Raw genomic sequence first — 144,179 nt, 5'->3', positions numbered from 1 at the left:
GGATATTTTCAGACCCAGACAAAAGTTCTTGGGGAACACATGATGGAATGGGATCAAGAACTGGGGCTTCTGCAACCCCCAAAGACAGATTCCCCAGCGTCAACAAGCTCTCAGCCCTTTTCCACTTGGATTCATCAAACTCTGCCAAACATTAATAGTGAGGATTGAAGATGAGAAATAGCCTGTTGAGATGGATGGTAGAAACCAGTCCACTATGCAGGACTCTTCCTCTTGGAGGTACAAAAAGTTCAACATCAAAACACAAGGCTGGCTATTTTGAGAACCGCATCATGAATGTGTACAGAGTCCCAGTGGTATTTTGCTATCCCTCAGACACATGCATGCAGGGTCTGTTCAAGGAAGGGTCATGGCATTAATTGACCAAACTGATATCTGATGAGAACTGTGACTATCATGGAGATCATGTGCCCCTAGAAGTAGAGCCACTCCAAGGACATGTGTAAGAGACCAGTCAAAGCCACTTTGTGACAGAAAAGATAGCATGACCAGCTGGGAGATGGTAAGGTAAGCTGGTTTCAAGGCTATACAGACCACCCCAGCAGACCACAGACCACCTGGCAGATATGAGTCATAATGGATAAGAGAGCTCCTGCACAGAATTTGACAAGGAAATCTAGAAGGATATGCTAAGATGGTGGTAGAACCCACAATCTGCTACAACCAGGACCCCAGTGTGGCAAATGGTCTGTGAAGCCTTGTCTGAGAGCCTGACTCCAGGGTCCTCTCTTTTCTTACCTGTTTTTCCACCTATGGCAGCCACATGCAGAGTCGGACCCATGAAGGCTAAAGACAAAGCACCCATGGACCCAGGATTAGGACTAAAGGTCAATACTTAGGATACCAAGGATGTGAAACTATTGTACTTGACCCCAAGGGCCAGAACTGGAAGCAATAAGTAGAAGTTACAGAGAAGTATATTGAGTTTCAATATTTAAAAATCTTCTCAATAATGAGAACTATCCCAAAGTGGGATAGTTTACCTTGGGACATGCTGGGATTCCCCTTCACTAAAGGTATACAAGCAGAGGCTGCAACCATTTGGGGAGATCATAGAGATGAGCCCTGTTCAGATATGAGTTTGACTAAATGGTTTCTGAGGTCCCTCCAGTGCCACAATTCTGGAAGTCTATACAGGAGGAAGCCTTTTGGATTATAACAATGCCAGTTTCCAGACGTTATGACATATAGATCCCTGACAGGCTAATCACTGCTACCATTTTTCTCCCTCACAAACTTTTGCTCCCTAATGTGGGAGCTGACTGGGACACCCTACTGACCTGCCCATTGGGTCAGGGACTGGCAACTTGGCTAATTTGAGTAAGTTTCTTTCCCTCTGGGTCTCAGTTTCTTCATTTATAAAATTAAGTCATTGGGCACAACAGCTAAGATCCTTCCAGTTTTGATGCTCTAGCAATCTTTGAAGGTTACAATCCTTCTTGCTATGTTTTATTCAAGACATAGAAACATTCTCTAATTCTACAGTAATTGTCTGTACTAGGAGAAGGGCAAGATTCCTATTTAGACTTGAATTCAGCTCATATCTCCTTGCACTGTGAGGCTTTTCATCCATATATAATAGGAAGTGTGTTTCACTAAGGTAGCAAAAGAACTAAGTGTCTTTGGGAGGAAAAAAATGAATGCAGTCAAGGGAAAAACTCTATTACAAACTTTCAAAGTAGCCAGGCTCATTCATCTCTTTCTGCTCTGTCAGTACCTCTTACTAATGCCACTTCTTGCTGGCTACCACCACCTGTCCCTCTTCTAGAAGAAATGGAAAACACCATCTTACCTCATTCCCCCATGCAGTTTCAAAGGACAGGGTGAAAAGATCCAGCATCAAGAATGTAGCCTGTCTTTCTAGCTTTGGATTTGAAGATTGTGTGAAATTCAGCTCAGAAGTAAAAACCACAGGAGGCAGTGTGGTATTGTGGATGGAGAGCAAGCAGAAAATTTGGAAGACCTGAGTTTAAGTCTGGCACCATGGCTATATGACTGTGAAAAATCACTTAGTCTCTCAGGTCCCCTTGTGTATCTCTAAGATTTTGACTTTAGAGTAGCCGTCAATCTGTATCAGTAGAGTTCCTTATACACATTAAATCATGGGCCCAGACCAAATAAGTAAATAAATATATCCTCATTGAAATCCAAAAAGCTATTATCACTAAAATCTCCATCAGTTCAAACAATAAAAGGAAGAACCCATTATGTTCACTATACTTGGGGCTCAATCTAATGGAGCTCAAAATCTATATATCTACCTATGGAGACATTCTGGGTAATTGTGGTGGACTTGGACTGTGAATACCTGGGTTCAAGTCTTACTTCTGATAATAGCCATTCAAGAATAGGCAGGCAGGTCATTCAGTATTTCAGCCTTAATTTCTTTATCTTGAAAATGGGAACCGGCAGAAGAACCATTGGGAGAACTGAATGAGATTGTCTCTATAAAGTTCTTTGGAAACCTGAAAGTGCTCCCTATACTCAGCTCTTATTTCATTCAGAAGACACAGAAGTGCCTTCTCTATGTGATCTATCTGCTCGGCACTAGAATCAACACACAAGACATTGCTATAACTGAGACAAAACCAGAGGATTGTGATCTCTTTCAACCAAAATAATTTAGCACTGTCTTCCAAACGTGTTGGGATTACACCACTGGGGACCATTGTGCGTCCAGAAGAAAAATGAATTCTCAAGTAAAGCAGTTCTAAGGTGAGAACAAAACACACATAGATAGGGTTACTGCTGACATGAATTCTTTTTCCTACTTCAGTGATACACCAAAGTGGCAGCATGGGCTAGAGGGAAGAACATTTGTCTGAGAGTTTAAATACTTGGCTTCCTGTCTTGATACTCCTGCTAATTAGCTATTCATAAGCTTGGCTGAGTCATTTCATAATACATGATGTTCATGTAGCACATTACAGTTTAGAAAGTTATGTACCTGAGTATATGAAGGGCAGGGGGTAGAATTATATAGTACACCACACCCATGGAGCATGTGTAGAGATGGATATGAAGGGACCACCTCATGAGACAAGGCTCAGCTGCCTTGACTGCTTCAGCCAGACATACTCAGCTCAATGCTGAAGGACTTGGACATTCTGAAATGATGGAGCAATACCCTTATTGATGCCTTAGTACTGTTCAAGGGGTGTCTGCTTCAAGATTATTGGCATCTGAGCATCTACCACTAAGTAGACTCTAAAAAGGAGAAAACTTCTGTCCGTCTCTATCTGTCCTATCTTTTTCTCCAACTCTCCTCTGTCTCTCTGTCTCTTTCTCTCTTTTTCTCTGTCTGTCTCTCTCTGTGTTTCTGTGTCTTTCTCTCCTTACTCTCTCTTTATCCTGCTTTCCTTTCTTCCTTTTTTCCCTTTTTGCTTCCTCTGGAAGAAGTCACATGTAAGATTCCCTGTGAGGATTCCTTGTAAGGCAGGGCAGCTCTGAACACCTGGCAGAGACCTCAAGCCCTGTTTTCTGTTTTCTTTTTTTCCTTCCCCTGAGAATAGGTGAGAAAACACTGATCCTGATATGGTCATTTCCAGCTTTGGAAGCAGCCTTGTGTTTTCAAGAGATTGAGAAGCTCCCCAAGTCCTCCATTAGTGCCAGCTACTTTTTGAAGAACATTTCTTGGAGAAGACAACAACGAAGAGGAGGATAATCCTAAGTCTAACCCTGGGACCGCTCTTCCTTCTTCACCAAGCTGGGTCCAGACTTCCCCATCATGTCCTAGAAAACTCTTCATCCTTGAGCATGCCTTCAGCTCTGGACTTCATTCTTCAAAGGCTTTGTGGTCCCTCCCTTTGACTGGTAACTCCTTTCAGAACCTCCATATAAGGAGGGCACCACTTCATCTATCATAGGGCCTTTCCCCAGTATCCTCCTTTCACCTCCATTCTCAACTCCCTTTTAAGTTTGGCTTCATCCATTGGAAAGGAAGCTCCTTGGGCTCAGTGACCTTCTTTTTGCTCATGTTTATATTCTCAGCACTCAGCTCGGTGCCTGGCACATTATCAGTGCTTAATAAATGCTAATTAACTGATTGACTGATCTTGAGGGGAAGAGTGAAGAATCAAAGTGAAGGTGAAATGCTGATTCAGCAGTCCTGGGAAATACTTCCTATTTTGATATTTAGGTCTTAACCTCTCTGGAGAGTTTAACAGTAGTACTAGGTCAGTGGAGTTCTTTAGGTCTTGGTTAATGAGCATTTCTTCATCTCTCACGGTCAGCATTTATTTTGTGGGAAGGAAATACTTAGATGTCCTAGATTTGATTTATATGGAATTAATTATTTTTAAGTGCTTACTCTGTGCAAAGAACTGGGTTGGGGATACAAATGGAAAAGCAAGATACCCCCTCCTCTCAAGGAGCTCACCCTCTATTAGGGTAGACTACACACACATAGGGAAGGTTTTAGCTATAAGCCAGAGAGAAATAGCCCGTGGTCATTAGGGCCTGGTAACAAATCAGAGGGTGGTGCCTCTTTTTCTTTTCCACTGATAAAATAATCTTGGTTTCTGACAGTGAACAATTTGATCATGCCAAGGGAACAAGAACTTTCTTTTTCCAAATCTTTGGTAGCGGTGGCCATAGCTCTTCCAGGAGCAGTTGCCAGGCTACCTCTCCGCTGGGATTGCTTCCCAAGATGATGGCCATGGGCACTGGGCTAGAAGCAGCACCATTTCCCAGGCTGTTGGGTTGAGGATCCTGAGCTGTCTCCCCCAGGATCTGCAGGGAGATGGTAGTCTGGATAGCGGGGGCTTGACCGGCCTGGCCCATGCTGCCTTTGCACTCTTCCTTGGGGTTTCTTGCTACATTAGCTACCCTGACTTGCCCACCCTGTGAGTGGCGGTCAGTGGGCATGACTGGCTTCTTCTCTGCAGAAGCTTCCTCTCCAGATAATGGTAGTGAGGGTTGGGCTAGAAGCAGCACCAGTGGTCTAAGGAGCATCGTCACCGCCAGTGCAGCCTGTCTGGTTGCTGATGATGGTGAGGAAGCTAGGCCCCTTCTCCACAGGGAGAAGTCACGGCTGGGGAGGCTAGAAGTGAGTCTAGTAGTTTAGGGAACACTGCTATTCCCAATGCTTTTGAACTCAGAGTCCTGGACTGTCTCCACCTGGGGCTGTGGAGAAATAGTGGTCAAGATGATGGTGGTGGTTTGATTTGCCTGGACCAGGCTGAAGTTTGTTCATCTGTAAAATGAGGGAGTGGGCTTAGTAACTTCTAAAGTTCCTCTCCAGCTCTAAATCAGTGCTTCTTTGACACCTTATCCTTATCCACCTATATTTCTGGGGGCAGCTAGGTGGCACAGTATATAGAGTGCTGGACCTGAAGTAAAGAAGACTCATCTTCCTAAGTCCAATCCTGCCTTAGACACTTACTAGCTTGTGAGACCTTAGTCAAGTCACTTAACCCTATTTGCCTCAATTTCCTCATCTGTAAAATGAACTGGAAAGGGAAATGGCAAAAACAATCTGGTATATTTGCCAAGAAAATTTCAAATTGGGTTATAAAGAGTCGGACACAATTGCACAACAACAAAATCTTACTTCACTGCTGAACGGGTCATACTTATTGCCAAATGAAATCTCCAACTTTATTGTTTGGTTTCTTTAACCCTGTGGGCTACTAGTCTACTTCTGAGATTCAGGGTCAGTTAAATTGCAATTCAGATTCAGTGTCTCAAACACAGCCTCCTCTGCTATATTTTGCTTCTTTGGCAAGCAGTACATTGAAATTCAGAGTGAATTTATTGGTGCTTTTTGTAAGCTAGAACTATATGAATGCAAACTTGCCATTTATTTAGATTTGTAAACTGATTACAGGGGAGTGGAAGTGTTATGGTGCCTAGGATGGTGCTTTGAATATAATGAAAGCTCAATAAATGCAATATGGTATCATGGAAAGAGGACCTGGGTTTGCATTTTGACTCTTCCATTTACTCCCGTGTGCCAGCAGGCAAGTCACTTTAATTCTCTGGGATTCAGTTTCCTCATTTGTAAAATGACTTAGATAATTTCTCAGGTCCCTTCCTATCTAGATGCTGATTCTGAGAGCCTAAAAGTTTGATTTTGCATACTATGTAGAGACACCTAGTGGTAGAATGATATATCTCAGCTTTAGTATTAAGGAAGTAATAGTTGTAAACTACTTAATATAATAACAAATACCAAAAGGGAAAATTTCTTTACATCTTTGAGAAGATTGTACCTGGCAGTTAAGAGCTAGAAGTCAGGACGTCTGGTTTCTAGTCTAAGCTCTGGCACTAATCTATGATGTGAAGTCACAAGCCATTTAACCTCTTTGGGGCCCAACTATAACATAAAATGGTTAAACTAGGTGGTCTTTAAGGTTTCCAGCATCTAAAATATATGATTCTGAGGCTGCTAGATATTGTGTGTGTGTGTGTGTGTGTGTGTATATATATAGAGATATATATATATATATATATATATACATATATATAAACACACATACACACACACACATATATAATTTTCCCACATTTCATTTCTTTGCCTAAGGTCTCTAAACAGTATAATGTGTTAGATAGAAAGTAAGCTATAAAAAATGAAAGTTAAATTTTTTGTTTATGTGAAAATTAAGAAAAAATAAAAGTTAAATGGAAAAAAGAAAGCTAGCTGCCATATTCATGTAAATCATGACACATACAGCCTACCACATCCCCATTTCCAGTTTTCGTCAGCCTGAATTCTTTGGATTCCTCTGTCTTCATAGGAAAGACACATTCTCAACACTGAAGTCTGGCAACCCTTTTAAAATGTACAAAAGAGGGGCGGCTAAGTGACACAGTGGATAGAGCACCGGCCCTGGATTCCGAAGGACCTGAGTTCAAATCCAACCTCAGACACTTAACAATTACTAGTTGTGTGATCCTAGGCAAGTCACTTGACCCCAATTGCCTCACCAAAACAAACAAACAAACTAAAAAATGTACCAAAGTGATAACTTAAATATACTACCTTATATACACCCAAATGGTAAAATAGCAAAAACTGATAAAAATACAGTTAGGTTTTTTGATGGGGCTGTGGTGAAACAGACCCACAGTTACATTGTTGGGAGACCTACAGATAGATAATTTTGCAGTGGATTATTTTGCAGACAAGTACAAATATTTGGGAGAGCAATATAGAAGTATACAATAAAACATGAAATATTATATCTTTCAACCCAGCAGTTCCATAGTGAGGACTCTGTAATCATAAAATATGAAAAAGCAAAATAATAACAAGAACCCAAATATAGGAGCAAAAATATTCCTAGTTGTTATATTTGTAATAGCCAAAAAAAAAGGTAAATGGATTTTACACTAAGGGTCTATGAAAGGAAACTGGTTCAATAATTTATGATATGTTTTTGTTGTTCAGTCATTTCAGTCTTGTCTGATTATTCAAGACACCATTGGGGGTTTACTTGACAGATATACTGGAATGGTTTGGTATTTCCTTCTCCAGCTCATTTTACAGGTGAAGAAACTGAGGCAAACAGGGTTAAAGTGACTTGCCCATAATCACACAGCTAGGGAATATCTGAGGTCTGATTTAAACTCAGGTCTTCCTGACTCCAGTCCCAGTGCTCTATCCACTGCCCCACCTAGCTGCCCTGTTATATATTAATAGAATGGAATGTTACAGTGTAATAAAAAATGTATACAAGGATGGGGCAGTTAGGTGGTGCAGTAGATAAAACACAGACCCTGAATTCAGGAGGACATAAGTTCAAATTCGGCCTCAGATACTTGACATTTACCAGCTGTGTGACCCTGGGCAAGTCACTTAACCCTCATTGCCCCACAAAAAAAAAATGTATACAAGGAAATATGAAAAGGTGATACACAAGGAAAACCAGCTGAACCAGAAGTTACATTCAGTCCTCCTCTTCATTAAAATCATATTGAATATAACACAATTGTAATATGTAATGACTAGTTCTATGTGATTTGTTGTATTCCCCCATATCTATTAATGCCTCATACATAGTAGGCATTTGCTGTTTTGTAGTTGAACCACATATTCCCTGGGGTTCATTTTCTGATTGGGAATTTTAGGCTATGTCTTTGTCATTGTGTTTGTGGGTCACTATCCCAAGCAAAACCTCCATTTTTCAGACTGCATTAGACTGGAATGTTTGATGATCCATTTGCTTTGGTAACCCCAAATGCTCCTTACTAGTCTCTTTGGGATCGACACCATAAAATGTAGGATCAGACTGTTGTTACTCTCTTCATGACCCTGAGAAACACTGATTTTCTCATCTTGGACTCCCACTTGTACATTTCTACCAGGGCTCAGTGGCAGGATTGAACACTTTGAAGGGAGGCTGAACACAGAAGAGGGAATCCACTCTTTTACTGCCTGTTCCTTCTCTCACATGCATCTAACACCCTCACATACCCACTTGGTATGGCACAACTCTATTGCTGCAAATCTCCTAAGAAAAAAGGAGGAAAAGATGGGTCTGGACATATATTACTATGTTAAGGTATCATACAGAAAGATCTAAGAGTTGTGGGAGCCCTGAAGCTCAGCATCACTCAACTATGTAATATTATTCTTTAGATAGCAAGAGACAGGCAGTGAGACAGAGAAACATAAAGAGAAACAGAGACAAAAATAGACAGAGAATCAAACAAAATGCACTTCCAGGATGTAGAAATAATCAATAAAAATTTACTGAGCACCTACTATGTGCCAGACACTGGGTTAATCACTGGATACAAAGAATGACAAAAATCAGCCCCAGTTCTCAAAGAGCTCACAGTCTAATGAGAGGAGACAACGTGCAAGCAACTATGTAGAAATAAGAGATTAAGATGATAAATTGTTGATTATCAACAGAGGGAAGGGACTAGAATTAAGGGGGATAAGGGAGTTTTTAGCTGACATGTAAAGGAAGCCAGGGAATTCAAGAGACAGAAATGAGATGGAAGTGCATTCCAGGCATGAGGAACAGCCAGAGAAAATGCTTAGGGCTGGGAGATGGAGTAGATATATTATATCTGCAGATATATCTCTATCTCTATCTCCATCTCTACCTCTACCTCTACCTCTACCTCTATCTCTACCTCTACCTCTACCTCTACCTCTATCTCTATCTCTGTCTCTGTCTCTGTCTCTGTCTCCATCTCTGTCTCTCCATCTCCATCTCCATTTCCACCTCCATCCCAATCCCCATCCCCATCTCCCCATCGTCCCCATCTCTCTTTCTCTCATCTATATCTATACATACACACATAAATATATATATATTATAATTAATTACACAGAAATATGTATGTAAATGTACATATACACATACACACACATACACATACATCTATATATACATATACACTATGATATATGCCTTTGATGAAGGGTTTTCTAAAGTTCTTAACACATTTGTCTGGCTAATGCATGTTCATATAATTGTTCAAGTGCTGAAATGGAAAAATTGAAGCACAGTAAATTAAATGACTTCTCCAAGGTCAATAGTGAGATCTAAAGAGTGTCCAGTGATGGGCTTAGCTAATTCCCAGTCCATTGTTCCTTGCTAATTTTGTCCTTGCCCCCTCCCCCAAATAAGTTGGAGCATGTTCCATTTGATATTTTCATGTCTTTCTGAGGGCATATGAATACATCTATTCATAGCTGTCTATAGTTAGCTTTGATCACTTCCGCATGTAAAGTGAAGTTTTTATTACTCATCAGGATTTTTTCAATAAGGCTTATCAAGAATCAGACTGACAGATTAAATCCTTAGTTTTCTGATTAAAATAGCTATAAAACTTTGTGAACTTCCTTTGGGGTGTGTGTGGGGGGTGCGGGGGGAGGGGAGAAATGTGTAATAATCATAACACCTGGTTCAAAGTAAAGAAGAGACAGCCATGGAAATGAAACAATGAATCTTAAATAAATGACATATTCTGTGGAACCCAAGTTACTAAAGCAAACTGGTTGAATTTGAAAGTGTCATTTATGCATAATTCAAAGTTGCATAATCTAGTAGGACACTGATAAAATATCTCCTTAGGCTAGTCACTTCCCCTCAGCTTCTTCAACTACAAAACAAAGGGATTGGACCAGATGACCTCTAAGGTCCTTTTGAGATCTAAAGCTCTGTGATCTGTAAATCTCATTTTTCCACATGTAAAACTATAGCAAAAGATAAAAAGGCTGACCTCGTTCATGTAGCTTCTATGAGTTAGTAGCCATGTTCTTATTCTGGCTACATGCTACTGTCTAGTAGGAAAATTAAAGGATTATTTGAGTTTCCCATTAATACCATGGAATGAATGTTTATAAAGTGGTTTGGTAAAAGAGAAAACAAAAAACAAGCCAGAATTTTAGACAGACAAGTTGAAGTACATGGTTGTTTCTGAAATAATATTTCCATTATAAAGGGGGGGGCAACTAATTTCTGCCTGAAAGGACCAATTAAAAATAACTCAGTGTCTGGGGCAGCTAGGTGGCGCACTGGATAGAACACCAGCCCTGGATTCAGGAGGACCTGAGTTCAAATCTGGCCTCAGACTCTAGACACTTACTAGCTGTGTGACCCTGGGCAAGTCACTTAACCACAATTGCCTCACCAAAACAAACAAACAAACAAAAAACCTCAGTGTAATTTCATACCAGCACACATCCCTGCTTGTAACATGTTGTGTGATCTTCCATGGTGATGCACAGGTGAGAGTGATCTAAATAAATGTAAACATACACATACACATACAAATGTATAGGACCCTTCAAAGCCTCCGCCTTAGAATGCTGCATGCCAATTCATCTTTTAACCTTCAGACCACATTGTACAATGCCCTATACCTGCTCTGTAGATTGCCTTCAGAGCCTGCAGCAGTTTCCTTTGTAATTCATCAACTTTACAATAAAAATGCTATCGAACTTGTTTATGTCAGGAGCAACTTATTTTACAATCCCTCAAGCCCCTTATGGTTTTAAATTCCCACGTGTGTATGCTTGTGTTGATAATAGCAAACTTTTAAGGACTGTGTAAAGGCGAGTTATTGTGATAGACACATCTTTACATAGTTGTAGGCAGTATGGATGCTGTATTCTTGTCTCTTTTGTTCTCTGTGAATAGAGACCATTCCTTATGCCTAGATATTCTTTGGATTTTCATTCTGTGACCATCCCTCATACACAGAATCCTCTCCCTCGTCATCTCCACCACCTGGTTTTCCTGCTTCCTTCAAGTTCCAGCTAAAATCTAGAGGAAGCCTTTCTCAATTCCTTCTAATCCTAGTGCCTTCCCTCTGTTGATTATTTCCAATTAACCTGTATGTAGTTTGTTTATACACAATTGTTTGCATGTTGTCTCTTTCATTAAACTATGAGTTCCTTTAGAGCAGAAACTTTCTCCTCCCCACCCCTGTTTGTTTTTTTTTTTTTAATATCATCATTGATTGGCACAGTCCCTGGAACATAGCATGTGCTTAATAGGTCCTATTGACTAACTGATAAATTCCTCCCAATTGTATTCCTATGCCTTGATTTGGCAATCTATTTCCTAACCATTAGGAATTTAGGTTGCATTAGGTTGTTGGGTACAGGAGCAGGTTATTGTATATATAAAATAGGGGTTTTTGTGCCTTAGTACAAATAGGTGGGTTTTTTTTCCTTTTTACTTATTTACTTGCGATATATTCCCAAAAGTAGGACTACCAGGCCATAGAATATGACTAGTTTTATGGCTTTGATTTTGCATTTCCAAATTGCTTTCCAGTAAAGTAGCACCAATTATTTGCAAAGTCACCAGCAATGTATGAATGCGCATCTTTTCCTGCAGCCCTGCTAATATTTCATCTATTTGATTTATTTCTATGAAACACATTTTCTCAACTATTCTAGGGAGAGGCACAGAGGATACATGAAGGAAAATCTTCATTCTTTGAAAAGGCATTTTATTTTCAACTGAAAATCATTCAATCTTGTGAATTACATAAGTAGCCAATCTAGGAAATTCTGTTTGGGGGTTAAAAGGGAAAAAAAAAAAGAATGTGAATATAAAGCAACCAGAAGGCTCTTCTTGTCTGACTTATAAATTGATTCTAAAGCTAATTTTTGGGAGGCAGAGCAATAAGGGTTAAGTGACTTGCCCAGGGTCACACAACTAGTAAGTGTCAAGGGTTTGAGGTCAGATTTGAAATTAGGTCCTCCTGAATCCAGGGCTAGTGCTTTATCCACTGCGCCATTTAGCCGCCCCATAAAACTAATTTTTAAAGAGAAGTTCCACAAAAAACAAACAAAAACAAAAACAAACAAAAAAAAGGTGGGGGCATCTAGGTGGCACAGTGGATAGAGCACCAGCCCTGGAGTCAGGAGTACCTGAGTTCAAATCTGGCCTCAGACACTTAGCACTTACTAGCTGTATGACCTTGGGAAAGTCACTTAACCCCAATTGCCTCACCAAAAAAAAAAGAGAGAGAGAGAGAGAGAGAGAGAGAAGCTCCAGTTATATCCTGAGAAGTAGCAGTTTTATTGGAAGAAGAATATGAGTTCCTAAAAGGATAACTATGGAGAAGACAATAGTGAATAGAATGTACAAATTCTGATTTATTTCTCTTTCTTATAAAGGCAATCTGACTACTTTCTAGCTACAGATTGTACAGAATAAAGCACCAGGTCAAATACTCAAATGCTGTTGTTATATTTGCCTGCATTTACCCATTCTCAAAAAAAAAAAAAATGAAAGCCCATAGGATTGTAAGATCTAAGATTTTAAAGTCCAAGTCCAATCCCCTCATTTTACAGATAAGGAAAGTGAGGCACAAAGAGATTTTAGTGATTTGTTCAAGGTCACAGAACTAAGTATCTAAGACAGAATTTAAACTCAGATCTTCCTGACTCCAAGCCCAGCACCCTAAGTGTGACGCTAGGCTATTATAGCAGGGTCATCACCCATGAATGGTGAAGGTGGGTACACCAGATCTAACTCATCTCAGGGATGGGATGTGGAGTCCTCTTCACCCTATAACCTGCCCCCTTGGAACCCACTTCTGTTTGTGGAAAGAATATCTATTCAGTTCTACACCAGTGTGTATCAGCAGCATGATTTGACCCCAAGTTTTTCCTGTCCCTAAGGTTGGCCTGCTATCCACACTGCCCTGCTTTCTTTCTTGGAGCCATATGGTTCTAACCATTTGATTAAAGCACAATTGTTGTGCTATTATCAAATAGTTAAGATTTCTACTGAGGCAGTATGACACAATGGTCAGAGATTTGGCCATGGAATCAAGAAGACCTGGTTTTGAGTACCTGAGCAAGTCATTTATCCTCTCAACCCTCCAGGAAACTCTCTAAAGACTAAATTGCACGGAAGGCATCATCTGAAATTGGTAGAGGGAATTACCTCATCTGGGAGTTCCTATAAATATAAATCACAGATTCATTTCCTATCTATTTGACTGACTGAATTCCCTTAGAGAAAGCCTGCTCTTACTACTACATAAAACCATATGTAAATACACAAAGAATCTGCAATTTCTTAATCATATGTGATCTCCCTCTTTCCAACAGTGATGGCACCATGTCTGTAACTTACTGGATGAATCCTAGAGAGCTGTACAAAATATACAGTTTAAATGACTTGCGCAGGGAGACAGAGCTATTGTCAGCAGTGGTATTTGAACCCATATTTTCCTGCCTCTAAGCCCAGCACTTGTACCCGTTGTTATTGTCATTGTCGTTGTCATCATCATCATCGTTGCTCAGTCATTTCAGTTATGTTTGATTCTTTCTGACCCTATTTGGAATTTTCTTGGTAAAGATATTATAGTGGTTTCTTTGTCCAGCTCATTTTACAGATGAGAAAACTGAGGCCAACAGGGTGAAGTGATTTGCCTAAGGGCACATGTCTACTAAGTGTCTGAGGCTAGATTTGGACTCAGGAAGATGAGTCTTCCTGACTCCAGGCCCAGCGCTTTATCCACTGTGCCACCAACTGCCCCCAAGTACTTTATATACTATGCCTCTAATTATAGATTCAGAGAATCTATAGATTCACAAAATATTAGAACTAGAAGAAGATTTGGGATTCATCCAGTCCACCCCTCTTATTTTATGGGTGAGAAAACTAAGACCTGGAAATGCAGAACAATTTGATCAAGATCACAGAGCTCCCAAGTGATGCAGATAGAATTTAACCGCAAGTATTCTGACTCCAGCTGCCAGCAGCAGCTCCGGTTCTAACCAACAACCACTTCTTGCATACCTGGACACATGCATTCAGAGTTCAGAGTAGGGGGATGGCAAATATGTACACAACGAGCTTGGAATAATATCAAGGGGCTTCCCTCCTCCACTCCAGCTTCCAGAAACTTAGGGAATTTGTATTCCATGTAACATCTAGAGGTTATTTCAGTCAGTGCCTTGCCTTTAGAACTCTCTTAGAGGAGCATGATTATGTCTTTCCTGTCAAGCTTGAATACATTTTAGCAGACAGGAAAAAAAATCAACAATTACTTTAGGGAGTGGAGAGATGCATTCCAATGGCCTTGGGCCTTGGGAAGCACACCATCCCTAGTTTAGCTCATCAGCTTAAAGTCTAAACGGTTGTGTGGCATTGAAGACTCAATGGCTTTTTGAAAAGAATAAGGGACAATCCCATTGCTCAGGCAACATATTCAGATTTGCTCTCTTTTGGCAATGCCCCTTTCCCATAAATTAATCATGAATACTAATGCACTTGTTCAGGTACCTCTGACCTAATTGTAATAAATGTACTAAAACCCAAGGCAGTCAAGGATCTTGGAGCTGAATGTGTTCTTAAGGAAAGTGCCATAACAACAGAGACAAGTTTAAGCATTTTGGCAGCACAACAAATATACTGGTACTGCCAAAGATCAAGCCAAGGAAACCACTCACGGCCCCTGAGAAGAAGAGGATGCTAGTGCTTCCATTTTAGCAAACAAGAACGTACCTTTTACCTCTAGCTGGGTAGCTAAATGCATTTTTGCGTCTCCTATTTCTTTCCCCAGTGTCAGGATAGAAGCCATGACTAGCTATGTTGGGGCCCTCAGGAAAATTCCATTGAGGAAGGGGACCAGCTTACAAACCCATTGTGGCAGAGAAAAGGATGATGCTGGCAGAACCAAACTCAACCAGAGTAAAACTACAATGTGAAAGGAGGCACACCATCTGATAGCTTCCTATTTTCATTCATTTTAAAAATAATTTTTTCAATTTTTTTCAATTATTAAGCATTTAATTTTTCTCCATCTCACCCTTCCCCAGACATAAAAAGAAAGGAAGAAATTATAGAAAGAAGGGAGGGAGGAAAGAAGGAAAGAAGGAAGGAAAGAAGGAAGGAAGGAAAGAAGGAAGGAAGAAAAATGAGAGAGGGAAGGAAGGAAAAATGAGAGAGGGAAGGAAAGAAAGAAGGAATGAAAAGAAAGAGAGAGGGAAGGAAAGAAGGAAGGAATGAAAAGAAAGAAGGACCCTTGTATCATATAAGCATAGTATATCAAAACACACTCCCACATTGACCACATCCAAAAAAAAATGTGATTCCCATTATGCAAATTTTGTCCATCTATCTCTATCTCTCTGTGTTGAGATGGGCAGTATTCTTTTTTATCAAGTCCTCTGGAATCATGGTCAATCATTGCATTGATCAGAATTCTTAAGCCAGAATTGTTTGTTTTTACAATATTGATGTTATATTTATAAATCATCCTCCTTGTGCTGCTCACTTCACTCGGCATCATTGCGTAGAAGTTTTCCCAGGTCTCTAAAACCATCTCTGATTCATTTTTATTGCTAGCAAGCAATAGCAAAATGGAAAAAGGAAAAGTAAATTCAGTTGTTTCTGTACCACACAAAGCATGCTTATCTTTTGCATCCCTTCAGTAGAATAGGAACTCCCTGAAGGCCAGGACAATTCTCTTCTTTGAATCTAGAGCATCTAGCTCAGTGCTGGCACTTGATAAGTATTTGTTGACTTTAAACTAACTCCAATGCCATGACAGATATTGCCTCCCAGATGTACCATACTTCCTATTTGACATGTTTCCTTGCTCCATCTCTCAATACCCACATGTGTGTGTTGTGCTTACCCAATTAAACTACAAACTCCATGCCAGTAGGGACCACATCTTCATCTTTGTACTTTGCTTTATATTCACATAGTAGCTACCTAATAAATGCTTGTTTACAAATAGGTCTTGGAGTTATAAAGGACCTTTGAGATTAATTGAGCCTAATCCTCTCATTCTACAGATGAAGAAACTGAGAAGGGAAATATGATTTGCCTAAAGTGAATGTCAAATAGAAGATTTAAACCCATATCTTCTGATTCTGGATCCAATGCTTTCCCCATTATACCACAAACCATTCCTGAGCCATATCACAGTGTCACCTCTGGTCCTTAGTAATAAATGCTGATCAACAGCATGAAACAATTAGAAAACATACTTTTAAGTTTAATCTGCATCATCAACATTTTTTCATCATTTTCTTAAATAGAGACAATCAACAGAAAAATAAATGAAGCCTCAATTTGTAGCATTTATCTACTTCTGAAGTATAAATACTCACATTGAAAGTTAACAATCAATTCTCAAGAGCTGGTTTGAATTGCCTCCAGCTCATCCCTACATATACTTACACCTCTATTGCCCTCTACTCTTTTAGAAGTTGTTTCATGTGTAACTTATATTGAATTGCTTGCATTCTTGGGTGGGGGGGAGGGAGGGAAGAAGAGAATTAGGAACACAAAATTTTAAAAACCGATGTTAAAAATTGTTTTTACTTGTAATTTAGGTAGAAAATAAAATTCTAAATTCTAAAAAAATGAAACAATTAGATAACTAAAAGGAGAGGAGTCCAGGATACATGGTTATCTTTAAAGGAGGGCTATTTTTTTAATCTACCTTAGATGTGGGATCTGGTCTCCAAAGTTAGGAGCCAGACATAATTTTCAGCATTTAAGTAAACCCAATTAAAAGGGATTTTAAAAAAATTTAAAGTATGTTGCTCAAGCATTTTGGTCTTTATACTCAAATTAGATCCCAAATTAGGGTCACCTAAAAACATTTAAGAGAGAACTAACCATATCTGTTCTGGTTACTTCCTGGAACATACAAAGGAAAAACAATAGTCTTGGCGCCTCCTCTTCCTCTATCATCTTGCCTTCTGTCAAATGTCTTCAAATGGTAGTCCTTGAATTCACACTGGAACAGAAGACAGCTGAGGAGTCCCAGCCAAATGCCCATTGCCCACCCCTTTTGGTGTTAGGGATTTCTTCTTTTTAAACCTAAAAAATGAAAATTCACATGAGTAGTAAAAACAAAGTGCATGATCCAATTTGGGGCAAAATTGAGGCAAAATTGCTATAACTTATAATAATAATTTCTAACATTTACATAGCACTTATTATGTGCACAAGTACTGTGCTAGATGCTACAATGAAATTGCTAAACGCCATGGCAGCCAGGGATTTATCTACCCTTACCTTATACTTACCTTATTTATACAGGGCTCATGGCAAATCAGGGCTACATTCTCTCTCTCTTTCTCTCTCAATCTCTCTCTCTCAATCTCTGTGTGTGTGTATGTGTGTGTGTGTGTGTGTGTCTGTCTGTCTGTCCGTCTCTCATTTCCCAGACCATAATTTACCATTTTACAAAAGTAAAATAAAGCTAAAATCTTTTTAACACCAGTTGTTGAAGTGATGTATCCCATTTCCCAAACCCAGCTACCCCCTCCCTTATTCACACTCCCCTCAACTTCCCCTCCACTCTAATGCCCCATTCTACACCCCTTCCATTGTGCTTTCTAGAATCCCTACTGCTCCATAGGTAACCAACTTGCTTTCTTCCTAAAACTTTTTCTTTCTTGCTCCTACAATCATTTGACTCTCATTGAGACTGGCTTCCTCTTGATGACAATGAATTCTGATAAACCTTTCTACTAGCATTCATACCCTTCAACTCATTAATCTGGTGGGTAAATTGGAATAGTCTTTGCTCCCCATTGTAACTTCCAGACACTCCCTCTACCACCATTACATAGTAACCTCTCCTCCCTTGAGATTTGTGCTATTTATTCCAATTCATCATCTAACCCAGAGTCCATTGACCATTATCTATGAACCTCCATAACACTCTCCTTCCTTCCTCAATGAGTTCAATGCCTGGCTCACACACTTTCTCTCCACCACAACTCTTGCCCTCATACTAGGGAACTTTAAAATATATGTTGCTATTCCCTCAAATACCTTAACCTCCTGATTTTTCAATCTACTCGTGTCTCATGACCTACTCCTCCAGTCTGTTAAGCTACACACATAAGCTTGACTTTGCTATCACTCACAAGTGTTCCATATCCATGTTGATGAACTCAGAAATTCCTTTATTTGATCATAATCATTTATCATTCCCTTTGATTTAGAAGGCCTAACCCTGTTTTTCATCCTCGATGTGGCCTCCAACTGCTCTACCCATGTCATTTCACAGGTCAGTACCCCTGTGTTTGTTACACTGTCTTCTCTTGGTAAATCAATTTTACACTGGCCAATATATTCAAATTCTTTCACCCCCTTGTCAAAATTTAGCCTTAGAGTACTCCCACCATCTTCCTCCTTTGTTACTATTCATGTGCTACTATTTGGAACTTGAGAACATCATAAAATAATGTTTTATCCACAATAAATTTAGGTTAAATAAGCAGTTAAGCCATACAGTAGATAGAGCACTGGCATGAGGTCAGGAAGACTCATCTTCCTGAGTTCAAATCTGACCTCAGTCACTTCCTAGACATGTGACCTTGAGCAAGTCACTTAACTCTATTGGACTCAGTTTTCTCATCTGCAAAATGAGCTGGAGAAGAAAATGGCCAATCACTTCAGCATCTCTGCCAAGAAATCCCCAAATGGGGTATGACTGAAACAAGTGAGCAACAACTTCAACTAGTCCCTCCTTCCAAAAAGGCAAATCCTTCTACCTTTCCAATTCAATTCACTATCTTATTCACCACAAAGCCTGTTCCAAACATTTTCATCTCTACTTAATTCCTCCACCCCCATACTTCCTCCCCTCATCCTCACCTGACAACCTCACCCTATGTGTCTGAGAAAAAAACTGAGGCCATATTACATAGGCAGAAAGGACAAAAATTCTTCACTTATTGGATTTATGGGGCGGGGAAGGAGAGTAAAGAATCAAAGATGACACCTGGTTTGAGAACATTGATGCTTTTAACAGAAATAGGGAACCTTAGAAGAGGTGTGAGTTAGGGGAAAAGATAATGAATTCTGCTTTGGACATGTCAAGAATGAGATGTCTAGGGCATCCAGTTCAAAATACCCAATAGATAGTACGTGAAGCCTTCAAATGTTTTTTAGATGATTAATAGGATGAGTAAAGTTTGTATGTAGCCCCCATGAAAGAATTATATATAACTCTTTAAATATATATAATTATTTATTGAATATATTTTAATATGTATAATTATATATGACTATGTATAAATTATATATGTTGATTATATTGTGAATATATGATTATATATAAAACATCTTTGAATATATAATTGTACATATAATTGAATATAAAAAAAATTTTGCAGGGACTACATATGTCTTATACCTATTCATTATCCTTCCTAGAGCCCATCACTAAGTGTGAGGTAGGTGTTCAGTAATAACAAGGATAGCTCACCTTCACATTTCACTTCACAGTTTGTGAAGTCTTTTCCTCACAACAAACCTGTGAGGGAGGTGTTTCAGAGACTCTGAGGCAGGTGTGATATTCTATTTTTGAGGTGATGGGATGAATTTCGATTGTATAAAATAATTCTATCTTCTTCCCAAATTTGGGCATATGGAAGGGACATATCAATCTGGTTAGCAAAGTGATTATATGGAAACATGGATAGAGAGCCAAAAACCCACCTTGTAATCTTTATTGCTTTTTGATTGGCTGAGCATAGTCGTGGGATTATAGACTAGATTAATGGACTCAATTCAGAGATCCCAGGTGGACTAATGCCAAACTTGGTTAAGGGTCATAAGATACCATCTGGAGGACATGGTAGAAAAAACTCTGGGTTTGGGGGAATCCGGATGCTACAGCAGACCTAGGGAATCACAGTTTAAGATTTACCTAAAGTTTAAGGGATACCTAACCCAGGACTACATGTGAGACCAGGATATTTAGCTCCAATGGAAGGGACAGAAGAATGAAAGAGTAATTAGGGAATAAGAATGGAAGATCTCTGAACCCAGAAAGGCAAACTAGCTCAGGAAATAGAGAAATTCACGTCATGGGAGCAGCTAGTGATCATAGAAGGCTTAGAAAGTAGCAAAAAACAAAACCAACCCCCCCCCCCGGAAAAAACCTTTCCCATTCTCCTTCCCACCTCCCCACTTCTTTCACTCTGAGTTGACCCATTTAATCTGTATATAGCTTGCTTGTACATAACTTGTTTTCATGTTGTCTCCCCCTTAGAATGGAAACTGGAAGGCAAGCTCTATTCTTTTACCTTTCCATTGTATACCCAGCATTTAGCATATGGTACCTGACACAAAATAAGCACTTGATAATCGATTCTTGATGATTCCTGTGTTTTGCTGTTGTTGTTGTGTCTGTTGCTATTGTTATTGTTGAAAAGTGAAAGCTCTGTGACCAAAAACTGAGGAAGCCTTTTGAATTGCCTCCGAGGAGGAGGAGCTGGGATTGTGGAAATCCATTGTCAATTGGCAAAAACTAAATTTCCAGTCAGAACTGTTGACAGTGGGTAGTCAAAGTCTGATTAACCCCATTTTCCAAGTAAGGAAACCAAGGTTCAGAGCGATTATGACTGATTATGACTTGACCAAGTTCACAAGGTTACTGTCAGAGCCAGGACTCAAACCTAGGTGTTGTGCCTCCAAATCCTGTGTTTTCTCAATAATTTCAACTCTCAATAAGGATGTATTCATTTAGAATGAGAAGATGATAGAATGTCAGAACTGTAAAGGACTTTAGAGATTATCTATTCTAATCCCCTCATTTGACAGATGATATAAATGAGATCCAGAGAGATTAAATGATTTACCCCAGGTTCTACATCTAGTTAGTATTCAGTAGTCTCCTCGAAAGCAATTTTAAAATATTCTTTAAAAGTGACCACAAGGACAAAATTTTAAAGATAAAACAGGATTCAAATGAGAAACTATGAGAAGATGCCCTGAACCTATTCCTTCATGGAGGGAGGAAATCCATAGCTCTTACCCATTATACATGTTTTTGTCTTCTTTAAAAATGTATCAATCAATTGTACTGATTTTTTTCCTCTCCAAAAATATTATTTGTTATATGCTCTCTGGGAGAGAAAGGGGGAAGATTACTAGAGATGGCTATGGTGATATAAGAAGCAGAAAATATCAACAAAAACTTATTTAAAAAAAAAATAGAAAGTGACTATACGGGCCATACCCTTTGTCCCATAGATTCAACTGTTAGACATATACCCTGAAGGACATCAATGACAACAAACATCCACAGACACCAAAACAATTATAGCAAGACTATCTGTAGTAGAAAAAGACTGGAAACAGAGTGAATACCCACCAACTTGGGGTTAACCAAACAAGCTGTGGTGCATGAACAGAACAGATTATTACTGTTTTCTAAGAAAAGATGAATATGATGAGTATAGAGAAGTCAGGAAAGACTTATTAAAAGCAATGAAAAGTGAAGTAAAAAGAACCAAGGAAAGGATATGAATAATGATTGCAACAGTGTAAATTTAAAAAACAACAACAATCTGACTTGAAGACAGAGAAATCATAAAAACCAAGCTTAGCCCTAAAGAAGAGATAAAAGAAAGCACCACCTTCCACTTGTTTGCAGAGGTAGGGGGGTTATGGCTGTGGAACACTGCATTGTAATATTTCTTTTTTTTCTTCCTTTTTCTTCTTCTTTATTTTAAGGGGTGGCTCTCGAGAAAGAGATGAGGGGAAAGAATACAGTAGGAAATAGAAGATGATGCAAACAAAAGATATATTATATGTGAATGTATATACATATATAAATATATCATATATATGCATATATGCACAAACACATATGGATATGTGTTTGTATTTATGTGTATTTATCTAGATATAGATATGGTCAGGTATTGAGGCCCCCAAAAGTTACATGGTTATAAAAAAATCTGGATTTTTAAGCTATTTTAAAATTCTGTGGTTGAGTGCTATAGGGAGGATTGGTAGACTTATTTATTAGTAAATAAAAAAAATATTTGAACAGCTTTTTACTTGTACCATTTATAGACTTGTCTTCAGGGCATAGGAAAAAATGCCTCCTGGAGTAAATCTTCAGCTATTTAATGACAGAGAAATAAAGGCATCACCTCATCATAGGATGAGGTCAGCATTCTCTCTGCTGCGAACATGGGAAAGATTTAGACTGATAGGATGATGTCCTAGGCTGGTCCTGACTTGGGCAAGTTCCCTGGTAATTTTTATTCAATATTAGAACGACATGAGATACTTGTAGGTCATTTGACATTTAACAAAAGAGGATTTACTTAGTCATAGCAAGAAAAATATATTCAACAAAGTTATGCATTGAAAATACCCTGAATTGATATTTAACCAGATGAGTCCCCACTATATCTAGTTGCCCATGGTGGTCTGTCAGTCATGCATCAGAAAATGCCTAGAGTTTTCCCTAAGTGTTTTGTCCTTGGGTGATGAAGTAATGCCCATAGCTGAGGCATTAGTCCTGTGAATCAACTAGGTATTGGGAAATCTAAGAATGCTTAGGATATTGTTCCTACCACAAATAGTGTGACAAAGAAATAGTCTTTTAGCTCCTGATGGTATTGCCAAAAGTCATTGCTGACAAATAGATGTGCCTCATTTTCTCTTAATTTTATCCATAAAAATGTTAATAAATTTGGATCACCTTATATCACTTGGAATTTCAATTCAATAAACATTTATTTAGAAACTAGCATATTCAGCATGCCATACTAGGCACTGGTGATACAAAGAGTTAAACAATAGTCACTAACTTAAGGGATATTATATTGTTGGGGGGTGGGAGAGGGAACAGTGTAACAGGTACACAAGCAAGTAAAAATATGCAACCTAATAGAAAATTATTTCAAGAGAGAGATAGTACTAACAGCTAGAGAGATCAAAGAAGGTCTCCTACGGGAGGTGGTATCTAAGCTGTGCTTTGAAGGAAGTCAGAGATTCCGCAAGGCAGAAATGCAAAGGGAGGATTTTCAGACCTGGGATACGACACGTGCAAAAACAGAGGCAAGAGATGGATTAGCTTGTGTGGATAGCAAGCAGGCCAGATTGACTGGAACATAAGGTGCATCAATGGGAGTAACATGAGTAGAAAGGTAGCAAGGTGCTTTATTGTGTGTCTTGAAATGTCAAGCAAAAGATTCCGTATTTTATCCTCGATGTGACTTGGTATCTTTAAAGATGTTTCTTAATAGTAGGGGGACTTAGTCTGATTGCTGTTTTATGAATACCAATTTGGTATCATTATGGAGGACGGAATTGGAACTATTTGGAAAGATCCCATCTCTGTTTCCCTCTGCCTCCCCAACAGTCTTCTAATGAATGGACCAAAACATATCCTATCATGCCATATGGTTTAATAGAGGTTAATACGTTCTTCAGATTCAAAATGTTGAGCAGCCCAGAACATTGTGAATTTTAGCAAAATCTATAATAAAACTTTCTCTCTTCAGTATGTGAAAAACCAGCTTGGACACCTAGCATCAATAGTCCTCATTAAGGATTCTTATGCAGCTTACCCATGGCTCACCTCTAACTTGTCTGGACTGAAATAACCACCCACTACAGCATACTCTGCTTTCCAAATGCCCATGTCCCAAGTGTCCTGTGCCAGTCCAGGCTCAATTACTACTTAACGCTATGTTTAAACTTGTGGTGACTTTTCAGTTGACTGTTGATTGCCTTAAATATGTGGAAGATCACTGTTTCAGTGTTATAATGCGAGAATGAGTCAATATAGTAAGTGGTACTTCCCTTACTATCTAATATTACAATTCCTCACCTAAAATGTGCCAGGGCCTCGCTGCATCAATCACTGTGTTGAATTCTACTCAATATTTGCTTATGCTTGTGAATCCAATAACTGGCTTTCTTGCTTAGAGTTTATCAGAAAGTCTACAACATTTATTGAGAGCCCACTTCTATTTATAAAGAGTTCATGTTTATTGAGAGACCTCACTGGGAGGATTGTGTTCAGTACTTGACTCCACATTTTAGGCTAGACTATGGCAAGCTGGACCCAATGCAGAGGATGGTGACCAGCATGATGCAAGAGATGGAAAGCAGGCCTGCCATTCAGGGAATGGCTAAAGGAACTAGAAATGTTTAGCCCAGCAAAGAGATTTAAGGTGGGATACAGTGGCTCTCTTTGGGTGTCTGAAGTATCATCATATGGAAAAGGGATTATATGTGTCCTGCTTGGATCCAGAAGGAAAAACTAGGTATGGAAGGTAGAAGCTGCAGAGAAAAAGGTTGACACTTGAAGGAAGGAAAATGTTCTCAGAATTATAGCTATTCAAAGCTGGAATGGGCAGCTCCACTGCAGGTCTTCTCATAGGGCCTGGATAACCAGTCATCAGCAATAATATAGATCAGGTTCTGATTAGACGAGACGGCTCCTAAACTCTTCCTTCCAATTACAAGATTCAGTGATGCTGAGATATCATGCACAAAATCCTCCAGTAACCAGAGAGGGAGGAGGTAAAAACAAAACAACAGAAGACAGCTTTGGGGGTTAGTTAACCCTCTCAGCTTTGGGTCATTTACACATCAGATGGTTTGTCACTTCTATGTTTATCCAAGTCATTGAGAAAAATGTTGTTGTTGTTGTTGTAGTTGTTGTTGTTGTCTTTCATTCTTGAAGAGGACCATGACATTGGGGTGATGTCATTACTTGGGTTGAATTGGATTTAAGTGAGGGAGGGCTGTGCAAGGTCACCAGCATCACTCTTCCCTCCAGAATCATCTAGGTCCAGTGGCAGGATATACATCAGGATGAGTGGAGATGTCCCAAGATGTTTAAGGCAATTGGGGTTAAGTGACTTGCCCAGGGTCATATAGCTGGTAAGTGTCTGAAGTGAGATTTTGAATTCAGGTCCTCTTGACTCCAGGGCCAGTGCTTTATCCACTGTGCCACCCAGCAGCCCCAGAGAAAAATGTTAAGCAACAGTGAACCACTCATAGCTAGCTCCCTGTGCCACTCCACTGGAGGCCAGTTTCAAAGCTGATGTTGAACCATTAACAGCTTCTCTGAATCAGGCTTTTCAACCTGTTCTGAAACTAATTGTTCTATCATCTAGCCCTTAGTTCTATTATTTTTCTACCTTTTCCACAAGAATCACATGAGATTTTTATGAAGTGCTTTGCTAAAATCTAGGTAAACTATATCTACATTATGACTCTTATCTACTAGATAAGTAACCCTGTCAAAAAGAGAAATAATAGTCTGGCATGACCCATTTTTCCTGAAGCCATACTTACTCTTTGGGATTACTGCTCCTTATTTTCTAAATATTCACTATGTCCTTAGTGATTTGTTCTATATTCTTCCATGAATTTTAAAGGTAGGCTTACTAACTTATAGTATTTTCTTCTCTTTTAAAAAAAATCATATTTATATGTAATTAACTTTTTCTATAGCCCAGGACTTTCCCCCCTTTTGGGGGGGAGAGGGGGAAGCAATGAGAGTTAAGTGATTTACCCAGGATCACACAGCTAGTAAGAGTCTGAGGCCAGATTTTAACTCAGGTCCTCCTGCCTCCAGGGCCCGTGCTCTATCCATTATTCCACCTACTTAGCCCAAGTTTTTTTTTAATTATAAAAACATTTATTCTGTAAATATGTTTGATGCTCATATTGCAGAATAGTAATATTAATAGACTGTCATATTTATAAAGAACTTTGCCATTACAAATATGGTTACATTTGCTCATTTGATTCACATTGCAGTTCTTTGAACCAATACATATGAAAAAGATATATAGCATGCTTAAACACACAAGTATGTTCAAACTAGTACATTTGCAGCATAATCACTGAAAATGTCTTGATATCTGAATTAAGGAAGGACAATTAGCAAGTTCTTCTAGTCTTGATCCTGGTTCTGATTATTCAGTTTACAATTTGTTCATTTGGAATTAGGGACTGATAGGCTGTGAGTGGTTTTACTCCTAAACCATGGGACATTCAGAAGAATAAAGAGCAGAACACATTGTGGAAAGCAGGGAAGGAGGTAGCATGAGTCTTTCTGGAGAATAGGCTATGTTGGCCTAGCTGTATATTCCAAATTAACTAACAAGTGGTGCTGTCTAGAAAGGTTCGGTACAAAAAGGGAAACAAAGTATGAAACACTCACTCTTCCACACACACCCTACCTCTGGAATATGGGAAGATCAGATTTCTTCCCTAACTTTTCCTTCCATCTGTGATGAAATAATGGGATTTAGCAGATACTCAAAGACCCACCTGGAGATTAATCTAGACTGATTGAATCAAGTGAGAGTGATTGACTGCTGATTAGCCTACTTCAAGTTAACTGCATTGCAATCACACCTGGCTATCCCTTAAGAAGGTATTGTTCTCAGAAGCTAGACTGTGAACTCAACTTGAGAACACCTTCAAAACCAATGCATTTGGATGACGCCAACCAATCAGCTTGAAGCAGTGAGTGGTTTTGCTCCTAAACCGCCTCTGTTCCAGACCTATAAAAAGCTTCCACAATCAGCTTGCTAGGGAGTTCCTGATTAAAGCAGGCTTGTGGAGGAGGAGTTGAGGAAGAACCCAACCAGGCTGGAACTCTAGGCTAGGTAGGACTTCTTTTTCTTAAATTTCTGAACTCCTTGTAAATATCTGTATGCTTTAATAAATGTTTAATGCCCAAAGACTGGTACTGAAGCTTTTTTAATTTAAGGCGATCACACAATATAAATTTTAAACATCACACATCTGAACACCTAAGTGTTATCTCTCCTTGGTTCATATGCTTCCCTTTACTCCAGAACTACCAGAACATTTTGAATTCCCTAGGAAAGGACAGTAGTAGAAGAGAAGTTTGCCTGAGGTGTCTACCAGCTAAGTCTATTAACTCATTACTCAGTATCTTAGTTGTTCCTGGAAATATGGATCATCCTCTGCTATCAAGGAAAACTCTTTATAAGAGTTTTTGACATAAATAACTAATAATAAGGTTTTCTCATTATCAGGCCAGAGTCCTAACTCTAGGATTAAATAAACAAACAAAAATCTGGCTATTTTAGACTGAGGCTCAGACCTCTGTCTTGTTTGGTTCTGTGGCCCTGAGCCATTTACTAGAAGATCCTCCTCCTGCTCTCTATTATGAATAAATACAGATCATATAACAGTTATGACCAGTCATCATTTATATTAAAAAAAATCAGGAATTAGGAAAAGCTCAAAGAAACATAAATATTATGTAAAAGAATGCTTTCTGTCTACAAGCCAAGTGGTGGTGGAATTAAATATTTTAAGTCCTTTTACCAATCTCATTTTCAGTTTTCTAGACTCATCTTCATTTTACATATTTGAAGAGACAGAGGTAGTAGGCTGAAAAAGAGAATTCAAGTTACCTCACTATTTCAGTCTGCATACCCATTCAAAGTACATGCTAGGCATTCCTAATCCCCTGCACATCAGTCTATAGTCAGCCACAGCGCCTTCACCCCAGAGCCTTGCTGCTCATTCATAAGATAACAATCCAAGAAAGTCCCTTTGGACTCATAGAATTTCAACTCTCATCAAGTATTTCTCTGTGTCCCAGAAGTAATTAAATTATATATACCAGCAAATCATGGCCATGATGCTTAGAAAGTGCCAGCTTCAGTACTTAAAAGTCTTCCTGCATCTTAGTCTGATTCTGATTGTTGGGTTTAATATCTCTTTCTTTCTGGTTAGTGAGCAATTCTGAGTTCAGAAAAGGTAAATCTGAACTGGAGCTAAGGCCCTGAGTAGCTAAGCCGTCCTGCAGCTAATAAGCATAAAGTATCTCTATTCCAACAAAGAAACATTGTAAAATATTTCTTAAACATAAACTAGACAGTCTTTGATGTCTCTTGTATTTCTGTGTATACTGCTATTCTCCAAGTCCTGTGTGAAAAGGATGGAAAGGTATTTTACATAGAGGCCTGGTATTTGTCAAAGTCTCAAGGTTTGAGCACATATAAGGTACCATAGGTAAGGGAGACCAAGTGAGGTATGGCGTGGGTGCAAACAAATTGTAAACAAGACCAGATGGGTAGATCACACTTAGAACAGGGCTTTGTCTACGGTAGTTACTTAAAAAAAATCTGTTGAAGAATCGAATTGACTAATACCATATGGAAATTCACCTTTCTTATAGTTCTGGCTAATTTCATACAAAAGGTATCAATGCTGAGGGTGATACAATTTTATAGAATTTAAGGATGGCCTTTTGAGATAGCAAAAGGGGAAGCTTCCAAAAGGCTGAAAAAGATTTTGAATGGTTTTATTATAGACTTGAACACAAAATTTATGGAGACCCACAGAATCTCAAGAGTCAGAAAAAGGATCCCCATGGCCATTGAGTCTAACCTATACTTAAAAATGCCCTCTCTGACATATGTGACAAGCATTTATCTACCCTTTTCTAGAACTGCAGGAAGGGATTATTTACCAGATTATCTATACTAGAATGAAGATGAAAAAGAGTAGATGAAGATCCATTTGTGAGGATGGCTCAAAGGTTAGTAGGATTTTGTTTTCTTTGTTTTCATACTGAAGAATTTGGGCTTAATTAGCAGGCAATTGAGGGTCATTGTATTTTTCTGAGCACAGGGCTGTTCTTATAGTCTGCCCAGCAGCACTCAATCCCCGCCCCCAACCCAAGGAAAATAAGAGCTGGTCAGTGTCCCCATTATTTAAAATGTTGATGTCTCATTTTTATAACTGCCTTGAATCACTAAGCTTCATGTTAACACATACACTTCCTCCTACTCTAGATTAATGAGCCTAATGCAAATTCTGCAATCGTAATAAAACTCCTGACATGAATGTATTATCATGTAAAGTCTTTTCTTATGTGCCAAGTAAAGCAAAGAACCAATAGTTTCTTCAATCATAGATACCATAAATGTCACAGATAATGGCCATTATATTGGTCTAATCACTTCCAGCACTCAGTAATAACTCATGCTCTCCAGTTCTACAGTACCCTGAAATAATTCAGGTAGGAAGGGAGAGATTGGAAAATAAACAACTTTTTTAGCGATATCGTCATATTCTCACTGCAGTAGGAACAAGAACAACAAAAAAGTGTGTATGTATCTATACACATAGACACTCTCACATACACATATATCAAAGTCAGGAAGGCCAACATTCAGGTACAGCCTCTGACACATAGTGGCTAGGTGACTCTGAGTAGGCTATGTCTTCTCTTGATGCTCCAGACATTTCTCTGAAACTCTTAGTTGTGGAAAAGTTGGTGATCTGAACTGGTAGAGAGACTTTCCTCACCAGGAGTTCCCACACCAACAAAACCACAAATTTAGATATATAAAAAGATAGGAAAATGTGGCAATGTCTTCTAAGGAAGGGGACTAGAGGCAGGGACCGTCAGTTTTTAATATAAACTCTCCTGATAAATATATAAAATGGTGGGGAAAGCCCTAGTTTTGGAATCAAGAGACCTGAGATCATGTCATCATGGTTGTGCTTCCACAACTAACTAGATAAGTGATCTCAGGCAAGTTGTTTTTTCCTCTGTGCCTCAGTTTTCTCATCTGTCAATAGGGGATAATGATATGTGCACTACCTATCTCACCTGCTCCTAAACCCTCATCATGATATGGAAGTGACTGGATTCTCTGAAGATTATTGAAGTGGAAGAAAGAATATGTATGGAAAGGCTTTAATTTCAGTAATTCCCAAAGTCCCTCTATTAAGGTACCAAAGTAGAAATAAACATCCACACTGGGATATCACATAATTTTTGTAATCCCAATCTCACAAATTCTCATGAGTGAAGAACATAGAATCTCTGGGCTCACTCTCTACTAGCACTGGTGTGTTGGATCTTCGAAGCACCTTCAGGGTTCTAGAATATCCCTTATAGGTAGAGATAGAATTATGGGTCATGAGTCCTTGATATCAGTCACAAACATTAGCACCCCAACATCAGTTAAGCAGTTATTACTGCCTCATATCTTTTTGAATAGTTGATATTTCTTCCATGTAACTGATAACCAATAAACATCAATTAGCTTTTACAGAAGGATGTTTACTGAAAAGATACAGCAAGACCCAAAGCACAAAAACATACCCTTGAACTGAGGCATACTCTCTCCTATACACCTCAGCCCCTGGGGACAGTGGACTCATTTCCAAATGCAGCATAGCTACTGGCCAAGTCATCCCCTTGCTTGCATGTCATAGTGTCTCAGATACCAGAGTGATTCCCTCCTGTGCTTGTCCTTCCACAAAACTGGCCTCTGCTGCTACTGGCAGACTCAACTGCAGACTCCTGTTAATGGACTTCTGGTGATTCTTCCAACCTTGGAAGCTCATAATGTTGCAATTTGGTCCATTTCATCTCTGATACTCATTCACCTAAGATCAGGAAAAAAAACCAGACAGAATAGAAATAGAAGAAACATAGGCAACATGAGTTCACAGCCACATTTTAATCCATCTGGGAGATAAAGCTTCTTTTCCTAGCTGAAGGCTTATGGAAGTACCTGTTTCACTTGCCACCAGGAAAGGCAGGTCAAGTTTTTCTGTTGGACCCTTCTTTACTTATACTCACTTCCAGTACAGCAACCAGTCCAAAGGCTTTTTCTCACTACCTAATAAGCAGATAAGAAAGTCATCAAATACCTGTGCAATCTCTGAATGAGGGTGCAGGGCCCCTCTATTATAAAGTACCTCTTCACACATTTACAGAAGAGTCTCAGTAGTCTCCATCTGAATATGCAGCAGGCAGAGAACACTGCATCCTCTGAGGAGTGGGCCTCCATCTGTAGTAGTTTCATTGCTACATGAGAAAAGTGTTTTGTAAGCTGTAAAGTACCGTGTGAAGGTTGGTTCTTATTATGATTCAGCTAAAATCTATTTGTTGTCGACATTTTTATAACAGTAAGAGAACTTTTGCAGTTTCTCCCCTTTCAAAAATGTTCTATATGAAATTTAAATTCAAATCTTATTGACAGTTATTTTAAAATCATAATATCCTTCCACCGTGAAGATGAAGATGAGCATTGTTTTATTGTTCATCTTTGTTTTCTACTGAAAAGCTTTATGCAAACCAGAGATGAATTATGGCACTTGGAGAAATCAGATCTAAATTCGTTAATTTATTCTACCAGGAACTTTGGGGCCACAAGCTTTCCTCCAGAGAACACCCTTTAGAGGCAGAAGCTAAATTTTTAACACTGGACCATCTCAGCAGTCAACGGCAATGACTATTGTCATGTGGAAAGAAAGGCTCAGGGAAGTTAACCAATGTGCCCAAAGTCTCACAGGCAGTAAACCAACCTGGGATTCAAACTCAAGACCTTCTACGCCAAATCCAGTGCTCTTTTCACTATGCTGTTTGGCCTCCTGTAGGAGCCTCATTTTATCCATGAAAAAACAAAGGCTCAGAGGGGTTTCAATGATTTGTCTAAGGTCATTCAGCTGATAAGTGCAAGTGATACAATTAGAACGTAGTAAGGAGACAGTATTCCAGGATGTTTTGAGGCTTCCCAAGACTCCAGGAGATTAATAACTTTAAGCAACCATTCTTTAAGATAACCATAAATTGCATTGCATGTCCCATGAGGGAAATTCCCAGTATTAATCGTTACATGCATAGATGCCTCATCTTCCCTCTTGGACTATGATCTCCTTCAAAGTAAAAACTATGTCTTCTAAAGTTGTACTTTCCCCTTCCCCCAACAGCAGCTTGTATAACGCTGTACATTCAATAGGGGCTTAATGAATGTTTGCTATATTGTATTGCATCTGCATCTTACTCTGCTAGCTCTGTATTGAATTGGAGTGATACAAGGGCTTTTCAGTATAACTTAAGAAAGTATTTGTTTTCAACATAATCTAGTGCTGGAGTCAAGGTTTCCTGAAGTAATCAGAGTTTTTATGAGCAGTACAGAATTTGCATCGCAATTTATTTCTCTTCCAAGGGAGTTACTGGGCACAATCCTATGAAGTTTTGGAATTCAAATCTGTTTTAAGAATACAGCATCTATTTTTAATGGAAAGGATTGGAAATTTCTATGCAATGGTAGATGACATGAGGAAATCACTAGCCCCGTTAGAATGCCTGACAACCTATTTCCACCATAGTACAATTGGTTATGAAAAAGAAATCAATGAAAATCATTTTTTTAGATATCATAATCACATTCCAGATAGAATCTCCAGCTTTATTGATTTAATTCACAAAATGCAATTATATGAGCACAGTGTTAATGCATAATTTATTGGGATTGTTAAAAAACAGATGAAATAAAATAGTATTCTCCTCCTGTATGTTGGTCCTTAAAGGGAAAAAATGGATAAGGGGCTCCATACTCTCCATTCCTCCTCATTTCACATTCCCCAGACATGTTGCCTTACTATCTCTTCTTTTGCTCCTGCCTCATGTGGAAGTAGTTCTTCTTCTTGCCTGAGGAAAACCCCTCTATGTTTACCCTTGATCCCATCCCTTCTTCTTTTCTCCAGCAGTTTCCTCCCCCTAAAGAGTCACACTCTGATCTTCAGTCTTTTCCTACTATCCTGACTGACTCCCTATCTGTTGCCTAAATACATACCAATGTATCCTACATTATTTAAAAAAAAAAAACACCCTTGATCCAACCACTTCCTTAAGTGTTTGTTCTATATCCCCTTCTCTCCTCAGCTAAACTCCTCAAGAAAAGCATCTCTAATAGAAACCTGTACTTCCTCTTCTGTCACTTGCTTCTAAATCTTCTGCAGTGTGACTTCTGATGTGGGCATTAAACAGAAACCACTCTCTCCAGTGACCTCTTAATTGCAAAATCTAATGGCCTTTTCTCAGGGATCATCCTTCTTTGCTCTCCTGGCTCTGCTTATGACTCTCTGGACTTTGTCACCATGCTTCATCTGCCTTCTCACCTTGGAATATCCTTCAGCACTGTTGGCCTCCTCAACTTGCAACACCTCTTCCTCCTGTGGTCCCTTTCTTGTATTGGAGATTTCTTCTGGAACCTCTATTCTGAGGAAAGACTCCGGGCCAGCCTTCCTTCCATCACTCCTCTCCCAGCATGGCTTCTTGAATTTCTGAACCTTGCCACCATACCCCTATGTGGGCACGTTCCCTCCATCCCCATACTGTTTTAGTTGTTTTATATGCTGTCTCACCACATCAGAGTATAAGCTCTCTGAGGGAAGACTATCTTTCTTTTTGCTTGTATTTGTATTCCCACTTCTCAGCATGGTGCCTAGTACACAGTAAGTACGTAATGACATTTTGCTGACAAATTGTTCACTTGATCTTGCTGCAGCCTTTGACACTATTGACTACCATCTCTGTCACTACACTCCCTCATATCTATGTTTTTGTAACATCATTCTCTCCTGATTCTCCTCCTACCTCTCTGGTTAATGCTTCTCAGTCTCCTTTGCTAGACCTTCATCCATGTCATGCCCATTAACTATGAGTGTCCCCCATAGCTCTGTACCAAGCCATCTTCTCTGGCAATCTATGTTATCTTTTTTTTTTTGGTGGGGTAATGAGGGTTAAGTGACTTTCCCAGGGTCTCACAGCTAGTAAGTGTCAAATGTCTGAGGCTGGATTTGAACTCAGGTCCTCCTGAATCTAGGCCCTGGTGCTTTATCCACTGCTCCACCTAGATGTTCCCAATCTATTTTATGATGCTGATCCCATCAGCTTCCATGGGTTCAATTACTATCTCAATATAGATGATTTCTGATCAACCTATCATATCATATCATATCTATCTATCTATCTATCTATCTATCTATCTATCTATCTATCTATCTATCTATTTATCTATCTATCTGTCTATCTTTCTATCATCTATCTATCCTTCAGCATTCTTCTAAGCTCCAGTTCTTCATTGCAAATTGCTTTTTTTAACATCTTTAATTCGATGACTGAGAGGCATCTCAAACTCAACATTCCCCAAAACAGAACTCATTGTCTTTGCCCCCAAATATCCCTTTCTTTTAAACTTTTACTGTTGATAATACTCCCATCCTCCCAGGTACCCAGGTTTACAAGCTCAGTTCCTCATTTGAATTCAGCCACATATCCAAGGTTGTCAAATCTTGCCTTTTTCTTCCTTTACAAAATCTCTTATATACTTTACCTTCTCGGCTTATACAGCCATCATCCTATAGTCAATACATCCCAATGGCTCACTATTTCTTCCAGGATTAATGATAAACTCCTCTGTTAGACATGTAAAACCCTTGATAACCTGGTCCCTTCCTACCTTTCGAGTCTTCTTCTACTTTACTCCCCTTCACATATGAGATGATCTAGTTAAGTGGTCATGCTCACTTTTTTTCAAACAAGGTACTCCTTCTTCTGACTCTGTATCTTTTCACTGTCCTCTGGGACCTGGAGTGTTCTACCTCTGGATCTCTGCCTCCTGGATTCCCTGGCTTCCTTTAATAAGATCAAATTCCACTTTCTGCAAGAGGCCGTTTCAGGTCCCTGCCACAACCCATTACCTTTCATCTCCATTCTGTTTTGTAGAGTGTGTGTGTGTGTGTGTGTGTGTGTGTGTGTGTGTGTGTGTGTGTGTGTTACCCAAGGAGATTAGGTCCACATGAGTTTGGATAAATTCAACTTGCAGGGAAGAATGTCTCGATATCCCAAAAATCTCTCCCATCTCTCCCCAAAAGAGACTGATTCCTGACTGGAGAGGAGCAGGGGACTGGGCACACCAAGCTGGCTATTCTGCTCTCTTCAGAGAAGATATCCCAGACTAGAATTATATCTATCCCCCACTCCTAATATTATTAGTCTAAGGTAAATGGTTCACACCAATTTCCTAATGACTATCCCTTAACCAGGAAGGAGTGTCCCAAGCTCTATATAAAATGTTGACTCCCTATCAAATGATAGTTGCACATAGGCTATCACAAATATTGAATAGTAAACAAAAAGTAAACAAACCCACTTATCCAAGCCAACGGCAAACAGAAATTAGAGAAATTATACTGCCTGTAATATACTAGGCAAGAAACAAAGTGAATGAGTTCTCCTATTGGGAGAATTTGCCTGCTTGCTGTGAAGGAGAGGGGGTGGGGGAGGAGAAAGAGACAGGGAGGCAGAGAGACAGAAACAAAGACAGAGAAACAGAGAGGCACACACAGAGAGAGACAGAGAGAAAGAGAGCCAGAGCCAGAGACATACACACAGAGGGAAGGAGGGAGGGAGGAAGGGAGGGAGAGAGAGAGAAAGAGAAAGAGACAGACAGAGAGACAGAGACAGAGAGACAGAGACACACAGACAGATAGAGAGACACAGAGAGACAGAGACACACACACACAGAGAAAGACACACACAGAGACAGAGACAGAGAGAGATAGAGACAGAGAATATCCTGCATCTATGGGGAAATTTCTGGAAGAATTCCAACACAGGAAAATAGTGCTTCAAGCTAGAAATAGGGACATGCTTGAGGTACCCACCTCTGTACATATCTTCTTTTTCTGAAGTCATCCTCTGCCTTCAGTGACCTTTCCCTAAAGAGAGCCTCCAATTGCACGTGCCCTCTCTCCAAACAAGAAAGCCAAACAACTCTCCTTTCCCAAATTATCCCCACATCCAATCCTTTTGCAGGCATATGTTCAATAATCATTGTTTCCACCAATGAGGAGAGTCTTATGAAAATGCCCAGCTCTGAACTTGTATGTATGTAATTATTTACATATTATCTGCCCGATTAGAATGCAAGCTCCAGGAAGGCAGGAGGTTTTGCCTTTCTTTATACCCTTGCGGTTTAGCACACACAGTACCTGGCACATAGTCAGCTCTTAATAAGTGCTTGCTGACTCCCTGAAATGTCAAAGTCTGGATTTCTTTTTTTTTTTTTTTTTTTTTTTTTTTTTTTGTGAGGCAATTGGGGTTAAGTGACTTGCCCAGGGTCACACAGCTAGTGTTAAATGTCTGAGGCCGAATTCGAACTCAGGTATTCCTGAATCCAGGGCCGGTGCTCTATCCACTGCACCATCTAGCTGCCCCGAAAGTCTGGATTTCTGTAAAGGTACTTCTAGATCAGTTATTATGTAACAGACTAAGTACTTAATGAGATCAGTTTCTACAGTGAAGCTCCTGTATCCTTGAGATGCTGATTGGTTAGTGTTCACCATAACCACTCCAGTGCCTGAAGTTCAGCCCCACCAAATTGATGTCATTTCCTGGACAACTTCATCTGATGCTACTGCACAGTTCTTTCCCCACACCTTTCTGTCTCTAGTTATGGGAACAATAAACAATGCTACTCTACCCTTCTCAGAAAGGTCAATCAATTACTCTATGGAGTCTAAGATCCCTTCTTGTTCTAAATCTATGACCTATGAACTTGTGATCCCTGTGACTCTCCTCACCATCCTTGTGATATTCCTGATGAAAACACTCTTTTCTGACCACTACTACCTTATTTCTATTTTCTTACCCTATTAGAATATAAGTTCAGGGAGGCATAGATTTTAGTGCTTTTTTAAAAAAAATTGTATTCCCAGTATCTAGAACAGTGACTGGTAAAAAAAAAAATGAGCTTTTTATTTTTTTATTCATTCATTGAATTAAATGAGTCAAATACTACCCATAAATATCTCAGATCCTTCCACAAACAAGCAGAATTTTTAAGTTTTAAAATTTTGTGTTAACGTGTATAACCTATATTAGATTGCTTACCGTTTCCAAGGGAAATGAGGGAGAGAATTTGGAACTCAGAATATTTTTTTTCAATGAGTGTTAAGGGGACAACTAGGTGGGGAGGGGGGGGCAGCTAGGTGGCACAGTGGATAAAACACTGGCCCTGGATTCAGAAGGACCTGAGTTCAAATTGGGTCTCAGACACTTGAAACTTACTAGCTGTGTGACTCTGGGCAAGTCACTTAACCCTCATTGCCCAGCAAAAACAAAAAACAAAACAAAAACAAAAAAAATGAGTGTTAAAAAGTTTTTTTATGTTTGTGGAGAAACAAGATATTATTTTTAAATTTAAATTCTGTTTTAAAAGTACAGAATGATATAGTTGCTCACCATAGTATTATTCTTTTTGTCAAGAAATGACTTGTTGATATTTAAATTGATAACACAACAATGGTAGAATTGGGAAACTCAATCTTGCATGTTATTGCAAATGTAAATATAATTTATAGCACATTAGCACACAATGCACTAGCATAAACTGAGGCCCATTAATATGCCATAGTACAATCTTTGAGGACCATTGATATAAATGAATCACGAACAAGACAGAAGAGAAAACCTGGCACAGAATTTGAGAAGCAGTTTGCTGTAGTGGATTTAGAACTCTATAGTGGAACTCAGATCTAAGATTGAACCCCACCTCACACTAGTCCGGTGATCATTGAATGTTTCTCAGACTAAGATTTCTCATTTGTATAATGACACCAATATAAGTACCTATCTCACAAGGTTGTTGTGAAAATCAGGTGAGATAAACTATGTAAAACAAGTGATATATCTCATATTGCTGATAAATATTATCTATTACTAGGATGCTATAGCCACTTGTTTGCTGAATTGAGTTGAATGAAATTGAATTGAATTGAATAACACAAGCTATATTTTTTTCTCAGAATAGTTCTGGCAAATTGATCGAATATCGGGGCAGCTAGGTGGAGCAGTGGTTAGAGTACTGGCTCTGGAGTAAGGAGGACCTCAATTCAAATCCAGCCTCAGATACTTGATGCTAGCTGTGTGACCCTGAGCCAGTCAGTTAACCCTGATTGCCTCCACAAAACAAAACAAAACAAAACAAAACAAAACAAAACAAAACAAAACAAAACAAAACAAAAAAACAGAAAACAAAAACCCTGATCAAATACCTACACAGGAATAACAGTAGAATGTGATCAGATAAGGTAACTTCAGAGTTCCTGAACAGGAAAGCAGTGGCCTATGAGTAATGACAAAGTCAAGGGTACAATCACCTCTTTGTGTAGCTGAGCTAGAGTAGAGGTGAAATGAGTAAATTGGGGAACTGTGAGATTGAAGTCCCTCATATGAGGGCTGAAGTTAGAGAGGAAATAAAGAGCCAGGCACTGAACTCATCAAGGAAAAGAGAGTGTCTAGGAGGGTGGGAGACAACAGCTGCTGGAGTTTTGATTGCGTGGTAGATATGGATGGAGGGAAGCCCAAAGAAAGAGAGGTTTCTGAATACTGATGTTAGCAGAACTTGGAAGAGAAGTGTGGAATAAGGGATATTCCAACTTGCTCATGTGGACCAGGGAGTGTGTATCTGTGTTGGGGGTAATGAGTAAAAGATATGACAGTGCTTCAAAGGGTGGCTAAGGAGGCTATGTCATCAGGAGGGAGCCAGGTCTCAGTTAAAACCAGAAGATGGAAGAAGTGAGAAAAGAAAATCTATAGGATGAAAGCAAGTTTGTTACTTATGGAGAAGGAATTTCAGAGAGTAGTTTATAAAAGAGGTAGTTTTAGAGTAGGATATTTGGGGAGGGGTTATGTTGAGAGGGACAGGAATAAGGAAGTGAGCAGTGTTGGATGAAATGTCTGAATGCAGGGGGAGTGGGGTTCAGGATCACTTGTATGGTAGAACTGCTTAGGTGTTTGTTTGTTTTCGGGGCAATGGGCGTTAAGTGACTTGCCCAGGGTCACACAGCTAGTAAGTGTCAAGTATCTGAGGCCGGATTTGAACTCAGGTACTCCTAAATCCAGGGCTGGTGCTTTATATACTGTGCCACCTAGCTGCCCTGCTTAGGTGTTTGTTAATCACTAAGGAATGAGTCTAGATAGGCTATCAGCATCCTTGGGAGTTAGTGTATTATGCCTCTCACAGGGTTACCAGTTGGGGAGGTGATAGAATGGTGTTTCTCTCTTTCCCCCAAAGGCAGGAGACTAACACATGATGGAATGGCATTTCTCAATTAAATAACTCAGGTAAATGAGAAGCAATAGCATATCTAAAGTAAATAAACTGGAATAAGCTTCTATGCTTCGGATGAGTCTAAAAATATGCTTCAGATGAGTCTAAAAATGAAGGTCATACTACCGGATAAGGAAAAAAAAATTTTTAAATCACAATGTCAAGACAAACCTAATTATATAACTACATTATATTTAAAGGTACTACAGACAATGAAATTATATAATTTTTGAACTTCTATGCATCAAATGGCAAAGTTTCTAAATGTATAAAGGAAAGGCTAACTGAATCACCAAAAAAAATGGAATAGTAAAACAATAACTATAGGAGATTTTAGTGTTGCTCTTTCAGAAATGGTTAAACCTAACAAATTAACAAAAAGGAAACAGGACTGAACAGAATGTTAGCAGACATAGATTTGAAAGATATAAAATACTTTCTGAATATTTGTATGTCTAAATATCATATGATAAAATTCACCAAAGTAGCCAATGTGTTAGGACACAGAATTTATATGTAAATATTAAACATATTTACAAAATACAAAAGAAAATAGTAATTACTCTATGAAACACAGGCAAAATATACGATCTAAAGGGGTTGAAATAATGGTTTCCTGAATAATGAATGAATCAAAAAACAAATCATGCAAACAATTAAGAACTACATAAAAGAGAAAAACATTAATGCAAATGATAAAAAAATAATAAAGCATACTAAAATATTTGGGATTCAGCAAAAATTGTTCTCAGAGGACAAATTATATCTCTAAAACATATATTAGCAAAATAGAAAAAGAAAGGGAAACAATTTTAAAAAGGAGAAAATCAGCAAAATAACTCTAATTAATAGCTTCAGTAAAGTACCAGGATGGAAAATGAATCCATAAAAATCATTACATTTGTGTTTAGCAATAATAAAAAGAAGAAATTATAGATAGAGAAATCCCATTCAAAATAACTAAAAAGAAGATAAAACATATGGAATTTAATTTACCAGGACATATTTGAGTCATATGCATATAATTACAAAACATTATGTGCAGAAATAAAAGAAGACTTAAATAATGTAAAAGATACATATTGTTCATGGTTAGGATGCCCACAAATAATAAAAACACAATACTGATTAAATTACTTTACACATTTTGTACAACACTACTTAAACAGAGATTACTTTATTAAATTAAGCAAAGTAATACCAATCTCTGGAGAGCTAAAAATCATAAAATCTGGAGGCAAATAATTAAAAAAGTAGAGATGATAGGAGATAAGTACTTTCAGACCTAAAATTATGTTTTAATGCTATAATCATCAAAACTATTTGGTACTTGTTAAATATGTAAATTTCTATCTATGTACATAGATATATAAATATCTATGTAAATGGAATGGCAAATTGTAAATAATAGATTTTAAGTTTCACATGCAATCATTTTTTATTATACTATGTTGTGGAAATGCTTCTTTTATCCCATAAATCATAAAAAATAAAATTTTTAAAAAGTAAACTAAAAATCAAGGTCATTCAAAATCAAATTCAGTTCAATAAATGTACAAATATAAATTACTCTGGGAAGGATGTCTTATCTGCCAAAAACTACTGAGAAAACCAGAAATTAAGACAAGAAGAAAGAGGAGGATGAGGAAAAGAATCAACAGCTGCAGCAGCAGCTTAGAATGACATCTTATGGTACAGTAATTTCTTTTTTCTTTTTTTTTTCTTTTTTTGCAGGGCAATGACAATTCAGTGACTTGCCCAGGGTCACATAGCTAGTAAGTGTCAAGTGTCTGAGGGCGGATTTGAACTCAGGTCCTCCTGAATCTTTAGGGCCAGTGCTTTATCCACTGTGCCACCTAGCTGCTGGCTACAATAAGTTCTAAATGCATGTGACCTACAAAGAAAGTCACTTCATTTTTAAAATTAAAGGAAGAAGTCTTCATAATTGTGGCTAGGGGAGAATCCTTAACCAAATCAGGATACAAGTGATCATAAAAGATATGGGTCTGTGGGGCAGCTAGGTGGCACAGTGGATAAAGCACCAGCCTTAGATTCAGGAGTACCTGAGTTCAATTCCAGCCTCAGACATTTGACACTTACTAGCTGTATGACCCTGCGAAAATCACTTAACCCCAACTGCCTCAGCAAAAACAAGAAAAACAAAACAAAACAAAACAAAAAGAGGTATGGGTCTGTGATCTTTACCGATTCTGGATGCCTTCCAATGATGCCTAACATTCTATATGACTATGTCTTCCCAAAAGTTTGCCACAAGGGGTCTACCCAATGTTTTGGAGACATTTCTCACTTCTTCCCAACATCAACAGTGTACCAGTGGAACATTATGGTCTCCTAGCTGTCATTCCTTACTCTTGCCATGCATGTTCTCTTTTCTGTAATACAGTTATTTCCCTATTAATATCTTTTAGTTCTGTTCTTCAGTTGTGCATTGGATGTATGTGTTACAGCCTGCTCAATCTACCACATGCCTTTCTATTGATCTCCATAAGATGCTAACCTTTAAATCTTTGGAGGCAAAGGTATTCCAATTCAGCGACACTAGTAGAATGTTTGTATTTAAAAGGTGGCCTTTCACTCTTTTTTTAAAAATTATATGAAACTAAAAGGATTTTGCAAGAATGAAGCCAAAGCATGTAGGATAAAAAGGAAACTATCAATTGAAGAAAAAAATTGTATAAAATATGTGATAAAGTCTGATATCCAAGTTACAAAGACATGCATCTTCCAGGGACTGTGATATCAAAACAAGACATCAACAAAATGTTTTAAAATAAAAGGAAGGGCGGGGGAGGAAGGGGGGAAGAAAAATTCCCATATGTATCTTCTAAACCAGATATCACAGAGAGTAGCAAGAACAACATTGGAAGAAAAAGATTAGTAGGCAGGACCAGTAATTGACAGTAGACAATATCCAAGAAAAAAAACAATAATAAGCAAGCAAACAAAACCCTTGAATAGCTAGCTACATGTAAATACACATTGTATGGATAATAAACAAGGTGAATTAGAGATTTTTATCGAAGGAGGCAAATTTACCTTCCCAGTTATCATCAAGACTTGTAGAATTGGACTTAGGACTATGGAAGAGTATACTTTATTTAAAAGAAACAATATATAAGAGGGAGGCATTGTATATTTTAAAAGCTATACTAATGTGAGAAAATCCAGAACCAGAGGGGAAGTATGGTAGGTAGATTTAAAGAAAAAAAAAAAGATTTGTGTTATAATCAGTAAATTGTTGAAAAGAGAAGTAATGTTGTATTGGAAGTATACAGTAAACCACCTGAACAAAATAAGGAAATAGAACTTTGAGAAACTGATCATAAACCTGACAGAGGCATGATATTGTAGTGATGAGAACTTCAATTATCCAGAAACAGGATCATCTTCTGCAACACCACGTCTGCCAAAATCAGAGCAAGTGATAACGTCTTCAATTATTTAAATGATCCTTTCTTTCTCTAAAAACTGAAGGAGGGGCAGCTAGATGGCACAGTGGATAAAGCACCAGCCCTGGATTCAGGAGGACCTGAGTTCAAATCTAGCCTCAAACACTTGACACTTACTAGCTGTGTGACCCTGAGCAAGTCACTCATTGCCCCACCAAAAAGAAAAAAAAAAGCTGGAGGAAATGACAAGGGAGTTCCTGTTTTGAAATAGATTGATTAAAAAGGAAGACCTGACTGATAATGTAGAAAAAATGGGTATATTGGAGGTAAATGACTATTCCATTTCATAATGCATGAGAGGGAAAAAGAGAGAAAAGACCAACATGTACTTCAGATTTCAGAAGAGGATATTTCAAAGTATTCATAAGAAGGATAGTAGTATCCCATAGTATAAAATTCTATAAGGAAAATATCTCAAATATGAAATTCCAAAGACTCAAACAAAAATGCAAACCTTATTCTCACTACAGGAAAAATAACTTTAAAAAACATTCTTTCTTGTTGAGTAGTTAATCTTGTCAGTCTTATATGAAGGACACACCATTCATTATTAAAACATCAAATGGCACCCTAAAATCATTTATTGTCATATTAGCCTTCAAGTTGCTACTATTGCTGGTACTTGGTATTTTGGTATTTAGAGGTGCAGCTAGGTGGTACAGTGGATAAAGCACTGGACTTGGAGTCAGGAAGATAGAGTTCATAATCTTGACTCAGATATTTCCCAGGTATATAACTGAGGGCAACTTATATAAACCCTCTAGAATCTTGGTAAGTCTCTAGAAAAAGTTACTGACCTGCATTGTCAGGGGAAGCTTCTTCACTGGGGAGTTCCCTATACTCTTTTTTAAAATTTAAATTTAATTTTTTTTGGGGGGGGTGAGGCAATTGGGTTTAAGTGATTTGCCCAGTGTCACACAGCTTGTAAGCGTTAAGTGTCTGAGGCCGGATTTGAACTCAGGTCCTCCTGAATCCAGGGCCAGTGCTCTATCCACTGTGCCACCTAACTGCCTCTTCCCTATACTATTTAAATAACAGGTCCAATCCCTTCTGGTTTGATCATTATCATTGTTCTGCTACTTAGAACAAAACAAGTAAAAAAAAAAAGAAACCAAAACCAAAACCCTTTGTCTTTGACCACCTTCTCTCTCTCCTAAAATCACTGGATTTAGAGTCAAAGAACCTGGGTTCAAGTCTCAGCTCTCTCACTTAATAGTCATGTGATTTGAGGTAAGCCACTTAATTTCATAGTGGCCTCAGTTGTCTTCGTTGTTAAAGGATCTAGTTGGACTATTCCAGAGCTTCTTGAACTTTTTCCATTCTCAACATCTTTTCACCTGAGAAATTTTTACTCAACCCCAGGAATATAGATATAGAAAATAGGTATACTTAAAATTTTACTATTGCCAAATTTTTCACGACCCCCCCACATTCAGTTATGTGACTCCACATGGGGTGGTGACCTACAGTATAAGAAGCTAGGGACCAGGTGGCTTCCAAAGAGCCTTCCAACTCTAATGTTAAAAAGCCTAACAAATATGAAAGATAGCCTGAAGTCAACTGTAGCTACCTGCTACCCTTTGCTTCCCTAATTAATCTATTATCAAACACTGTTCTGATGAGCCTTTCCTACTACACTAATACTAACAGAAATCTTTTAGCTTCCTTTGGAATGATTGCTCTACCACTCTATGTAAACCCAAGGCTGCCTGAGAACTTGGATTTTATCAAGGCTGCATTCTCAAATGGTTTGCAATAACTCTGTCCATGAAAGGATTTACCATGTGTTCTGAAGTGATACCATAAAAGATTAACAAAATGTATTTAAACAGGCACCACATTCCCTTTGGATTGATCTCCCTGCCTATGCTTGGAGAAGGCTAATTCTGACATGTCCCGAGATATTTATAACAAACGAAAAACAAATAATACAATTTAGACAGAAACTGTAGAGCCATCTCATGAGAAAGACTGGCAATGTGCCCTTTAAAAGGGTGTGTAGATAAGGAAAAAAAATTTCTCCAAGAGCAGATTGGAAAAAATGTTCATTTTTTTAGCCATAAAAGAGGGACAGAGAATTCGTACTATTAAAAAGATCAATCGTCCATCTCATCCAATATTCTGTCTTCCACAGTGGCCAGGCCAGATGCTTTAGAGAAAGCTATAAAAATCCATTAACATACCTAATTGTACAACCCTGTACCATGGGGGATATATTTTTTTCTGACCCCAGCTGGCAATCACCCCCTGCTCTGAATATTTAACATTTTTGTCTTCAAAATGTTCTACAGAAGATAACTAATTTATCCCTCTTCCTCCTTGGGGCTTATTTCTGTCCAGTGATTGTCCCCTCCCACCTCCATCTGTGAGCTTAACATATTACTCTTTTTGATCTTTCCTCAAGGTGTCATTTTTTTTCTGAATGTAATTACTGCTTTGTTGAATTATCTGCTTTTCTATTTAAGCGTCGTTTGTTTCATATTATGAAATCCTAGAGAAGAGGGACTATACCTATCTATTGGGGTGAGGATTTTTTTGTTTGTTTGTTTTTATACTTAATTGAATGAGACTTGAGGTGTTTTGTTTTGTTTTGTTTTTTCTTAACAAATCATGTAGTACTTTGGTGGTGGTATGGAAAGAGCACTGGAATTTGAATCAAGGGCCCTGAGTTCTAATTTTGGCTTTACTACTTATTACCCATATGACCCCAGGCAAGACAGTTCACCTTTACAGATCTCACTTTCCTCAGCTGTAAAACTGGAAGGACAGACTAAATCTCTAAGCCTTTTCAGCTCCAAATGCTATGAAAAAGCTATTTTACTAGGATGGTGATGACGATGACAATAGTTATCCTTGTTCACCAATCAGGTAATCAATCAACAAACTTTTAATAAGTGTCTACAATGTGCCAGTAACTACGCAGGTTTTAGGAATACAAAGACACCAAACGAAGTAGCTCCTGTTTTTAGGGAGTTTATAATCTAACAGAGGAGGCAACTAATACATCTATAAATATATGCAGAATAAATTTTAAAATATGAGGTGGTTAGGGAGGGTGTGCATTAGCAATTGGAGCTCCAGATCAGGAAAGTCTTCTAGTAGAAGATGGGTGCAGTTCCAACTGAAAGGAAGCATGTGACTCTGTGAGGCAGAAATGAGGAGGGAAGGAATCCATGGGGCTGGTGCAGAGACATGAAGAAAGGAAGGAGTGCTGAGTGAGATCACATACTAGACCCAATTCTGCTTTCTTCTCATGATGTTTGCAGACCTGGCTCCACCCTCACTCCTCCCAACCTGTCATGCAAAACCCATTTCAGATGTCCTGCCCTTGTGGTTGTTGGTCATAATTCATACAGGCTTTTCCATAACCAGCCTAGCTCTGTTACCCTGGCAATGACACTAGCACACCTGTATATTGGTTTCTGTACATCTTGTCTCATCAAATGTTGATGGTCACTTGAAAAAAAAAGTTTTATTAATGCTTTTAAAAAAAAGTAATTGTCGGGGGCAGTTAGGTGGCAAAGTAGATAAAGCACTGGCCCTGGATTCAGGGCCTCAGACACTTGACGCTTACTAGCTGTGTGACCCTGGGCAAGTCACTTAACCCTCATTGCTCCACAAAAAAAAATATTAAAAAAGTTATTGTCATTTCTGGTTATACTCTTCCTTTCCTCTACCATATACTATAGATTAGAACCCTCCCTTGTAAACAAACACAGTTGTCTTAGTGTTCATATCTGACAATGTATGAAATTCTCTTCCATTGTAGTTCTCTAGCTGTCCACCTAAAAGGGTGGAACATGTTTCATCCTCTGTTATCTAGGACCATTCTTTGCCCCTCCCTTCATTACTCAAAGTTTAGCTTCTCTGTTGTAGTCATTTTATGCACTGTTTTTCTAGATCTATTTATTTCACTCTGCATCAGTTCACACAAATCTTTTTTTTTCCTAATGAATTCATCATATTCTCCATTTCTTACTCTACAATAGTATTACATTACATTCTCTAGTCATTCCCAACCTGATGAACTTCCACTTTGTATCCAGTTATTTGCTAACTCCAGTGATCATGTTTGCAGCTCTTTTCCTCATAGTGTCTTCCTTATGGGTATCTGATATGTGTCATATGTCAGTTCCTTTCTCCAGATCATTTTCTATCAACAATAGTGAGGTGATTAAATGCCAAACTGGGCAAGTCTATATGCCTTACATTGAGAGACTTCCATACTGAATCCCAAATCCTAATCCTGAACTTGTTCTCTTACCCCAACCCTTGAGCAATTTTATCTCTTTTGTCACCATTATAGAATGAACATCTGCTGTTTACAAAACCCCTATGGGGGCAGCTAGGTGGCACAGTGGATAGAGAACCAGCCCTGGATTCAGGAGGACCTTAGTTCAAATCCAGCCTCAGACACTTGACACTTACTAACTCTGTGACCCTGGGCAAGTCACTTTTTGCCCTGCAAAAAAAAAAAAAAAGAAAGAAAGAAAGAAAAAAGGAAACCCATACTATATAGCAGTGGTAACATACAACCTATGGTTCTGACACCTCTACTTCCTGTATTATTTGATTCTAATAGACTATAGTCTATTGAACTTACAATAGACTTGTGGCTATTTTTGTAAATGATACATGTGATGTCCGGAACTACATCTAGATATTTAGATATTGTTTGCATAGAGAACTGGCCTTGTATCCAGGAAGACCTGTATTCATCTTGCCCCTGGTGTAAACTGTAAGACCTAGGGCATGTCACTTAACCTCAGAGTGTCCGAGTAACTCTCTTGATTTGACTATAAGTTGTAGGTACTGATCCAAATTGGGAGGAGTCTTCTCACCTGGAATTCACTACACCAATAAAATTCTAGATTTGGTCACCCACAAATAACATTATAATTATTTGCATTCATATCTCCTAAAACATAAACTCCTTGAAGAGAGATTACGTTGCTGCTCTCTGGGCCTATTTTGCTTTGTAAATAGCAGGTCCTTAATAGTTAAAAGGGAGGTGGTTTAAGCATGGGAACTCCTAATGGATTTTAAGAACTCCAATCCACTTGATGAGATTTAACCATGTAGATTTTAGTCTATTAGTCACTGTAACTCTACTAATTGGCTCCCAGCAACTGGGGCTTCTCCTAAAACCACAGAATTATAGAATTTAGAGTTGGAAGGGACCACTACATCCATCTTGCCCAACCTATACCTGAATAATACCCACTCTAACCTGTTAGCAAGCTTTGGCTTGAAGACCCCCAGTGAGGGAAAACCCAGCACCTCCCAAGGCAAATCACTCCTTTTAGGCAGTTTTAATTATTAGGAAATTTTTCTTGACATCATACCTCAATTTGCTTCTTTGTAACTTCTTTTTTTTTTTTTTTTGCTGGGCAATGGGGGTTAAGTGACTTGCCCAGGGTCACCCAGCTAGTAAGTGTCAAGTGTCTGGGGCCATATTTGAAGTCAGGTCCTCCTGAATCCAGGGCCAGTGCTTTATCCACTGTTCCACCTAGCTGCCCCCTTTTTTGTAACTTCCACCTACTACATGAGATTCTGCCTCTTGTGGAAAAACTGAACAAATCTAAACTCTCTTCCACGTGACCTTCTTATGGTCAATATTCCTAGATCAAATTAGGTATGAGTCCAGGGGTTGGGGTGGGGGTTGAAGAGGGATGTTATGATTTCCCTTTCCTAGAGACATACTTAGGGATATTTTCCTAGGGGACAAAAACAGTTGGAAACATATGTAGAGGGAGCAGTGTGCTGCAGTGGTATTGCTTGTTGAATCAGTGAATCAATGAATAAATGAATGACAGGCTGACTGTGGATGTAGTTGAGAGGAGAAGGTATTTCTTGTGACAGGGACACCAAGGTGATCCCTGCGGATGATCGGTATGCAACCTGGAAACCAACAGAGGACCTTGAGGTGAAGTGTAGAGGGAGCAGTCACTTCAGGGAGAAACCCACTAAATAGGAGATTTCCCCTATGCCATTACCCTAGGACACAATCACTTTTGCCCTCCAATACTCCATTTCTATGCCTTCTCCTCAGTTATTATTGGTTTATTTTAGTATATATTTTATTTTAGTATATAAATTTCAGTATATAAATCATGTGAACAAGGAGCTTGATTTGCATGGTATACCCAGTCTAGCATAGTTTACAGGTGGAAAGTCTAATAAAAACCATTCAACAATAATATTTTGAGTCTATAATGATTAATGGAGGAAAATAATGACTAACTAGATTAATTATGATATTGATATTTAATTTTCTTTCTATAATTTAATTGCATTTTCTCCCTATTGCATATCATATTTTAAAAGGCAAACAAAATATTGTGAGACAATAGGAAATTGAAGAAAGGCAGATGCACCTCAAATCCCATTCATTCCTTTGCCAAATATCCTGCAACATTAGGTTGTATTTAGTCACTGATGTTGGACATTCTCCATAGGCAGTCCCTGCAGAGACAGTTCCTGTGACTACATAACATTTCAAGCTCTAGCTGTAAAGAGGCCTTACAGATAATTCCTATGACCCCATCATTTTATAAATGTGATCACTGTCCCAAAACACATTGGTATGGGACTCTCTCATTGAGGGAGATGAATGCCCTGCCCTGCACAAGAAGCAGGGTGGAACTGGCAAGAAATTTGGATGCTCCTGGCTTTCAGCTTGGAGAGAACAAATGGAATAGATCACCCTTACTTCAGGTTGCTGAAGGAAAAGATGGGGAAGACAAGAGAAGAGCAGACAGTCCTCATCAGGACCCTATCCCCATCTGCTATCCTAGAGACATAAGGGAGTTTCCCCTTGGGTAGAATCCAAGACCCTCTCTTTTGGTTGAGATAGAACTTCATTCTGTATCGCCTGGTATATTTTCTCTGATTTGGATAAACGGGTTTCCTCACTATTCTCTGTGTGTGTTCATTGTGGAACTGGTATTAGGTGGGGAAGGGGTCAAGCCTTAGATAGAGATCTAGGGATCCCCTTGATCTCCCAAATGACAGTGATCAAAAGTTGGCTGGAACCTAATTAAATCCCCTATACTAATTAAATTATTTAAAGGAAGAGAGAGATATACTACTAGCCCAGTACCCCTTGGCAGGAATGAAAGCCTGCCTTGGAGGAGGAGGAGGAACAAAGAGGATAGAGATTATTATTTCAAATCCTTTGGAGCCATACACAAGGTTGGTTCATCACCATACTTGGGCACCTCTTTACATGTGTGGGGGTTGGGGTTGGGGTTGGGGCTCTTAGCCCTGCCCAGGTGAGGAAGAGTAAGCTCTTATTGTTGTTCTGGAATTCTGTGGTTTTCTTGGCAAAGATATTGGAGGGGTTTGCTATTTCCTTCTCCAGTTTTTACAGATGAGGAAACAGTAACAAAAGTTAAGTGACTTGCCCAGGATCACACAGCTAGTAAGGTATGAGGCCTAATTTGAACTCAGGAAGATGAGTCTTGTCATCCAGATAGCATTTGGCAAAGTTAGGATTCAAACCCAGCTCCCCTGAGTAAATCCTGGACTCTTCCCACTGCCACTCTTTGGGTGACAGGCCACAGAATAGACAGTGTGGTGTAACAGCTAGCACCTAGTACTTTATTGTCAGGAAGCCCTGGGTTCAAATCCAGCCTCGAATAATTCTTAGCACGTGTCACTCTCTGTATATGAGGGCTTGGGGTAGACAAGCCCCAAGGTCCCTTCCAATCCCCTCCGAATCTGCGGGATCTGCAGAAACAAGGCTGCCCCTGCTGTCCGCACTGCCCCCCAACATGGAGAGCTCCCCAAAATCCACAGGGCCGAGGGCTCAAGAGACTTCTGCGCTCCAGGGCGGTAAGGGGCTCTCCCAAGTCAGGAAATCTGGTGCAATGCCCTGATTCCACAGAGTGAATTGCCCGAGGTCCCAGAGGTAAGAGAAGGCAGAACTCGAACCCAGACCTCAGTGCTTTGACAGTGGGTCACATGGACAAACACGGAATTACGTCTGCGAGTTCTCACGTGACCCTCCCTCCTCCCTGTGGTGAGCCAGCCCATAAAAGGGAGCAGTCTTCCTCCGCGCGCCCCGCCGCCCAGCTGGCGACAAGCCGCCTGAGACCCAGGCGCTCTTCTAAGGGCGGCAGGCCCAGCCGTAGGCTCCGCGGAACAGCTCGGCGCCAGCTCGGAGCGCGCCCGGACCCTTGTGGGCGACGGACGGAGGGATGGGCGGAGCGCGGCGCTTCCGCCGCTCGCTTCCTGGTTGCCGGGGATAGCGGAGCCACTGTTGGCCCCTGGCTGGGTGCTGCTGCCCCGTGTCCTGCTGAGGCCGTGGCTCGGGACGCGGGCCTAGGAGATGTTGCCCTACACGGTGAACATCAAACTGTCGGCGAGGACCCTCACCGGGGCCCTCAACGCCCACAACAAGGCGGCTGTGGACTGGTGAGGGCGGGGCGGAGCGGGCGGGGGCGGGGAGGCGGGGCCGAGGCCCGGGCCAAGGAGGGGGCGGGGAGGGAGTGGAGCGTGAGGCCCTTCCAGCCCCAAATGTCCCGGGCCTTCCACGCCCAGGTAGGGCAATGAATATTTATTAAGCACCTAATGTGTACCTAGCCCTGGGCAGGACGCCTCACCGGTATTCTTTCATTTGATCCTCAAAACAACCCTGGGATGTAGGTGCTGTTAACCTCCCCATTAGACAGTTGGGGAAACAGAGGCAGGCAGCGTTTGAGTGATTTGCCTAAGGTCAGAACTCGGGCCTTCCAGACTCTAAGCGCAGAACTCCAACCATTGCACCGCCTTGCTGTTGTGGATTTTTTTGTGTTCTCCAAAAATTCAGTCTTTCCCTCAAGATAGCAGTGGACAATTTCAAAGGATCATAGACTTACAATTGAAAGGGATCCTAGAGACTCTCTAGTTCAGCACCTACATTTTACAGATAAGGAAACTGAGGCCCAGAGAAGTTAAGTGATTAGCCAGAGTAAGTCAACAAGCATTTAAGCGCTACTGTGTGCTACTAGGGATAAAAAGAATGGCAAAAGACACTTTCAGCTCTCACAGATCTTTATCCTTATATCTCTCTTCCCTCGATTTCTATTATTGTTCTATTACCCAGATCCTTAGAAACTACTTAAAATTTTAGTTAGAGTGATTTTTTTTGTCCTTCTTGGCATCACATAAAGGAAAACTTAACTATTAGACCTACCTAGAAACAATCCAATGGTCAGGTGGTTCAATGTGTTGAGCCCTGGGCCTGGAGTCAGTACAATTCCTTGTCTGAGTTAGACAAAGTCATTAAGCCCCAGCTGCTTAGTAGCTGTGACCTTGGACAAGTCACTTAACCCTATTAACCGTAGTTCTTCATTTGCACAATGAGCTAGAGAATGAAATGGCAAACTTCAGTATCTTTGCCAAGAAAACCCTAAATGAGGTCATGAAGAGTTGGACATGACTGAAAGGCAACAAAGAAACAAAGTACGCAGTGAGGTTCCCTTTCACAGAAAGTCTTTAAGCAGACTTATTAAAAAGATGCTTGCTCAAGTATGGGTTGAAAGAAAGAAATGACTGCTGACGTTCTTTCTACCAAGATTCCATGAGGTTTGCCCAATATGGACCTGGTATCATTCCATAGCAAGGCATTTATTTTTGTAAATGACAATCTAGCAATTTTTTAAATTGACGTTGGCAAAATCATGAGTAGTTACTGATCCTGGGAACATTGTATGGAGGGGTCAGACTTCTTTCAGATCCCATTGTCCTTGATACCAGCACATCACTGGAAGGTATAGGACAGATAGTGGTCTATAAATTCTTGTAGCATGTTTTTAGTTGAGTACTCTTTTTTAAGGTTGACATAGGAGTTAGCAGTGGTTTTATTTTAAATGACATTGAATATTGTTAAAGATAGTAGAAATTTTATTTTTGTTAACATTTTTTAGGTGCTTGTTCTTCAGAGGAGGTAGACCAATTCCATAAACAATTTTCTTAGTTTTGCTCTTTTTCCTATGTCACTTTTTTGTTTTTGTTTAAGCTTTAATTCTAGTAATCTCAGAAGTTGTCTGTCAGCCAGTCAGTCAGCAAGCATTTATAAAGTGCGAAGCATTGGGAATACAAAGAAAGGCAAAAACATAGTCCCTATGCTCAGTGAGCTCCATTATTTTTTTTTCTCTTTTGATTTGCTAGGGGCTGGCAAGGTTTAATTGCTTATGGATGTCATTCACTTGTGCTTGTAATTGATTCTAATACTGCCCAGACTCTTCAAGTTTTAGAAAGGCATAAAGCTAATGTTGTGAAGGTAAGTCAAACTTCAAGATGATTTCAATACATAGCATGGTTTGTTTGTGTTCCTTAAAGTCATAGGTATTTTTATCATCGTACTCTCATTATATTGTATACAATATTAATCTGTTTGAATTCATAATATTCTTGCCTGTGGGGCACCCTATCATTTCAAAGTGTTTAATTGATTTAATGTTAATCTGAGTTGAGTGAAATGACAGTCCTTGATGAGTTAGACTCCATGCTGTTTCAAAGAGGATCGAAAGCAATAATTCTTCTGGTTCCTCAACTGTTTTTGCATTATGCTCCCCCCACCACCTCCCTCCCCCTAATATACTACCAGTATAATACTGTTTCATGGCAGCACATATTTTAATTTCAAAAACATTTTAAAACTAGAAGTTAGTCTTGAGGTTCTTATTTAATAGTGTATGAGAACAATAGAAAATACTGATTTGCAAAGAATATCTGGCTGAAGGATGCATTTGGGCCTCAGCACTTTGCTTGCTATTCTCCAGTGTGCAGTCTATCTACGATACTTTAATTTAGCATTTTAAAATTTATAAACCCTTGTTATAGTTAATAGACTGGTTGAAGTCAATTTTAGTGTTAGTTATACAGACAACTAGGATTTTACTCTGGGGAAATAATTGTTCTGTATTAACCCATTTTTTCTAGATATCTGAACATTCATTCTTTTTTGAAACCTTTATAACATCACAGAATTCCCATCTTTCATAAAACAGTTACCAAATTAAACTTGAATTTGGGTAAACTTCAACTTGATTTATTCCTATGTACAGTTCAATACTTCTATTAAGGATTTTATCTTTTGAGTAAAAGAATAAAATGATATCAATAATAAAAACATATTAGGGGCAGCTAGGTGGCACAGTGGATAGAGCACCGGCCCTGGAGTCAGGAGGACCGAGTTCAAATCCGGCCTCAGACACTTGACACTCACTAGCTGTGTGACCCTGGGCAAGTCATTTAACCCCAATTGCCGCACCAAAAAATAATCATAATAATAATAAAAGCATATTTCTTTAAAGAGATTTCATCTTTGTGTTCATCTTTAATAAATAATTGTTTTACAGTCTAAATTTGTTTTCTGAGCTGGTCGATTTTTCAGTGAATATTGTGTATAATTCAGTACATAAATGTGATGCTGATTTGATTTGTTCTTGACACTAGGTTAAATGGGCCAAAGAAAATTACCACCATAATATTGGTTCCCCATATTCTTTACGCTTAGCTTCTGCTGACATCAATGGTAAGATCATTGTTTGGGATGTAGCAACTGGAGTAGCTCGATGTGAAATACAAGAACACAACAAACCTATTCAGGGTAAGTAAGAAAAGTTTGTGTTTGTTGTATATAAATTTTCTCATGATAGAATTTTTCATCCTACAGTGTGAATTGTTTTATTGTGGCTGTTCTTTCCATTTACATTGTTGTAGTCACTGTGACTCTATTCATCTTCCCTTTACATCAGTTCTTATAGGTGTATCCATGCTCCTCTGTATTAATTGTTCATAGTTTCTTAGATTACTGTAACATTCTATTACATGAACGTACCACAGTTTATTTCACCATTCCCTTCATCAGTAGTTATTTATTTGGTTTTCAGTTCTTTGCTATCATCTAATGTGCTACAATAAATATTTTATTGTTTGTGGAGCCTTTCTTTTATCCTGTGACATCTTTGGAGGAGCATAGCAGGGGAATCTTTGAGTCAAAGGGATGGAAATTTTAAGTCACTTTCTTTGTATAATTCCAAATTGCTTTCCAGAAAAAAAATGCGTTAATTATCTTATCTTTCCACAAATACTCCAAGATCAACAATTTCCATTTTTTCTCAGCTTTGCCAATTTGCTGGATATCTGGTGAAACCTCAGGGTTGTTTGGATTTGTATATACTTATTATTAGTGATTTGGTGAATATTTTTTATATGATTGTTGATGGTTTTCCTTTTTTTTTCTTTTGGTGGAAAACTGTATCCTTTGCTTATTTACTGGGGAACAGCTTTTAGTTGTCTATCTCATATAATCAGACCCTTATGAGAAGTGTTTGATACAAAGATCCTATGATATATCTTCTTTCTGGTCCTCAGTTTCCCCATCAATCAAATGTGGATGATTGGACAAGATGAGCTCTAAGGACTCTTCCAGTTTTATAATTGGATGTTGTAAAGTTTAACAACCCCTGCAGTGCTAATATTATAGCATTCTATTCTGAAATCATTTGTACAGGAGTTGGAATCATTTGCTGATTTGAATTATGCACCATTACTTCCTTTAATGGAGGGTAGGTTTAACTGTTGTCATCAGGTTACCTAACTTGGCAATATAATAGCATTTATTCAACTAATAATTTTTGATTTTGTGGTTTTTCTGTGCTTATGCCTTTATCTAGTTTATTGAAGTGAACCTACATGAAAATAGAGAAAGCATAGCCCTCGAACGTGTTATAGGAAGAAAGAAATTAGATGGCTGTACAATACCAGGAAGGTATTGACACCAACTTATGGAAGTCTTGACATGTTAAATTTGGATTAAGTCTTTAGCATGAATTTCTGTTTATTATAAGTTAACTTTACATTTTTAATTCTAATAAGCTTGACATTTGATTTTTGGTGAGATTGTAAAGATTCTACATAAAACCAGATGTTATAGACAAATTAGAAAAATAATCCTTTTTTGGGTCTGAACCTATTATTTCATTGATTTAGGAAACTCCTTACACTAATGCAAATCAGCATGTGGTTTATACTTAAGGTCTTTAAGCATTGCTTTGGTAGTGTCAATGATTTGTTCCAAGTCACACAGCCATTATTGGTCAGAGGCAGGACTTGAACCTGGATCTTCTCTTCAAGGCGAGTTCTCTGTCCATCGTGCCACCATGCTTCTTAAAATAATTTAAATGTCATTTATTCAGACATTTTTCTTCTTGTATGTGATACCTACAGACATGCAATGGTTATGGAATCAGGATGCTTCCCGAGATTTGCTACTTGCTATTCATCCACCCAACTACATTGTGCTATGGAATGCAGACACTGGCACCAAACTTTGGAAGAAGAGTTATGCAGAAAACATACTTTCTTTTTCCTTCGACCCCTTTGATCCTTCACATTTAACTTGTGAGTTATATTAAATTGTAACAAAGGATTAAGAAAATATCTTTATAAAATATTGAACTTGAAATTCTGATGTTATTCTTAAAATGACAGAAACAGTTTTTTGGGAAAAAAATCTATGACCATACTTTAAAGCAGTGGGCAACTCTGCTTTTTAATTTCAAGCTTTTGTTTGTTGAATTACAACCTTGTGCTGATATGCAGTATTTTAAGAGCTACTGATAAAAAATATTGGGCCACATTGGCACTGTGTTGAAAATTTGTGTTAGAAATAAAATACCCAAAGAAAGAAGATTGTAATTATCAATTTGAGATAGTGTTTATACCAGTATTTCCAATTCAGACTTAATTAAGTTCATTTTTCATGGCTTAGGAAGAGCTGAGTCAGTGGTTTCATTTGGTCTTAATAGCTGTATTTAAATTGAATTCTTGCAACTTTTATCCTACCCATTTATACCCCTAGCTTTGAGTTGGTAAACAATTGTATGTAAGAAAGAGTATAAACCCAAATAATTTTCCACCATACTTTAATTGTACTCATTACTTTAACTGTTTATCGAAGATGCTTAAGACTGAGTTTTACTGAAAATGTAGTCATGTAGAATATTTCCCTCTGGATTTGGAGGACACAGAATGGAATATTATAAACTATGAAGCTGATGTTTATTTTGGGATCTGTAGTAACTTGAATCAGTGTATGGGTTGACTTAGATTTTCAGGTTTTGAGGAATGCTTTTCATATATAACCTATTACCATTATTGTCCTTTTGAAAATTTACTTAATTTTCTGCTTAAGTGGTAGCTAAGGAACTTTTTGTTTGTCTGTTTGTTTAAACCAGAAAACTTTGACTATGGAATGCAATAATTTTTCTGTTATTTTCTTTTTTGAAGTAGCCTTAAGCTAGTATATCATTATATGTGTGTGTGGGTATGTATTTTATTTGTTCCCCTCCCCCTCAAAAATAAAGTAAATACTAAGGGACAAAAATGCTGCTTTAAAATAAAAAGGATATGTATTTAGGCTTCAATTCATCATTACAATTAAATATTTATTATCACCAAATCAAATTGTTAGTTTTTGTATGGAATATATAAAATATTGAAATCTCTTCTGTATGTAGTTTAGATTCTAAAATATTACTTTATTTTGAGGTTAGGAAATATAATAAGGAAATTATAATGAAAATCACTGTGCTATACTAATTTGCAAAAACCAATACTTGTTTAGTACTCATTCAAATTCAGGAAAATATTACTTATATTACTTATTATGTTCTCTCCTGGCTTCTGAGGGGTATACAAAGAGGGTATAGCCTCACAGAGCTTATAATCTTGGGAGATGAGGCAAGTCCATAGAGAACTAGAGGCAGTAGTACACATTATGAGGTGAGAGATGCTTTAAGAGAGCTACAAATGAAAAGGTTCAGAGGAGGAAAAATACATCTGTTTAAGGGTGGGAATTGGGAAATCAGGAAGTCTTTATTCTGCCAATAAACCTTTAGTATCTTTCTTTTTTTTTGGCAGGGCAATGAGGGTTAAGTGACTTGCCCAGGGTCACACAGCTACTAAGTGTCAAGTGTCTGAGGCTAGATTTGAACTCAGGTCCTCCTGAATCCAGGGCTGGTGCTTTATCCACTGCGCCACCTAGCTGCCCCAGTATCTTTTTAATATGAAGAAAAGATTTATTAGAGCTGATCGCATTGGCCTCTGAATTTTGTAATAAAATGTTCACTTCTCTTTAATTGCTAGATGATACTTTTGTTCTGAAATATGATATACCAATAGAACTGTATTATTAAACTTATCATTGCTTCCCTTTCAGCATTATATTGGAATAAAGCTCTGATAAAACTGGTTAACCTTAATGACCCCTTTTCCTTTTTTTAATGCAGTACTCACCAGTGAGGGGATTGTATTCATCTCAGACTTCTCTCCATCCAAAGCTCCTGCCAGCTCAGGAAAAAAAGTTTACATATCCAGTCCACATTCAAGCCCAGCTCATAACAAGGCAGTGGCAGCCACAGGTGCCAAGAAGGCTCTCAATAAAGTGAAAATATTGATCACTCAAGAGAAACCTAAGTAAGCTCTGTGTTTATTTAGTAGCAAGATCCAATCAAAAGTTTTCTTTTTAGTAGTGAGCACTGATTTTCTTCCTTTTTCTCCGCCCATTTTCATTTTTTTATTTTGAATTTTGAATCAACAAGGGAATAGCTATATGTTTTTCTCTTTTGTATTTTTATCCAGAATATGTTTTAGTGATGAATGATGTCTCATTCATGAAGAAGATGAAGCATAAGACATTAAAATATATTACAGTGAACTTTGAGGGATCTGTTTATTCCATGATTCCATCCTTTTACCCAAAGTTTACACTTTAATTTTGAGGTAAAAGAGATGGAATGAGGTTTCTGAAGACTATTTTGGGTTCATTACATAGAGATAAATATTCATATATTTGGAAGGTAGTTCTGTGTACCTCTTGGATCAAATACAAACTCCTCTGGTATTTGAAACCCTTCATAACCTAGCTATAATCTGCTATTCCATCCTAATTATACATGACTCCCCTTCACACAATCCAAACTAGCTTTCTTGCTGTTTCTCATATGTAGTACTTCTTGTCTTGTCTCTGGGCTTTTTCACTGACTGTCCTTCATGCCTGAATTGCTGTAAAGTTCATGCTGTACTGCTGTTGGCACATCCTGCCAACTATATCATTTGTAAGGATATAGACCTGTTCTCCCCTGATTATGCCAATTGTAGGGTGGCAGACCCTCTCAAGAGATACTGAAGAAAGAAGGGCAGTCTGTGCCAATGTGGGGATATATATATATATATATATATATATATATATGTAGGTTTATTAGAGTTTATTGGGTTAATTGAGGAAATTTAACAGAGCTTACTCATGTGACCAACTGAGCAGGGCAGCAGCAGGACAGAGTAATGGATCCTTGCACCCCCTCCTTAGGACAGGTCCAATATTATATAGAAACAGAACAAAGAAGGTATTTGGCCGGGGGTGGTCCAGGGTCATGTCAAAGTTTTCTTGTGGGATAGAGCTGCTTTTGTTGTTTATATTCATTCAAGGTAGTTTACTTCATTCAAGGTAGTTTACGTTAACCCTGGAGTCATAGATCACATTCTTACACTCGGGCTCCCACTATACAATTGCAGTTTCTCCTCTTCTCTGCCTCATGGCCCTGGTTTTATACACAGTTCATCTCAAGCTTGAAAACTGCCTTCTGATTGCCTTTTTCTGCTTTTCCCACAGCTTCAAATATTCTTCTCCCCTAATTCCTTTGTATTTATTTTGTATATGATATCTTTATGTGTGCTTGTATCTTTCTGTGTGTATATTGTCACACCTGAGAGGATGTAGCCTTCTTGAAGACAGGCACTATTTCATTTATGGCTCTATCCCCAGTAGGCAGTGCAGTGGCTGGCTTATTTGATAGCATAATTACATCACTAAATCTTTCTCACCTAAATAGGGCATGTATTTTTGTATTATCATGGTAATGGATTTCACAGAATCTGCAGAATAGTGCAAAGTAGCATGGTGAAGTAAAAAGACCTCTAGAAATACAAACGTACTATTCTGTTATCTGCCTTATCAATCACTGTTGAACTTGGTTACCTTGAATAATAACCACTCTGGCCCTTTTTTTTTCCTTATCTGTAGAATGAAAAATAATGAGCTTTCTAACTGTAAAAGTCTGTCACCTGTAGAAGTTGCCAAATTAAGTTCATGTTATACATTTGAAATACTTTAATATGTAACTCAAATTAAATAATGGATCTTAACATTGAATTTTGCAGATATTTATAGAAATCATTTTATAAAAAGCATATGATACAGTACTTAAAGTTATGGCATCCATTCATGAGAACATTTCATCTAAAGATATTCTTTTTTTCTTTTTTCTTTTTCTTTCTTTTTTTTTTTGCGGGGCAGTGAGGGTTAAGTGATTTGCCCAGGGTCACACAGCTAGTAAGTGTCAAGTGTCTGGGGCCAAATTTGAACTCGGGTCCTCCTGAATCCAGGGCCGGTGCTCTATCCACTGTGCCATCTGGCTGCCCCCATCTAAAGATATGTTACTTATCAATGATTAAGATGCATTTTATGGTTTAGAGAGCCTTTAGTTAAATTCCATAGTCTTCATATAGTCATTCCTTTTGTGACAAATGGCAAAAATAAACATTTTTTGAAAAGTCTTATAGTTTTGTACAACCTCATTTTTACAGTTGAAACTGGCAAAAGGTAGAGTGAGTTGTCTAACCTCACTTTACCTTTACCAACAATAATAGCTGCTATAATAGTAGAGCCAAGTCTTTTGTTTCCATTTTGGGAAATTTTATATATTTACTATAGCCTCTCTGATAGGAAATATTTTGTGTGTGCGTGCCTGCCTCTGTGTGTGTGTGTGTGTGTGTGTGTGTGTGTGTGTGTGTGTGTGTGTGTGTGGTATAGTCGCCTAATTTGTCAAATTATAAAATAGTATAAAGCTGAATTTTGTGAATACCATTAGTATATTTTTTCTTGTATTTGTTATCTCATAACACCACAGTACTTTTAAACTTGTTAAAAAGTAGCTCATTGTAGAAATACAGGAAGTTGCACCCTGAATTGAAGTGCAATACATTAGTGATTAACTTGACTTTTTTGACATGCTGTAACGTTTGTAGCATTGGATGCAGACCCATGCTGGCCATTTCAGGAATATAATTTCTAACTCATGGTTTATATGACAAGAATATGAAATTAAAATTTTCAGTTTTTTCAGTTTAAACTAAACCTTTAGGTCATGGTAATATGTTCAATGTGAATGTTTTATTTTTCAGTGCCGAATCTGTGACACTCAATGATTGTCTTCAGTTGTCATACTTACCTTCCAAAAGGAATCACATGTTGTTGCTTTATCCGAGAGAAATTCTAATCCTTGACCTTGAAGTAAACCAGACAGTTGGTGTAATTGCAATAGAGAGAACAGGAGTACCATTTCTACAGGTATCCATTCTAGTTTGCAATTTATTTTCTATAGTTTTACATGAAACCACTATTTTTAATCTGTTAAATTTTTAAAAAATTAATATTTTTATCTTTTAAAAGTCAGTATCTATTTTTACATCATCATCTTTTCTGAATAGAGTTTTTTTCCCTTTCCTTCTGAGCAAACTGTCTTATAAATTGGTGAGTCAAAAAAAAAGGTTATTAAGCACTCATCATGTGTCAGGCCCTATGCTAGCACTAGCACTAGTCCCTGCTGCCCTCTAGAGGCTCTTGTTCCCATTGAAACAACACATAAATGAAGAGATACGTACAAGATACCTACAGAGTCAGTGGAAAGTAGTCTCAAAAGCATTGGGACAGAACCTCTTACAGGAGGTAGCGTTTGAGCTCAGTCTTCTAAAAAGCCAGGGAAACTCATAGGTGCAAGGTGAGAGAGAGCAACCAGGCAAGAGACACAGTCACTGAAAAAAAATGAGGAAGGAGGTAGAGGGTTAGGCAAGAGAAACAGCAATTAAGTTCTTGTAGCTAGATTGTCGAGTGAATAGAGAGGAGGAAAGTTTTAAGAAGATTGGAGAGGTAGGAAGATGCCAGGTTGTGAAGAACTGCGTTGTCAAACACAGGCCGAGGGTAACTGTGGGAGCTTTTGGAGTAAAGGGGTGACATCACCAGACCTACTGTGCTTCAGACACTTTGGCAAATAAGTTTAGATAGATTGGAGAGAGGAGGGAAAGCAATTCAGAAAAACCATTAACTCATTGTCAGACAGATTATGTAATATTCCATACCCATAGTCCACTGTCTAAAGGGGGTACAGAGCAAGCTGAGTCATTATACATTATTCAGTTTTTTTCTTTTCATTAAAATTAATATTTAAAAGATAAAAATATGTATTTTGTGACGGAAATGCCATTAAGTGTTTTTTGCTTAATTTCTAATTCAACAAACATCCATTGACTGTACGCTATGTGTACTGTAAATATGATACATAAATGTGACTTTATCAGATGGGGAATTCCTCTCACTCATCTCTAACTTAGTAGAGAATTCCTAGGGAATTATTTGAAGCACATTAAGTTTAAGTGACTTGACCAGAGCTATAAATCTAATTAATATGTGTCACAGAAGTGATGAATCCAGATCTTCTGGACTAAAAACTCTGCACTTTGTCTCTCCTGTCTTTTTTCTTCTGGGCAAATTTAATTGTTTAATTTAACCAAGTATGTTATTTTGTTTTTCCTATTCTTTCCAATTCTTAGTGAGTTTATATTGCTACTGAAATAACCAAAAGTTTTCTGGGAACACTGAGTTATTTAAGTGGTGTTAATTAAACACATGGACTTAGGAAGCTTTTGCATTCAGATACAGTCTCTGCTACTTATTAACTCTTGGACCCTGGACAAATCATTTAACCTCTTTCTGCCTCAAATGATTTCCTCCTATTTATCTGCTAAGCACAGTTCAGTTAGGGTCTTTGATTATGGAGACCATTATCACACTGGAAATTTCCCATGCTGAAGAATATAAATATATTAACATAAACATATGCATATATATGTGGCTTGAATGAATTTTACACTTATATATTAAAAACTTGAACTTTTTCTTGGTTGATCCATTTAGCATAAATAATAGCTGATATAATAAAATAATATAATAAAGCATTTATATGGTTCTTTAAGGTTTGATAAGTTTTATTTTATCTTCACAACAGTTCTGGGAATTAGGTTCTTTTGTTATCTCTATTTTATAGTTGAAGAAAGTGAGGCAGATACAGGTTAAGTGACTTGCCTAGAGTCCTGTAGCTAATAAGTGTCTGAGGCAGGATTTGAACTTGAGGTTTTTCTGACTCCAGGTGCAGAGATCTAGCCACTTTGCCACCTACTTGTTTTTATCATAAACATCACAGTATCTAAAATGCTATGTTAAATCACTGGCTTTGAGAAATAAATGTTAAATTTCCTGTAGGTAATCCCCTGCTTTCAGCGTGATGGCTTATTTTGCCTACATGAAAATGGTTGCATAACTTTAAGAGTTCGAAGATCTTATAATGCTATTTTTGGGAATTCAAATGAAGAGTCAGGTAATGTTACTGTATGCATATTTATATTTGAACATTACTCTAATTTTACCCACTCTACACTCTCTGCTCTTAGACTTCCTTTAAAGACATTTCCATTTGAGAGTGACCTAGGTGCATAAGAGACAAAGGCAAATGATTGTTAATTCTGTTGTTGCAAAATAGAATTTATTGTTAGCAGAATTTGGGGGGCAGGAAAGAAATTAAGTCTGATAAGTTCTTATATTTATGACAGTGCAGAGTGGAAAAATATATGAGATGCAGTTTTTCCATTAAAAGACTCTTCTGATGACCGATGATGATGTGTGTGGGCCCAGGTCCTGATGAGACTACTAGTGGATCCCAAGCCCAGCCTGGCCTCACTACATTGGCAAAGGATTGAAAAGGATTTAGGTTTAAGCTTATGGTAGTGTTATCAGCAAGCTGGCTGCCTGGCAGTTAACTTTTCAGCCATAGCATTTCTTGAAATCACTGACTAAGGCTTAGAGGAGTTACATTCTTGAAGTAATGAACTAATCACTACATACTATTATTTGGTCATGTGTCATGGAAATGCCTTAAAAAAAAGTTAAAAGATTTTGATTCAAGTTATTATTTCAGAACTTAAATTTGCTATATATACTAGGGTATGATCTTTGTCTTCTCTAGGAATTGAATGATCTTTCTGTGATAAAGTTACTAAAAAATTGTAGGTTTTGTGGAATAGATTTTTTTTTTTTTGCTGGGCAAGGGGGGTTAAGTGACTTGCCCAGGGTCACACAGCCAGTAAGTCAAGTGTCTGAGGCCAGACCCAAACTCAGGTACTCCTGAATCCAAGGCTGGTGCTTTATCCACTGCGCCACCTAGCTGCCCCTAGATTTTTTAAAAAATGGTCATATTACTGCTTCTGTTGATATAGGATTGAAATTTTTTATTTCTGGAATAATGTTAGCAATTCTTTTACATAAAGATCCAGACCCAGTTCAGGAGCTGACCTATGATTTGCGAAGCCAGTGTGATGCAATTAGAGTGACCAAAACTGTCCGTCCATTCAGTATGGTGTGTTGTCCTGTTAATGAAAATTCTGCTGCTCTCATTGTGAGTGATGGGAGAGTCATGATATGGGAATTGAAGTCTACTGTTTCTTATAGAAACTTTCGTAACAGGTAACGTAATTCTTAGACTTGCATAGCCTTTTAACATTATTGTTGTTTCTTCAAGTAGTAGTATTACCACTACCACTACATGGTTCATAAAATACAAGTAATCAGTGGGAAAAATGAAAAACAAATTAAGATTTGGAGATATTTTATGGGTAAAATGGGCAAATACTGTGGGAAAAGAATCACAAAAAATAATATTAGGGCCATAATCTCAAATTAATAGTTTGTTACTATATATAATATGAGTTTCAAGTTATTTTGAGCTTTGTAAATTGTACCAACTCTTTCTTTGCAGCAGTTCAGGTACATCACCTTTATATTCACCAATATCTTTCTGTGGAATTCCTGTAGGAGCATTACAGAATAAACTTCCAGACCTTTCTTTAGATAATATGATTGGTAAGTTTTTGGTTTTTCCCCCCTAACTTTATTTTGGGCTGAGATTTGTGAAAGAAAGTCAGCATAGCCACTGATGTACAATTATTTATAAAATTAAGATTAGAAATCGGAGAACTAATATGTAGAAGGGTTTCATGTTTAATATGTAATTGAGCTATAAAATGTTTAAATTAGAAAATACCTACATTGTCATAAAATGGAATTTGATTTGTTGGAATTGAAGCTCATTATTGAGAAGCAACATGATAATATATAGCACAGTTGGGAATCCAACAAATTAGTCTCTAGTTCCTCTTCTGTTAGTCTTTTGACTAGTTGTGGGATGTTAGGCAAACCTTTTCACCTTTTTGGACCTCAGTTTTCCTCATTTGATATGGATGCCCTGCCTTCACTCTGTGTGTGTGTGTGTGTGTGTGTTTCTGGGTGGATTATGTGGGGGGGGCAGAATGAATAAATCAATATTTTTTTAAACCATATAAGGCCTTAGGGATAAAGAATCAGAAAAGGGAGACAGTCTTTTCTAATATGCAAACATAAATTTTGTAGACAGTTATATGCTTAATTGGGAGGCTCCAACTGCAAGTGGGGTAAAGTTATGTACTAAGAGCTTTTCCCCCATTATAACCATGTGAGTGTTTGGGAATTGGACCATTCTTACTCGCTACATTTTGTATTTTTTCTAATTTCATTCCAATAGTACTATCCATTATTGGAAAGTTTAGTCATACTTGGCATGGTATGGAGAATTCACATCCCTAAAACCTTATCCTGTCATTTCTGTTTTTATTAGTGATCAGTTTTTATCACCTTAATTACACCTTCTTCTAATTTCCTAGACCAGAATCTTTGGAATCATCTTTGATTCTTCCCTCCCCCTCAGCCTTCATATTGAGTTAGTTTCCAATTCCTGCTGACTTGATCTCTGCTGTGGATATCTTCTCTCTTCCCTCCTTTCCATCACTACTTCCTTAGTTCAAGCCCACATTAACCTGTTTGCTGGGTTTCCTTAACAAACATATCCAGTACTTTTTAGCCTGCCGTGGATCTAGTCCTAACCTGGATTTCTCTCCCTGTTTCCTGCTATTCTCCTCCTGAAAGTCAGGCTGCACCCATGTTAGAAGGCTCAACATTCTCACTATGCCCTGAGCTTTCTTGCCTGCACACCCTGGTATCAGTCCTCCTGGATTGATTTTAACCCCTCTGTTAACTGTCAGACGTCCACCCATAGCCAGAAGCTACTTCTTTTCAGATCCCTATGAAACTTTTATTTCTCTTTTGTGCCTCTGATCATATTTTTTCAATTTTTTAATAATTTTTTTTTAAATATAAGACTTAAACTTCTTGTTAGATTATAAACCCTTAGCCTGGTACTTTGCTCAGAATAGCTACTAAATAAATGTTGAATTGAATGTAACATAAACCGGTTTTCAGAGTAAATTGTCCTTTCTAAATAAATAAATGAATGAATAAATACATATATCATAAACCCACTATTATAATGCAGTTTAGTTTTTTCATTCAGACATTTATAGGATTTGGGTATCAAAACAATGCAAAGTATTGTTTTTAAAGGGACAAAATAGTACAAATTATGTAGCAATTCTTGACAATACAATTGATTTAAAAGCATTAATTAAGAGAGGCTTTGTTACTTTAAACATTTTAATTATAACTTTTAATTAAACCTTTAATTTGCACTGTGGTGTGTACTCTGTGATAATGGAAAGCATTTTCTTGTTATCCAATTAAAAGCATTGGACTGATTTATGCTCATCCAATAAAGACCATTAAGATGTAAACCACTATGATATGCTTAAGTGCAAATCCTTTAATGAAGGAAGGATAGAGGAAAGTTCCCTAGTGTCTGAAAAGAGTTGAATTCTGTGCTGGGAATACCTAGGGATATATACAAGATGTCTCTCATTTTTCATTTTATGCTAACATATTTATTCTCTATTTTCTAATTCTTGGGTTGGAATTAGAATTTTTTTTTTCATTACATAAAGATTTCTCTGCCAGATTGCCAATACCTCTTGGTTTTGTTGTTGTTGTTGTTTGTTTTGTTTTTTTAAGTTGACCTTCAGGTTTTGATATGGGAGTAATTTGTGATCACCATATTTTTTACACCTTACTGTAAAGATACAGTAGGTTTTTTTGTTTTTAACTGCCCACAATTTTTTGTGAGGGAGGGTTTTTTATCTTATAGTTTCTGATTTTTGGTTGACTTGATAATTGAAATATTTATAATGTAGTTGGAACTGGTGTCTTTTAAAACTCTGATAACAGTGATATCTTTAATATACTATGTAAAGAAATGCCTCATTGTAAAATTTTAAATTGTAAACAATTCAAGAAACAGAAAGTAACTAATATATCCTAGGCAATTGGGGATACAAGGACTAAAATAAGTATTTTCATTACCACCTGCTATTATCTGTTTGATAGATTGAGGGGGCACTTTAAAAAGTTGACTATATTTTAAATTAACTACTTTTCTATTATTATTATTATTATTATTATTATTATTATTATTATTATTATTATTATTATTATTATTATTATTATTTTGGTGAGGTAGTTGGGGTTAAGTGGCTTGCCCAGGGTCACACAGCTAGTAAGTGTTAAGTGTCTGAGGCTGGATTTGAACTCAGGTACTCCTGAATCCAGGGCCAGTGCTCTATCCACTGTGCCACCTAGCTGCCCCTACCATTATTCTTAAATGTATATAGTAGCTTCACAAAGACTAGCATTTTATCCCAGCTATTTCTACTGCTATCTGTTATTTTATCGCAATTTCTTTTCTCTTGCACTGATACCTTTCTTCATTGTTCTCTAGGCTAAACATCTTCATTTCCTTCATTTGATCCTTGAATAATCTTGAAATCCTTTACCCTGCTGGTCCTTCTTGACTAATTTATCAATGTCTTTTCTAAAATGTGGCTCCTAGTTCTAAACACAAGCCTGTAGATGTGAATTGACAGTCATCTGTATCACTTATCAGCCCCTTAATCCTATCCGCTGCCTGACCTCAGTGCTCATTGCCAAGAGACATAACCTTGACTGAAGGCATGAGTGGAAAAAGTCTTAAAAAGTCACAAAACCCTGGTTGGGAAGTTAAAGATCATTGGATTAACCCATTCATTTTATAGATGAAGCTACACAAGGTGGTCAGTCATGTAGGCAAGGAGCGAAATGGCTTCCCTATCTAGAATCTCCAGTGTCCTGCATAACTTTTGAAGGGTCCAAGTTTACCTCTTTGAAATGCCATTTTCTTTCTGGAACATAAAATTTATTTTATTGGCAAGTTAAAGTATTTTTTTTTAAGTAATTTTTTTTTTTAGATCAGATTTGCTTATAATTAATAGGCTGCTGTTTTGATTGTAAATCAGGGCAAAGTACAATTGCTGGAGAAGAGCACCTAAGAGGCCCTACCTTGCAGGAAGTACATTTGAAATTTCTGCTCACAGGACTTCTTTCAGGACTTCCTTTGCCACAGTTTGCCATCCGTATGTGCCCACCGCTTACCACAAAAAATATAAAACAGTATCAGCCACTGCTTGCTGTTGGTAAGTATTTGACTAGTTCTTACTCAGAATACTTCATAATTATATAAATGTAGTAGCCGGAATATATTGTTTATTTTATTTTTTATAACTTCTTATTTATTTTTGCATTCTTTTAAAATCTTGAGTTTTAAATGTTCTCCCTCCCACACATTGAGAAGACAAGGAAAATATCAATTAATTATGTATGTAAAATCATGCAAAATATTTCCATATTAGACATATCACAAAGAAAATGAAAAAAAAAAGGGAGAACATCATACTTTGGTTTGTACTCATAATTCATTAGTTCTCTCTCAGGAGGTGGATAGCATTTTTTTATCATGAGTCATTTGGAATTGTCTTGTATCACTGTATCATCAGAGTAGTCAAGTCTTTCACAGTGGTCATCATTACAACATTGCTGTTACTGTGCACGGTAATCTCCTGGTTCTTCTCACTTCATTTTGTATCAGTTCATCTAGACCTTGCCATGTTTTTTTTTTTTTTCTGAAACCTCTTTACTTGTCATTTCTTTTTTTTTTTTTTGCAGGGCAATGGGGGTTAAGTGACTTGCCCAGGGTCACACAGCTAGTAAGTGTTCAGTGTCTGAGGTCAGATTTGAACTCAGGTACTCCTGAATCCAGGGCCAGTGCTTTAACCACTGTGCCATCTAGCTGCCCCTTACTTGTCATTTCTTATAGAACAGTAGTATTCTGTCACAATCATATGCCAAGACTTGTTTGACCATTTCCCCAATTGTTGAGCATCTCCTTAATTTCCAATTCTTTGCCCTCACAAAAAGAGCTGCTGTAAATATTCTTTGTATATATAGGTAACTTTCCTTTTTCTTTGATCTCTTTGGAATACAGACCTAGTAGTGGTATCAAAAGTTGATAAGTTTTATTTCCCTTTGGACATAGTTATGTAGGCACCAATTTTTAATTGGGGAGTGTTAGCTAGGCAGCTCGCTGCAATATTGGGGCAAGGAAGGAGACTGACGGCCTCCCTCAAAACAGAGCAGAATTTATTTAACAAGAATGAACTTAAAAAACACACAAACAGGATACGTAGGATTAAAGGAAAGGAAATAAAATGGGTAAAGGGAAGTAATACAACCTGAATCACACCACCGCCCAGGAATCAGCTGAGAACACACAGCAGCATCCTGTCACCTTCCAGCTGTAACGATTGGAATAACGCCACCTGCTGGATACTTACTGTAGAAGAGTTCTGCCCATGAAGGGAAGGTCTTTGAGGGCAAGACCAGGAGTCAGGAAGTGACGCGGACTAGTGGGAGGAGGAAGGAAGAGACTGGCGCTCAGTCTCGCTCTCTTGCCTGGGGACGCTGGCGGAGAAGGGAGCTAAAAATGTGCTCTCCCTTTAATAGATAGAAATCTAGGCCTTTCTCTCTCTCTTTACCAAATTCTTGTTTTCCTTAATAAATGCTTAAAAGCCTAACTCTTGCTAAAGCTTATAATTTATTGGCGACCACTCATTAGATATTTTAGACAGACTAGCTAGAATTTTAGCCCTTAACACAGCTTCAAGCTAGAATGGTGAAAAACCTCCCTTCTTCCCAGCAGACCCCAGGCTGACCACACACAGCCCCCAGCCAATTGGCTGGCCGCTGTGACAGTCACATGACTGCCCTCACTGGGCTTCCAATCATTATAATTTTGCCAGGCCCATGTAGGCATCAGCGAGTGGCAATAACGTGAAGTGTCAGCGCCATGGCGACAGCTACAACCAGTGGGTGGAGCACCGTGCAGTTTGTGGATCCCCAGGCCAGTGCGTGTGGTTCTAGCCAAAAGATGGGGTCATAAAAACCTCAAATAACAATTAATTCTTTAAGTTCCAAATTGTTTTCCAGAATGATTGGACCAGTTCACAACTCCACCAACAGTGTATTAGTACATTTGTTTTTACATTTGTCATTTCTTAATAGGTATGAACTGGTATCTTAGGTTGCTTTAATTTGTATTTCTTTAATCAATAATCATTTAAAGCTTTTTTTCTTTTGACTATAAATAGCTTTGATGTCTTATTCTGAAAACTAACTTGATATCCTTTGACCATTGTCAAATTGGCGAGTGGTTCTTATTTTTATTAATTTGATTCAGTTCTCTATATATTTGAGAAATGAAGCCTTTATCAGAGAAACTTGCTGTAAAAATGTTTTATATTTCATTTTCTGTCTGTAGTACCTTTATCAGAAAGTTTTTTCCTGATTATCTCTCTCAATTAGATCTGTTTTTGCTTTTCTTTTGAGAGCATGATTGCTATCCCTGCCTTTTTATACTTCAGCTGAAACATAATAGATTTTGCTGTAGCCCTTTATTTTAACACTGTATATGTCTCTCTGTTTCAAATTTGTTTCCTGTAAACAACACATTGTTGGGTTCTGCTTTTAAATCTATTCTGCTATCCACCTGTTTTATGGGTGAGTTCATCCTATTTACATTCACAGATAAAATTACTAACTGAATTTCCCTGCATCCTATCTTCATTCTCCCATATCTCTTATTCCCTTTCCTTCTAATATCCTTTTTTTTTTTGGTGAGGCAGTTGGGGTTAAGTGACTTGCCCAAGGTCACACAGCCAGTAAGTGTTAAGTGTCTGAGGTCAGATTTGAACTCAGGTCCTCCTGACTCCAGGGCCGGTGCTCTATCTACTGCGCCACCTAGCTGCCCCGCCCTTTCCTTCTTATTGGGTAAGATTTAACTATTGGGTAAGATAGATTTCTTTATCTGAGTGTGTATAGTCTTCCTTCTTTGAACCATTTCTAAGAGAATGAGGTTCTTCAAGCATTTCCCACTCCTCTCCTCATTTTCCCTTCCTAAAGATATTCCTTGCAAGCTTCCTTTATGTGAGGAAAATTTCCCCATTCTATCTCTCCTTTACTCCTTCTACTGCTTTCCTCTTTCTCATCCCTTCATTTATTTGTATTATTTGTTGTTGTTTTGGTGGTGAGATCATTCCAACATAATCGACTCACACTCATGTCCTCTGTAGATTCCTTCTAACTGCTCTAATAATGATGAAGTTCTTAGGAGTTTGGGCAGCTTAGGTGGCTCAGTGGAAGAGTACTGGGCCTGGAGTCAGGAAGACGAGTTCAATTCCAGCCTCAGACACTTACCAGCTGTGTGACTCTGGGCAAGTCACTTAACCCTATTTACCTCAATTTCCTTGTCTGTAAAATGATCCAGAAAAGGAAATGGCAGAGGAATGCAATATCTTTGCTAAGAAAACCCCAAATGGGGTCACAAAGAGTCAGACATGATTGAAAAACAACTAAACAACAGCAACTTGTAGGAGTTACATATATCATCTTACATATAAGAATGTAAACAGTTTAACTTTATTGAGTTTCTTTTGGTTACTGCTTCATGTTCACTTTTTTTATACTTCTCTTGAATTTTATATTTGAATGTCAGATTTTCTATTCAGCTCTGGGATTTTCATTAAGAATACTTGAAAGCAGGGCAGCTAGGTGGCGCTGTGGATAAAGCACCAGCCCTGGATTCAGGAGTACCTGAGTTCAAAGCCAGCTTCAGACACATGACACTTACTAGTGTGTGACCCTGGGCAAGTCACTTAACCCCCATTGCCCCCCCCCAAAAAAAAGAATACTTGGAAGCTCTCTAATTAAATGGATATTTTTTCCCCTGAAAGATTATACTCAGTTTTGCTGAGTCAGTTATTCTTAATTTCAATCCTAGATCCTTTGCCTGACTGTGACTCCATGATATTTGAATGGTTTCTTTTGGATTGCTTGCAGTATTTTCTCCTTGACCTGAGAGCTCTGGAATTTGCCTATAATATTCCTGGAAGTTTTCCTTTTGGGATTTTTTTCAGGATATAATCAGTGGATCTTTGCAATTTCTATTTGACCCTTTGGATCTAAGATATTGGGGCAGTTGTCCTTTATAATTTCTTGAAATATGATGTATAGGCTTTCTTTAAGATCCCGGCTTTCAGATAATTAAATAATTCTTAAATTGTCTCTCTTTGATCTATATTCTTAATCAGTTGCTCTTAGGATGAGATAGTTCACATTTTCTTTTGTTTTTTTTTTTTTCTTTTCACTTTTACTATTTCTTGATGTCTCATGGAGTCATTAGCTTTCACTTGCTTGTTCTAATTTTTTTTATTTTTTGGTGAGGCAATTGGAGTTAAGTGACTTGCCCAGGGTCACACAGCTAGTAAATGTAAAGTGTCTGAGGCTGGATTTGAACTCAGGTCCTCCTGAATCCAGGGCTGGTGCTCTATCTACTATGCCACCTAGCTGCCCCCCTGTTCTAATTTTTAAGGAATTATTTTCTTCAGTGAGTTTTTGTACCCCTTTTTCTATTTGTCCAGTTCTGCTTTTTTAAGGAATTCTTTTCTTCAGCTCTTCAGTACCTCTTTTCCCATTTGGTTTATTCTGCTTTTTAAGGTGTTATTCATTATTTTTTGTGCCTCTTTTACTAAGCTGTTAATTCTCTTTTCATAATGTTCTTGCATCACTCTCATTTCTTTTCCCAGTTTTTCTCTACCATTTGTATCTCTCATTAACTTTTCCAGGAATTCTTTTTGACCTTGGCTCCAGTTAGTATTTTTCTTTGAGGCTTTAGTTGTAGCTGGTTTCACATTGTCGTCTTCTTCTCAGTTTATGTCTTTGTCGTTCCTGCCACTGTAGCAGCTTTTGTGGTCAAGTTCTTTTTTTGTTATTTGCTCATTTTCCCAGCCTATTTCTTTGACTTTGAACTTTATTTTAAAGTTGGGCTCTTTTTTGCCTGGCAGTGGGGAGGCACTGTGTCAAGCTTTGAGTTTTTGGTTTTGTGTGTGTGTGGCTGTTTTTAGAGCCAGTTCTGGGGGATCTGCAAGTTTTCAGTACATCCAAGGTAGAGTGATCTGGAGAAAACTATGGTCATTGCTTTCCTGGTGTTTGCCCTGGTCTTTACCCAGGAAGGGCCCCTGCTCCCCTACAGTTATAAGCACTAATGATTCTCTTGGTCCTGAAACTGTTTGACATTGAAATAATTACTATAGACACAAGTTTTGGATAAACATATTAATTTATCAATATCATACCAGTAAAGGATTGACCACGTGTCTCCCTAATTTCTCATGGCCCCAGGCAGCATGATAGAGGAGGTAGGGAGAGAGCTTTAGCATGCCAGTTAGCATAAGCAGGAAAAAAGCTCCCCTAAAACCCCATGTGGTCTTCCAGAGAAATAGTATGTGGCCCCAAGGAGACCATGAGAGTCAGAGCAAGGGAGACTGAGACCAAGTAGTCCCAGAGATCCAAGAGAACCCAACATGGCTTAGCTATCCAGATTTTTTATCCCTTTTTGATAATAGATGAATCTTATACATCAAATCTAATTGGTTAGCATTGTTTAAATCTAAGTGGTTGACCTGACTTGAAGGTAGTCTATACTATAATGAACTCTAGGGATGATATCAGGTCACTGAACTCTGTAGGGAAAGGAATGTTAAGCTCCTCCCTCAGGGAAGAGTCCATTATCTTTTTTTTAAAATTAATTAATTAATTAATTGTTTGCAGGGCAGTGAGGGTTAAGTGACTTGCCCAAGGTCACACAGCTAGTAAATGTCAAGTGTCTGAGGGCAGATTTGAACTCAGGTCCTCCTGAATCCAGGGCCTGTGCTTTATCCACTGTGCCACCTAGCTGCCTCCCAGAGTCCATTATCTAGGTGTGATTTAATCCCATCAATCCTGCAATCTAGGCCAAAGAATCTGTCTACATTCCTTTTGTTCCCTTGGGTTTGTTGCAGTAGATGCGATTTGATGAAGTCTCCAGGAGAACTTGACTGGGGTGAGAGGAAGAACTGATTGCTGAGTTCCCCCAAGAAATTGATTATTAATAATTATTTTCTCACAACTGTGACCAGGTCCCCTCCTTCCTTACAGTAGCCACAGGTTCTAGTGCTTCTCTCTACTCCCTTGTGACTGACCACAAGTACTCCTCTCCACCCTGGAATTGCTTTGGGTAATAGTGTTGCCAGTCAGCACCAGCTGTGCCCAGCACCAGGAAAGGCTTCCCTGTGATCTCTTTCTGACCAGTTGTATGACCCTCTTACTGTCAGAGCTGAGAGTTATAGAAGCCTCTGTTGTGGCCACCTCCAAAGCCCACCACTGACACACTTGCCACACTTTGGGCCGGCTCCTACCCTGGTGTTACAGGTCCTTTCTGCCTAACTCCTATGGTGTCTTGGACTAGAAAAATGTCTCACTGACCTTTTGTTGGCTTTACTTCTCCAGAAGGGTCATTTTTCAATATCTAAGTTAGTAACTACTATGTCATAGTATTTGAACCCCAGTGTTCAAATGGATCTGTGATGTATTCAGTTTGTATGTTCCCCTCCACCGGTATAGAATGTAACACATCCATACCGTTCTATGCAAGTATTATCCATGTTCAACCAAAGATTGGCTACATAGCATCTACCCAACATGCTAGAGGCCTTCCTCCCTTTTTCTGACATTGTAAAGATAATAGTAGAAAACCTTGGCAATCCACCTGTCACTTCTTTCCTTTACCACATCTTCTCTTCCTTTCTTGTGTTTTCCTGATGACTTTTTTTTTTGCTCCTTTTCTTTTAAGTTTTTCATTGGCTATATGCTGGACTACTCTGGCCCACCACATTGCTCTCCATTGCCTTCAGTCATACTCATTTTCAGTTCTTCCAAGATTATTATTTTCATCTTGAAGGCATATAATATAATAATAAAAATGACTAATAACTTATATTTACATGATACTTAAAAATTTTAAAAGCGATATAGGTATGATTTATATTGAGCTTATATTATGATGCTATATTGATTTTTTTTTTAAGGGCAATGAGGGTTAAGTGACTTGCCCAGGGTCACACAGCTAGTTAAATGTCAAGTGTCTGAGGTGGGATTTGAACTCAGGTCCCTACTGAATCTGGGGCCAGTGCTTTATCTATTGCTCCACCTAGCTGCCCCAATACTGTATTGATTTCATGGGAAAATAAGTAGGAAAAATGTATTTCTCTGGAATTATTTTGCTAAGGAGCTTCATAGATTCAACAAGTGAACTAAAATTGTGCAAGTAGCAAAATAGCATCACTACTCCTAGAATATGCTTTACAATTCATCAAACAAATGGTCATCAAGCTTTTCCTTGAAAACATTTGGTGGGGGGAATCCACTGCCCTTCTTTTTTGTTTTTGTTTTTGTTTTGTTTGGCCGGGCAATGGGGGTTAAGTGACTTGCCCAGGGCCACACACTAGTAAGTGTCAAGTGTCTGAGGCCGGATTTGAACTCAGGTCCTCCTGAATCCAGGGCTGGTGCTTTATCCACTGAGCCACCTAGCCACCCCTATCTACTGCCCTTCTAAGGCAGCTAGCTCTACTTTTGTGGAGTTCTAATTGCTTAGACGTTTTTGCTAACTTCAAACCTAAATCTTCTGCTTATTCCTCCCATTTCTGACTTGTGGGGGAAACAGTGCAAATTTAATCCTTTTTGTATGTGAAAACCTTTTAAGTACTTGAAGAAAGCTATGCTATACTCTGCCAAAGCTTTCTCTACTACATGTTAAACATCCCCATTTCCTCGAACTAATACTTAAATGCCATGACCTTGAGGCCCTTTATCATCCCAGTGATTCTTACTTACATTATCAATGCCTTTTCTGAAAAGTGGCAACTAGAACTGAATACAGTACTCTAGATTTGATCTGGTCGAGTATAGCAGGACTTTTCCTCTTTTTAATCTTGGTCACTGTGCTTATCAGTGCCACTTAAGAACTCATTAAAGTTTTTTTGGCCATCTCATCCTACTGTTAACTCATCCAGCTTGTGATACACTAAAATTCTGAATCTGTTTTAGATTAACTTACTATATGTCAGTGCCTGGCACACAGAGTAAGTGCTATATAATAATAGCTATTATTATCTAGGCATTATTATCTGATGTAACTTGTTATTGATAAAGTCATGATGCATCTTTATGATTGCCACCTCTTTTTTCAAGTATTACTAATCATCCCTTTAATAATGCCTTCAAAAATATTTTCAGAAACTGAAATAAGACTCACTGACTTACACTTCTCAGATTAAAATCTCTTCCCTTTTATTGAAAGTTAAATAAATATTTATTAAATACCTTTCTAAGCATTTTACTAGGTTTAAGAGATTCCAAGAAAAATTAAAAACTCTTTCCTCAAGGAGGCAGCAATCCATCAGGGAAACATACGTAAATGTGTGTGTGTATAAAATCTCTGACACAAATATAAAGTCATTAGGGTAAAGAGCTAGTAAACACTACATGTAAAAAGTGTCATTTGAGCAGATTTTCTAGGAAACCAGGGATTCTAAGAAGTGATAGATAAGATAAAAAGTATATTCCAGGGTCAGCTAGGCGGCACAGTGGATAAAGCACCAGCCCTGGATTCAGGAGGATCAGAGTTCAAATCCAGCCTCAGACACTGGACACTTACTACCTGTGTGACACTGGGCAAGTCACTTAACCCTCATTGCCCTGTCAAAAAAAAAAAGAAAGAAAGAAAGAAAAAAGAGGATATTCTTGGCCTTGGGTACAAAGCTACAGAGAGAGAAGGTGGAATATCTTGCATAAGAAATAGCAGGAAGGCAAATTTGGCTAGATTGTAGCACGAGAGAAGGGAAGTAATGTAGGAAAAGGTTGCAAAGGTAGGTTGGAGCCATATTATAAAAGGCTTTAAAAGTTAAACGGGGGAACTAATTTGATTCCAGAATAAATAGGCAGCATTTGGAGTATATTGTATAGCAAACTGACAATCACATCTGCGTTTTAGGAAAATCACTTTGGGTGTTTTGTGGAAGATGAATTGTAGAAGGGAGAGACTTGAGTTAGTCTGGCAGTAGTCCAAGCGAGAGATGATGAAATTCTGAACTAGGGTGGTGGCTTTGCAAGTAGAGAAAAGGAGATGGAAGAGAGGTTGTAGAGGTGGAAATGAAAAGATTAGGCAACTGATTGGCTATGTAGAGTAGAAGTGAGTCAAAAACAATTCTCATGTTGTAAACATTCTTGACTGGAAGCATAGTGGTGTCTTTGAAATGAGAGAATTCAGAAGAGAGGATTTGGGGCAGGGAGGGGAATATGACTTAAAATTTTGAGTTAAGTTTGAAATGCTTAAGAGACTTCCATTTTCAATTATTCAGTAAGCAGTTGTAAATATATGATGAGCTCAGGAGAGATTGGGGCAGGATATATAAATTTGAGAGCCATGTACAGAGATATGGTAATTAAATCCGTGGGAACTAGTGAGATTAGTAAATAAATGGTTAGAGAATTGGACCCAGGACAGAGTGGGGAATAACATGAATTTGACATAATGATGAACCAGCAAAGGTGACTGAGACAGAATAACTGGTCAGACATGTAATAGGAGAACTAGGAGGCAGCAGTATCAAGAAAACCCAGATAAGAAAGAGTGTGCAGGAAAAGAGGGTGGTCAACAGTGTTCAGTGCTACAGAGACATGGGGAAGCATAACTGAGAAGAGGCCATCAGAACTGGAGATTAAGAAGCAGGTAACTCTGAACTGTGCAGTTGTGGTTGAGTGATGAGAATGGAAGCCAGATCACAAAGGTGATATGTGTAAGATAGCATTTTGCTATCATTTTTCTCTGTGAAAGGAAGAAGTGATATAATTTGTTAGCTTGATGGCTTGGGAAGGTATTAGGATGGTTTTGTTTTTTTTTCTGGGTGGGGGAGATTTGTAGGCAGAAGGGAAAGAACTTGGTTGTGAGTCAGTCAACAAGTTTTTATTCATCACTTACTATATGCCAGATAGTATGTTAAGTGCTATGGATACAAAGAAATGTAAAAACTTGGTCCCTGCCCTCAGGAGTCTCACATTCTAATGGAGAAGACAACATAAAAATAATAACATGTGTAGAAGATGTAATCTATGTAGAGGGATGAATCTCATGGGGAGGGGAGGAGGACCAGGAAAGACCTTCAGCAGCAGGTGAGCTTTGAGTGAGAAGGAGGAATCCGAAATGGAGGGGAACAGAGACATTGCAGTGCAAAGGCATGAAGTCAGGAGGTGGAGGAAGAGCAGCAAGGCTGGAGGAGCAAAGAGAGTGAAGTGTGAAAGCAGTGGACAGGTAGGGAGGGACCAGCTTCAAGAGACACATTAGGATGTGGGGGCCATCAAGACAGTGTTTGTCCTTGGGTTTTTCTCCCAGTCTCTATGAACTCTCAAAGATCACTGACGGGGACCAGTTCTTAATACAATATTAGGATGTTTATTGTGACCATGGCTTTAAGGCTTATTTATAATGCATTTATTTAAAAATTTGAATCTCTGTAATAATTACCTGAAGAATTCTGTAATGACTGCTTGGCCCAATGCTAAAATCCCCCATAAGGACTGCATAAAAAGTACATGCAGAAATAGCAGAACTTCATGCTCCTATATGTAGTTTCAGGAACCAAATAAGTAATATGAGAGTTTTCTAAAAGCTTAAGTTTTCGAATCAGAGTAAAAGGTCTTGATGTACGTTGAATTAATATTTTAAAACTTTGTTGAGAACCAGCCTTCCAAGTGCCTAAACTCAGTTCCATCTTTGTTGCTAGAGGAAGAACAAAGAACATTTTCTTTGGGTTAGAATTTGGAATTGTAGGATGGTAGGAAAAGTTATGAAGTAGTTAAATCTAGGTAAAGGAAAATCCTTTATTCTTAATTTGGAATTGAACTTAAGGGCATTTTAATTCTTTTTGTTTCATCATTTTTCTAGGCACAAGTAATGGTTCTGTACTGGTGTACCATCTTACCAGTGGACTGTTGCACAAGGAATTAAGTATTCACTCTTGCGAAGTCAAGTGAGTATATCTTTATGCATAAGTTCATTTTTTTGAGTTAAAATTACACCAAAAAATGGAGACTGAAGAAAAGTAAAACCAAGTGTGGGGGTGGGGGGTAGATTTTATAGCTTTTATCTAAATTGAGTGTTCTTCAGTAGCAAATGCAACTCTGATTATGGCATCACAGGTCTGGAGCAGGAAGAGCTAATGCAGTGCAACTTTTTGTTTTAAAGTTGAGGCAATTGACCAAGTGTCCAGTGGGCTTTTATGACTCCATATCTACTGCTCTTCCCACTGTATCATGCAATAAATAGTTGGTTGTAAATGTTGAAGTAAAAATATACAATTTTAAACTATAGTTCCTATTAATCACGAGTGAGCTCTGATTGTGGCTTGTTCATGGAACATTATACTATCGAGAATTCTTTCTCAGTTTTATTACTATATCTTATTTGATTTTTAAGATATATGATTTTTTCTCAGTTAAAATCATGATGCTTCCTTGTTGATAGTTATTTAGCCTCTCTCATTCCTGTGATGAGAAATAGTGCTGCCTAATAAAACATTGAAACCAAATAAACCACCCTCACTGTAAAATAATGTCATTTTTGGTTATAGTTAATTCAGTCAGTTTGCTTTTACTCGTGGTGTTTTTGTTAGTTTAAATGCTATCAAGAAAGGCATGAATGAATGAATGAGTGAAGGAATGAATGAATGAAACATTTCTTAAGCTCTTAACTCTACATACACTTATTTCTACAACACTTGTTACACACATTACAAAGCATTGTGCTAAGCACTGGGGATACACACATAAAAGCCAGACAGGGCTCTGCTCTCTTAGAGCCCCTATGCTAATAGTCAGACAGCACACATCAGGGGTTGTAGCTGCAAATCAGATGGAAGGAGCCCATGGTTCTTAGGGCACAAAAGCAAAGCATGCGATAATGCCTTTTCTTTAATGTCATTTCCATTGATAAAGCCCTGTCAATTTCTGATATTGACCTATTTGTTATCAATTAAGAAGCATTTCTATTCCAAAGGCTCTGGCACTCCAGGTCCTGGGCTCTCTCCATTAGGGTCCAAGGGGAGATTGCGGTGTACTTGCTGCCTCCTGCTTAGAGTGTCTTCCTGCTTTAGCTGCATTTGCTTGCCTGTCCTCTCAGTGGCAGTAGGTTGTCAGTTGGTGGGGATAGCTGGTCCCTGCTTCACAGTACTTGCTTCCCCAGATAATGGCTGTGAGGAATGGTCTGGAAACAGGATTAATGGTTCAAGGGCTGCTGTCACTCTCAGGACTCTTGTTGCCTGTCTTCCTGTTGATAGTCGTTGGTCAGCAGTTATTGGTGGTGGTGGTGATGAGAAATGTAGACTCCTTCTCTGTGGTAATTACTCCCCTCTCTTGCTGCTGTAGGGGGCTGGACTGGATGCATATTTGGAGGTTTGGCAAATACTGTTATTCCCCAGCAGTTGGTGGTAAACTCTATTAGGTTTAGGGTCCTGGACTGTCTCCATGTGACAGAATCCAAAGGAAAGATGATGGTCAGTCACAGGTGGTGGCTGTGGCAAGATTTGCTTGGTCCAGGCTGTTCCCTATCTCCCCTTCAGGGTATCCTGATGCTTCAACTAAGTTAGCTTTCCTGTATTGTGAGTGTATGAAGTACATGTCTATAGACATAGAAAGGGGATAGAGTGAGACATGTGTCTGTCTTGTGGTTGTAGGGAGATCTGGAGTTGGAAGTTATAAAGATTAGACAACAAAGATCCAAGGTTCATATTAGAAGAGTAGACTTGCTTTGTAAATTTTCCTCTCTAACAATTTGCAGGGTGAACAGCTGTCTTCTTTTCTTTACCCTAGGGTGCTTGATGATGATGTTTTTAAGTGAAGTTTGCATTTCATTATACATTTATTGAAATAGTTATTTTTAAAGTAAGTTTAAAAATAACCAACATAAGCTATTGCCCCCGTTCACTTTCCTCCCCGAGTTGAAAAATAAAAATAAAACTCCTACTATAAATCTGTATAATCAAGCAAAACAAGTTTTTACATTGACCATACCTCTCCAGTGTTAAGGGCTAAAATTCTAGCTAGTCTGTCTAAAATATCTAATGAGTGGTCGCCAATAAATTATAAGCTTTAGCAAGAGTTAGACTTTTAAGCATTTATTAAGGAGAATAAGAATTTGGTAAAGAGAGAGAGAAAGGCCTAGATTCCTATCTATTAAAGGGAGAGCACATTTCTAGCTCCGCTCTCCACCAGAGTCCAAAGGCCAGAGCGCGAGACTGAGCGCCAGTCTCTTCCTTCCTCCTCCCACTAGCCCGCGTCACTTCCTGACTCCTGGTCTTGCCCTCAAAGACCTTCCCTTCATGGGCAGAACTCTTCTACAGTAAGTATCCAGCAGGTGGCGTCATTCCAATCGTTACAGTCCCCCCTGTTGTTCCTCAAGAAACAAAATGTTTCCTTGACGGAACAGTAAAAACAATATAATAACTATTGCTAACTAATAATATGTGAACAACAATATAGAAAAGGAAGAGAGGAAAGTTTTGTCCAGAGGGGCGATTTTTTGTCCTCATGAACCGACGCTTTGACATTAGTCTTGCAAAGGGAGGGCCTCTGCAGAGAATACATGTTACAGATGGTGTATATTATAACAGAAAGAGAAAAAAAACCAACAAAAACAAATCAAAACTGTTCATTTAAAGTCTCTGAAAGTCTTTTCTCAGATGTCCTCTAGGTGTAGTCGTGGAATGGAAGTCTTTTCAGGGGTTGATGTGTGGATACTGGTAATCAGCCAGGAAATTTCCTACAAAATTGAGCTTAACACAACTTTAAAATAGCTTTGTCAATAATCAAATCAAACAATGAAAGTTCTCAAAAACATGTCTAAGGGAATTCAGAATCTTAGTTGTTACACATGAAACATATAATAAAACAAAAATTGAACCATTCTTTAAAATTATAATATTACTATAGTCCCCCCCTTATGGAGGGTATTTGAGAAGACAATTGCTGCGATATTAATTTTTAAAAATAATTTTTATCTTTGTTTCATCACTTTTTGCATCATCTGCCTAATTATCCTCATGCCATTATGAGAAATTAGAAAATCTAATATAATTGGTAACAGGTGTCAAGGCCAAATTCAACACTGTTATTTATCATGACACCTGAGATAATTATGGGGGTTACCATAAAAGAACAGAGAAATGATGGGATATGAGCATTCCCACACTTGAGCAATATGTACTGCCCATACAGTATGCCAGGCTTAAAATAGGTGGATGGAATATATGTCCATGCCACCGAACATATTGGAAGAAACTGAGTCAGACTTAATCAGATGCATGGGATTGAGATGGTCCATGGCATCAGGCATATAGGAGGGAGCATAGAAGCCAGGTGTAGAAGTGAGATGGGTGGGATGAATACTTCCAGCCATCTGTACAATATTGTGGGGAAAAAGAGAATAAAATATTAAACCAAGAGAATCCAACCTCAACATTTGTCAAAAGCCGTTCCCTCGGCCATACCTTGACTTCATGCATGTCTCCCCTCATGTGACAGTTCAGTGTCTGCTCTTGCATGTATTCCTCTTGTGATTGGATGGCATCTTGGCCAACTGGCATCTGATAACTCAGAATAAAGGCAATTAATGTCTTAAATGATAAGTTCCCATAATCCAAGTCTCATATGGATTTAAAATTGAGGATAATAAATGATTGCAAAAAATGTGAATACATCTTGACTCAAAATATAATATATAATTATGCAACAATTTCAAATAATACCCTTTTTTTTACTTAGTATACAATTACTTTTGTGAAAAATCAGAACATACTTAAATACAAGTTAAAGCACAACAGAATCTCAAAGAACTTTTTTTTTTGAAAATAGAAAACTTTTACAAATGTTCCCCTCTTTTTTTTTTTTTTTGGGGAATATGCTTATCAAAAATAATACTTCTAGAATCAATTTACACTTGCCATGGCAACCAATTTGCCACGGAAATGCTTTAAAGAGTTTGATCAAATAATCAGTTGAGAAAAAATAACAAAAACAAACAACTCAGAATATGGGAGCACAATACTCCTAGAATTAACATTGTATAATAAAATCAAAACCATCTTGCAATGTTTCAAAATTAGATAGACAAATGAATAGAAGAAAATACACATGGAACAATAAAAGACAATGAAATTCAAACTAAGGAAGTCTAAATGAATGTGAACTTAATATTAATAAGAGTATTATAAAATATAAACTTGATCACATGACTATAAAAAGCTTTTACAAATATTCTCCTTGTTTTAAAAACTAAATATAAAACACAATCTCAAAAGCATGAAAATCTCTATGAAAATAAACCCATACCATTAATTTCAAAATGTATATGTAATAGCATAGAAATCCTATGTAACCTCTGAACTGATATTAATACTCTGAGTGAATTCAGAACACCTTTGATTCCGATATCTAAAATCCCCAATACTTATATCAATACCTTGCTGCTTACTTCTACATTTCTGTAAAATATATACCCTTCCATGGCAAAAGAGGCAGAGTCTTGAACTATGTTGATTGTCATTCTTATTCAGCTTAAGTTTTTCTTCTTTAACCCCTCTATATTGTCTGTCAGTCTTTCCACCATACAAATGCTTTATAAGATTACTAATTAAAGACAAAAGCAGGTTAGCAAAATTATGAACAAATCGAGCATATCTGGAATTTAAAGGGTTTTCTAAGGTTGTCTCAGAAGCACAGCCAGGCTGGGGAAGGGCTGAGCCTAAAGCTGCAAATGCAGGTAGAAAAAGTTGAGCATGCGCATCAGATCTCTGGACTTCCCAGGCAGGGGAAGCTATGGGCTTGGCCATAGGAGGAGTAGAGGGTGGGGTCTGGAGAGGAGGGGAGGGACCAGCACAATTTGAATCACACTTGATTTTGAACTCAGGCCTGGATTCCTCTTCCCCCACCTTGCCTCCAGGTGCTAGGGGATTAAAAGCTTCTAGAGGGTGGGTCATTGCCTCCAGGCATGCAAAATTAAAGCAACAATTAGTGTTAGAACTGGGAAAAGCTGCAGGAATCTCTTCAGGTTTCTCTGAAAAAGCATGGTTGGGAGAGGGAGAGATATTTCCTTGTGTGAGTAAGTTGCTGGCTCTTTTAACAAAAATAAAAAGAAAAATAGAAAATCCACAAAAACAAAGCATTAACATGATCTTATCTCCCATTTGTCTGGTTAAACAGACCAAAATCAAAAATAGGATAATTAGGGAGTTTAAAAGGTCCATTCGAAAAAATTCAAAGGAAAACACAGCCAGTACACCAGTACTTAGCAGTTAAAGGGAGAGGGAGGGGAAATTTCTTACCCAACCAGCAGATCAGAAGAAGACTGAGGGTTAGCTTTCCTCTTCGTGGTCAGCCATCTGTTAAGGGCTAAAATTCTAGCTAGTCTGTCTAAAATATCTAATGAGTGGTCGCCAATAAATTATAAGCTTTAGCAAGAGTTAGACTTTTAAGCATTTATTAAGGAAAAGAAGAATTTGGTAAAGAGAGAGAGAAAGGCCTAGATTCCTATCTATTAAAGGGAGAGCACATTTCTAGCTCCGCTCTCCACCAGAGTCCAAAGGCCAGAGCGCGAGACTGAGCGCCAGTCTCTTCCTTCCTCCTCCCACTAGCCCGCGTCACTTCCTGACTCCTGGTCTTGCCCTCAAAGACCTTCCCTTCATGGGCAGAACTCTTCTACAGTAAGTATCCAGCAGGTGGCGTCATTCCAATCGTTACACCAGAAAAATGCCCTTCTCTGCACTCTCAGTCTCCCACCTTTTTCTAAGGAGATGGGTAGTGTCCTCTATCATTTGTCCTCCAGAATTGTGGGTGATCATTACACTGATTAGAGTTCTTAAATCCTTCAGCTGTGCTTGTCCCTACAGTATTACCATCACTGCATAAATTATTCTCTTTGTTCTGCTCACCTCGCTCTGCATCTGTTCATATGAGTCTTTCCAAGTTTCTCTGGAATCATCCTCCTTATTACTTTTTATAGCACAGCATCCATCTCAGGTACATATTTTAACTTGTTTAGCCATTCCCTATTTGATGGGCAACCTCCATTGTTCAGGTCTTTGCATCTAAAAAAGAAATATGTATATTGTACATCCTTATTTAAAGATTGTCCAGTGTAACGATTGGAATAACGCCACCTGCTGGAGACTTACTGTAGAAGAGTTCCGCCCATGAAGCGAAGGTCTTTGAGGGCAAGACCAGGAGTCTTTTCTTTGGTGTCAGGAAGTGACGTGGGCTAGTGGGAGGAGGAAGGAAGAGACCGGCGCTCAGTCTCACTTGCTTTCCTTTGGACTCTGGTGGAGAAAGGAGCTAGAAATGTGCTCTCCCTTTAATAGATAGGAATCTAGGCCTTTCTCTCTCTCTTGTGCCAAATTCTTATTCTCCTTAATAAATGCTTAAAAGCCTAACTCTTGCTAAAGCTTATAATTTATTGGCGACCACTCATTAGATATTTTAGACAGTTTAGCTAGAATTTTAGCCCTTAACACCAGACATAACAGAATTACCTCCCCAGGCCTAATTAATCTTGTTCATAATTGCTGGTGAAGGTAGGGTTCAGGGAGAAGACATATATCATCTCTCCATATTAGAACATGTACAGTTTTCCTTTATTTCTTTATATTTGTTTATCTTTACCTTTTCCTCTTTCTCTTGACTCCTGTGTTTGAACTTCAAGGTTTCTATGCACTTCCTGTGTTTTCCTCAGGAATGTATGGGATTCCTCTATTTCATTTATGATCCATTTTTTTCCCCTATAGAATTGTACTCAGTTTTGCTGGGCATGTTATTCTTGGCTTCTGGAATATCATGTCCCAAGCTTTTTTTCTCTTTTGTAGTAGTGGTTGCTAAAAGCTGTGTGATCCTTCCTGTGACTTCTTGGGACTTGAATTCTTTATTTCTGACTATCTGCAGTATTTTATTTATTTTTTATTATTTTGTGCTGGAAGCTCTAGATATTGGCAATAATGTTCCCAGAAGTTTTTGTTTTGTTTTTGTTTTGCAAGGCAATGAGGGTTAAGTGACTTGCCCAGGGTCACACAGCTAGTAAGTGTCAAGTGTCTGAGGCTGGGTTTGAACTCAGGTCCTCCTGAATCCAAGGCCAGTGCTTTATCCACTGTACCACCTAGGTGCCCCAGAAGTTTTTATTTTGGCCTTTCTTTCAGGAGGTGACCCTTTTTCTTTATTCATTGTCCTTTGATTCTAAGAGATTTGGATAATTTTCAAGATTTTTTGAAATGTCTAGGCTCTTGTTGATCATGGCCTTCAGGTAGTCTAGTGATTCTTAATTTTTTTCTCTTTAATCTGCTTTCCAGGTCAATTGTTTTTGTGCAGTGAGATAGCTTATATTTTATTGTATTATTTCAATTTTTTGAATTTGTTTTAATATTTCTTGTTTAGTTTTTTTTTTTTTTAATTTTTAAAAACATTTTTTAGTGAGGCAATTGGGGTTAAGTGACTTGCCCAGGGTCACACAGCTAGTATGTGTTAATTGTCTGAGGCCGGATTTGAACTCAGGTACTCCTGACTCCAGGCCCAGTGCTCTATCCACTGCACCACATAGCTGCCCCTCTTGTTTAGTTTTCATTTGGCTCATTTTGTTTTTTTAGAGTCTGTTGCTTGCACAAGTCCTTGTACCTTTTGCACCATGCTATTGATTCCCTTTTCATTTTTTCTTCCATAGCTTCAATTTCTTTTCCAGTTTTTTTTTTCTGTAGTACTCTCATTTATTAAAAACATTTTCAGCTCTTGTTCCATTTCTTCCAGGAATTCTACTTGAATTTAGGGGCCAGAGTGTATGTGTGTGTTTGTCTGTCTCTGTGTGTTGAAGTTTTGCTTTGTAGATGTTTTAGAGTGATTTTCTTCTGGGTTTGTGTCTTAAATGTTCCTTTTTTGTTTACTCATTCTTTTACCCTGCTTCCTGACCTTGTTCTTGATGTGAGAGCCAGGCTTTGTATACCCCTGGTGGGAAGTTCTAGGCTGGTCTTGTTGGTGCCAATACCTTTCTTTGGGTATTGAGTGTTGTATTGTTCCAGACTCTCAAGGACAGCTCAGGGTGGAGACCTGCAAGCTTTCATTGCTCCCAAAGTAATCTAATCCAGGGCAAGGTCTGATCACTGCCCTTTCCCCTGCCTAGTATGGTTTCTGCAAGTTTCTGATGTGGGCTTTCTCCATTTGGAGTTTCAGTAGACTCAGCCACTGTCAGCCAGTTGGAAAGCTTTGCTTGTGCAGTGATAGACTACATGCTCCTTTTTGTTCTGAGATTTCTGCTGTAATTATTCTGCTACAGGTTTCAGACTGGGCTGGAGGCTAGAACTGACACACTTCTCCATTCTTGCAGTCTAAGCAACAGTACTGATGCTTCTGAATTTATTCCTCATTCAGTATAGTCGAGGACCCACAACCATCTGCCTCTCATCCTGGAATGACATCCCTAGTTGTGGGTCTTCTCGGTCTTCCTTGGATCTGTGACTTGGAACTGGGTAGTGAGGGATGGATCTACAATTTGGTATCTGTTCCTACACTAAGCCCCCCTGTGATAGATCTCAGATGTTCTTTTGCCTTGTTCACAGCCAGTCCCTTGTACTGGAGTACTTTGCATGACAGACTCCTGGCCAAAGCCCATCCCCCAGTGTCTGTAAACCTCTCTGTTTCCCTATGCTGACCTGGGCTTGAAAAATTACCAGGAGTTTTTTCTTGGAGTTCCTGAACAAGATTTAGTCTGGTGAGTTTTCTGGATCTTTTTGGAAAGCTGTTTTTAGTGGGTTGGGGAGGAACTCAGTAGCTTCTTCATACTATCCTTAAAATACTACTCCCAAAATAGTTATTCTCTGTGGGCTCATAAATAAACTAATAGCGAAGGGCATTTCCTATTACTTTGTGCATGAGATATTATATTACATTTTTGTTGTTTAGTCATCTTTGATCATGTCCAACTCGTTGTAAGTCTATTTGTCATTTCTTGGCAAAGATACTGGAATGCTTTGCTATTTCCTTCTCTAGCACATTTTTTTTGTTTTGTTTTTTAGTGAGGCAGTTGGGGTTGAGTGACTTGCCCAGGGTCACACAGCTAGTAAGTGTTAAGTGTCTGAGGCTGGATTTGAACTCAGGTACTCCTGACTCCAGGGCCGGTGCTCTATCCACTGCGCCACCTAGCTGCCCCATCTCCAGCACATTTTACAGATTAGGAACCTAGGCAAACAGGGTTAAGTGACTTGCTCAGGGTCACACAGCTAGTAAGTATCTGAAGCCAAGTTTGAACTCTGGTCTTCCAGATTCTAGGCCCAGTGCTCTAACCATTATGCGCTATGTTTTCCCCTTAATTGCTTGTAAGGGGCTAAAATTCTAGCTATACTATCTAAAATCTAATGAGTGATTGCCAATAAATTATAAGATTTAGCAAGAGTATTTAAGTGCCTAAGTATTTATTAAAGAGCATTAGGATCAGAGAGAAAGGTAAAAATCTAACTATTTCTAAGAGACCCCATCATCTGACCCACCATGGCGAAGTCAGAAACCAAAAGAGGAAAAAGCCCTCTGCCAGCAGCCACTTCCTACTTTGTGTCCTCCTCCCAGAAATGGGAGGCTCCTCAAGTTGATTGGCTGGTAGCCTTGATAGACAGTACCCACGAGCAAACGTCACTTCCTGATGCAAAGGACCTTGACCGCATGGCTTGCCCTCAGATGCCTTCTCCTCATGGCGGAGCTTTCCTACAGTAGCTCTCTAGCAGGTGGCATCATTCCAATCGTTACATTGCCATCTTCAAAATCATTCACATTTTACACTGCATGATGCTGCCCAGGAAGATGCCATCTTTGTTTCTTTAATGCAGGTGTGTTATAAAAAATTAAAAGCCATTATAAAATGTCATGTTTTATTTGTAATGACAATTCATCATTAAAGCCAAACTGATTTAGCTAAAGCTAAACTATTCTATACTTTTACATTAGAATTTAAAAGTTCAGCCTTTAAAAACTTATTTTCTTGCCTTATGCTGTATAAATATTTCACTCTATTTTCACGTCACTTTAGTTGCATAAATGCTTGTTGGTATGTCCTTTTCAATTGTAGCTGATTATCATTAGTAGTTTGTTTTGTTTGACCAATTATAAGTTATAATTTTAGATTTTCTTTGGGAACTTTTTGCACAACCAGTAAGTAACTCTTTAGTTTGTATGTTTTCTTGGGTTGTTATTGTTTATGCAGTTGGCTTGGTTGAAAACAATACAGCCCAATACCACTTGTGATAATACAGACCTTTATAAAGCCTGGCAGAGGTCGTAGAACATGCAGAGCATCTCATAAATGTTTGTGGATCAATTAGGTTACAATAGTAGGTTATTTCTGGATTTTGGTCATTGTCACATCTTTAGCTGATTTTCAAATTTTAACTTCTGTTATTGTAGTTATATTGAGCAATTGTTGGAAACTATTACCATGTGCTTGTATTGGCTATAAACTGCCAGAGAAGCAACATAGAGGCTTAGAGAAAGGCCTGAGAGTCAGGAAGACCAGAGGTCATGTCCCAGCTGACAAGTGGTAGTTTTGTGACTGTAGTCAAGTCCCTTACTCTCAGAGGCCTAGACTACTCTGTAATTGTCAGAAGAGTAGCTGGTTTCCATACATAAATAGGAGTTTCTTTACTGAGTTCCTGTGTCAGTGAAATTTCAGGTCGAGTCAGAAGAACATTATTTGCTACAAATACTGCCTCCCCATAATGCAGGCTGATAGAATCTTGTTAGTTGTCCAGTTGCCATGAGGCTTCAGATACCATCCTAAAAGGTCAGCAAATCATTTTGTATTCTTAGTGTCTATTCAGATAACCAAGAAAATAGCAGTTTGATCTTGATAGCAGTGTCATACTCTGTTGTGTTTAACAATAGTTTCATTTTCCTGTTTGGAAAATAATTCCTTTTTTTCTCACCTGCCTTGGATCCCAGCTTGAGTTTATATTTTCTTTAGAAAGCTTCCAGAAATACTCCTGGAGTCCCATCTAAACCAACATCCTGTGAATAGCATTAGTTTCCCCATGTCTTGGTAGTACAGAGAAGCTATAGTGACTTTGTGCTTGTCATACAGTGCAAGTTCTAGCAAACAGTGTAAAAAGAAAAAAAAAGCTGTCTAAGCCCTGGGGCCAAACATAGAAAAGTCTTACAAATGTACTCTTCACCTCCAGCCATTCTGCATGATCAGCCCTTGCATATAATGATCCATGGAATGGATTAAAAACCACCGCCCATTTTGCTTCTGTAGATGTCTTCTTTGCCTGTTGTTGTACGCTGTCACCAGTGAACAGGGCTTTTAATCCTCTTTGTGTCATTCACTTATAAACAATAAGTGAATTGCTCAGTTTGGGTGCAAATGTGTCATATGATTCATTACAATGGAAATCCCAATCTAAACTATAATAGATTTAGGTAAAGAGCTGCAATAGGGAAAAAAAAAGCATATACATTAAAAATAATCCTGATTTTTTTCCCTCTGGCTCCTTTAAAGGCCCACTTAATTTACGAAAGACACAAATCAGCTCTAACTACTCCATATATTTATATTCCTATGAATAACATACTCTGATATCTAAAAACTTGAGGCCAGTATAAATTTGATAAATTACAAACTTCTCTACCTGGTTTTCTAGCTGCTTTGTAAATGAATAGTTAGGCCACAGAATTCCTTTTAAAAATAGCCATTGTTTAAATGTGATAGTGCATATTCATGAGAGTAAATTATCAAGTACTTTCATTTCCCTGAAATGACCATTTGTTAGATCCATCAGCATACTTATGTGTTATAATTAGAAATTTCTATTTAGCTAACTATAGATAAATCATGATTATCCTTAATAGTTAGAAATAGGACATCATGGATAAATAAAATCCATAGAAAATTCAGTATTTTCCTAAAGCCTATTTAAGAAATTTTATTATAGTCACACCATTGAAAGTGATAATTGGGTGAAAAAAGGGGAGATCTTCTTTCCTGTCACTCTTGTCTGTGATACAGGACATAGCCACTTATGCCTTCCCATCTCAGACTGCTACCTTCCTTTTTCTACCCCCTAAGATTCTGAACAAAAAGGATTCCTCTGTTTTATAGAGAGAGAGCAAAGAGACCCTTTACTTGTCTGTATTCCAGACATCAATTTCATAGTTTGCAAAATTGGAATATATAGTGTTTCAAAGGCAATGGTGCCACTAATAAACAGAGTCCCTTTTTAGCATTGGGGTTTGGATGAGCATACCTGGTGACACTCATGAGTACCAGGCTTTGCTTGTTTGTTGTAGACAAGACTATCTGACAGCATTTTGCATTTTATAGATAAAATAAATCCCCAAGTGACTCATGTCGTCCTTGTTCACCTTCTAAAAATTTTTATCAAATGAAATGTTTAAAAAGGAAAACTAGGATAGGGAAAAGAAAAGCAAGGAAGAAAGGTAAATTTATGAATAGATAATCCTACCAGAAATGGAAAAAACTTAGAACAGCATGTTAAATCCATGGGCTTATTTTAGAGGCATAAATATAATTTATAGTTTAACGTTGGTGGGCTGGAATGCCAAGTAGAGGAGTTTGTATTTTATGCAATAGGGGTCCACTATAGATTCAGTATAGATTATTTTAGGAAAATGGACCTCTGAGATGTATACAGGATTAACTGGGAGAAAGGAGAATTGAATAAGGGAGATGGCTGTCACGCTAATATAGGAGCCAGGTAATATTGATGGCAGATGTTATAGCACCAAAATAAAGCAACCCACTATGTAATTTTAGTAGGCTTTTCTCTCTTTCCTCCCTTTTCCAGAGGAGACTTAGATCCAGAGGTAAAGTGACTAACCCCAAATATACAGCTAGTTAATGGAAGAGGCCCTAGGCAGGTCCAACTTGAGGCTTCTGACCACGTAGTGTCCAAGCCACTATACCAAATGATGCATAACCACTCTCATCCATTTAAACCAGACCACCAAGGCTTCCCAGCCATGGGTTTGATTAGCTACTTATTATTGGGGTTCTCCACTTCTTCATCTAAAAAACCTGAGGGTTGGAATAAATAAGTGTCTTCTAATCTCCTTTACGTTGTTATGATCTATTTTTAATAGAGTATTTTAAATGTTCATTTCAGTCTATAATCGAGATATTTTTCTTATGTTCTATAGCACCTCTAAGAACTCTTTTGGGACTGTATCTATGATCCTATGATTTTTCTCTTGAGAATCTTAAGACACATTTCATGTTCCTTCCTTAACTTGGAGCTTCATAACTAGGCAACTGCTTCATTTCATTAAGATTCCAAGGTATAGCAAATTTCAGCAGCCTATTCTGAATATTTCAAGAAAATGTTCTTTTTTAAGCAATTGGGAATTCATGGCAGTTTCCTGATTACAGCCTCCACTGAATAGTATAGTGATTTTCATACTGTTCTCTATGTCTTGCCTGCTGTGGATTTAATAACTGAGATATTTTTTGTAACATATAGAGATACAGTTTTGACTAGAAATAAGCTTATTCCATGTTAGAAAATTAATGTTAATGTGGTTTCTAAGTACAAAGGTCATGTTACTATTTATATGTAAAGGGTGTGTGTGTGTGTGTGTGTGTGTGTGTGTGTGTGTGTGTGTGAGAGAGAGAGAGAGAGAGAGAGAGAGAGAGAGAGAGAGAGAGAGAGAGAGAGAGAGAGAGCGCACAAGAGCAAGCGAGCACACACGAGCGAGAGCAACCTTATTAGTTTCACTATTGGGTAAAAATGTTATTTCCAAAGGGTTTTTCTAACTTGAAATGTCATCTCTCTGTTTGAAATTTCTGTAGAGGCATTGAATGGACGAGTTTGACTGGTTTTCTTTCATTTGCCACCTCAACACCCAACAACTTGGGATTAGTGAGAAATGAGCTTCAGCTGGTTGATCTTCCAACAGGTTTGTATTTTAGGTTAATTCCCTCACTTCCCACCCCCAATCCCCATGCAGTTTACATAAGGCAAGAGTTTTCTTTTTTTAATCATTTTTTAAAAATATTACCAGCACCTTGCATAATGATTTGTACTAGTAAGTACATAATTGTTGTTGAATTTAAACACATTTAGAATGCAGTTCTAAGAAATTGGTTTTAAATAATGTTTCTTTTAAAGTTCTTTCTGTGCTTGACTTTTCCTGAATATTCAATTTAGAAGCATTAGAATTTTAGAGTTGGAAAGGACCCAGATAGATGAGAAAACTAAGACTAGAAGATTAGTTTGTAGCCAGGCTGGAACTAGGATTTTAATCTCACATCTTCCAGTCTTCTGTGCTCTTCCCCCACCCCCCACACACCTCCCTGCCTTTTGTCTATTTTTCCCCCACTAATTACTTATTTGGGAGAGTGGGGTGCAAGAAACAAGGTGGGGAAGGCCATAAAATTGTGAAAATCTTTCCCCTTTTTGTGTTGAATATAATAAAAAAGAACATGCATTACTCCTCCCTACCCCCCAAGAAAAGAATTCCTTCTGTTCCCCCACCCCTCCTGCCTCCATACACATATCATTCAAAATTCTTAACATTTTTAAAAGGAAGCTTCCTACAAATATGAACCTATTTGTATTTTCAGCAGTAATCTGTAATCACTTAATACATTTTAATATACATTTGTGAAGTCAATCTTATGCTAAATTTTCTGTTAAATTTTTTTCTTTGAAGAATACTATTTATGAGCTCATAAAAGTTAAAGAATCCACAAATTTAGAATTTTGGGTTATCATTAGTTAGCTGAATAAGGAAAATTAATTTGTTCATTATTACTAAAGTCTAAAACTGCATAAGTTCATAAGTTTTAAGCAGAAGAATACAAAAGTTCTAATGTGCTAATTTGAATTATTTTATTGTTTATTCAGTGGTTTTTAAGTGGTGGATTTTTTATAAAGTTTTGTATGTTCTTTTAAAATACTATAGTATTACTAGCAGTATTCCATGTTACCACTAATAAAATATCTGCAGGTATTTATAATAATTATTGCTTCTTGTAATTTTAAAAGTATGATATATTTCTAAAAATACCATCATCTTTAACAGCAGAGTTCAGTATTGAATTGTAAGGCATCAGTGCTACTTCTTGGCTGTTGTTTCCCAGGTTATAGTTGGGTAAGACTTCCAAGTTCCATGGGCTCCCAGCATCAGTGCCAGAATGCATAGCCACTGTATTTAAACAACTTTCTCTGATATCTCATTAAATAAAATGACTACTCTGTTTTTTCCAGTTGTTCTTTGTATAAATTTTCAAGTTGTTAGACAACATAATCCATAATTTTTACTTTTATACATCTCTCCCTTTCTCTCACCACGATTATGCATGAAATACTGCATTCTTTTATTGTAAGAAAAACATCAAAAGCAAATTCCTGTTAAAAGAAGTTCTGTCAGCCTTCAAACACACACACACACACACACACACACACACACACACACACACACACACACACACAACATATATACCCCCTCGAGATAAAAACTCACATTTGAAAGGTTGTTTTCTATAAATACAAGTCTAGTTGTAAGAATTTGTTCACTCGTATCTAGCAGATTTCTCTTTGGGGGGAAAATTTTTATATACACAAATAGTTATTCCTGCTTTAGACAACAGGAATTTTTCCCCCAGTCATTCTAAGTCAAGGAAAGCAAAGCAAAATCAGTAGCTCCTTTTAAAATGATTTCCATCTTCATTTCAATAAATAGTGAAATGGTCTGGCAGTGTGAATCAGAGAAGAAATCCAGATGTTGTTTGTTGTTTTGGTTTTTTTTTTTTTACTGTATGACCTACTTGTTTTTGTTGGTCATTGACTAATTTTCTCAAATATAGAGAATTAGGTCACATTTTCTTAATTACCACAGTTAAGAAGGACATTGATTTAAAAGTGGAGAGAATTGGGCAGCTAGGTGGCACAGTGGATAAAGCACCGGCCCTGGATTCAGGAGTACCTGAGTTCAAATCTGGCCTCAGACACTTGACACTTACTAGCTATGTGACCCTGGGCAAGTCACTTAACCCCCATTGCCCAGCCAAAAAAAAAAGAAAAAAGTGGAGAGAATTTGGAAGAGGGCCTTGTATCTATGTCATATTCAAATTGGTTGAAGAAATTGAGGATATAGAATAAGTTGGAGAAGATAATGCTTAGGAGGAATATGATAGTTGTCTTTTAAATATTTGAAACACCATCATCTGAAGGAGGGATTAAACTTATTCTGTTTAGCCCTCATTGGTAGAATCAGGAACATTGGGTCGAAATTTCAGGGAGGCTACTTTAGCCTCCACATCAGGAAAATCTTGAAAAATGGAACAGTCTTTTTCAGGAGGTAGTAAGTTCCATCTCCTTGGAGGTCTTCAGAGCCTAGATGACAATTTGTTGGGTATATTAAGGATGAGGTGTATGGTTTTAACCAGATAGACTATGAGGTCGCTTTCAATTCTCAAATTCTTTGATCTTCTGATAATTTATATACTGCAATATTGTGATACAATAGCAATCCTTCAGGAGTTTTAGGAGGAAATAAAGATAATTGCATGAAAATGTAACACTTGTAAGTATAGTTTAGTATATGTAGAGGATTATAGGTGGGATCATGTTAAAATGTTTTGTATCAGTAAATTGAACATGAGACAAAAAACCATGAGACAAATAGAAGCATGAAATTTTAAAAAGAGTGAAGTGAAAGTTTTTTCTAGATAAAGCTTTGGAAGTACAAGAACTTTACATATTTTATTGGATATGTATTTCATATAATGATGAATTTTCATAGGAACTTTGAGATTTTTATAGATAAAGCTTAAAAATTAAATTGTTTGAAAACCACAAAAGAAATGAAGACCAGAGTGCCCATGAAAGTTTATTTCTTTTTTGATATTTTAATTTAGGTATTTTAAGTCCTGTCAGTTTTTATGTTGTCACTTATTTTTTTTTTTAGTTAGTAGAAATTTTGCTAACAGAAAAATAGAATGAGCTAAGGTAAACACAGATAAGGAAGGATATAATTTGTCTTTTATATTGGTTTAACTTCTTGTGAGTCTCATATTTTCTAGACTTTTTTCCATAAATAATATTTGTGTCATAGGCAGAAGCATTGCATTTCGTGGTGAGAGGGGCAATGATGAGCCAGCCATTGAAATGATTAAAGTGTCTCATTTGAAGTAAGTATATCAGCCTGAGCAAGTTATAGTGTGATTATATTGATGTTATTATTAATATAGTGAGAGCCTAAAGAATACTATTCATTATTTTTCCAGGATACTTTAGGAAGAAAAATAGATGTTTTGTAATTATATCTTGGACAATATCTTTATGATAGCAATAATTTGCTACAATTTTTCATTGTAAATTTCTACTAGTATGGGGGGAAACCTTTTTTTCCCCCCAAAATTTCATTGTTTCTAAAACTGTTCAGGTGAATGTTGTTCTACTAATATCTCTCAATTTAAATGTTCTTCCTCCTCTTGGAAATTGTTAACAACAACTTTTGGGAATATTTTTGGAAATTGAAAGTAATTGTTAATTTTCTTTTTTTCTATGTAACTAAAGTCAGTTATTTAAATTATATTCTTAACTCTTGATGGACTTGGAGTTGGGGAGACCCGAGTTCATATTCTGCCTCTTGACATTTCTATCTGTATGAATCAGAAGTCACAGTTAACCATTATGTTTGAATCACCTTCTAGGGCTTAACATCCTAAGTAGTTGTAAAACAGGTGGTTACCATCTTTGTTAGAAGGAGTTCTTACACCATGAGTTGTTCTTTGCTAATAAAAATCACAAATCCTTCATACATTTGTTAACTATTTGGTTATTTTAAACGAAATGATGTTTTAAAAATTAACAACTAACAAATGTTTTTTTTAAAAACTGACATTTATAGTTGGAGATGAATATAATTGTAACATCTTTAAAAGGAACTCATACACTGGACTCATTTGTAATATATAAAAGCTAGATAAAAATGTTCACTCTTATGGTTAGTATTCACATTGTATACTGGAATTGTGTTTATGTTCTTTAAAACTTACCTAAAGAATGTCATTTACTAGCTATACTTCTTTTGTTTTTATTGGTTTGGGGGGGTGGCAAGGCAATGAGGGTTAAGTGACTTGCCCAGGATCACACAGCTAGTAAGTATCAAGTGTCTGTGGTCAAATTTGAACTTGGGTCCTCCTGAATCCAGGGCCAGTGCTTTATCCACTGCGCCACCTAGCTGCCCATACTAGCTATACTTCTTTAAATTTCTTTAAAATGTATCATGTAAGTCTAGAGCCTTATTTTGGTTTAGAGTTGTTCTTGGAATGCTGGTAGAACACAACCTCTTTCAGGTCCTATCAAGCTGGGGTGCTTTCTAGCAGAATCCCAGCAGCAGAATATCATGCCAGGAATAGTTTTATAATTTCAGAGAAACTTATTAACTGGTGAGGAATTCTGGGGTCTTGACTACTCATGGAACAGTCTGTTAAGGCCTCAAACAGTTGCTTCCAGCTTGAGTGGACTAAATACCCACAAAAATTAAATCAGTGTTCTTCTAAAATATTGAAAGATAAAGTAGTACTAGAATAGGATGCTCTCAGTAAAGGCAAGTAAAGTTTTGGCCTCATTTTTCTGGGCAATGTATATAAGCTCCTTGAGGCTAGGGACTGTTGTTGCTTTTCTATTCCCAGTGCTTAGTACAGTGCCTAGCATATAGCACAAAGTTTAAAAGATGATTGTTGACTGACTGGCAAACTAAGTATATTATGCTTCTCAAAATTTTTCATTCTACAGAATGATAATCATTAGGGAGATTTGGTCATTTTAATGTAATTATCTTAGTTTAAAAAACAACAACAAAACACTGTCTTCTGTTGTTTTTGATAACTTCAATCGTAATTCCCCTGTGCTGTACCTCATTATTTGCTATAAACTCTAAATTCTACAATTCTAAATTTCCACGTTTTGAGTGCTCTAGAAAGGGGGAAAAACAAAAGAATCTCATAATCAAATGTCACATATTTACATAAAGGCTAATTGGTCACTTCTCCACTTCTGGAACCACGAACCTGTCATAGGATTGGAGGTATCAGTGTACCTCCCTGTTGTCCCTCTCACCATCCCTGTGACTGCAAAACCAAAGTGCCTCTGTCTGACTAGCACTTTCCAAAGTGTGTTTTTTCCCAAAAATATAATAGAAGCTTTTTGAGGGCAATAACTATCCTTATTTTTTAATTCGAATTCCCTGTGTTTAGCACGTAGTAAGTGCTTAATAAATGCATGATTATCCATTCATTATATTAAATTCTAAGCATTTTTGAAAGTCACCCTGTAGGCTACAAGTTTCCATTCAGTATTAATGAGATGTAATAATGTTAGTCATTAATTATTTTTTAGGAATATTGGGCCTGAATTTTCTTACATTTTTTTTCTGTATTTTACTTATATATTTCTATTGAGTTATGGTAAGAATTTTTATGTCAGTAAGTGGTGATACTTAAATTAATGATTTAATTTGTTATAGACAGTATTTGGCAATTGTATTCAAAGATAAACCCCTAGAGTTATGGGATATCAGAACCTGCACACTCTTGAGAGAAATGTCAAAAAACTTTCCCACAGTGACTGCTTTGGTAAGTGATTTTTTTATTCACAGTTGTACAATTAACTAGGTGATTGGATTTATATGTAAGAAATATTTCTATTTTGTGATATTACTTAAGTTGTTAATGTAATTTGTTTTCTATAAATAAATTGAATTTCTACTTGATAATAATCTTTTTTTTTTTTTAATGAGGCAGTTGGGGTTAAGTGACTTGCCCAGGGTCACACAACTAGTAAGAGTTAAGTGTCTGAGGCTGGATTTGAATTCAGGTACTCCTGACTCCAGGGCCAGTGCTCTATCCACTGCGCCACCTAGCTACCCTGATAATAATCTATAGTACCATTGTTCTCCCAGTCATCCAGGCTGTCCATCCTTGATTTCTCACTGTTACCCTCCATGTCCAATCTGTTGCCAAGACCTGCAGTTTTTACCTCTATATTTTTGTTTATATGTTCCCCCTTTCTCCTTAACACTGCCACCACCCTGATTCAGGCCCTTGTTTCCTCATGCCCAGTTGATTGTAGTAGCCAGCTGGTTGGTCTGTCTGCCATAAATTTCTCCACAGTCCAGTCCATCCTCCACTCAGCTTTAAAATTGATCTTTCTAAAGCACAGGTCTGACATGTTACCCCTTAGTCAGTAGACTCCAGTGGCTCCCTATTACCTCAAGGGTAAAATACAAAATTCTTTGTTTGATTTTTAGAACCCTTTACAATTTTTCCCCTTCCTATCTTCTAGTTTTATTACGCCTTATTTCTTCCACATGCTCTTCCATCTATTGACACTGGCCTCTGTGCTTTTCCCAAACACGTAACTTTATAACCAATGTCAGAGCATTTTCATTGGTTGTCTCCCATACTTGGAATTTTCTCTCTGATTATCTTGTGGTTTCCATGGCTTCTTTCAAGTCTCCGCTTAAGTCCCACCATCTGCAAGTGGCCTTTCCTAATCTTAAATAGTTTTACCTTCTCTCAGAGATTATCTCCAAGTTTTCCCATATAGATATGATTTATACATAGTTGTTTGCATGTTGTCTCCTCCATTAGACTGTGAACTCTTTGTGCACAAGGGGATTTATATTGCTTTGTATGCCCAGCTGCTTAGCACAGTGCTTGGCTCTTAGTAGATAATTAATAAATGCTTATTAAATGAATGAATGATTACAAATTCAAAATAGAAAATTATACTTTCTTTAAAAATAACTTTAATAGGGGGCAGCTAGGTGGTGCAGTGGATAAAGCACTGGCCCTGAATTGGAGAGGACCTGAGTTCAAATGTGGCCTCAGACACTTGACACTTACTTTGCTGTGTGACCCGAGGCAAGTCACCTAACCCCAATTGCCTCACTCCAAGAAAGAAAACAAAACAAAACAAAACAACCCCACACTCTTTAATAGGGGGCAGCTAGGTGGCACAGTGGATAAAGCATTGGCCCTGGATTCAGGAGGACCTGAGTTTAAATTCAGCCTCAGACACTTGACACTTACTAGCTGTGTGACCCTGGGCAAGTCACTTAACCCTCATTGCCCTGAAAAAACCAAAAACTTTAATAAGTAAATATGTTCAGGATGAGGCATACAAAGCTATTATAGTATCTTTATAAATAAGAGAATATACATTTTTTCTTATTCAACTTCTTCCTAACAGGAGTGGTCACCATCTCACAATTTGAAGAGTTTAAGAAAGAAACAACTAGCTACTCGAGAGGCTATGGCCCGACAAACTGTAGTCTCTGATGCAGAACTTAGTAGTGTAGAATCTTCTGTGATCAGGTAGGGTTAATTGTCTCATATAAATTTTTTTCCTAATAAAATTATTTTGAACAATACAAGTGCCATCTAAAGGTATGTATAAGATTACTTTTCTTGATACATTTGAATTACATGCCTAGAGTATTCTATTTAATTGGCCGATCATTTACTTTATTGTTTAATGTATTCTTTAAGCTGCTTATGATGTCAGCACATTAGTGTGATTAATAAATTAAAAAAATCTTCATATACATTTTTCCCTTAATCTTCACTGCTTTTGCTTAGTGTTTTAAATTTCAGTGTGCTAATAAAGGTAAAGGAAAATATATTACAAATTCATGTAAACCAAATAAACTCTTGGGGAAAAGTCTTAAAAAAAGAATGTGACTCTCTTATTATTACTTCAGTAGATATTAATTTGTATTTCAATTAGTGAATTATTTTTAATTGTATTCAAGATCAACATTGATGTGAAGTAATTGTTATATTTAGGTGAGAGTACTATATCTGTACATATATGTTTTGAGTGAACCTTGAAACTAGAAGTGATAAAATGTGAACAAAATGTGTTTTGTATATTGTAAATCTGAATTTTTCCTTGGACCCAGTTTTAATTTAGTGATTGTAAAAGCAAACAAAAAATTGTTTAAATTTTGAAACAAAAATAGATTGTTCTGTCCTTTATAGAGGGTAAAAACTATTAAGCTATCTTGTAAAAATATAATTCTTTTGTATACTATTTTGGAATTTTCCAAAGCTGTTTTACATAATACTATTTATCCCAATTGGTAAAGGAGGAGAACCAAGACTGGTGTTTCAGAGGCTATGCCAGGACAGTGCAAATTCTCACACCTAAAATTGCTGCAAGTAAGAGCCTACAAAATATACAAGAATTTGACCATGGAAAGGTTGACAATAGGTCATAATTTTTTTGATTTTGGTAACCCATTGGTGCAAAAATTCTGCCATTAACACACCACTTTTTTTGCTATTGATGAATGGCTATGAATCATTTAACAGCCAAATCTCAGAAATATCAAAAAATTGCAGGTAACTCAAAGGCCCATGAAAAAATGTATGGTAGATATTAGGCTGCAGGTCATTGCCAAGAATAACTAGCATGTAGTAAAACGTATGGAAGTCTGCCTGCAAAAGGGTATAGATCAATAATAGAGGTAAAGTGGTGGATATCAAATAACTTGGATATTGCCTGAAACATCCAAAGAACCAGAAGGAAGCAGGAGTGCTTTAGGCAGGACTTTTGAGATAATACATGGTGAAGAGTCATACAACATGAAATGACAAGAGGTTACAATCTGTACTTACTCTCAGGAGTACCTACATTGATGACATCATATATCTAAAAAATACTTTTGGTCGATCATCTTGGACTTGAAAATCAGGTTTTTAAAGTTATGCAATATTTCATTCATACTTTATTACTTCAAAAGGTATATAATTTTACAAATTAGTATATACTTTCATGAGTGGTCATTCTCTCAGGAGTGCTATTTGCACATAGCTATAAGAGTTACTCAGACAGTAGTATATCACTGGCCATATTCTTAAGTCTTTTTGTCATGAGGAAGCATTAGGGTTTTAGTGGAAGATTTATACATCCATCATATCATATCTAGCCTCACCACACCCTTATATAATATAATGTGTCTGTGTTTTGGATACTTTATAAAATATCTATAAGAATAATATTTATTATTTATTTTTAGTTTAAAATGTTCTTACTGTGCAGTTTACTATATTTACCACATTTAAAGTGAGTTAATGATTTAGTAAAAACAGTTAATAACATATTAAGGAAACTATTAAAACTATGCTTCTTTTTTTTTAACTTTATAATTTGAAGTATCTTTTGAAAAAGCTCTGTGGGATAGGATGTAGTCATCCCTACCCATTTCCCTCTATAGCAGACCAAAAGATTCAGAGAAGATTATACAGTTATACTAGCACTTAATTTCACACAGTCTGAGACTCAGAAGGAATCTCAGAAGCGATTTAGTCCAAGCCTTAACTTGAACAGGGATCAGTCACTTCTGCAGTGTGTCCAGTAAGTGGTTATTAAACCTTCATCATCTACCAAAAACATTTGGGATGATCCCAGCAATAATCTGAAATGCACTGGTTTCTTTGTTCAGCCCTATGTTTTAGATTATTTAAAATGTTTTAGTAGCCAGCTTTCATGTTGTAGTATGACTTATTCCTTGGTAATGATGATGGGGTACCCATTTTCAGTGGGTCAAGAATTCATTTATGTATGGTTTCAGACTTTCTATTTTATTTTTTTAGCTGTTGATATCACTTTATGGAAAAGAATTGTCTTTATTTTATTTCTATCCCACAGCTTGTTGCAGGAAGCAGAAAGTAAATCTGAGCTGAGCCAGAACATCTCTGCCCGGGAGCATTTTGTGTTTACTGATACTGATGGGCAAGTTTATCATCTCACAGTTGAAGGCAACTCAGTAAAGGACAGTGCTCGAATTCCTCCAGATGTGAGTCAAACACTCAGTCTCACTTTTCATTTCATAGTTGCTCATTAATGGAGACTAGTTGCCAAAAGTTCACTCAGTTTTATATCCAATAAAGAATCATAAATATAAAATTGAAAAGTTATTTTAGGAAATCTTTTTAAAATACTTTAAGTGAATAAACTTGATCATGAAAGAAAGCACACTCTCAATCAGTCAGTAAACATTTATTAGGTGCCTCCTATATGTCAAGTGCTATGCAGTGTACTGGGGATAGAAAGACAAAATGTAATTTTACCTTCCTTTAAGGGGCTCCATTCTGTTGGAGGAAATAGCATGGATAGGCAGGTGCAAAATATAAATGAAGTCATTTACTTTGAGGGTGTAAGAGAACCACTAGTAGCTGTGAGATTAGGGAAAGTCTTCTGTCTGTGATGGTTTTGAACTGACCTTTGGAGGAAAGTCGGGATTCTGAGAGGCAGCGGTGAGGTGGGAATGAGTTGTGTTTTCATCAGCAACATTTAAGTTCTTACCTGCTCTGTACTAGACATTATACAGAGGGGAAGGAGAGAACATAATGGCCAGAATTGCCACTTAAGCTCTTAAAGCACTTAAAATGTAATATGATTTCTGATAACCATCAGTCAAGTACTTTTATGTTAGACTTTTAGTATTATTTACTCAGTTTTTACTCCCTTTGGCATTGCCTTTTTATGGCCTTGACAGCACTTGCTTGTGTCTGGTCAGCCCCTGATAAGACAGGAACTAATACTTGTTTTTACTTATGTCTTGCAAGCTATTCTTTTCAAAAGGATGCAATAATTTTTTTTTCTGAATTGCAAAATTTAGGAGAAAAAAATATGCTTATAAATATGCATATAAATGTTGCTATTTAAAATATATCCTTAGAATGTGTGTTTGGAGATTGTTCATTTTAATCTCATTTTTCTGATGGGGAAACTGAGGCACAGAGTGGAAGTGAATTGTCCAAGATCACCCAGTTTGATTGGCTTAAGAGCTGATTATAATTTTTGCCTGCTAGACCAGTTATTTTCTACTATACTAAGATTATTTTATTCACTTAATAATACAATCCTTATTTTTTTTCTAAATACACATTCATCTACATATTCTAATTTAATCTTTGGAACCCCAGAACAATGACTTATTCAGACACTGTTTCCTAGGTTAATTTTTCATGTCATAAGTCCTGAATAGTTTAATGGCTGTTACAATAGTGGCTAAACAGATTAATTTATAATCAAAACATTCTTCAGTTTCCCCAGTATTAAAACAAAGGGTAGCATGGTAGAAAAAGCACTGGCCTCAGAGTCAGGTGACCTGTGTTCAAATCACCATTCACACTAAGGTTATGGTGGCCAAGTAATTAACGTCTCTGGTCCTTAAGTTCACCAAATATCAAATGAGGCTGATAAGTATGTGTATTATGTCCTTCTTGAGCTTTTGATGCCCTGGCCTTGAATCACTAGAGAAATGTGAGTCATCATTCTGATTCTCTATTTTTCCTTAATGATGTTAGAAGCACTGAGGAAATCATTTAAGCAGCCTTAACGACAATAACAACAGCAATGGCCGACATCCTTCTAGTGCCTACTATGTGCCAGGCCCTGTGCCAAGCACTTTACAAATATAATCTCATTTGATCCTCACAGCAATGCTAGGAGATCAGTGCTATTATTACCCCCATGTTACAGATGAGGAAACTGAGGTAAACAAAGGTTAAGTGATTTGCCCAGGGCCACACTGCTTGTAAGTGTCTGAAGTCAAAATTGAACTCAGTTCTTCCATTTTCTTATGTTTCCAATGTTGTCAAAATTGTTTAATTATTTGCATAAGGAACGAATAAAAGTCCCAAACAGCATTGGTTTGACATTTACTACAGTGAGGAAAACATAAATATCTAGTACCTAAGAGGTTAGAGGAATAATTTCAGTGGTGGGTTATGTTTTGTAATTAATTCACGGTTGTCCATCCCAGTAGTGTAAATAGTTCTTAGTTTTTAATAGAAAGGGAATCCCTGACATACTATTTTGGTGACCTTCCAAAATTGTAGCAATGATTTTTATTTCTATATTACTTCCTTTGGAAGTAGAGTATAGGTGCAACTTAATGAAATTTAGTTATTATTTTGGAAGTAAAATGTTCCTTAAAGATATTGAACCAATATGTCACAGTATTAGAAATTCAAATTTCTTTACATGTCATCCATTCTTCTCCAGTGGAAATTGAGGTTGACTGCCAAGATAACAAAACTTCTCTTATTAACATATCTCTCTTTGTGTAGGCCAGAAGTCAAGGTATTTCAAAGGTCCCTCTGTTCTGTCTGCCAGGTTGCTTAATTTCACAGATATTAGCTGTATCAAAGAATGACTAGCTTTTAAGGCTCCAACCTCTGATTAGAGCATCTATTTCAAGGGAAATTGGTTGGAAGTAGAATAAAACAAGCAGGGAAAAGTAGTTTTAAATGGTCATTTTTATTTCACTGAAATAGAATGAAAATAGTTTTCAGTGATTAAAGATGTAGAATTTAAATGATTGTTTTAAATCTAATATAAAAGAAAAAAATTCGTGACAAATTTTCTATATTTTATCTTTGAACATTATGTCCTTAGATTGAAACTTTTCCACATTTGGGTTCAGTCCAAAGCTTTAGACTAAAGCAAATAGACCAAGATAAGGGGAAGTTTTGATATATTTTGAATAACACAGAGAATACAGGTTACTCCTGGTATTATAGTTGTGAAAAGCAGCAAAACAGATATCTTAATTTTTGAATTCTATATATTGCAAATGGATATTTGACAAAAAAATCATTCGTAGTACTGAGTTTTAGTTATTTATTTTTGCAGGGCAATGAGGGTTAAGTGATTTGCCCAGCGTCACACAGCTAGTAAGTGTTAAGTGTCTGAGGCTAGATTTGAACTCAGGTCCTTCTGAATCCAGGGCTGGTGCTTTATCCACTGCACCACCTCGCTGCCCCCCGAGTTTTAGTTTTGTGCTAATTGTCCAGTAGTTATTTTAAAATGGTAAATTAAAAAAAAACATTTTTAAAAATAGTAAAGTTGATTTTTTTTTCCCACATCCACTAAAATATTTTGATTTAGATTATACTAGTTGCTTTGGTTCATTCCCTAATAGAAAAAATGTAGCTTATCTGTGGAAGCTTGTATCTACTAATTAGCATCAATAAGGTATAAAATGATACCGCATTTTAATATTCCATTTTGGGAAGCTTACAAAATATAACATTTGACACTTTTTAACTTATTTTCTCTTTTTATTACTGAGAAGCACATTTTGAAAAAAGCAAATTCTTAATTTTGTTATATGTCAATACACTCAGGAAAACAAAAATAAGACTAGGTATGATAATTCACATTATTCAGAATTCCATTTTTAAAAAATATCACCTAATTCTTTGATTGTTGAATATTTTAGCACCATATATGTACATTTTGAGAAAACTTTTTTGAGTGCTGACTGAATGCTACTAGGTTTTTCTTTACTCACGACTTGGGGTCATGTGTAAGTCAGCTAAGTAGTGACATTGGAAAACTACTTGTAACTGGAAACTGGGGAAGTCTTCTAAAACTTAAAAAGTGTGAGTCAGAACCATGGGTTTTCATAGGCAAAATGTCCTACATAAATGCATTACTTCTGTTAGACGTGATTGTTATAGTCCTTTCAAAAAAATTGTTCTTAACAAAATTATCGAATGGTAATGGTATTGTTTAACACATTTGTTAACACTAAATCCTCTAAATAAACTTATAGAAACAGTTTCTTTGCTTAGTTTTAGTTTGGAGCTTTGTTTATTTGTTGCTTGCTTACTTAAAGAGGCTCTTTTGAGAGTTGGCTGAAAAGACTCTTAATGGCACAGGTCTCTCCATCCAGATTATCTTTACAAGGTGTAAACTAGCAGCTCCATGGAAGATGTGACTCCACCAAATTTTATATTTTTGGTCAATTAGATTTCCTTTATGCTTATGAAATATATTTTTTTATTTTCCATTTAGGATGGCTTTGATTTTAGCTTTTTATTTTTGGTGCAAATCACATTTAATGGATAGTTATGTTTATAGTGATAAAGGTGGCAAAGTATGACTTTGTTGCAGTGAATTTCTTTGTGGTGAAGTGTTTTGCGTTTCTTCCTTCACCTTCTCTTAAAGAAGAGTCATTTTCTTCTTTAAACTTGTAGTCCAGATAAACTAACCTTTCAGTTTGTACAGATCTCATTTTTTTCTTTACTAGTGAAATATATGAGCTATGTAGATGTTTAATAGTTGAAGTCCTTTCTTTGAAGAATTTGATGGTTCTAGGTATAATGTTCATTACTGTATTTAAAAAATCCTTGTTTAAATTTTATTAAATTATTTTTTAATACTTAGATTATCATCATAAAGTTTTCAAAAGTTTCCCTTATGATTGTTCTACAAATGTGATATTTCTTTGTTGGTTTTTTCCAGGGGAGCATGGGTAGTATTACATGCATTGCTTGGAAAGGTGATACATTGGTTCTTGGAGATGTGGATGGAAACCTAAATTTTTGGGATTTGAAAGCCAGAGTATCTAGGTATTTCTAATTGTTAATACTTTAGTGAATTCATGGTTATATAGAAGTTAACTGTTAAATGTGTATAATAAATATAAATTTTTTTGGTTTATATCTTGAATAATTTGTCTTAGAAGCGTAAATATTGTTGCTTTCTCACAACTACTTGTCAAGTGGTGAAATGGGAATGAACTAATAATCTCTCAACTTTGTTGGGATTGTCTTAGATCCAAAATTTTACAAGGAAGTAATGGTATTCTTTACATGTAGGGATAATGATCCCTTTAACTGAAGTGATGGTCTCCCAGTTAGAAAAATAGAATTAGAAACAGATCAATGGTAGACCCTATGATACTGGATTTTACTGCTACTTTATGTTGATAATTTTTTTAAACATTTAAGTCATTTTTTGGAAATCTAATACACTCAGATGATTGTGCTTATTTTGTCAGAGGAATACCAACACACCGAAGTTGGGTGAGGAAGATCCGATTTGCCCCTGGTAAAGGAAACCAAAAATTAATAGCTATGTATAATGATGGAGCTGAAGTCTGGGATACTAAAGAAGTAGGTATTTGTTTTATTTTCTTCTCTATGCTTGTATGTTAAGAGCTAAAATGTAAATACAAGAAGCTCTCTACTTTTTACTAACAGTGATAGACACTTAAATATATATTTATGATTGATGAAAGCTGTGGTGTTTGTCAGACTTGTTATACCAAATTTTATTCTTTCAACTCTTAAAAAATATTGACTTTAAAGAGTTCCTTCTCACTCCAGATGTGTCATTGTTTCTGTTTTATCCTTGTCATTTGGTGGTTTTGAAATGCATCCTGATTATAATTGATAAAATGACAAAATACCAGGCAGTTTTAGATTTGCTTTGCATAATTTTCCATATTTACTATTTTCGATTGCTTTTCCTAGAAATAGTTGATCCAGTATTCACATCTTCATCTTACTGAGAGTGAAAATTACATTTACTTTTCAAGGTTCAGATGGTGAGCAGTTTAAGAAGTGGAAGAAATGTCACCTTCCGAATATTGGATGTGGACTGGTGTACATCAGATAAAGTGATCTTAGCATCAGATGATGGATGTATTAGAGTCCTAGAGATGTCAATGAAATCAGCATGCTTTAGAATGGATGAACAAGAATTAACAGGTATGTAGGAGGAGCCAAGTAATAGTTCATAGGGCAAGTATGCTTTAATGACTTTTCTTTTTTGCCTTGGCCTATCATCTTTTAGAAAGAAGTTTATTTTTTAAGGTATATTGATTCATCTAGACTATTTTTAGGAGTGCTTAGCTCAGAGTAGTGTATTGATGTCAAGTCAAACTAGTGTTTTTATTTATGAGTTGCCATAAATTTTTAAACCATAGACTCTAAGAAATTCTACATTACAAGTATTTTAGCTGTTCCTTCCTTGCAGTGTCTTGTCCACAAAAATTGTAAAACATTTACACTAATAAAAAGGACTCCTTTGCTATGTAAGTATATGAATGTAGTATTAACGTTTGAACTAGGTGACATACAGAGTCCTTTTTAACTGACATTTTAAATAGTGATCTTTATTTCCCTTTTTACCAGAAATCATTAAAAAGACATGTTGGCAGTTATGCTTGCATCATAAATTTTGGATCCTGCTTGCTGATTTATTGAAAGAATAGCCAAAGCAAATATTTACTTCAGATTTTGGTTATTTCTTACTTTTTCCAATTGCCTTGTAATGTACATGGTATTTATACAATAACAACAATTATGCAGATTGTTATTCCTGCATAAATTATTCTCCTAGATCAGCTAGCTCACTTCACTCTACATTACTTCATACTGTCTTCTCAGGTTTTTTTGAAATCATCTCCTTCATCACTTCTTAGATCACTACAGTATTCCATTACACACCCATAATTTTTTTAGGCATTAAACAATTCATGGACACCCCTTTGGTATACAGTTCTTTGCCACTATAAAAAAGAGCTGCTGTATTTCATATGGGCCCTTTTCTTCTTAAATAACTCTACTATTAGAATCACTGGTTTAATGGATATGCAAAGTTGAGTAATTTTCTTTTTTAATCATAGTTCCAAATTGCTTTCCAGAGTGGCTTGATTAATTCATAACTCCAGTGATGGGGCATCAGTGCACCTATCTTCCCAGAATTTGTATTTCTTTAATTATTATTGATTTGGAGCATTTTTTTTATATGGCTATTAAGAACATAGATTTCCTTCTCTAAAACTACCCTTTCATATCCTTTGACCATTTATTAGTTGGGGAATGCCTCTTATTCTTATGAGTCTGTATCAATTCCTTAGGTCTTAGAAATGAAACCTTTATTAAATAAACTTACTGCAAAGATTTTTTCCCCCATTTATCTACTTCTAATTTCAACTTCATTGATTTGGTTGAAAAACTTTTAAATTTTATATAATCAAAGTTCTGATCCTCTTTATTCTTTGGTCAAGAATTCTTTCCCTATCTATAGATATTACAACAGGTAATTTCTTCTTCCTTTATTTTGTTTATGATACCACACGTTTTGTGTAAGTCATGTACTATTTGGAGCTTTTCTTGGTACAGAGCATGCTGTATCTTTACCTACTTTCTGCCAGACTGCTTTCCAGTTTTCCCAGCAGTACTGTATTCTTACCCCAGTAGCTAAAGTTAAGAGGTTTAGGGGTTTTGTTTTTGTTGTTTTTTTGGGGGGGGGTGAGGCAATTGGGGTTAAGTGATTTGCCCAGGGTCACACAGCTAGTACATGTCAAGTGTCTGAGGCCAGATTTGAACTCAGGTACTCCTGACTCCAGGGCCGGTGCTTTATCCACTGTGCCACCTAGCTGCCCTGGTTAAGAGGTTTCAACAACACTCATTTACTCTGCTTGTTTGATTCTGAATATTGTGTACTGATATCTGTTCCCCTGATTGACCTCTATTTCTTAATAAGCATCAAACACTTTGATGATTAATGCATTGTTGTATGTATCGAGATCTTGTACTGCTAGGCCCCCTTCCTTCCCACCTTTTTTCATTATTGCTTTGAGATTCTTGACTTTTTGTTCTTCCACATTAATTTTATGTTTTCTAGCTCTATAAAGTAATCTTTTGGTAGTTTGCTTGGTATTGCAAATGAAGCAATCTAGGTAGTATTATCATTTTTATTATATTGCCATTGCCTATCCATCATCAATTAATAATTATCTCAAAATCTTTTTGAATCTTCTCTCTATCACCTAACATCTGGCTGTTCTTCTCAGGTTTATATTGTTAGTGAATTTGCTAACTATTCCATCTACATATTTTTCCAGTCATTTGTTAGCTATGTTAAAAATGTTTACTAGCACAGGGCCAATCACAGATCCTGGGCACTCCATTAAAATCTCTCTCCTAGGAGAATCTTTGAGTCCTGTCATTCAAGTAGTTCAGAGTCTATGTAACTAGACTACCTTCTAGCCCATATCACTTAAATCTTATCCATAAAGATATCATGTGAGACTATAGCAGATCTTTAGTGATGGTCAAAATGAAATGACATTGGTTGACATCACCTGTTCTTCAATTTGTGTATTCATTGCTTTTTTCCTTTAAGATGTTGACTAACCACCCATTTGAGAATAGATTTTTGCCAAGAGTCATAGTCAAACTCACTGCCTTATATTTTGCAAACCCTAGTCTTTTGAAAATTAAAATCTTTGCCCATTGGATAGAGCACTGGCCCTGGATTCAGGAGGACCTGAGTTCAAATCTGGCCTCAGACACTTTACATACTTACTAGCTGTGTGACCCTGGGCAAGTCACTTAACCCCAATTGCCTCACCAAAAAAAAAAAATCTTCTTTGGGGCAGCTAGGTGGCGCAGTGGATAGAGTACCGGTCCTGGAGTCAGGAGTACTTGAATTCAAATCCGGCCTCAGACACCTAACACTTACTAGCTGTGTGACCCTGGGCAAGTCACTTAACCACAATTGCCTCACTAAAATTAAAAAAAAAAAATCTTTGCCCATTTCTAGCCTTGTGTTATATATACTGTTTCCACCATTTTTCAGGATCACTGATAATAATTCAACAGTCATATCTACTAGTTCATTTAATACCCTGGAATATTGTTTGTCTGGACCTCATGACCTGAATTTATTGAATCTTGGGGCTCTCTTATTAGATATTTATCTTATGTGAAATTGATATTCCTAAAGCACATCAGGTTGTGCCACTCTTTAGCTCAAGAGACTTTATTAGTGTCTTATTTCCTCCAGAATAGAGTCTAAACTTCAGTCTCTTCGCAGTCTGACTCCACTATATGTCTTCAACCAATTTCCCATTACCCTTTCTTACTCACTTTATCTTTTAGTCAAAGTGACCTACTTATTGTTGTTCTTTGCATGGTATGTCCTACCTCCTCTCATCCCCACCTGTTCACAGGACCCTCTCCCAAGGCATGGAATGTGCTGCTTCCTCCTCTTGGAATTCTTATCTTGCTTCAAGGTTAGACTCAAGTGCCAGAAACTTTTATACCTCTTGTCCATCTCTACATTACTTTTTTTTTTTTTTTTTTTTAGTGAGGCAATTGGGGTTAAGTGACTTGCCCGGGGTCAAACAGCTAGTAAGTGTTAAGTGTCTGAGGCTGGATTTGAACTCAGGTACTCCTGACTCCAGGGCCGGTGCTCTATCCACTGCGCCACCTAGCTGCCCCTCTACATTACTTTTTATTCGGTTTGTATTTACTTATGTACATGTTGTTCCCCTCAGTAGAATTTAAGCTCCTTGAGGACAGGTCCTGATAAATGTTGTTGAATTGAATTGCCCTTTGAGTCAGGATAAAGATGATGATGTTGACAATGACAGCAATAGTAGCTTACATTTGTAGAACAATTTTCTCACAACCCTTTGAGCAGTTAAATTTGGTACTTTAATTCCTTGAATGGAAAATTAAAATCCAAAGTTGTAAAAAGAAATACACAAAACTGCAACTATCATTTGATGGTTTATTTAGTTGCTAGTTGTACCAGGGAAAAAGAATTTTAAAGTCTAATCATAATGTCTAAAAAGGCTTACTTATATATCTCCCATTTCAAATTTGAATTGAAAAGGCTCCAAGTTCAGAACAGTTTGTACTTAAGTTATCAACTGACTATAAAATGGGAGCTCATCATATTAAGTCATATTTAATGTTGCATTTTAACTTCTGACATACTGCCAAGCTGGAGATTACATTTTTCTTTTAAACTTGTCCTCATTTAAAAATGCATTTCTGCCTAAGCCATTTTTGAAATTATTTAGTCATGCAGCCTCAGCTATCCCTCATCCTCTCCCAAAAAAGTTAAAGGGCAGTGTACACAATTCTCAGTATTTTAAAACCCATACAATACCTGGCAAGTCATAAAGGATAAAAAATATACCAGTTAGTTTAAAATAGTAGGTAACATCTCCATATATTTAACCCAAAATATGTTTTATTTATTCTTGCATAATTAGAGGCTCCATACCAATTCAACACCATTTACTTCTGTGTTTACAAGTCAGAAGCAAATATACTTTGGGGTGAATTGTTGGGAATTTTCTGTTTACATAGGAGGCTTTGATGCATGTTCTTTTAAAAATTAAGTGCAGAACAATAAAAAACTAAAACAAATGACAGTTTGAATCTTTTAGTGTCCTGTCTTTCATTCTAGGTCAAAATAACTTCCTTGATCCTGATTTCCCCAAAGAGAAGGGCAGTAAAGTCCAAAGGAGAATCATTTTTTAATATCCTTGGGATTACAGACTAGTATAAAAGTTTGCAGAATATTTCTTAGGCTGTCATTGCTAGCTATGAAAAGTGTCTACTTCTTAAATATGTAAAAGCTATTTTAATATTCTTCCCTTTTTAAAGCAATGGCTATAAACATATAATTGTTTGACTGTGGGGGAAGGAAAGAAGGAAGGATTGTTTAATAAGCAGTTTTCACAAACATTTACTTGGCTTCAAGGAGTATTAAACCATAACATTTTCCTCATTGGCAGTGATCATTTATTGGAATAGGAATTACTGAAATGAGGCTTGCAGTAACCACATAAACTTTTCCTATTAGTAATTGCCTCTCTTTTCTCATTTTCATGTTAGAGAAACAAATACCAAAGCATGCCTTCCATCTGCTTCCAACTGCAAGGTTACTTTCTTTTGACCTTTATATTTGGCAGTTACTTCTACTTCTGGCTGGTGTAATAGTTATTCTTCTCCCTGGCTTTAAACACTTGATCTTTTACAGGCTTCTAATAGCCCCAAGTTCATTTTAGGATTTTTAATACATTATAAAACATTAATATAAACAGGAGTAGCAATGATTTAGACCCCTTTAATTTTAATTTTGTTATTTTCTAACTTGGGTAAGCCCTCATAGGTAAGTATAAATGGGTGTGGCTATCGCCTTTATTTTTAATTGCTAATCTTGGTACTTGAAAAGTACCTTGGGGGCGAGGGGACCTGGTAGGAAAGAGGCTATCACTTTCATTTTGTCTCTGCGTGGTATGCCATCAACAATATTTTACTTTGGAGAAGTAAGTTATTTTATTTGGAAGAAAAACATTCCCTATTTTTATTTTTTTTAAGTAATAAACATTTTTATTTATAGTTTTGGGTTCCAACTTTTATCCCTCTTTCCCTCCCTCCTTCCCTTCCCCCTTCCCTGAGGCAGTAAGCAATCAGATATAGATTATATATGTAAGATTATGTAAAACATTACCACATTAGTCATTTTGTATAAGAAAACTTGAATAAAGAAAAAAAAATGAAAGAAAGTGAAAAATAGCATGCTTCAGTCTGTGTTTCCTCAATATAAGTTCTTTCTTTCTAGGTGGATAGTATGTTTCATCGATAGCCCTTTGGGATTGTCTTAGATTTTTGTATTATTGAGAATAGTTAAGTCTTTCACTGTTCTTCATCAAACAATATTGCTGTCTCTGTTTACAGTGTTCTCTTGGTTCTGCTCTCTTCACTATATGTCAGTTCTTATAAGACTTTCCAGGACTTTCTGAAGTCATCCTGCTTTGTCATTTCTTATAGCACAGTAATATTCCATCACCATCATATACCACAGCTTGTTTAGCCATTTCCCAGTTGATGGGCATTTATTTGATTTCCAATTCTTAGTCACCACAAAAAGAGCTGCTATAAATATTTTTGTGCAAATAGGTCTTTTTCTCTTTTTGTATTTCCTATTAAAAATAGTTAACAGTATTAGATTTCCTAGTTATTGACATTTTAAGAAGCTTTTGATAATGCTTTCCAAATATCACAGTTTTTTGTTTTAAAACATCGTGAGAATATAATCTCTCTCTCTTTAACCTAGCACCCATTGCTCATCTTTCCATTAAGTATATATAAGGCTTTCTTTGAGCAGTGATCTTTTTTCTCAGGTAGAATGCCATGTCCCATTTAAAAAACATTGCTTGATTTACTATTATCATCTACTGCCACCTCTTGTCTCTAGCAATATATAGTAATGTCTTTTCCAAATGCCATTATTTCATTGATAACTATGAATAACTTTTTATAACTTTTTTTATAACTTTTAAATCAGTGTTTTATCCTGAGTTTTTTTACTGGATAGTTGTTGGTGCCATCCTAAATCTGAATTATTTCCTGAGATCCAAAAAAGTGAATGAATGGTATAAAAATGCACAAGATGGTGAAATATATTACTTTTTGGAACAACAGATTTTAAAAAATCAATATAGAGTTTTAACTACCAGTTGCTTTCAATTCACTTAACATCTCTAAACACCCTGAATAAGAATTCTAGCTATCTTTGTATGAGAATAGTTTCCAAAAATTGGGGTTATGTTATCCATAATACATTTTTACTTTCCAGATATATTTAAAGGTACAGCCAATATCTTGTATAATTTCAAATGCCCCAATAGTCTATATCAGTATAATGATAGCAAATATGCTATAAGTTAAAAGAAAAAAACCACTACAGTATATTAATTTAGAATTTTATTCAGTCAATGAAGAAATTTAAGTTTTATTAAATATACAGTAAGCTCTGGCATGGCAAAATAATGATTAATTTGGTTACTCTGAGCAAGCTACCAAAAATACCAGTGCATGGGTTCCTAATTTTTTATATCACTTTACATTATAACTTTGCCAATTATAATAGAATCTTTCTTTGATGTACCTTAGGCGTTATTGTCCTTAGGAATATGATTTCTTATTGACCCAAGGAATTGAGTGGATCAATATGATCCAGAGGTGAAACTCAGCTGCATTAGTGAAGGGAAAAAATGCTAATGCGATCTTAAACTTCATTCAGTAAATACAAATGTGCACAAGGGCATGACTTCCAGGGGTATTCAGCTACATAGGAGAGGACTGAGGTATGAGGATTGACAGGGTAAAGTAACAGTGGTTAAGATAAGGGACTCATGATGGGAGTAAGTACATAGATGAACTAGTTAACTGTAGAAAAAGAATGAAGAGCAGAAAACGAATCCATGGCAAGAATAATAGCCTAGATGAATATGGAAGAATATTGAGGTGGAGGTCAAGGTGAAGATAAATCTAGGTTTAGGAGGAATGAGGAACTATGAGATGAAAAGGCAAAAGATGATGATCAGAGAGGGTTATGTCAGAATTGAAGATCATGGAAAAAGAACGTTTTGGGGATCTTAGTGAGATGAAAGATATGATCACCCCTTGGTAGAGATGGAACACTAAATAAAATGAACAGTCATATAAATTTTATTTTTTTAAGAGACTTCAGGATAAAGGGTAGTACAAGATGGGAAAGAGATAGTTTCAAGGCAGGGGGAAGTATTGTGAGATCTATAGTTTGTGAGGTTTGGGTCTTACTATTTGGAACATTTTCCTAAGTAGGTAATTTTCCTCTCTGAGGAAATGTATAATGGGAGGAATGCTTATGCTATCTATCACATGGGGCTTTATGAGAAATGTACTTTGTAAATTCTAAAGAGGTATAGTTAAGTCTTTCACTGTTCTTCATCAAACAATATTGCTGTCTCTGTTTACAGTGTTATTGTTGTTGTTAGGAAAATAGCTCTTTTTAAAATACATATTAAAGACATTATAGCATATAAAAGAATGCTAATAGTTATTTTATGAGAGACAGTGTGGCAGAATAGACAGGGCCAGCCTTAGGGTCAGGAAAACCTGAGTTCAAGTCTTCCATCTGACACATACTGGGTATGTGACCATGAATAAGTTACTTAACTTCTTAGTGTCACAGGACAACCTCAAAACTATGAGCCTTGATTATCTACACTAGTAAAAGGTATTTTTACATTGGAGTTCTCCACACTGATGAAATCACAGGTCAGGACAGATAAATAAATGTGTCACCAACATTGAAGAAAAGAGATTTTATTGCAGAATAAATTAAGATCATAGTTATTTAGTATATTGATATACCTTCAGAAAAATGGCATACAAGATGCCGTTTGGCTAGAGTACTTTAAATGTGTACTAGTATTTTGTCCTTAAACTGTATATAAGTTATCAGTAAGAGTTTGTGTGTAATTTTTACATTTGGAAAAGAAAGCTTTTTTTTTTTTCCTTTTCAGAACCTGTGTGGTGTCCCTATCTCCTTGTTCCAAGGGCTGCCTTAGCCTTAAAAGCATTCTTGCTACACCAGCCATGGAATGAACAGTATTCTTTGGACATTTCACATGTGTAAGGCTTTTACATTTTCATTTATTTTTTTCCTAGTTTTATTCAGTATTTGAAGGAAATCATAAAATTGACCCACATATGTGGGGCCTAAATGAAATAAGGAGACTAAGGAAAATAAAGTAGAGAAATATAAAATTGTCTGAAAGAAGCTTGGGGACAAAGTTAAATGAGAATTTTGAGTACATTTTTTGCACTCAGATGTTTGTAGCTTCTTAATATTGGGTATTCAAAGGACTAAGAATGTATGGAAAGGAGTGTGAGTATGGCTAGTGAAGACTCTGTATACTAAAGACGATTTTTGTCCCATTTATTAAAAATCATTCATAATGAGACTGGGTTTGAGATTGGTATTTAAGTGATATGGAAGATACAAAGACTGAAGTGAGTGATGTCTAACATAGGACAGTAGAGATTTAGGGAATTTCTAAGTAGTTTATTTACATAAACTACATAGTTGCTTACTGTCCACAAAGGTATAATAAAAGTACACCTGGTCTGCATGAAATATGTATTTTCTTCTTTGAAATCCTATAACAAAAAGTATGTGCTAAGTCCATTTTTTTCCCTTAAGGCAGAAAAAAAGGTAAATTTAGGTTAAAAGTATGCATTAACAATGTTAACTAAGACTCCCAGGAATAGAACCAAGATGGTGGAGTAGAGGAAGCACTCAGCTGAGCTCTCCCAACATTTCCCTCCAAACAACTTTAAAATAATGTCTCATCAATTTCTGAAATGGCAGAGCCAACAAAAGAGTGAGTCATTCTTCCAACCCAAGGCAGCTTAGGAGGTCAGAAAGGAGAAATCTGTGACACAAGAGTAGAGGCTGACCCAGTGCTCAAATGTGAAGAAAGTGGCCTACCAGTACCAGATTTCAAACTATATCTCCAAGTTGTAATCATGAAAACAGTCTGGTACTAAGAAATAGAATAGTGGATCAATTGAATAGATTAGATATACAATACATAGTAGTAAATAACCATTGTAATTTGGTGTTTCATCAATCCAGAGATCCAAGCTCTTGTGGTAAAACAGCATTTGACAAAAATTGCTGGGAAAACCAGAAAGCAGTTTGGAAGAAACAAGCAGGCTGATTTCAGAAAAACCTGGAAAGACTTACATTAACTAATGCAAAGTGAAGAGAGCAGAAAATCTCAAACCACATAGCAAAATAAGATCAAAATGGATAAATGATTTAGACATAAAGGGTAATGTCATAAGTAAATTAGGGAGCATGGAAGAAGTTACTGTCACATCTATGGATAATTGGAAGAGTTTATGACCAAATGAGATAGAGAGGATCATGGGAAGTAATATGTATTATTTTGATTATATGAAATCAAAAAGGTTTTGTACCAAGGAAACCAATTCAGCCAAAATTAGAAGGAAATCAAGAAACTGGGGGGAAAATATTACAGCATATTTTTCTTGCAAACACCTCATTTCTCAAACAAAAGGAACTTAGCCAAATTTATAACAATACAAGTCATTCTCCAATTAATAAATGATCAAAGGATATGAACAGGTAGTTTTCAGAAGAAGAAATCAAAGCTATCAATAATCATATCCAGAAATGCTCCAAATCACTTGACTAGAATATAGATGATACCACCTCACACCTTTCAAATTGGCTAACATGACACAAAAGGAAAATACCAAATGCTGAAAGGCATGTGGAAAAATTGGGGCACTAATGCACTGTTGGTGGATTTGTGAACTGGTCCACCTGTTTTGGAGAACAATTTGGAACTATTCATAAATGGCTATACTACTAGAATATCCTTTGATCAAGTAATATAATAACTAGGTCTATATTCCAAAGAGATAACAGAAAAGGTAAAAGGACCTATTTGTACAAAAATAGTTATAGCAGCTCTTTTTGTGGTGGCAAAGAATTGGAAATGGAGAGGATGCCTATCAATTTGGGGAATGACTAAAAAAGTTGTGGTATATGATTGTAAAGGAATATTATTGTTCTATAAGAAATGACAAATGGGCCGATTTCCAAAAATCTTGGAAAGACTTATACGAAATTATGTAAAGTGAAGTGAGCAGAACCAGAACAATTTACATAATAACAGCAATATTATATGATGATCAGCTGTGAATGACTTGACTGTTCTCACCAATGCAAAAAACCCATAATAAAAAATGATATCCACCTCCAGGGAGAGAACTGATGAACTCTGAGGCAGATTAAAGCATATTTTTGCGCTTTTTCTTTTATTATGTTTTCTTTTGTAACTTGGCTAATATGGAAACATATTTTCCATGACTTTACATGTGTAATCAATATAATATTGCTTACCTACTCAGTGGGTGGGAGAAGAGTAGGAGGGAGGGAGAATTTGGAACTCAGAATTTTTAAAAATGAATGTTAAAATTTTTTTAATGTTACTGGGAAATATTTAACAAAATAAAAGCACATTGAAAATAATATTAATAAGATTGAATAGGTTGTTGATATTTTAATATTTTTTTCAAAAACTGCTCATTGTTCACTAAAAAGAATAAAATTTCTAATGAGACATTAAAAGAATTTCATTCTGAATTAGAGTCTGAACTGTGACTTTTAAGACATGAATTTCCAAATTTCTTGCTTCTAATTTCAACAAATCTTGACTGTTATTGTCAGAGTATTTTCTAATGACCAGTTTCACATTCCTCATTCTTGTTAAATCTATCTGTGATACTTAAAAGATTATGGTTGGAAAAGAACAACTATTGTCACACTCTTTTAAAAGGGAAGAAAATGGAACCCAGAAAATATAGGTCCTTGGATTTGACTTCTGGAAAAATTCCAAAATGTTTTTATAGGGATTGTTAGTGAACATTTAGAAAAGGAAGTCATAATGCTCACAAAGAGCTGTAGTGATATCATCAAAACCCAAACTACCTTATTTTCTTTTGTTTCTACACTGATGGGTCAGTATAGAATCATTTTCTTGAGACATGTACCATGTATGAACTCAAGAGTCTAGCAAATATCTTGCAGAAAATAGTCATAAACATTTTCTTGGATTTTCACATGAAGCGGCCATGTGTATGTATATTGTAGTTAAGAATAAGATTGTAACTTAGGATGAAATATATTTAACTTTAAATCTTTTCTACAGTGATTATCCAGAAAGTGAAGATGTTAAAAATCAGCTGCAAGAACAATTGAATTCCTTGTCTAAGTAAGCATTCTTTAAGTATATTTTGTTTGAAGAAATGAAACTTTGAAAGATCAAAGCAGGGTAATTTTTTTTCTGGATTTCATACCATAAGTATAAAAGATTCTGTTTCTTGAGAATCAGCTCTTTTTTTTTTTTTTTAGAAAACTTGTTTTTGTAATTTCTGCTGTGACAGAAATCTGTATTAAGCAAGTTAATATTTTAGTATTAAATTATCTGATAACATCATAGAAGTAGAAGATTTGTGGGTAATTGGTAAAAATAGAAATGGATTCATTTTGTCATGGACATTGTCCTACAAAATTGTGTTAGTTAATCATACTCAAATTTGTCATATTTCATTATTCAGAATATCTTGTTTTTAATTTCAGTACCTAGATAGTAATATTTAGATTTGAAATTAATATAAATTTTTAAAGAAATCTATGCCTCTATGTTTGACTTGGATTAATAAATGATAGAACTCATATTTAGTTATATTAATACAATCCCTTTCTTCTCCAGATGACCTAGAACAGTTTCAAAAGGAATACTGAAATTTACCCTTCTCTGCATATTGTGTACCTGAAAAGTGTCAAAATAACAATTACATAGATAATTTATATTATTCCTATGATTTAACTGGTTTTTCCAAAATCATGAATTTGAAATATTGCAAGAGTTAACCAGTATGAAGACAATCTCATAGCATCATGCAGTAGTTTATAAAGACTATACACTGAACCTAAAATGTACATGCCATGTATAAATTACCCAGTGGGCAAAGTGTAGAATTTGTACTTAAATATCTAAGTTTTCAAACTTTGGCAAACTTTCAGAATTACTGAATAATGATTTCTTTCTCTTTCACGGGTTCTGAATCTACTTAATTTACATAGGATTTTTCACTATAAAAATACATCTCTTGTAATTCTTTCAACAATTTGGAATTCTTATTCTTTTACTGTTTAACTCAACTTCTTTGTCTCATGGCTTTCTGTTTGCAGTGACCTAAAGAGGCTCTTGCTTGATCCTGAATTTACAATCTTGCAGAGATGCCTGCTTGTTGCAAGGTAACATTGTATACTTGATGGATTACCTATAAACCTCAGGCCAGACCAAATAAATAATTTTCGTTTTGTTTTTCATTAAGCTTTTTTTAGGAGTATCTAAAGTTGGAAGGAACTTTAGATATAATTTGACCCAGCACCTTCATTTAGTTAAGAGTTTAAATCCTACTGTTAAGTTAGAGAATGCTTGCTGTCTTCAGGATGGGATAGGGAAGGGAGGGAAGGAGAAAAATTTGTAACTCATAATCTTACAAAAATGAATGTTGAAAACTATCTTCATATGTAATTGAAATTAGAGAATGCCCATTCATCCATTCACTCCCTCACCCATCCATTTGTTTTTATAATTTACTTACTTTTGTTAATTTCTGAATATATCTCCTCCCTCTGCTACCCTTAGTGCTGGCCCTTTGAACAAAGATTTATAAAGAAAAATATAGCTAAAATCAGCACACACATAGAATATGTTTGACATCACATGCAGTTCTCTTCACCCATAGTCTCTGACCTCTGCAATGAAGCAACATATGGATTTTCTCACTTCTTTTCGGGGGCTAAGCTTGTTCGTTATTATTAGCTAGCGTTCATTTTCAATTTTTTTCGCTTTTGATGTAGTTTTCCTGTCTGCTTATTTCCGTCTACCTCAGTTTGTCTAATTCTCCCTATACTTCTCTGAATTCTTCATATTCTTCATGACTTAGGGAGCATTAGTATTCTATTATATTCTTGTACCATGACTTGTTTAGTCATTCCCTAATCATTGAATATCTAGTTTATTTTCAGTTATATGCTATCACCAAGGTGATACTCTGGATATTTTGGTGAATTTAGGACTTTTCTTTCTATCTTTGACTCCTTTGGGGTATATGCCTAACAGTGGAATCTGAGTCAGTAGATATGGGTTTTTAGTCACTTTCTTAGGATAATTCCGAATTGCTTTCCAGGATAGTTGAACCATTTTGTAGCTCCACCAGTTCCATGTTAGTATGCCTGCATTTCTGTAACCCCTCCAACATTGACTTTTTCCATGTGAAACAATTCCTGATCATATTAACGGGAGAGACATGTGCTTTGATGTATAGGCATATACAAAGTAATGTTTTTGAGTAGAAGAAGAGGATGCAATAAGGGGGATTGGGAAAGGCTCCTTGATGGGAATTGAATTGACTCTTGATAGAAACGAGGAATTAACAGAAGCAAGGGTGATTCTGGGTGGTCTGCTAGGCATAAAGGATAGCCAGTGCTGAGGCAGAGATTGGAGGTGGGATGTTATTAATTCACATAAAGGAGAATAATCTTGGGGCTGAGCCCGGTTGTGGAGGTTTTGAAATTCCCAACTGAAGTACTCATAGAAGGAGGTAATAGCTACCAAGCATCAGTAGCAAGTTACTGAACACTCACCATGTGCCAAGCACTGTGCTAACACTGGGCAGATACAAACACTGTTTCTGCTCTCAAGGACTGTGTGTTCTGGAGAGCTGCTGGAGGTGATTGGGCAGGGAGGTGACGTGATCTGAACCTTAAGAAAATCACTTTGGTATTTGTGTGGAAAGTGGATTTGAGCAAATTGAAACTGAAGGCACAGAGACCCATTAAGAAGCTGTTGCTGTCTAGTTAAGGTGAGAAGTGATGAGGGCTTAACAAGAGGCATAGCTGTGTAAGGGGTGCTATGGAGTTAGAAACAACAACACAGTACTGATTGGATATGTGGAGTGAGTGAAAGTGGGAGGGTGAGGCACTCATGGGGGTTGTGTTATCTGCATGTTAGAAAGATAGGGGTGCCCTCCACAGAAAAAGCATTTAGGGGAAGAAAGGAGGATAATGATAATGAATTTGATGTGGTGCTGGAGAAGATTTTGAGAATCCCTTAGACAGCAAGGATACCGAATCAGTCAATAATTAAAGAAATTAATTCAGGATATTCGCTGAAAGGTCAGATACTAAAGACGAAGCTTAATTACTTTGACCACATAATGAGAAGATGGGACTCATTAGAAAAAAGCCTGATGTTTCAAAGATTAAAGGTGAAAGGAAAAGGAGACAGCAGAGGATGAGATTGATAGTGTCATGGAAAGAACAAACATGAACTTGGCTGGACTTTGAAAGATAGTGGAAGATAGAAAAGCCTGGCATTCTATGGTCATTGGGGTCACAGAGTCAGACACAACTGAACAACAACAACAACAACAACAACAACAGTGGAGCATCCAATTAGAAATGTCTCATAGCTAGTCAGGGTGATAGGTTGAATATTGAGATCTTTAAGTTATCAGCAAAGATAAGGTCACCAAGTAAAAGAATATAGAAAGAGATGAGGGCCCAGGACAGATCCTCAAGACACATAATATGGATAATAATCGAGCAAAGAAGACTAAAGATGGGAATCAAGAAAGAACAATGTCAGTAAAACTCACAGAGGAAAGAGTATCTGTGAGAAGAGAGTACTTGTCAGTGTCACATGCTACATAGAGGTCAAGAAGAATCAGGATTCACTAAAAGTCCATCAGATTTGGCAATTAAGAAATCATTGCTAAATTTGGACAGAACAGTTTTCAGTCAAGTAATCAGGTCTGAAGCTAGATTGCAAGGATTTGAGAAGCGTTTAAGAGGGAGAGGAGAGCCCAGGTATGGCAAGCTTTCCTGAGACTGACAGGGAAAGAGAGGATATAGGTAGTACAGTGTCTTGAAGGGAATGGTATGGGCAGGTGAGAGGTTTTTTTGGGGGGGAAGGGGGGTGTTTTTCCCCCTCAGAATTTAGGCAACTTGGAGATATTTATAAGCAGCAGTGAAGGAATCAGTAGATGAGGAGAGATTGAAGAGTAGAGAGGAGGGATAATTAAGCAGGTATTCTGCTGGAGACAGAAAAAAAAATGGGATCACAGGTACACCTGTATGGGAAGAAGAGAGATCATCTCTTCAGACAGTTCAGTAAAGAGAGAATATGAGATGTTGTCAAGAGGTTTAGAGAAGTGGAAAAGGGGCAACTCATGGCAAATAGCCTCTGTTTTCTCAGTAAAGTATGAAGCAAGGTCTAGCCTTCCTAAAATGATGGAGGAGTGTTGTGAAAGGCAAAGTTTGAAAAAATTGCTGTCTGGAGTGGAACCGAAGGTCAGTTATTCATTCAGAACAGAGGATCCATTATTCATTAGTGCCAGACTCTGTGACCCCATTTGGAGTTTTCTTGGCAAAGACACTAGAGTAGTTTGTTATTTCCTTCCCCAGCTCATTTTAGAGATGAGAAACTGAGGCAAACAGGGTTAAGTTACTTGCTATGGGTCACACAGCTAGCAAGTTTTTGAGACCAGATTTGAACTCGGGAATATCAGTCTTTCTTGCTTCATCCCCTGTGCCACCTAGCTTCCCAGAGGATCACTTAGGGAGGAATAAAAGGATTGATTTGACTTAGCAAGGACCCAGTAGAAATTAGACAATATACATTTGTAGGGGACAATGTAGTACAAGAGCAGAAACAGAGAAGGCAGATGGTAGGAGTGATACGAGGTTGGTCTTCGGCAAAGAATTAACAGCAAGTGATAATTTTCCCCCCCATTTACATTATCAAGAGGAAAGTCCCCCCTGCCTTCTTAGCAGAACTCTAGACTATGAAATGGCCTTTACATGTTGCTTGTAAGAATCATGTAAAGGCCATTTCATAGGATGTAATATTCAGAGGGACCTATGAGTTCTACTTATCCAACCTCCTGATTTGTAAACACCAGAAAATAAGAGTCAAGATTCAACTTGTCTGAAGTCCCACACTGAGTATGTGGTAGAGATGGGATTCAAACCCTGGTTATATCTTCCTTCAAATTCACCTCACTTTCCATTAATACTACCACGTTTAAAACAAATCTATCTTGGCAAGTGACTTTGTGTAGCCTTATGCATGTCCAGCTTCTTCTTTAAAAGTTTCAGTATAAAGCTTATCTGCCCAGAATATAAAGTATTGACTGCTTTCTATATATAATATAACTAATAACCCAGGGGAAACTTTATAATGTGAAATTAATCTACTCAAATCTGATAGTTTTCTAGATTTGAAAATCTGACGTTGAAGATTTGAAAGCCTTTTTATACATTATCTCATTTGATTCTCACAACAACCCCATGAGATAGATACTGGCTCCAGTATTACCTTTGCAGATGGAGAAACTGAGACTCAAAGAGAGGGTATTTCCTTGCTCTTGGTCATATAGCCAGAAAATATGGTCGGTAGAATTAAACCCAGTTGTTGCTACAAGTCCAGCACTTTTTCAACTATAAATTGTGATCAATTATATGTGTCTAGCTGTAGAACTTTGTTAAAAGGATTCTTCCTTGGACCAGGAGAGGCATAAATTTAAGCCTGCAAATAAAGGCAAGCAGTAGCAGAGAAACAGTATGTTATTTGAAAGACATGCCATTCTTAGAGCTACCCACCAAGTCAGGCTGCCTGTTGAATTTTGTGAGGGAGGTTTGTTGATGTTCTGTTGATGTTGATGTTGATGCCCTGAGATGTTCAAGCTTCTTGTGCTGCTGGGTCATATGAAGGGACTGAGTATTCAGAAGGTTTACTGTACATATGTATCTGTGCACTGGCTTTGATTTTCACTTCTCAGGCTGTACGGTGATGAATCAGAGCTGCATTTTTGGACTGTTGCTGCCCATTATTTGCACAGTTTATCCCAGGAAAAATCAGAGAGCTCAATAGACACTGATAATATTTCCCTGCCTCAGGAAAAGGTGACCAACCCACTGGATATTTGTTATGACATACTCTGCGAAAATTCATATTTTCAGGTATTGCCATTTTTCTTTTAAGTTGTTTAAAATGATAATCTTGAATGTTTATAAGTCTTATCAGTGGACTGTTATAATAGCCTCATTAGTCTCCCTGCCTTATAGCTCTGTGCTGTAATCTTTCCTCCTCAGCTACCAAATTGATATTCCTATAACATGCCACTCCCCAGTAAACTCCAGTGGTTCCCTCTTACCTCTGTGGTTAAATATGAACTCTTCTGAGAGGTATTTAAAACCTTTCACAAACTGACTCCAACCTACCTTGCCAGCTTTATTGCATGGTATTTCCTTTCGTACACTGTTTGGTCCAGCCAAAGAGACCTTGCTTTTTCACATATAACCCACCATTTCATATACATCTGTGTATATACTGCCTCCACTTAGAGAATTTCATCTCCTCGAAGATAGGGACTGTGCCATCCTTGTCTTTGTTTCCATAGTGCCTGGCACATAGTAGGTGTTTAAGAAGATGTTTGCTGATTGATTTTTACATCACAATCATTCCAGATATAGTTTCCTGTCACCCACCCCAGCTGAATCCTACCTTGTCACAGGGAAAAAAAAAAAACAAAAAAACACTGACTCTGCCTAGCAGTATATGCAGCATTCTGTTCCAAAGGCCCTGTTTCTCAAATGTTTAACTCATTTTCTTGCAGTTTTCTTTTGCTAGATCACTAAATTAAAATCTACTTTTCTTGACTTTGAAATTTGCTGGTTTTGAACTTCATTGTTATTCCAGATCTAACTAAAAGCTTTACTCAGCATTTTCATCTCTCTTACCTGTAAATTCTATCAAGCCACTTTTTTCATATGGGGACAAACACGCTCAAAACCCCTTAACAGATAAGGAATTAAAGAAACATTTAATAAAATTGTTTTACCAAGCTCTATAATTTTTACATTATAATATTAATTATCTGATGTATTTATGATCTAAGTTTAAGTAAAAAATTGTGTTCTATAGAAATTTCAGCTGGAAAGGGTGAATCTACAAGAAGTAAAACGGTCAACTTATGATCACACAAGGAAGTGTGCAGACCAGCTTCTTCTTTTGGGTCAGGTATATGAACTTTTAAATTTTATGAGTGTTTTAGTGTTAAGTGAAATTTTTATTTCAAGACTGCTTATTTTTTAGTTTTTTATTCTGCATTTATTGAACACCAAAAAAAAGAGAGGAATATTTCCATATATAAAGTAGAACAGAAAAAAGGATTATATGTGAAATTATTATTATATGAATTTTATACATTATTTTATGTGAAGAATTATATGTGAAATCCTTGGTCTGTTATGTACAACTTGATTGTGTGTGTGTGTGTGTGTGTGTGTGTGTGTGTGTGTGTGTGTATGGGGGGGGCGGAGATTTGAATTAAAATCCTACCTCAAAAACCTATTAGCTGGGTATATAGCAATTCATTTAACCTGTCAGCCTCAGTTTTTTGTGAGAATTAAATCAGATAATATGTGTAAAGCACTTGGCAAATTTTAAAAGTACTATATAAATACTAGCTTTTTTTGGCAACACAATTATCAGCTTACTTTCTCATTCCTTCTCATTGAAAAAGGAAAACAATCCTTATAACAAGTAAGCATAGTTCAGCAATATAAATAAACAAATTATCCATGTCCAGAAATATATTTCATTCATACCTTGGGCCTCTCATCTGTCTCTGGGTTTGTGACTGATCATTTCATTGATAAGATATTATTACATCATTTCAAGTTGGAGGTTTTTTCTGTTCTCCAAGTTTTGCCCATTTTACTCTACATCAATTCATGCAAGTATAAGTGTGTTTCTCTGAAATAAACCCCTACATATTAAGAATGACAGGATCGCCTCTTTAAAATGTCTCCCCCTTTTTGAGTGAAAAAAATGGAAATTCTATTCTGTTGGAAAGTTAACATTTGTACTTTAATAACAATATGTACACACATATATATGTAAGAAACACACACACACACACACACACACATTTTTTTCTCCCCTACACAATTTGGCAAAGTCACAAGGACCTGGTTCAGGTTCTACCTCTTACAGACACATTGGCCATGGGCAAGCACTTAGCCCCAAACACAGATCTCCAAGATTTTAAAATACAAACAAAATGTTTATATACATCAGTGGAGGAAATGCCTAATGTTTGCTTCCCTTGTACCCCCAACCCTCAATGCTATTTGTTTAAATTATTTTCTTGGGGTTGGAGGGTTGCCTTCTTAAAAAAAGAGAGAGAGAGAGAGATCCCTTTACTTTCATTTCCCAAAATATCCTTACCACTTTAAATAATTTTCACACAAAACTGAGTGGTGGCTGCTTGGGCCCTGTGTAAACTTAAGCATGATTTTCATTCATGGACTTCAAATAAGTAATGCCATATTTAGTTCCATTCTTGTCTAGATAAATAAAATATGTTTTAAGATTAAGAGCTTTCCTCAAGCCGTATTCTTTTGCCTTTGAATTGTTGTCTTTCTTACTTCCCAATTAATCCAATACCTGTCTCTCAAAAAGTCATGCCTTATAACAAAGAATATGAAAAAGAGGAAAAAGCAGTTCAACAAAACTTACAAATACATGGACCAAATGTGACATTATACGCAATGGCCATTATTTCTTAATAGGGATGGGCAACTCCCCTGTAAAATGAAGGAAGTAGACTGAAAGACCTCACACTTCCCTTCCATCTCTAAAGCTACAAATGCATGAACTGTTCACAGCGCTCCCTGGCGGTGACATTTTTCTATGCATTTTTGTCATTTTATGAGTGGCCTGTGGTTGTCCTTCGAATTGTTTTTAGAGGGGGGAATGTTGAAGGGGGGGGATGTTGAAGAGAGTCTTTTAAAAAAACCCTTCCTACTGAGAATCCCCTTCAGATAATAAGAGCTAACCTTTATATAACTTTTGTCTCAAGTGAAATATTTTGCATAGTGCCTGGCAGATAGGAGATGTTTAGTAGATACTTGTTCCCTCCCCTCTTTAAAGCTTCCAAACACTATCTCACTCAATCCACTCATCAACCCCGTGAAGCAAGTGAAATTATTGTTCCCATTTTGCAGAGGAGGAAACAGGCTTACAGAGTCACAAGAGTCACAAGAGTCACAGAGCTAGGAAGTACGTTAAACAATATTCAAACTCAAGTCACACTGATCCTACGTTTAACCTTCTATCCACTCCACCACAAAGCAATCTCTTAAACCAGAGGTAGTCGTTGTGTTTTCCTGTGTTGCCAGGTGCAGCCAGGTAGTGCAGTGGATAGAGCACTGGGTCTAGCCTCAGGAAAGCCTGACTTCTTTTTTTTTTTTTTTTTGGTGAGGCAATTGGGGTTAAGTGACTTGCCCAGGGTCACACAGCTAGTAATTGTTAAGTGTCTGAGTGTGGATTTGAACTTAGGTCCTCCTGAATCCAGGGCCGCTGCTCTATCCACTGCACCACCTAGCTGCCCCTTCTTTTTTTTTTAATCATAAAAGTATTTCACCATTTTCCAGCTACATGTAAAGATAGTTTTCAACCCCCGCTTTCACAAGATTCCTAGTGCCAGATTCGTCTTTCCCCTCTCTCCCCACCCAAGCTGTATTCTTCAATAGTCATTTATTAAATTCTGAATAAGAAAGCTTACATTGCTAGGAAAATTCTCATATTTAGAGAAACTTTTTCTTTACTTATTAGACAGACAGAGCTGTGCAGTTGCTTTTGGAAACCAGCGCAGATAACCAGCACTATTACTGTGATTCACTGAAAGCTTGTTTGGTGACAACCGTCACTTCATCTGGCCCTTCTCAGAGTACCATTAAGTTGGTTGCTACCAATATGATAGCCAATGGCAAGTTGGCAGGTAAGGCTTCATCCAGTGAACTATAACCTGAAGGTCTGGTAAACCAAGACATTCAATTATGGCAAAAATATTTGATTAAAATTTTCTTTTGATCCATCTTTTGTGGTTATATACTTGTGAAAAGGAAAAATAAAAGGAATCCTGGAAAAATTTATCATTCTTATGTATTTGTAAATGATAAACAGTTATTCTTACATCTTCTGTGTTTACCATTATAGACTCCATCACTATTTGTGCTTTTTATATTATTTGCTTCAGGTGAGTAGCAATGATATCATACATGGAATTCTCATTAAACAATGTCTTTAAAATTTAAGATAGAAACTTCAGCAAGCTATATGAGCCTATAGGATCTAGCAAAATGTTGATTTTTAACATACAATGAATTTTCTTTATTCCAAGAAATATAAATAGCTTTCTGATTTTTAGAAAGTTTTAATTTGATTTTCCTTTTATTCTTTATTTTCCAGAGGGAGTTCAGTTACTCTGTCTCATAGACAAAGCTGCTGATGCTTGCCGCTATTTACAGACATATGGTGAATGGAATCGAGCAGCATGGCTTGCAAAAGTAAGTAATTAATAATTCAGATTACTACACATGAAATAAAATCTCCTTGAGCTTTTGACTTGGGATATTGAAACATTTAGTTCTGAAATCATTTTTGTGCAGTTATATTATTAGCAACTTTCTTCTAAACTCTTATGGTCTTCTGACTATAAAAATGCTTTCCTTATATAAATATGTATGTAAATATAAAGTGAAAGGCTACATTGTTAGAAAATTATGTTTATCATATAAATTCACTTTTATTTGCAAAAGTATAAAAATGAGTAGTTAAATATTTCCTTAGACGAAAGCTGTTTCATTTCTCAAAAATGGTGGCATTATCACTACTTTCAGTAAAAGAATAAATACTGAAATTGAGGGCACACTGAATTTAAAGACCAGTTGTTTTTTGTTGTTTTTCGTAGTTGTTCAGACAGAGATCTACTTTCACATAAATACCTTTTTCTTTAAGTGTACCTTTTGTTTTCTTTTACTTTTGGACACCTTACAAAGGTTCGTTTAAATTCGGAGGAATGTGCTGACGTTTTGAAACGATGGGTTGATCATCTTTGCTCTCCACAAGTCAATCAGAAATCAAAGGCCATCTTGGTCCTTCTGTCCCTAGGCTGCTTTACAAGAGTGGTGGAGATGCTACACAGGTAAATCCAGGAGTACTTTAAAGCAGTTCTTATAATTGCACATTTAGTAGGTGTGGGTTCTGAAGTGAATGTTTGCTTCCAAGTAAATTTCAAATTAGGAGTTTTTTCTCCCTATAATTCAAATATAAAAGGATCCCTAAGTATATCAGGAACCAAGCATCTTAAAAAATAGGACTATGGTTCAGAATTATTTTGATAATGTATAAAATTGGTCAGCATTGGACAAAAATTAAATTAATAGCTTACATCTATTTCTTTAGCACATTAAAGCTTAGAAAGCACTTTTCTAAAGAATCCTGTGAGATTTGTTATACAATTTTATTTTAAACTCCATTTTATAGACAGGGGAAATGAGCTAAGGCTTCAGATAAATAGCTTGCCCCTGGATCCATAGCTAGTACATATTAAAGCTAGCATTCCAGCTCAGGCTTTTGCTGTTTCTGTTACTGCATACTGTAATATTCAGAAGTATAGAGTAGGCTAGGTACTAGAATATAATTCCATTGGTATAGGCAGTGCCCAGATGAGGAAACGCCCTCTGCCAATTCAGGTTGGCCCCTTCTCTGCATCTTATTTGCCCCGAGAACTGATAAATTCAGTGACTTGCCCATGATAATACAGCCAGTTGGTGTCAGGTAGGACTCGAGCATAGGTCTTCCTAGTTCTGAGGGCTGACCATCCACTACCCTACACTGCCTCAGTTTTCAGAAAGAACAAGTCAAAAATACTACGTTTAGGGTAATAAAGCAAACTAAGCAGAATCTAAGATGGAGAGTAATGACTGTTCATAGAAATGTAGCACTGTTGTTGGATTCCTAAGCAGGATTACCTCTCATTCCACATGTGTGAAAATTGTAAAAAGAATTCTTAAGAGTTTAGTATGTGCCAAATAATGTGTTCAGTGCTGGGAATATAGACAGAAAAATGGGATGGTCCCCAAAAGCTCACACACAAAACACATAGTTCAGCCTCAGAGCAGAGAAAGGCCCAGTGCTTTTTACGATGCCTTAGCAAATAGCTGTTAGTGTGTCTTCTTTGTTATTATTTCTACTGATAAACTATATATCCATCCTTGACATTGAACCGTTTGACTTTGGTGACAAAGACCTATTTTCTGAGTCAACAGTAGAGGGAGCTACATATTAAGTGCTTGTCTTGTGTGAAGTCCTGACTGACCACACCCAGCCTATCTTTTAAGTGAAAATTGAGTAGTATGTAGAATATGGTATTCTTCAGTCTAGGCTATAGGGGAGGACTGAGAAACTATTTGATTAATAGTTTTCTTCAGTATAAAGATCCCTTGCTTAAAGAATAGTGAAGACCTCCCCTGAGAACAAAATAAAGGGAAAAGAGTTTTCACATAAACAACCAAAGTTTTGTGTGGCATTACTATTCACAGGAATAATTTGTGGAAAGTCTTTGTATAAGCATGTGGGATCATGCTCATCTCCCTACCTCACCCATCTCCCTATACTCCCTTGCTGAAAGCTTTCAAGTTGAATACTAACACTTTTTTTCCTGTTTGCCAGCATGAGGTATTTTGATAGAGCTGCCTTATTTGTTGAAGCTTGTCTAAAGTATGATACACTTGAAGTAAATGAAGACACAAATATCCTTTGCACTGGGGTGTTTGTTCATGTTGTGAGTGGGGGGAGATATAAATGGGAATTGTTACTTATTTTGTGTCTGCAGAACATCAAGCATAGACTATATTGAGTAGAAAACATACAGTGAACTGATTGACAGATCTCGTTTAGAGGAATGATAGTGGATGTCTGCGGCTTGGGAAGTGGTAGAGGATGAAAATGCTGGAACACACATGGACTCAAAATGCATGTCAGGGGAGCATTCATACAGGCCATAAAATAAGTTTGCAGGAAGCGGCATAAGACAGGGATCAAATCTTGTTTTGGTTTTCTTTTAAAACAAAACAGAAAACAAAGAGATACAGATGAAGGGCAGACAGTGGTTTCGTTGGTTATGTAAACAAGGCATACATAAATAGCTGTGGTTATGGAGGCTTCTTGTATTTCTCTGGGAAATGTTTACCATTACTTTTCAATCTTAGATATTGGGATAAGGAAGATGTTTTACAGTCACTACATCCATTATCCCAGATATCTCAAAATCTGAGAAGATAAGAGTGTTTTGAAAACTTATAGGCTGTACTACCAAATTATTCATTCTATCCCACTCTAGAATTATAGTTAGTTTCTTTATTCTGTTTACAGTCACTTTAATGTTTTTCTTTGAGATGGAAAACGTGTGGGTATTTTACAGAAATTATACTTTAATCTATTGTCTTTCTCAATGTATTTTCTCACTTTTTAGAATTTTCTGCACATAACTGCCCAAGTTAGTAGGTGGAGAATACATGATTTGTTCCTATGAGACTAAACCACTGACTTACCCAGGCTCTCATAGGTAGTTAATAGTAGAGTCAGAAGAAAGCAAGCCTTAATCTTAGTGTTTGGCATTGTGGTTGAAGGCTTTTCTTTTGGAGAAGCCACTTAAAATGTCATAAGTAATACAGATATCGACTGCAAAAATGACTGTTTCTTGAGCTTTAAAGTGTTTGCCTATTCTTTTTTATCTACTTTTAAAATGTAACTTAAATTTGCTCATAAATATCTTTTCTCCTGCATTCTTAGTGTTCACTTGATTATTTTCTCAAGTTTTACTTGGGTTTAGCCTATAAAAGCATCAGTTAGCAGCTATTCCTGGAAAAACCAGCTTTGAGTTCAGGAACTTTATTGCAAGTAGGGGATCTTAGAGTAAAAATTTCCAATAAGTATTCCTCATACACAAGACGGGTTCATCAATGTAAAAGATAAAATGAATGAAAACACACCTGGGCAGATTATCTTGCTCATTACATCTTATTGTTCCTAATCTTTATAGAAATTATGCTTTAAATTATCAACATAGTATCTGATATATAGTCCTTTATATTCCCTCTGTTTGTAAACTATATCACTATGTACATCATCTGAATTGCCAAACTTCAGAATATATCACCTATCATTATTATCACTTATCTTTTAGACTCATGCCTACATGGTAAGAAGGCTCTTTTGGGGGGGGGGCAGTGAGGGTTAAGTGACTTGCCCAGGGACACACAGCTAGTAAGTGTCACCTGTTTGAGGCTGATTTGAACTTAGGTCCTCTTGAATCCAGGGCTGGTGCTTTATCCACTGTGCCACCTAGCTGTCCCCAAGAAGGTTCCTTATTGTAAATAACGATGACTACAAAATGCAAATTCTTCCTTCCTTAACCTTGGTTCATACAAAAATTAATCCTGGCAGTATATGCAGATTATGCCCGAAGTTTGAAGAACCTCGGTTTTAAACAGGGAGCTGTCTTTTTTGCCTCAAAAGCTGGAGCAGCTGGTAAAGATTTATTGAATGAGCTGGAACAGTCTAAGACTGAAATGACTGAAGAATGACAAATTTATGTACACCATAAGGATTTGGCATTGGCAAGAAGGTAGATAGTTTAACTGATCTTGCCATTAGTCACAGTCATAATTCAGAGAATGATGTGGATGCCATCAAAAAATGTATCTTGTAAACAGTGTACTTGTAAGGTGTCTTATCTTGTTATAAAGCTGTATGTGCAAAATAGTACCCAAGGATGTAACTTTTTAGAAGCAACTTCTGTATCCTATGTTTATCATGTGAAAAATATAAAACACTTCGGATTTTGTGACTATATTAAAGTTTTATAAAATTTTGGAGAGACCTAAAAATTCCTGAAATGTACTTTTTTATTTTATGATCTTAGAGTACAAGAGACAGGGTAAATGCTTGTCATTTGCTGAAAATCTGGGATATTTAAAAAATATATATATAGTGAAAGCTCTATGGGAAAATTAGAGTTCCTTTGCACTGTATATTTAGATATGTGTGTATATGTATGTATATGCATACATACACACACAGAGGATTAGGATCATTAGGAGGCAAAAATATTTTAATAAATCTGTTTCACAAAAGCGTTCTTTGCTTTTTCTTGCCTTGAACACACATCACCCTTACAGTTATTTGGACTGATGCGTCTGTTTTTTGCACCATCTTAGATTCATAGCTCAGAAGGTGAATTCTACCTTGTCGTTGATGAGTACCTTTGAATTTTTCCATTTAGTAGCATAGATCTTTTGGAAGGGGATGCAGCAAGGGAGGGGAGATAATGGCATTTTTCCATTGTAAAACATTCTTTTAAAAATAACTTCTTCTGCATCTTAACATATTTTGTTTTCCTTCTCATTCTTGGTGCTTTATTTCAGCAAATCTGAGACAGACATGTTCTTTTTACTTATACTTGTGATTGACAGGAATATTTTAGAAATCAAACCTGACTGAAATGTCACACTTAAACTGAATGAAAGTAGAACGTCAACATTTTTAGTTAGTGAATTCAATTCTGAAATCATTTGAAACTATTACATGACTTTAAAATCTTTATTTTAAGCAACTGTACAAATTTCTATATTATAACTACTTAAAATAATTATTTCCTATGTTTAAAAAAAGATGAATTTGCAGTTATCCAATGTATGAGAGCTACATATGTTTTTAACACTAAAAGTTTTTCCTCCCATGTGAAAATGGTATTTATCATAAATAAAGTTAAAATGTTAACTATATAATGAAACGATCAACTCATAGTTTTTTATATACATTAAAATGTGACTTCCACTTCTATAAACAGGAGACTTAAATGTTTTAGCTATAATGTGTCTTGTCTTCCTGCCAAATGCTCTGTATACCACAATGTACATTCCATTCACTGGATTACAAACAAAAATCTATATAATTATGTTGATGTGGGAAAAATAAATACACAGAAAGACTTGCCTTAAGGATTAACTTTTAAGCAATCAAGGGAAGTGTTAACATAAACAAAGCACTCTAAACACACCCCTTGGAATATTTATCATTAGGCCTCAGTAGAATGTACTTTATGCATCATCTACATATGACATAGAAAAATAGTTCTTTTAGAATGCATGATTGAGGGACATTTAACTTTGAATTATGTTCCATATCATGGGAATCTTAAGTGTACATTTTGGATTTCTGGTCTTGTGATGTCATGTTCAAGTGACCTCATTCTTGAGATCTCTATTTTCACTTTGTAGTCTGAGTGTTGTATTTGTATTTAGTGTTCAGCTTTAATCACTACCTTCTGTATGTGATGTCGATGGTATTAAATCATTTCAAAGACTCATTTAAAGTCACACACAAAAAATAAAAAGGTGAACAATGTCAAAACCATTGTGTTGTGATTTAGGTTAATGCATTGAAATGGAAAGATCACATGTCCTTTACCTTTCTTTGCGTCAGCTAAGCACGTGATTTTTCTGCTCACTTTTTGAATCAATAAATCGTCAAAATACAAAGTCCACTTAACCAACATTTTGATTTCATATAATATGTGACATCGCTGAGGGACCCTGGCTCAAAAACAACACTAGAGGAAATTCTTATTTCACTAGTACAGCCTTCTCTGTGGCTCTTTTTGCCTCAGAGAAACCAGCTCCTAGTCTTCAGTTTCAAGTTCATTGTGGGAATTAATGAAGATTTCATCTTTGTTGTGGAACACCAGTGACTGAACTCCCAAATAAGAGGATTTGACCCAGAATTTGTAACCAGTAGTGTAGGAAAATGGTTCCCACTACTTATCCCTCCCTAACACCTCTGCAGGCACTGCCTGAAGATCTTTTGGAAAGACAACAAATGTATGATTCAGGAATTATTTGGGGGTCAATGACCATATTCTGACATTGCCAACCCTTTAAGTAAAGCCTGTTACAAGAATCCCTCTATGCAAGGGACTCTCAGAACTGGTGACTTTTTGGTATGTTAATGTGATTGTGTCTATAATTTTGCTTTTCTCACTAATAAACTGGCTATGTTTTAAGCCTTAGATAAAGATAAGTGAAATACTGAATACATGGAGGTGACAATTCACACTAGACCATAGACTTGATAAGTATAACAAGAATAAAAATTGTGTTCTACAGCAGTAGAGTTCATAGAAAAGTTATTGTTTTTTCTTTTGGTTCCTTATTCCCAAAGAAGGGATTGTGTGGTACTGCTAACTGTGATAATTTCAGTCCTTGAATCCTACAGCCAGCTTTAAGGCCAGTGGGGACAACATGGATAATAAAGATAGTGGACTTATGAACAAGCAGTGTATTTTGTGCCAACACTTTTCAACAAGGCCTGGCTTGGTAGCATATTTGTAATCACTGCCAGTTACACAAATAGAAAATGTGGGTGCCTGCAAGGATGATGGTGCTGTCCACAGAAACGGGGAAGTCTGGAAGAGACAAAAATAAATTCTGGTTTTGGTCTTGTCTCATTTCAGAGGCAAATGGAATATTGAAGGGGCAGCTAGGTGGTGCAGTGGATAGAGCACCTTCCCTGGAGTCAGGAGTACCTGGGTTCAAATCCGGCCTCAGACACTTAACACTTACTAGCTGTGTGACCCCAGGCAAGTCACTTAACCCCAATTGCCTCACTAAAAAAAAGAAAAATCAAATGGAATATTGAGATGGAAAGGTCAAGCAGGCCCAATAAGCAAAGTGAGATTGGAATTCAGGAGCAGTTAGGCCTGGATTTGAAACTCATCAATTGTGATAAACCCATAGAAGATGATCATGATAACTGAGAAAAGTTATACAAAGAAAAGGGCCAAATATAGAACTCTGCAAGATACCCTCAGTTAAGGTGGGAAATAGACAAATGTCCTGTCATAGTCCAGTCATCATACAGTAGAACAGTAGAACCAGGAAAGAGCAGAACCATGAAAGAAAAAAAATTAAGCAAATCATTTGAATTACTGAATGCAGGGAATTACATGTGAATTTGGAGAATGAGAGGAAAGGCATTACAGGGAGGAATTAGGGTATGTAAAAACAAAAGATGGGAGTAAAACTTTATTTTTTAAAAGTATCCAGGAGGGGAATTTGGTCAGTAGCTGCTGGCAACTCAGATAAGATGAAAGGCTATTGGATTTAGCAAATAAGGGTATTACTAACCCTTGAGATCAGTTTCATTTGATTGGTGAAGTTAGATGCTAGATTGCAAGTGATTGCAGAATGAGTGAGACATGAGGAAGTAAAAGGAATAATGTAGAAGACTTCTTTTTGTTTTCTTCACCTTCATTTTCAAATATGCCCCCTTTCCTATGTAAAGAACCATTTGTAACTGTAAAAAAGGGGGGAGATCAGTTCAAAACTAAACTACATATTAAATGAGTCTGATAGTTTATACAATGTCTGATCCTCATCCTCTCCTACCCAACCCCACCTTTACAAAGAAGAAAAGTAATCGACTATGTAACATTCAGTTTTGATTTTTGTTCTTTCCATTTACTTTGTTGTAATCATCATGGTAGACAACTTCTATCAGTTTGGCTTAAGAAATATAGAAAGAAATAGAAATGCAGGACATCATCTGATTTTAAAGGCAGGACAGGTGAGTGGGTTTGGGGTTTTGGTGGGTGAGATTATTCCAAAGGTCAATGACTCTTTAAGGAGCAAGAATCTCAAGACAGCAGCTTCGTAATTCTGAAACTCCATCCAGACTTAAACAGACCTATGTCCTATTCCAATAAAACAAACGGAAGCTTTGCTTTATAAGTAGTTCTCTTCAGGACTGTTAATGCTGCCCACTTATAGTGGGCCCCTGGCTAAGACTTTGAAACTGTTCTCTGACTTTGGCTGCTATTAAATATCATAAATGTCTTTCATCTTGTTTGCTTGTTCAGCTCTAAAGAACACTCGGAGAGGCATGAAAACAAGGTGTTATAGGACTTGGCAAGTAATGCCAGACAAGCTTCAGAGGAGGGTTGTTGTAGACCTTGAGAACCAGATTCTTGATCTCCCAATAGGTAACCCTCAGGAAAATGGACAAGGGCCAAAGTCCCTAGGATACAGTTTCAGAAACTTGAGCCCACTGCTGAGCTGTGAGACACTGGGAAAAGTGGCTTTGTCACCATTAAGGTACCATACAGGGTGGGGATGACCGACCCAGCAATCTTTGGGGGATGATTTAAAGATCTCTAATTCTCCAGAGTTAACAACCACATACAGTTGAGAATGGAGCCTTAGTTCACACTTGATTGCAAAGTATTTCATCAGACAGGAGAGATTGGACAGAAACAGCTGAGAAGATTTTAAGACAAAATCTACAGTCAGATGAAAGAGATTCTCCAGTTTACTGTCTAGAATGTAAGACTTCTTCGAAGGGATAATCTTAGAAATTGAAAGGGGCAAGAGAATTGGTTGGGCATGAAGTAGAGGTAAAGAGATAGGTTATATTTAATGATAGTGTTCTTTGAAAATAATAACTATTCATAAGAACCCCCTCAGTGTGAAAACAACCAAAAAGTGGGATTTACCACTAAAACCAACTCACTGTTTTGTGTATAAATTTTCCCTGTACCCCCCCACCCCAACCCCTGGTCAGAATTTGTGATTTCATCTAGCAGGGAATTACTTTTATGGTTATTATCCCCACTGTTGGAGATCAGCAACTCTTGATAACACTGGCTTTTGAGAGTTGCTAGGGGCACTGATCAAGAGTAACTTGCCCATGGTTCCATCACTACTGAGAATTGGCAGAATTTGAACTCCAGTCTTCCTGACTCTAATGGGGATAGAGCGTCAGCCTTGGAGTCAGAAAGACCTGAGTGCTGCCTCTAATCTTTATTGGCCTCATCGTGATAAGTTGTTTATAAGTTCCTAAAGCACAGGAATGATTAACATTGGGACTCTCAATGGCTACAAGATGTGTATCTTATTTATTCTAATGACTTTCTTCTTAAGAAATAGCCATTGATAAAATTTATATAAAAAAACCAAACCTTTGAAACAAAACATTTTAAGTAAACCTTATTTTCTTATTCTTGATATAGTTTGCTTTTTATACCTATTATTTCCCAATAAACTACAGGCCTCCTTGAAACTAAAGGAAAAAATAAGCAAAACCAACAAGTACAGCAACTGTGTTGTTGCAACACATGCAATATTCTGCACATTACTTACCTGAGAAGAAGGAAGTGAAGGGAATAGCACTCAACAATTGGATGGATCAGGAATTGCTTCATGTGCCCTGCACACAGTAGGTATTTAATGTTTGTTGAATTGAACAGGTGAAAAATTGCTATATCTTGCCGTAGCTATTTGCATTATTGCTATAAAAGTGAGAGAGCGTGTATCTGTTATGATCAAACATACTTGTAAAATGCCACAACATACTGTACAGAAGAATTACTAAGTTGTGCCTGATAGTTAAGATTAAGTAGAAACACAAAATGTGTACCATTGTGGATGAATCAGTGAATGGGAAAAGTCAATAGTAGTTGAACATATTGAACATATGTATGCATGTATGTATTGTGGAAATTTATTTTGATTTGGGGACCCTACCTTTAGGCTGAGATTAGAAAGCCTTAGGCGCTCAGGATCTCTTCTATGTGGGAGGTGCTGGTGCCCCTCCCCCTCTGCTTCAGCTGAGCCTAAAAGCCCTGTGGGCTGTACAAGACACCAGGTCAGACAGCTGGGGAAAAAGCCCCCAGTGCCCTCCGACCTGAGCAGAGCTATCCGAAAGATCCTGGATAGCCTGTGCTGAGGCACGGGATGCTCAAGCACCCCACCCCCCAGCCCCAGCCACAGCCCTGGCTGACAGATTAAGCTTGGTCTGTGGGGGCACAGGAAGCCCCGAGATTTGAGTGGAGAGAAGAAAAGGTATATACAGACCTGGGAGTTAGATTAGAAGGGGGGACGAGATGAACAGCAATACAGGATTAGAAGCAAGGAGGAAAGGCCTGCGGACAAGATTAAGAGAGGCAGACAAGATTAGAGGGGCGGCAAAGGCGGCAGAGGGCAAACTGACGAATAGACAGATAGACAGACTGACCAGGAGGCAGCAGAGAGTACAGAAGCGGTCAGCACAGGGTACAGGTTGGAAAAAGTGAAGATTAAAAGGAGTTAGAAGAAAGTAGCTGAGCAGGGGAAAGTGTAACATACCCTGAGGCGAGAGGTGGCTTAAGGCCCTTATTGTATTAAAAAGGTTCCAGGCTCAGCAGGTAAAAGGAAGAACCAGAAAGCAGTCAGGTTGTACATTTTATTTCCCTGTATTCATAATTTAAAATAGTATCTCATAAACAAACTCTGCTTTGATTATTTAGTTAATCTTAATCTTTTTCAAGTATCAATTTTGGGAGTGGAGCAGTGTGGTAGAACTTTATAAACGGGCCACATTAAATTAATTGCAGTCAGATAGCCAAACAGTCAAAAGTCCCCAGTTTAGTCCTCCATAGATTAGTCCCCCCAAATTAGCCCTGGTCAGTAAAAATATTCCACAGTATTATGTGTGTATGTATTTATGCATGAATGCATGTATAAGGAAATGGCAAACCACTCCAGTATCTTTGCCTAGAAACCCCAAATGGGGACACAAAGAGTCAGAGATGACTGAAACAATTGAACAACAGCATTAGTTATGTATATCATAATCATATAGATTAAAAAAGGAAATTGCCACCCCCCCAAAAGAAAGGTCGAACACATGATTAATCTATATCAAATAAATATCAAAGAGATAAAATCTCTTGGGGATAGTTCAGAAGTGACAATGGTAGTTTCTTAAGTGTTACTAACTCAATTTGAGTTGAAGCTAGCAAACTCAGATATGTGCATGGTGAATAAGCTGTTCCCATTGGATTCTACAGAAGTTTCTCATGGTGATGTAATGACTGACATGCAGTATATAGTTATTAGGTGGCTATTTTGTGTTTTACAACATTTGACAATGTTTTATTTTTACTTCCCAATAATCTTGTGAAGTAGGTAGAGCTGGCAATCTTGTCTCCATTTTCCTGATGAGGGACTTTAGAGGCCCAGAAATGATGCAGTCACTTGTCCATAGTCACACAGCTCTGGAGAGGAAGAAGCTAGGTGCAAATGTACTCATTCTTCCCCTCCCCCTCCTCCCGCTCCAAATTACATGTCAAATCGATTTAATTTTTTTTTTTTAAGTTTTGAGTTCCAAATTCTAACAATAAGATATAGGTTATATGTGTGCAGTCATGTAAAGAAGTTCATATTAGTCATTTTGTACAAGAAGACTCAAATAAAAGAAAAAGAAGGAAAGAAGAAATTGAAAAATAGTATATTTCAGCCTGTATTCAAACAGTATCAGTTCTTTCTCTGGAGGCAGATAATGTGTTTCATCATTACTCCTTTGTGATTATCTTTGATCAGAGTATTGCTGAAGATAGCTAAGCCATTCACAGTGGTTCATTATCCAGTATTGTTGTTAATGTGCACAGCATTCTCCTGGTTCTGCTCACTTCATGCAGAACTTCAGGTCAGTCTTTCATATTTTTCCAAAATCAGCTGGCTAGTCATTTTGTGTAGCTTAATATTCCATTGCAATCATATACCACAGCTTGTTTAGCCATTCTCCAATTGATGGGCATTCCTTTGATTTCCAATTCTTAGCCACCACAAAAATAGCTGCTACACAATACACACATGTGTATTTCTGTATATTTATATGTGTATATGTATGTCTGTATGTGTGTATATGTATCTATGTATGTATGTATGAGGCCACCAGGTTGCCTAAGGAAAGGCAAACTCGCCCAGGTCATAAATGGAGCAGGTCAGAGCTCCAAGACAGAATGACATTGAGCCTATGAGTGGTCCCTGGAAAACACAATCTTTAAATAAATAAATATACACATATGTGTGTATGAATATGTATATAAGGACATATTTGGCATAATCATTAAAAACTAAAACCTCATGATTATATCAGTAGATATAGAAAATATTTTAATAAAATATAGCACTCTTCCCTTTATTATTTGACATACATTTAGAAATGTTAGTAATAGTAATAAGGAAGATTGCATGATAAATTTATTTAGAAAACTAAAAAGAATCAATAAACTAAATTATTAGTAGCTTTGAAAATTAATAGGACATAAAATAAGCCCCCCAAACATTAGCATTTCTTTGTATCAATAACAAAAACCATGAGCAAATTATGGGAATAAATTACACTAAACATAACTACAGAAAGTATAAAATGTTGGATAGTCAATTTAACAAGTCACACCCAAGGCATAGAAATACAATCATCAAAGTCTTACCATAATTAAAGGATCGTCTTTATTCAGAGTTGAACCTTGCCAATAGAATAAAAATGATACTACCTAAATTAATTCATAGGTTTTTATACTGTGCCAATAAAACTGCCAGTGATACTTTACAGAACCAGTAAAAATAAGAACAAAATGTACTTGGAAGAACAAATGCTCCAAGGAAATAATGGGGAAATAGGAAGGAAGTAGGGAAATAGCACTTCTGGACTTCAAATTATCTTTAAAAGCATCAAAAACATTTGGGACTGATTACAAATGGAAAAGTAGATGAGTGGGCAACACTAGAAAAGTAAGCAGAAGAAATATTTTAACTTAGTTATCTCAGTGCCTTGATAAACCCAAGAATGTAAATGGCATGGGGAAGGATTTCCCAATTAACAAGAAATTCTGGGAAGGCTAGAAAGCAGTTGGGCAGAAAATAGGTATAGATCAGATCTTATATACTATAAAAAGTTTCAAATGAAATGTCACCTAAATGTAAGAGGAACTGTTATCTTATTCCTCCCCCTCTTTTCCCCTTCCCCTTTCCCCAAATAAAGAAAAATGGAAGAAGCTACAGTTCATAACTATGGCTAGGGGAAGAATTCTTAATGAAACACAGGATAGGTGAGATCATAAAAAAGAAAATGCATAATTTCTACTACATCAAATTTAAAGCCTTTTTGTACCAACAAATTCAATGAAGTTAGGATAAGAAGGGAAGATGTCAAGGGGAAATGCTTTGTGTTATATATCTCTATAAGAGTCTGTATCCAGTATGCTTGGGGAATTCACACACACACACACACACACACACACACACACACACACACACACACACAC

General features: G+C 37.1%; 1 protein-coding gene across 2 annotated transcripts; it reads left to right on the top strand.

Moving 5' to 3' along the window:
* The first annotated feature begins 50,703 nt into the window (after positions 1–50,703).
* WDR11 (WD repeat domain 11) lies at positions 50,704–136,447 on the top strand. 2 transcript variants are annotated; one of them, XM_043985898.1, is made up of 29 exons: positions 50,704–51,060; positions 52,798–52,909; positions 54,088–54,241; positions 55,864–56,037; positions 57,927–58,113; positions 60,880–61,045; positions 63,014–63,128; positions 64,075–64,270; positions 64,566–64,666; positions 68,056–68,232; positions 78,969–79,053; positions 92,898–93,004; positions 96,167–96,242; positions 98,585–98,693; positions 100,312–100,436; positions 102,775–102,922; positions 107,386–107,492; positions 107,924–108,038; positions 108,464–108,635; positions 117,032–117,140; positions 120,254–120,316; positions 121,300–121,365; positions 125,961–126,141; positions 127,106–127,201; positions 129,803–129,968; positions 130,439–130,536; positions 131,029–131,174; positions 132,704–132,783; positions 134,462–136,447. In XM_043985898.1, the coding sequence occupies exons 1-29, from the start codon at positions 50,975–50,977 to the stop codon at positions 134,617–134,619; spliced, it is 3,675 nt and encodes a 1,224-aa protein (XP_043841833.1). In that variant the 5' UTR covers positions 50,704–50,974; the 3' UTR covers positions 134,620–136,447. The 2 variants fall into 2 exon arrangements, with proteins under 2 accessions (XP_043841833.1, XP_043841832.1); XM_043985897.1 differs by having other exon boundaries at positions 50,705–51,060; positions 64,563–64,666.
* Positions 136,448–144,179: the final 7,732 nt, after the last annotated feature.

This window comes from Dromiciops gliroides, chromosome 2, assembly GCF_019393635.1.
Source record: "Dromiciops gliroides isolate mDroGli1 chromosome 2, mDroGli1.pri, whole genome shotgun sequence".
In the NCBI taxonomy this organism is placed as follows: domain Eukaryota; kingdom Metazoa; phylum Chordata; class Mammalia; order Microbiotheria; family Microbiotheriidae; genus Dromiciops; species Dromiciops gliroides.
Note: the sequence above shows the minus strand (reverse complement) of the source record. Positions and strands in the feature narration are given on the sequence as shown.

Coding starts and splice junctions, on each gene's coding strand:
- WDR11 (XM_043985897.1), top strand. CDS start 50,975: ATGTTGCCCTACACGGTGAACATCAAACTGTCGGCGAGGACCCTCACC. Junction 68,233..78,968: donor TCAGCCACTGCTTGCTGTTG/GTAAGTATTTGA, acceptor TCATTTTTCTAG/GCACAAGTAATGGTTCTGTA. Junction 130,537..131,028: donor GAGCAGCATGGCTTGCAAAA/GTAAGTAATTAA, acceptor CACCTTACAAAG/GTTCGTTTAAATTCGGAGGA.